Genomic DNA, 144,179 nt, shown 5'->3' with positions numbered 1-144,179 from the left:
GCAACACAAACATTTCATACAGGAAATTAAAAGTTTCCCTGTTAGAACTAGCAGAAGGAATTAGGTTGGAATGCAATGATTACATAAATTGAAGATTTCACGATCTTCCTAAACTATTCATGAAGTTAGTCATTTGGGAGAGGAAATCCTAAAAGAGGCTCACTGCACACCAGCAGTTTGTTCGGTGATGTCAGATGGAAACAAGCACTAGCTCTGGCGCTCTTTAAGCATCCAGGCTTGGTTTGGAGGAGTGTGCTCCCTCCAGTAATGTAGAGCAATGCAAACAAGGAATGCGTCATAAATCTGCATACTTTGTAAAACTCATAAGCTTATCTTACAAGCTGGTTACATGATATATTCTCTTTGAAAATGTTATAGATAAACTTGTGCCAACCACAGTCCATCAATTTTATGAAATGATATTTAATGAATGCAGCAGATTCCCATAGCATAGGAATAACTAGAGAACCATCATGAATAATGAACATAATGAAAGAAATATACCTTCAAGCACAGAATAAACTACTGACTGCACCATCAGATTAAAAACAAAGAGGGTGACTTAAATAGTTATTTGCAAATATCATTCTGTAAACAAATTTGAATATAAAAGCCACACAGAATTTGTTGTTCTTCAAATTTGTATAAAGGATTTGTCATCTCTGAAATGACAATCCCTTCGAAGTACAAAGGCAAATGTGCTGAAGGTGGCAGTTTGATGTACCAGAAATACCTGGAAATAGGGCAGAATACACGAAGTATAAATTGCTACCTGAAGTAATCCTTAAGCAACTGATCACCAGAGAGTAAAATTCTCATGCCTCCATTTTACAGAGGTCTCAAACTCTCACAGTGCACTTATCACTAATCAGTATCATTACCACAAGACCATACTTGGAGAGGTTTATTTTGTCCTTTATTTTACTGTTCCCAAGTGTCCAGACTTGGATCTAAAGTGATCCTCACCTTTTCCCATGCAGAATAAAAATACATACACACAAACCAACAAATCATTTGTCCCCACATTCAGAGAACAGTCTGAAGATAAAAAAAATGGAATTTCCCTTTGTTTCCCAGTGTACTGCATACCTTTTTTAGGCCACTATCACATACTGAAAGATTAGAGCACTGATAGTGTGATCACCTGACAGGGTTAGCTCGAAGACAACTCTAAACCCTCTGTTTGCTAACCAGCTTAATTTGGCCCCCTTCAGCAGTGTTCAATCCAAGCCTAAGGAGGGGAGGGTCTGCGACTGCACCTGCCAGTGGTCTGCCTTCATGGCAAAACGCAGCTTGCTCTAGCACCTTGCTGCATGTAGCATCTCTGCCTGCCTGTACGGATCCTCATTAAAGGGGAAAGTGAACTCTCTACATGGGTGAGGAAGAAACAAACAGCCCAAATGGGATGAAAGCTTTTAAAATAGTTTACAGATAAGGGAGAGATAGTACCTACAGCAGAGGCTGGGTGAAAGTAAGCCTTAAACTCCAACTCAAAAGGTAGCTGTAGCCCTTAGTGTCCACGTAAACAACCACCAAGAGAGGGCAGGTGAAAAGAGGCTGGATTGTCTCCTCCAGCTTCCAAACTAATGGTTTACTTTAATAAGACTCTTGGTGTTTTGGTTAGCACGTTGTTACCTCTGCTACAGAGGGATATGTTTCCAGTTGGTTACAGACACAGCAATGATGTTATCTGGAAGGTACTGTCTCCTGTGCACAAGCACTATCAAGAATATACAAATTTATGAGTCGTGCCAAGATGAATGGAAAATTGTCAGAATAGTTGAAGGAATATGCAGAGGGAAAGTAGGAGGCAAGGTACTACTAAGCAAGTAGTGCAGGTGTTAATTCGACTGTAGACACATTGTCTACATTTCTAGGGTGACTCAGGATGTGTTTTAGGGGATCTTAGAGTTAATCAGAGGCTTACTTATGCAAAGCAGTGGCACACATGGGACATAGCATTGGTAACTCTGCCTCTCACTGGCTTTTTTAATGTTTCAGGAAGCCAATTAAAAAAAACCAACAACACACACATACACACAATCATAAGCAATCTGGTTATGTCATTGCATTTCCTGAATGGTGAATCTGTAAAACGATGCTTGGACTTCATATAATTGGGCCCACAGATGTCTCTCAGAGGAGCTGAAATGTACGTAAAAAAGATATATGAGTTTTTGTTTGGGTTCATTTGGAGAGAAAAGGCACAGCCCTACTGCAAAGCATATTTGTGAAGCTGGGAAAAAAATAAATGTGGTTGTTGCCATCTGGCTCTTTCAAAATGATCCCTGCAGAGATTTGTCTCTGTCTATTTATACCGTATCCATTGTCATCATATCTGACCGGCCTGTGTGATGGGATTCTGGGCAGGAAACATATAAGATGATACTTTGAAGATTATGGAGATGATTCTCAGTGAAAAATCAGCATAGCAAGACTAATGAATGAATTACATCATTTATGCCAAATGAGAATCTGCCCTTATGAATGAACTGCCCATAGTTAAAGGATTTTGGAAATACACTATGTGGTTATTCTTAGTGTGCTCATCCTGCCTCAGAGATGGGGGATAAGTAAAAATGGCTTTTTGCTTTCTTCTGCTGCTGAGCATTTCCATGTATGCACAAATGTAGGCTCATTTACACCCCTATTCATGGACCCTCTGTAAGCATACTCACGCACAAATACATATAATGTCAGAAAAGCTTAGATATCTATCTACAGTGTTCTCTGTAAGAAACAGGGCTAAAAGGAGGTTGGAGGGGCACTGGAGAGGGAACAATTAAAGATAAATATCTGTAAATTAAATATAACTGCTATAGAGCTAACAATGAGGGTAGATAGGCAGAATGTTAGCTATTTCATATCTAATATTCAGGGATACATATGAACAGAACATTGTGCTCTTCTGAAGACTCTTCTCTTTGTAGCTTTTGTCTACGTATCTCCAGCTGTCCTTCCCCTTTCTGCAGTTGTCTCTCCCTTTTGAAGGCAATAAAATCCCTAACGGACCCGAGCAAGGCTCACTCTCTGATTAAAAGCACCGTGGGCATCCACTCAAGTAACAGGAACAATACTATATGTTTTATCCATCCATTCACAGCATTCAAATGTTAATTATTCACAGTAGAAGGTCAGTGAGGAAGCCACAGGAAAATGTGTTATAAATATATTAACAACTGTGCTAACAAAAGATATTTACCAAATTTGAGGGAGGGAGCTGCCTCCAACAATTAAAAGGGACACATTCCACCAGTTTCCCCTTTCCCAATTTAATATTCTATCCAAATGGGAAAAGTGCTCAAAATATTTAACCAGACAGTGGGGGGGGGGGGGGGGGGGGAGCATATTAACTCCATTGAGTTTCTTGGTACAGCAGAAGAAATGCTGTAAACACTGGGTTTTTACAAGAAGCATTCTATCAGTGTTTGTAAAATATACCATTAAGACTCTCAAAACAACTGAAGACTTCAAAAACAACCCTCCCTGCCCCACCAGACAAATACACAAATGCCCTGACATAATCTGTAAGACCCTAGGCAGGGGCACAGTTACATTATTCACATACAGCTCACTTCTCTTGAACCATTCAGTCTCCAAATCCCCCAAAAGGGTCTCTCAGCTTTTAAGTGTTTAATGATTTCTGAAAGCTTTCAAAATGTTCATTTCCCCTTCTGTCTAATATCACATATCTGCTGTTACTGCCCCTTAGTCATGTAAAGACAGCCTAAAAATGGCTAGACATTTAAATATGAAGGAGCCTCTACAAGAATACAACTGAGTGGCTTAATTCTGCTCCGATTGAACTGAGCTGAGAGTAACAAGAGGCAGTTTGGTGCTGGATTGAGTTTCTGCCTGCCCTGGCCCTTGCTCACTACTGCAGCTAGTTCTTTTGGCAAAACCCTGCTATGCAAATCCCTGCAAAGACACCAGAACTTGCACCTGGAAGGACGGCTGAGCCTGCTAGAACCTCAATGCAGTACTCTCACCAAATGCTTCTTGGGCTCTCTCTAACAGCGAAGGGCCTGATTCCAATGCACCCCTTAGTGTAAAAGGGTACGACATCCAAATCAAACTTAGTTACAAGGTTGTATCCTTGTGTCAAATCCACTTAATCACAGTTAAGGTAGGAAGTATTCCTGATGCATGCACCAGGATTCTCAACCAAACCACAGCTGCTAATTAAAAAAAAAAAAAAAAAAAAAAAAAAGTTCTGGGAGTATGAAATGAGATAAGATCCAGTGATAGCTGATACAGGTGAATGCAAGGTTAGCGTTAAAATTGTCACAGAACCTCCTCTTGGACAGGCTGTAAGATGTGAATATTTATCTGAGCCTGAATACCTACTACACAGCAAGTCCCTAGTATGTTCATTTTTCTTCAGCATTTTGCTAAAAATAACTCCGCTAGAGAAGCCTAGCAGCTGATTCTTTCCCTACCTTTCAGTCACCTCTTAGGAGAAGATCTGCTTTCAGCTCTTTGGGGATCACTTTTATATCTTTTCTTCTAATCATATCTAGCTCCTTTGCTGGAAGTTGAATTTTCTTTCGCATTTTTTTCTTTAAAAGAAATACAACTTTTCCAGCTACAGCCCTTTGTTCCTTTCTCTTCAAGTCACACAACCATCATTCTGCAGCTTCCTCTAAAAAAACATATTTTATATAATTACTCATAGAGCAAAAGAGCAGAGAACATCCTTCATACCGCAGTTTTTGAGAGTTTCTGATAACTATATAACGGGAAAGAACTCTGCACTATAGTTTTTGTGGCCTAATCTGATATTACTCGTATTTAGATCTTGATATAGCAAACACTTAAAATTAATTTTCATGAGTGTTTGCTGCAAAAAGGAGCTGCATTTGAAATGATAATATTTAGATTCTATTAAGGTGCAATTGACCAGCTCGCAGACAGCAACAAAGGCTCGGGAAGAAATTACCTAAGATCCCTTTAGGGCTCAACATTCAGGACCAAATCTTCTGCTTGGCTTCAATGGAGCAATGCTGCTGTACTCCCACACACAATCTGGCCTTGTTCTCTGCAGTGCTATTGCACCCAGTACAAGTACAAAAAAAGGCAGGTTTGCCTTTGTCTAATTGAAAAAAAATAATTATGAATATTCAAATAACTCTCCTTTATTAAAAAAAAAAATAACAAGCAACATCTCTGGTTGCATTTTAAAGCTTTGAAACACAATGAACTCTGTGTCAGACTCCTGCCTCAACAATTTTTATTCAGTCTTCATGGGCAAACTCAAAGACCTTCAAAACCCATTTCCTTTCTGCTGCATCTCCCACAGATGCAGAGTATTCCTTGGAAACTTTTCCAAATATTAATGTGCTGAATATTCACAGTGTAGGGATAAAATATTGTATTATGTAATATTGAATTTAAGTCTCATATGAGATATTTTCATCTGGAAATATTACAGCACCCAAAATGTAATCTTCCAGCCTCAGTATTTAACTGCCAAATACGTGCTGTCAGCTGAATCCCTCGAGTGGTATCTGGAGTTCTTCAGATAATTCTCAGATTTTTTTCCCTGTGAATTTCTTGGGGAAGCGTCTCAAGCTAGATCATTCCCATGTAAAAGCAGCAGTCCAAAAGTAAGACCGTGCTTGCATCCCATATGCCAAGATACAACATCGTCACTGGTTTATTGTCCCACGTTCTGCAGTTACAGGTATGAATGGTAGGCAAAACTCAGAATTTAATAAGCTGCTCTCATTCATGTGTCTACAGGGAGTCTTCATTAACATTAAAGTTGAACCTCTAAAGAGATGGCTAGACATTTTGCATGGTGCTCCTCCTGCCCCATTACTTACAGTATTTTATTAGTATCGGCACCGAGATATTACTTACGTAATAAGGGTTTATGACAGCACAAGTGCTTGTATGAGAGAACTGCACTTCATTAGAACATATTTTCTGACATCGTGTATTCTTCATTAACTTTTAAACATTTTACTAATTAGATTTCACTTTGTGAAATGGACACTAAGTAGGATGGCTTTTATCCTGGCTCCTACTCAGTGAAAAATTATGGGATTGTGGCAGCAAATGTTAATTGAAAATAGAGCAGTGGCTGAGTTGTGCTGCTGCCCTTCTCTTCCTGCTGCCCTTTCTGAGACTGAAGGCTGCCATTATTGTTTCATTCCTTTGACCTCTTATAAGGGCAGCACAGAAAGGTCAGGCTGCTCTTTTCTTTCCTCTCCTCCAGATCCCATGAAGTTCAGACACAGCAGCTGGCAGTCCAGACCTCTCTAAACCTCTGCCCATAGTTTTCTATTACAGAACACCTCCCTGCATACCTTATTTCCATTCTTACCTCTCATTTACTTTTGTATTATTGATACATCCAAAATTAGACACCTCCATCTCTGCAGCCACCAAGATTACCTCTTAATATCAAATGACTAACAGTTCTCGTATGATAAGACACCTAAAGCAAAATGTGATACAACCCTACAAATGTTTCACCCAAACTCCCTTGTTGCCCCTCTCAGTCCCTCTGCCTCTGTGCCCAAAGGGGAAACAAGCAACTAGTCCTGAAGGTTGACAGCAATGCCCACAGGAACACTGAGCCACTGCCTCCATCTTCCCACTTAGGTTTGTTTAAGGCAGAGTAATCAAAGTTTACATCACCACTGCCACTCTGCTCGTGTGCAAGTCTGTCTGCCTCTGCCAGGGAACTTTGAATTTCACCGGATAATTTAAAACTAATTTTGCAGAAAAGCACAAGTCTCAGACAGAGGCATAAACTTCATGAAGCTCAGCAGGTAGCTAATAGTAGAGAGCCCCTGATAGCACTTGGAATGAAGAAAAGGCAGGAATGGTTCAAATTGTCTCTTTTGTTCAGTTTGTGCAGATTTTAGGAGGAAGTAGCAAACAGGTGAGTCATGCCACATGTCTTAACTGGACCAGAAGCCTATGCGTAACTTTAATCCAGCCAAAACATGCTGGTTTTTGACCACTTGGCAGGGGAGAGGCTGGTAGAAATTAATTCAAGCATTTTCTTATTAAGAGATTTTAGTACTCTCATTAACAGCACAAAAGCAGTATCTTGTTAAGAGGAAACAGTAGCTGAAGGAAGAGTGCTCCAGTGAGGAAGATTTTCACAGAGCTTAAATATCCTTGGGACAGGATACAAATGAGGGTGACTTTTTTTTTTTTGTCTCAGAGAAGTTACCTTGCTTTGCCCACAGAAACATGGCCAACTCTGGGTTCAATTAAATACAGCCCCTAGGCTGAATTCCTATATGTGACTAGTTTGATGTTAATTATCCCTTATGCATTATGAGTTATGAATAGAGGAATGTACTGATTTTGTGTAACTTGGATGTGGGTACCAGTGCTTTGGAAAATCCAAAGCAAACATGTTGTATGGCTTCCTCAAGTATCTGAATACAACTTGCGAATTTGTTCAGAGACTGAAAATCCTGGGATAAAATTCAGGAAAAGGTACAGACTGCTTACTTGATCATCTCTGTGTTAACAAGCATTTTCTTCCATATTTTCAGGCAGAATATTACGGAGTTTAAAAACCTAAGTAAATCTGGATCACCTATGCAAGAAAACGTCTTTAATCTACCCTGAAACATCTTTTTGTTTCCATAAGTGTTAAACCTTCTGTACTGGAAAAAAGCACATATATTCAGCAACAGATACACTGGGGGCTGATGCCATCTATTCTAGGACTTGTGCCCATGCTGGCAATGCTCCGATGAAACAGGATTTAGGCATACTGGAAGGTATGGCATGTGAGGAATTAAGTTGCTTCTTTCATGTCTTCATAGCTAATACTTTTTATCTAGTCAGTATGTGGACTGATCACAGTAAGAGAGTTTTAATAGTTGGTGACTTGTCACACTGGGGCCTTCAACTGTTTGGAACAGTAGATTATTTTCAGACAGTTGCTGCTGTTCAATTATGCATTTTTGCTTTGTGATGCATATAATCAGTCACCATATTCACAAATTCAAGATTTCCCAGTGGGAAAAGTCTTACAGATAGGACTTCTATTGCTTTCATGCCTTATCAAAATGGAGGCAAGTAGTACGTATATTCAGCAACAAATATCCTGGGAAATATAGTAAGGGCTCAGTCCCGCAGTTCTCAGAAGTGTTAGTATTTACTGCTACCAATATAATGGTTTAAGACAGCATGCTAAACCCAGATCTGTTCTGTGTTCCAGATAGCAAAATGTTTTGAGAGGAATAAAGGCAAAAACACAGCAAGGCTACCAAATTCCAGACAAAGAGGATAATACACATGTCAAAAAGTTTACTCAAAAGAATGAATGTTAGTTTCTTTGGTTTACATATTATCAGTGATTTTTGTGAACAAACTCAGGAACAAAAACCTGTACTCACCACTAAAAAACCCTCTTCCCAATGAGGAGAAGTTGCTGGTTTTGCAGCTATTCCTCAGCATCTGCCCAGCACTAACTCAGATGCACAGAACCACTGCGCACCTCCCCTGACACACAGCTGACCTTGGTGCCCACCACACCTTCTTTTGCCCCTGACAAAGCTTGGTACATCAGGTGAAAAGGAGACCACGTGCAGTCAAACCACCTAGATTTGCCCCATGCATTCCACCAGACGCTTTGGCTCTTTTGATACGTTAAAGACAGAAATGCATTACATTGCTGACAGACTGCGACACAATTCTTGATACGGAGATGTACAACAATGTGACACCACTGAGGCCCAGACTGCTTTGAAAAGTGGATCCCAATCATAGCCTCTTACCTCACTAGATGACATCAAAACAGTATCTAAGATTTCAAACCTCACAAAATATAAGGGAGAGGAATACCAAAATCCAGATCCAAGCTTTGTCCAGTACACCCACCTCTATTCATACCATGTGGGAAGATGGAGGATGAGGTGCATGCCAAAGATAGGCTGACTTTGCTGCCCAGAGGAGAAGGAGAGCAACACAACTTTTACATTTCAAATCTCAGTTTTGCTTACCATCAGAGATATTTCCAGGCCCCCTTGTGAGAATTGAGACGTCATCATTCTGGGTGCCGAGCAGACAGTTGGTATATAGCCTGATTCTGGCCTGAAGATTTTTCCATTCCCAGACAAGATATACACAGCCAACTTTGACAATAACATTTCACGCTTTTTTTTTTTTTTTTTTTTTTTTTTTTTGATTAGAAATGTGCTCAGAAAACAGTCCATTAAAACTCAATGAAAGGTCAAGTCTCCATTTGGGTAATTATGTTGTTTTCAAGAGTGATCAGAGAGAACTATGGTAACATATTGTGGATTAGTATCTGCCACCATATGGCACTTCAAAATGACAAATAGAAACAATATATATACTTTGTTAAAGAAGCAAATTGTAAGCAATTTTAAAGACTGATTTACAAAATCAGTCCTTGATATTAAATACAGAAAATCTGTGGGATATTTTGCTGTGCACATTGCTATTCAGATACAGAAAGATCCAAGACCATCAAGACTTTTTTTTTAAAAAAAATACTTCTGATTATGCTTAAAATGCAAAGCAAAGACACTCTAATTGAAAAGCTGAGTACTTAGCCCTATTAAAATCAACAGGAAAAAAAAAAAAAAAAAAAAAAGAAGAAGAAGAAATTCTACAGAATGAAATGGGGCTGAGATTTCAAATGGTGACAGCTGAAAACCAAATTGTTCCTCCACCCCTCCGCTTCCCTTACCCCAAATCATTAAACGGCTAAAAAATTAAAAATACAAGAAGCAAAAATTAACTTTTTTTTTGTTTTTACCTGTTTCTTGCCTTCAAACTGCTGAAGTGCACACGGATCAGCTCTGAGGTTTTTCTTAAGGATGAACTGCATTTTTTTGTTTTCTTCTTTTAAAAGAGAGCTCTGTCATGAACCAGGTCTTCGGGAAAAGTCACAAAATCTTGCAAAATACATCTTTATGAGCGCCTTCGGAGCAGAACGCATCTTGCGTTCCGCTGTTGCAAGGACATTTGTTGTCGACGGAAGGAAGACACAGACGCTCAGTATGAGTGATCAGTGAACTTCGATTCATTGGATAGCTCAGTCGTCTTTTATCTAATTCAATATAATTAGCTCATACATATTGCAAAAGTTAAGCTCATGATTGGTTAGTGCATTTCTCTATTTTATCAGCTAGTTTCTCACTCCCATCGACCGAAATAACACAGTTAGTACTTTCCCAAACCTCCAACAGATATCGTGTCCTTGTGCCTGATTAGCTCCCAGACCTTACGTACTTTCTCAGACTCATATGAGCTGCGTTCGATACTTTTTTAGCTCGCGACCTTCTAGTTGCTCAACATTCCAATGACCTACTTCACTTAACCATTCCTCCACATTCCGCTGCTGAGGGAAATGTCGCCCCCTTCAGAACGCCTCAGCGGGTGGTTGGTGCCGGACAGCCAATCCCTTGCCTTCCCCGGGGAGTGACGCAGCTCTTCTCCAATGACAGCCCAGCTCTCGGCCAGGCAGGCACTGCCCCACCCCAAGGGGGGTGGCTGGCCAAGGGCAGGGCAGTTGGGGCCCGCAGGCCTGAGATGCCCCTCATGGCACACAACATGGCAGCCATCATGGCGCCCATCAAGGTGGCCATCACAACACAACATTGTGGCCATCATGGCACCCATCAAGGTGGCCAACATAACACACAAAATGGCAGCCATCATGGCGATGCCTGGCCACCGCCTGCCTCCTTGCCCGGAGGATCAGAAATAGAGACAGAAACCTCCCCAGAACACCGCAAACAGAATTGTGTCAGTCAGAAACTCATGGAAACAAACCTGAAGAACCACATGGAAATCGTGCAATCTCTCTCCTACCTTATCATTCCAATTACATTCTCCTAATCTACAAAATTGAAAGGTAATGAGCAGTATTTCCTTAAACCACATTAAATAACACTGTCAAAATGCAAATTTATTCATTAAGTATAAATGAGTATGTTAAATATTCATGAATTGTTGCTTGCAGTATATAATTAATCCCATGGTCTGTGTGTCCAAAAGCATTTAGAAGATAAAGAGTTGAGAAAACACTGCTGTAGAATGATAACATTTAAAACATGTTTTTAAAAGCAGAGGTCGTCAGCCCTTTGGATTCTAAACTATTAACAGTGCTTTATTCATTGTAGTACCTCTTCAGCATGTATACATGCTTTCATGATTCAAGGCTTGTATCCTCAACCCTTGCTGTCTAATAATCTATTCAAGGAAAGAAATACTTGAGAGCGGAAGGTGCTATTAAATTATCCCATTCACTACCACTGCACTCAAATTAATACTCTACTTTTCACATTTTTAAATTCCCAAGGATTGCAAAGCTGCCCTTGAAAAATGATGCAGTTTGACTCCCTGTCCCTCTTTCTTCTGAAAAACTGCATTCTGATGCTTACTTGAACTATCACTAAGTCTGGTTGCCATTTCAAATATCATTAAAGATAAAACAAAGGTTTCAGCACCAGAAAAAGACTTTTTTTCCCCTCCTTTTTTTTTTCTTTTTTTTTTTTTTTTCTTTTTTCTGTGCTTTATAGCCATTTACAAGCAGAAAGCACGAACCTCAAGTCCTGTATTGAGCTGTAAGTAGGTGCCACCACTGATGCCAATGAGAAGTACAGCATATAAAGACCTGCAATGTTGTGGCTCAATATCTTTAGCTTAAATATTCACTCTTTACTCTGCCTTTCTTAAATTCCTGCTTCTTTTTTTCATGTAATTGAAACTGGGCTTTCAAAAACTCGTATCTTTGTCTGTCTGCTTCATACTTTTTTGAAAGAATCTTTGAGGTACCGATGCAAAGAAACGATTTTTTTAAGATAGCATGAAAAACTAGCAACAACAACAAATCATTATAGTATATTCATGGTAATTACTACCACAATTGCTTGATGATCTCATGTTGCTTACCGCATACAGCTTTCAGCTAGTTATGCAAGTATAAACCGTGCAGTCTCTCCTTCCTTTCAAAACAATTTCACAAAAAACAACAACAACAAAAACAAACAAACAAACAAAAACACATGGCAGTGACTTGATCTATGACCATTCATGAGACTTTTATCATGTGAGAGAACAAGAGAGACAAAATTGATCAACACAATACCAAATGTGATTCACAGTTCCAAGTAGCTCAAGCTGTTGCCCACAATATAGGCCATAAAAATCAGATATTTAAGAAGAGGTATGAGGCTATGATCTGTCAGTTTGCTTCATGTTTTCCTTCACAGAGATGTAACAAATGCAGTGTCATTTGTGTAAAAACTTGTTCATTCAGAGATGTCTAGAGTTCTTCCACATGGCATGGGCTTGTTCTGTACCGTGCAGCCATAGCCTGCAAGTTAGTTATCAGAGGATTTTCAGTGCTACTACGGTAACTTCAGGAAACACATTTGCATAGCTCTTTCCCTAGTTCTGCAGTATGAATACATAGAACAAGGAGGCAATCAAACTTTTTGCCCACCATACATCAAGTGCCTTAGTACCTTTCTCCAATCAGGTCACTAAGATGATGAAGCAATGCAACTTGCAGTGCATCAAATCTGAGCATCTTTTTTGAAGTTCTGAGAAAAAAAAAAAAAAAAGGAAAAAAAAAAAAGGCAGCAAAAGCCTGAGTAGGAGGTCTTGATGAAATATAGACACTGTAAGAATGGGTTGAAGACAAAGACAAAGTTGGTCACAGAAGGCATGATAATGTTTAAGCAGGTAAATCATCGAACCCCACAGCCAAGCATCTGCAATCCAAATGCTGTTGATTCTGAGTTTACAAGACATTTGCGATAAGTGCTTTTGTTGTAATTAAAAAGCTGTGCAAGGCTACCCAGATGTGTTGTAACCAGTACCTTATCTGCTGTGCCAAGATGAGGACAGACCTCACCTGTCAAAGACAATTAATTTAGATAGCTCTCCACTGGACAGGAGAAGAGTTAATCAGGATTTCTCTGGTAGATTTTTTTTTTCCCCAGTGAAGAATGCTAGTTGGTTGTCATTTAAATCTCCCATAGAAAGGTGCAGAATTTGATCAATCTTCTGACAAAACAAGCCAGTTCTTAATCTGTTTCATTTTTGACAGTTCCTCTGCTCACTTTATACACTGGCTGAGAGCCTAGAGTCTGTAGTTCCCAAATTCTGCCAATCCAGAGGAGAGATGGAAGCTGCTAGCCCCAGGATTGGGCTCTCCACGGAGCTCTGGCTTCTCTTTGCAACACTAAAAAGAAGCACCCAGGCAGATGTGTTAAAACAGCCTACATTTTCATTTTAAAACAGGATGGTTTTCCCCTGTCTCTCATTCCCCATGCCAAACTTCAGAATCTTCCAGAGGTGGAAGCTGCATTTAATAAAAGGGCAGCTAGTGATCATATATATCTGAACTGATCTGGGAGAAAGGGTGGAAATACAAAGATGACTGGAAAGACTGCATTGAAAAGGAATAACAGAGAGCAGTAGAGCATTCCTGCAGCCTGGATTTGAGGTATGTCTTTAAGATTGGGCAGATACACAGCGTCAAGGAATGAGTATCATCAATAATTATGCATTAAGCACTAGTAACTCTGCTTCGTAGGAGGTCTCACAGATCGTACACAAATTCAGGGAACACTGAATGTTGCTGAAGAAGAGTAATGCCTGCACGATCCTCTAGGATATTATCCTTGGCTGGCAAATAAAAGAAGACAGGATACAAGAAAAAAAAAATCTGAACATGGAGCATCTGTTTTTTGATGCAGTAGAAAGGATGGCACAGGTTGGGTGGTCTCCTGTTCAGTGAAAAGGCAAACAATCTGCTAGGGAAGAGGCTGAAAATGAATGCTAACAGGGGAATTGAAGCAAAGCAAAACAAACAGAGTCCTTATGCAGCATGAAACCAAGATGACAAAAGCAAAATTAATCAAGGATGTAAAGTTAGTAGATTTTCTATATATCAATACTAAAGAGTCTGGGTAAAAAGGGAAAGGAATCAGAACTACCTATTTATTAATTCAGTGTAGCTGGTAGTATTGAAACCAGATGGGAAGAGCTGCATAACTGGAAGTTAAAAATCAGTGGTTATAAACTAGTTTGGAAAGATCAAGTAGGGAAAAGAGAAAGAAGTGCTGAAATATACAGTAAAAAATGACATCGTCTGATTTCAGGACACTGACAGCTCAAAAGCAAATTATTTGGCATGCATTGGATGAGTATTCTTAACGCACAAAAACCAAGATGGGATAGTAGCTGCTGTCTGCAAATCACCAAATCATAGAAGAGAACAGGATGACTGGGTGCCTTAGCACCTTCTCTAATGTGTAGGAGCAAAAAAGCTGCACTATCATCTAAGATTTCAATCTGCCTGACATATGCTTAAAATTTCATGATGCTGATACTACTCTGTAGAATTTTTGAACATTATATATGAACATTTCTTAAATGACAAAGTGAAACTCTCCAAAAAAGTGGGGATTTTATGTGAGATCTTATCTCACAGATAATGAAAAGAGACCAAAGAACTTGATAAAAGAACTAAATGTTAGTGGCTATGATGATAGCATGTTTGCTCTTTACAAAAAGGCAAAAAGAGAATGAAACCCAAACAGTACTATGGATGGTGCAGTCACTTTACCAAATTGAAAGCTATTGTAAAGGAGAACCAGCTGGGAGAGAAAACTGATCAATAATTGGAAAATACAAATATTTTATTAAGTATCTGTAATATTAGGAAAGAAAGCCACGTGTGTTAAAAAATAAAAAATAAAAAAAAATCTATCTCAAAAGGTTAATGAAAACTTCTATATAACCGTAAATCAATGAAAAGAAGAAAGAAAGTTGATAACACTGAACACGGAGTAGAAGTAGGGAATTACATAAATAATTCCTTCGATAAGGGTAGCCAAATTGTAAGAAGAAATGTATGGCTAGAGAATTAAGGATAATTTTCAAATACCTTCAGAAGCCATACAATGGTAACAGTTCTTTATCAGATTAACTTGAAAGATTTGTCAAGAATAATGAAGACAAGAAAGAAGTGTTCAATAAGTATTTGTGTTTGGTATTTAAGGAAAGGACAGACAATTAGTAATGCGCTAGGAGGATGATGATGAATTACCATGTTACAAAAAAAAAACAAAACAAAACACATGGAAAAACATTGAATGGTAGCTACTGAAGAAAGATATATGTGCATAGGAGACTTCAGATGACTTGTGTCCAAAAGTTTTAAAGGAGCTGACTGAGGAATTTGTACTGCTATTACTGTTGTTTTTTTTTGTTTGTTTGTTTTTTCCCTCCTAAGATTTGGAACAATTTGGAAAGTTCCAGAAAGATGTGTGAAAACTTGTGTTGTGTTAATATTTAAGAAGGATAAACTTAATGACCCAAATAATTACAGTCCTGTCAGTCTGAAATTGATCTGGAGCAAAGCAATGGAATGGCTGACAGGGGACTGAATTACTAACTAATTAAAGAAGAGAAATACGTTAAATGCCACTCCAAGTGCAATATGGAAAATAGATACTGTCAAACATTTGTTGGCTTTTTTTTTTTCCCAGTTGTGACTACAAGTAAAACACAACACTCGATATACTTTGATTCTATATGACATTTGATGTGGTATTTATGACATTTGAGTTAAGAAACCATGACAATACAAAATTGACATGTCACACAATAAGTGAATCAAAAACTGGTTAACTGATATTTCAAAACTTGAATTTAAATGGGGAATGATCACAGAACGGGTATTCTGTTGGGATGGCTGCGTGGGCATACTCTAGTTAACATTTTTATCAACAATTCGGAAGAAAAACCAAAGGTTTGTAGAAGACTCAGTCATGAAGGGATTGCTCAGTAATAAAAAGAAAGGCTCACTGAGACTAGTTGACACGGATTACTGGGAGAGCTGGCACAAGTCAATAAAATCAGATCCAAATGTAAAACCATAGGAACAAAAACTTCAGGGGGATAGGCTGGCTATTCCATAAGGGTTTGAAAATAGCTAATGGGGATAATTCTGTAATTACACTATTTTTTATCTGAGTGTCTGGTTCTATGACAAATAATTGAATAAATTAGCATTCTTACCCCATGCTGCTACTATTAGGTATGAATGCACTTCATGAACAATATACAAAACCAACTATCCTGCATGGAAAAAGGATTAAATGAATCCATATTTCATCATGCTATTAGTATGTATTCACAGCTCACACTGAAATGGTTCTGAAGGGAATATTATGATATATTCAGAGAGTATGTCTGAAAAATAACACACAAATTCTTAACAAGCCCCTTGGCAGCGTATCAGAATTGAAGGACCCTCAAAGCTGAACATGTGAATGGCATTTCTTCCCTTTATTTAGTTTTAGTCTTACCATAGAAATTCTCTTTTTCCTTCCCCTCATTGTAGTGGCTGACAAAATAGCAGTTTCTAAAAAACCAAATCTTTATGCCATGCTTTTCAATTTTAGGATTGAACCTGTGTACCAGAATCTGGACAAAATTAGATGGTCACAGTTGCTGCATTACATATGCCAATGCTGACAGACATACCTACAATCTCCAACCCTTTCACAGACCCAGTCTGTCTATATATGTTTAATTCACATATAGACCAAGTTAAAATTTATACATCGAAGCTGGTTGCTTTTTACTGACAGTCTTAGCTGGACAATATCAGGTTAATGTAGTTACGGTTTGCTACCGTAGAAACCTTCAGCAGGTCTGCTGAAGAAAGAGAAGTTACGTAGGTCCCACTCGTGCTCATGTCAACTTGCTAGCTGCAAGTCGAGCTTCACAACTTTTCAGGAGATGTGAGCTCTCCCACAGCCCTTCAGTCTCACAGAAGTCTCTCAGGTAAGTGGTGAATGTCCACTAAGGGTTTGCATGACGTGACTTCTGAAAGTGCTGCAGTCTGAGGGAGTGCTGGAAGGATGTAATATTATGGATGGGATCCAATATACTTTTCCTACAAATCTCCATTTCTGTGTGTGTGTGCAGGTGCATTTACACAAAGAAACGAAAACATTTCTTGTTCTTCTGTGTGTAGGTTCTGTGAGCTGGTTTCCCAAAATTACTTGGTATGTTTGGGATAGATGCCTTAGATATCCATAATGTCAATTAAGAAATAATTTAGGCATAGTTCATGTTTGCATGCTGCAGAGTATAATACTTTCTAGAACAGAGATCTTGTTTTCTTTGAGTTCAGTGAACTGTCAGATATGATTACAGTGGCATATACATCAATAAGAATAAAAGTGCTTAGCACGAAATTATACACAAATTATGTCAGATAAAACATATCCAGCAAGAGATATTGGAAAATTGTATACATTTATTCATATCTTTAAAATATCCCAGGCACAATTTAGCAAGTACATAGAAGCACATTCTCCAAGTGAGAGCAAAAACTAAGTAGCATGTAGCACATGGCAAAACATCTAAAATAAATTGCATGAAAGTTTTCTAAGTCTACAATGATATCTGCTATGAATACACTGTTCAGCACTACAAAAAGGCAACCAAAGAATACATGTAATAAGTAGCATAACATGAACTTTCTACATCATTTTCCTAGAAGCATATAGTAGCAACTGTATAAGAACAGAAAAAGGATTGTATACTGTATATCCACGCACATGTGCACACATATACAGATATAACTGGAAGGCCACAACAACAAAAAATACCCTGGAAAAATGATGAAGGGAATTTTGAATGGGGTGCTGTATATAAAAAACAATGGATACATTAGCAAGCATTCGACATGTTCATGCTAAAACCACATCCACAAGTGGAATCACAATTAACTCTTCATCAAACTTTCCATGTTGCACCCATACTGGATTACATGGTCCTACACCACATTTGGATGCTATTTTAGGAGGAGTCAAGAGCTTTCATCTCCCATAACCTGACAGAAGGGACCAGATCTCATACTTGAAAGAAAAATACCTATGAAAAGAGGGAACTCATGGAAAGACTGGGGAAAAATAAATAAGTAAAACCCAAAGGGCTTCTATTTATCCAAAAGATGGGCTAATAGAAATTTCACTTTCCTAAGGGGCAGACCATTATAGTAGCCCCATTTAACAAGGTTTGTATTGCATGATGGAGCGTTCCTCAGGCCACGGACTTGATTCCTTTCTGATAAAACTAAAAGATGTGGCATTCAGCCCATGGGACCAAACTAGAGACTGTGTATGGTGTGGTTATCAAGTACTTAGCACTAACAGTTTCAGGCTACAGAGCTGATCCAGCTGAGCTCATTTCTCACTGATGTAGACACAGGCTCCAAAAACATACAGAACAAACATGAATCAACAAGTACTACAGCCTATGTTTGCCACATAAGAGATTAGTCTTCTTTGTTCTGACTTGCCACTATCTGTAAAAAAAAGGCTTTCCCTGTAGGCACTCTTCATGTTTGCAGATGTGTATGAGAGTCTGTGTGTGAGGAGGGGACAGATTAACTGCCAAAAGAGCAGTGAGCACCCAATTTTTTGCTCCAGCCATCCTCAGAAATACTATTTTCAGCAGCAACAATATGAAAAAGCTGCTGGCATCTTTGCTACTCTTCTACATGTGCAATTCCCATTAAAGAGATGCCACAGATATCAAAACTTGTGATTGCTGCCCTGCCAGCATCTCAACACTACCTGTGTCAATGAAGTCATTCCCTTACACTTGTGAAGTTTTCCTTATAACAGGACACAAATTGTGACTGTGAGCACTGAAGTAGGTTCATGAAAACAAGTTTAACTATTTCTGATATTCTAAGGAAAAATGTCAAGTTTAGTAAATACTTCCTGACTGGTTTCAACAATTTATATGCTGCCAGCTGCTAACGGCACTCACAGAGCTCCAGCGAAGTGCTCTGGACAACACATGATATGAAAGTAAGAAAAAGCACTACTTCTGCTACTTAAACTACATCTACACACAACTTACATTATTTATTACAGTGTTAGAATAAAATATATAACATGCTATCATGCATAATACATGGTTAGAACATGCATTAGTTCAAGTTTACAATCTCTTTATGGCCAGTAAATCAGGACAGCAGTGGCAGATGCTGACAGCTGCATATCTTCATGAATTCCCAGAAATAGCAGCAAGCAATGCAAAAAAAAGATGTGAAATCAGCTGTTTTAGACACCCATAAAATGGTGATTCTTTGTGAGTTAACCTTAAAAAAATTAAATAAATAACCAAACCCCAGTGAGCTCTTTCACACCTCATTCAAAAAACTGTTCAGCACCTGAGGTGAGACTGTGCCCCCAGTGAGGTCACTGCTGACTTCACAGTGTCCCTGCCTGTTGCTCTTCAGCCCTGGTGCAGCATCAACAGTCCCCTGGCCCAACCCAAGTCAGGGAACGGGGCAGACTTTGTGCAGCTCAGGGGCTGTGTAAGTCAGCTGGAGAATATACATAATTCAACAGGGTTGGAAAGGACCCAAAGCTGAGGCTACATGAGCCTACAAAAGCTGAGGAGTGGGTCCTGGGATGCCACGCATTACACAGAAGCCTTCCCTTTCACTTGGGAGAGACTGCCTCTTTCTCCTTCAGCCTGTTTCTGGAGGGTTTGCCTGAGACTCCAGCGCAGACCACACACATGAGACTTTTGTGGGTTATGCAATACAAAGCTTACAAAATGCTTGGTTTTTTGCTTTGTCATTAGCTATATGTCACAACAACAGACAGAGAAATACATATGAACCTGGTAGCTGGCTATTTATTCACCATATCATTCTTCACTCCCCCATGGTTAAGTCACATTCCTCTGCATCCTCCCAGGAAAGAAGGAACAGAATGAGACACATCTGCTGAAAATGAAACACTTTCTGCTCAAAAAGAGCTAATTATGCCTAGTCAGGAGAAACAGCCCTTTTTAGTAAATACATGATTCTCCGATGTATGTGGTACATAGAAATGCCCCCAGACAGCTCCTGTGTGATCCTTTGGCACTGACACCAAGTTTCCCTCCTAAGGCTACCCCTAAGGTTTCTCATAAACAAGCCTCAGACTTGCTCAAGCACCACTAACGACATGTGCTCTATGAAACGTGCAGAAAAATATTGTCAGCAACATTTAAGCATCTATTTGGGAAGTGCTTCTGATTTTCTACTTGCTAAGAACACCATCCAGTTATAATTCATGAGTGATTACTTATTTAATTTGTACTTACCTGGACATGTCCTCTGGTTGAGCATTTGTATTCTGCTGCCAGCTTTCTTTGTGCAGGGCCCTACTTTTGTCTGGACCGTTACCAGGTGACTGAGCACTGCCTGCATCAGCCCTCCTTGTGTTGGATGGGCTCCTCTTTAACATCATCAACTATGCAATGCATTATGTGCACGTGGTGCTTTTCAGACAAAACTCTGCTTACCTCAGTACCCTGGAGTGCAAAAATTTTACCGGGATGGTTGCTCTACTCAAGGTCTGAACTTGCCAAAGTGATTTCCATTACTTTTGAATTGAGTCCTCAGAAATTCCTAGATCTGTAGAAGTGGGTCCTCTACACATAACTCAAGTTGTGCCGGGCTGACTTCTACCTCCCTGGTGGTGCTTATATAGACATCTTTGACAACATGGAATTTGCCTTTGCCTTTCCCTGCAAAAGACATTTTCTCTTCACTGGTAATCAGCAGCGGGGAGTGGAACAACATATCTAGATAGGAGCTAATGGCACACTAAGAAACAGAGTATTTGGGAAAGTATTTGCAGGAGAGATCAATGGTACTCCACTCCTCAAACATTTTAGGGACATTTTTTAGAAGTTGGAACACCATCTGCTCCTCAGTAGAACTCTTCCTCAGCCCTTCCTGCTTACTGCTGTAACTGATACAAGCAGTCTGCAGATGGAGCCTCCCGGCCCAGATGGGAAGGGAATTTGGCTGGATACACTACTGCTTTCTTTCTGTGAAGAGGCCACGGTATAAGAGGGAAGTGATCTGGACATCTGGGGGGAATGAGAAGGTTGGGATCATGTCTGCTGTATCTGTTTGGAAAACAAAAATAATTTTTTTCATTATTCAGTTAATTAACTATGAATTGGTAATTAGCTAGTCAAAAAGATTTAGAAAAATTCTGCTCTTATTTAAGACCTCTTTTTTTTTTTCTGGAAAAATATAAATCAGACGGTACTGCAACAGAAAGTATATTAAAATTTAAACTTTTATCAAAACTAAGGCTATGGCAAGCCAAAAATTGTATATTTTTAAAAGTGTCTTTTCAACAACCAACTAAATTACAAAAGAAATATTTGATGACTACTTAGCTGACTGATGGGGAAAAAAAGGCCAAATCATCTGTAAGTATCCCTCTATTAGCAGCAATGGGAAGATCTATTTTGAAAACCCATGGTAAACTCCCTGCTTGTTTTATACACATAAATAGTTGATTAAAATAGGACTGCCTGAATGAATAAGCAATTAGGATCTGATTACATTCAGGTAAACTGTAGTAGGTTTTATTTCAAAGAATTAATAAATGATCCTCAGCTGATGTCTTAACTGCTCTCAGAAGGTGAATCATCAAGGTTTCTTACTGCACAGCCAAGCATTGAATTTTTTTTCTTCAGTACCACAATGCTGATTTTTAACAAATTCCTACAAAGTCATTTCTTTGTAGAATTATCTTTAACACAGCGGTCACAGTTCCTTACTCATATAATAAAAATCATGCAAATATGTTTAGTTTATGCTAAAGACAGTCTCATTTAAATAAGGGAACTGATGTTCATTTCCTCTACTGTGAATGAAGTCTGCTGCAATGTTTCTAAAAGTGGATCTCACTGCAAATCCAAGCCCCTCTACAAACAGAGAGCAACACTTTTACTTTTGCTCTGTGACAACTGCACCCTTAATGACATTCTCATTTTTGCTGTACATTTAGCTGTTCTTAGAGCTACATATTTCTTAGCTAGCCATAGCACAAGATACTGTTTCATACAACATGCAAGCACTCTACAAAGAGCTGCAGGATGAAGCACATATTTTACAACACATTCATGGTAGTTTGGCACGCCTTAATTGTCTTAAAAAAAATCTCAGGCTTAAAAATGGTCTTGCATGCAAACACAACTCAGGCAGAATCCTTATGCTGTGCTTGCTGGGATAAAGTCTATGCTTTGTAAGAACATTTCTCATGGGTCCAAGCCCAACTGCACTTCTGTGTGCAGCACTTTCATTGTAACTTTCTCTTAACCCAAATACCTTCTAAACACAAGATCAATTCAACTGATATTCTCTTTTTCACCTCCTCTTCTCACAGGGGAGCTATAGGTTGTCCTATGTTTCCCTGTACAAAATATGTCGAACATTGTCCCTTTTTCTGTTTGCCCTGCATTCTTCAAATCCTTCATTACAATTTCCTTATTAGCTTTCTGTCTATCCAGCCATCCATCTAAACTGAAAAGATGAATATGCATATAGCAATAAATCTAGCTCACAGTCTTTTGCTACTAGAACCCTTCATGCATCCATGACCCTTTCCCCTCTGGATTTCATCCCATGCTGTATTAGCCTACGATTGATTGTAAACTCCAGGGACAAGAAACAGCCACTTTAAAAATATTGCTTGTACATTGCCTGTAGCCTTCGGATATGTTGGGCACCTCTTCTGCAAGGCACTATACAAATACATTGCAAATGAGAATATCTGTCTCAAGAGCTTAAAAGAAAGTCAGTCAAGACAGGGAGTAGGAAAGTATTATTGTTCTCTTTCTCCAAGCAGGAAGGTGAGATATCAAGTCACACGAATGTGGAACAGAGCCTGTATTTCAATATAGGTATTCCTATGATCCATGATCATAGGAATGGCCCCAGCCTTTGTCTAACCAGCACGAACACTTAAAGCACTAAAGTAAGCAGTGAAAGCTGAGCTATATTAAAAATAAAATCAGAAAGCTGCATTTACAGTAGAAAATACAAAGGGCAAGAGAGATTATACCCTAGTATCACCTACCAACAGGAACAGGAAACCAATGATCAGTGAGGAGTAACCAATGATCAATGAGGAGTAACACTGGTAAAGAGTTTTTGTCCCCATCCTATAAGAGTTGCAGCTGATGATGAGAATATATATATATATGCTATGAGCATATAAAATATAGATTTATATGTACAAATATACAATAGGAAATAGTATACAAATACTTACATGTAAAAATATCATTTTACTTCCCCTTTTTATGATTTACAAAAGCATACAAAGTTTCCTATTGTTTAATGTTAAAGTAGCATGAGTAAACCCTGTGTGTCATGTTCCACACATAACTCTTTCAAGTGTTCACAGTATTGGCTATTACAGTGTTGAATCTGACATTCCAGATGTTAAAATATTCTTAGGACACATTCTAAACTTAAAGCATTAATTTAAATATAGTTTAAATAAAACTCACATGCTTAGTTGAATTATGGTCATATTAAGAATGAGTCTGCTGCACTTGAAAACTTTCCATGAGAATAAGCTTAGAAACACATATTTCAACTAGAGATGAGTATATTTTAAAATTCTTGAACTGCTTCTTGATGTGTAGATAACACTGTGAGGTGGTTAGTTCTTTCAACTCCATTTGAAGCAATGCAAGCTGAGGGAACTATTACAAATTATCCTCAGTAGGAACGAGGACACACAGAGTAATCTGCCATCATATCCAGACATGCCATCACTTTCTTCAAATACCCAACAGACAAGAATAAATGACAGGTACCATTGCTTTTGTGTTAAGAATAAATGCCGTAGCATTCTTTACCAGCAATGTGCTTTATGGACTTAAATTAATCCTCACAATTCCCTTGTGAGGTAGATAGATACTGTCCCCATTTTTAAAGATGGAGAAGTGGAGAGAGGAATTGTTGTTATGGCTGCAAGGGCAATACTGTCAAAATACGAGTATTTGGATGTTGGAGCAACTCAAAGGCACAACTGGAGATGTTCATGTGCCAACCTTACACTAACACAGTGTATCCTGACAGCAGGATAGTTACAACAGCCAAAGGTTTGGTGTGGGCTGCAGCACACAGTCTTTGCTAAGTCCAGTGTTGCTGGAAAAAAATGTGGAAAGTTGTGTGCAGTTCAAGAACCACGTTTAGCTCATCTCTAATTTTACTGCATATGCAAGTGCTCACATGTATCAATGTATTTAGGTGGTTTCTTAACATTTGCTTACTCATAATAAGACAAGCAGACCTTGGAGGTCTGTATATTTTTTCATATTTCCTTTGTGGAAAATTCTCCATACTGCAAATGGAACGAGTGCTGCAATACTATCAGTACTGCAAATGAGTTGCAAATACAAATTTTAATTAACTAAGATACTGAATAAGTTTTAAAGAACCACCATGTTCTCTGTGTGCACCTGTATATACAGGAAATCTCATCCACCTTTAACTACTGAAGTAAAATCCAGTTAAAGTATAAAGTGCATTATGTGGAGTAAAACCCTAAGAAATAACAAGCCATGTGTCTGCCTTCCACAGTTTGATCAATTTTGCTTACCGAACCATCACCTTCTTTGTCTTCTACTTTTTAGTTTAGTGTTACTTAAGCTGAGAAAGGCCTGCCAGATGTAAGCAGAATTATTGTAAACTGAGACATTTTTGTAATATTATGCTATTAAGGGAGAGTTAAGAAAACCACTATCAAGACACTGTCCAGTTGGGGTGTGTAAATACTATTGAGTGTTTCTTGGCCCATTTAGCAAATACTTTCTTTTCCGTGATAAACCTATGGCCTCCGTATGGAGCATTTTCATGCAGGAAGTATTCCTCACACTCATCTCTTCCTGGCTCGTAATAGTGGTAGGGAACTTTACGAAAGCCTTCTGACCTAGGGAAAGAAAAGATAGTCTTAAGTATTATTTTCAAGAAAAACATTATATACTGCAGTTGAATTCACTGAAATCCCTTCCATGTGTTGGCATCTCAGCTCCTTTGCTAAATTAAATTGCACAAGGGCTTTCATTACAGCATGACTTGTATGAATTTTGATGTAGAAAATGAAGCTAAGCGTATCTCTTGACATATACTCATCAGTCAGCAAGGAGCTGAGGTGCCAGCTCTTATGGGTACCACACGTTTTAGTTGACTCTGAGGAGCAATCAGTCCAGGAGGCTCTATCCCTAAGCAAAGTCTTCTCATGAAGTAGTCCCAAGTTTGCAACCGGTTCTTGGACTGGCTAATTAATGTTAGAATAATATACATTACAAGGAGGTGATGCAGGCAGAACTGCAGCTTTAAGGAAACTCATCCTTATCTGCTGTCAACAGACTGAAGTCCTATCATGCCATTAGCTGGTTTTACATCAAGGCTATGCAATGACAGCTCAGCTGAACTCTGTGAGGACAACTTTAGTCCTGTCACTCCTCATCTCAGGGCACCTACTGTGTTTTCATAAACAAAGAACAACATATGTTCGTTCCATCTGGATGACTCAATCAGTGGGATCTGCAAGTTCTGAAAAGTCTCTCTACTCTTATGATATCCTAATTAAACAGCTGTGACTCAAATGCCTCTTTTTTGGGGGGGGTGGTCTGCCAGGAATGACTCCCACGCTGGAGTGACACAGAATACGGAGTGAGCATCTGCATGAAGACATTACTCTAGGAGCTGAGGACCCCTGAACTGGTTACATGCAGGACTTAAACCAGCCTAGGTACAGAAAAATAGACTTGGACTTGCATCATATATTGTTTATGACATTTCCTGCTTTTGTGAATGAAGAATAGTTTCATTTTATATTTTGCTACCTTATCCTGTAGATTAAAGCACTTAACTTGGACTTTTAAAAATTGTGTTTGGAGTTATACTTCTGACAACAGAATTAATCCATTGTCACTGTAAGGTCACTAACAGTAGTTGGTTGGAATTTATGTCAGTTTACTGTGATAAAGCTTGCAGGACTTGTTTTATTATCTAATTAGAAACCCCCTACTACTCAAAACAAGCCATATATAACCTAGAAAGTTCAAGCAGGTTGCTCAGTGGTTGTGAAATGTAATTTCAGGTAACTATCCAGGACTAATCAGTTTCTTTCACTTCCAGGTGTATTTGGCATTCAGAGAACTAATATATTAATATTTCCTCTATAGCAGTAAAGTAAGTACATTCTGTCAAAAGAATAGGAACATACTTGGTTTCCAGCTAATTCAGAAACTGCAAAAGATCTTTGATTAAAAATAGTTCCTTATGACATCTGATGTTAGACTTTGTAAATATTTTTATTTTACCAACAACAAATGCCGTATCAGTACTAAGTATGCTGACAATATAGTGTCACATCAATGCAAAACATTGGGAAATGGCTGCCTGATCCATTTTTTGGATTTATGATATTAAAATCAATTGTGAAATTTTGACAAGACATCAGAATTGTAGATGCATGAAAATAATTTCCTGTGATCTTACTTGCAGTAGGTGTCATTTATCATCCCATAGACGTGAATTCCATAGCAGGCATCCATAGCCAAAATTAAGGTAAACCAACCCGTACTGAGATATGAACCTGACTGGACTCTGTAAAAATACAACATACACAAAACAAATTGCAATGAGAAATTACCCACACTTTATCAAAGAAATATAATCTATTACCTGGGACAAAAGGCATTAAGCAACTTGACAATCTGTCAAAACCATACAATTATTTTGAATTATATTGAATTATTTATAGATACGCTCTCATTCTTGCCAGCATGGGGCCTCAAGCTATTGTCCACAGAAAAAAATACCATGTTAAATATATGAAGTGAAGCAATGCATCTCCCATGAGATGTAAAATAATTTATTTATTTGTACAACCAAAAGATAACAATTACTAGAGTGTGTAAAATGAGATAAAGTTCGCCAGAAAGCAAACTACAGGCAGGGTTTCTGCTGCATGCATGTGGGTATGCACTATCCTCTTCCCCAAGCAAAATATGAATTTGCAGTGGGCTATCCTCTGTGAGAAAATTCACACAGAGATGAAACTTTCAAGGCCATTTTGGTAGAAAACCATTGAACACAAGTAAATGAAAAACAGAACTTTGTGTCCATCCCTTTACACAAACTTGTGCTGTTGTTCTTTAAGATAATAACACAGAGAAAAAAGCACAAGAGGATGCTGCCCAAATTGATAACCTTTGCTCAAATAACTAGTCCCATTAAATCAGTCCAAAAGTATTATCTGCAAGGATTTGGTCACATACTGGCTATGTAAGCAAATGTGCGCATTGTTAATTACAGACCAAATCTTGTTCACTCTACGCACACAAGCATTACCGATGGCAGACTGGGAGTCAAAAAAATCACCCATATAATCTGGGCAAGCAACACTTACTACTTTAAAACCTCATAAGTAATAAGAATACACTTAGTACTCAATGCTTACAAACTGGCTGAAGTCCAGCTTTGTGCATGTACTGCTTTCAGTTTGACTGAAATCAATGAAAATCATTATCTTGAAATTATAAATAATGTATCCAGTTTCCAAAGAAAGACACCACAGAAGTAATGAAACCATCTTAATAGAGCCCTAACTTTCAGCCATGTGTGAGTGAGAGGAGGTGATAGTGTAGCTTTATGCCACGTCTTTTAGCTTTTGGCTTTCGGGTACAGCAGGGAGCAGTCTGTTCTCCATCATAAGTTAAAGTAACCTAAGGTTTGCACTCAATTAAGTTTGGCTGCAAAAGAACTCCCAGGTAGGCTTATGTGCAAATCAGTTTTCCCCATCAACAAAAAAGTCTGAAAACATTTTTATCCTGAGGTAGGAATAAAGCTTTCTTGTGGGGGAAAAAACAAACAAACAAAGAAAACCCATATAGATATATATATATGTATACACACACACACACAAACACACACATATATATCATACAGCAACTCATCCAGCCTGTAAAACCCAACTTTCCTGTGAGACACAAGAACCAACTTCAGGTGCTTCTTCCTGGTTCAGAGCAAGGACATACCATGGTAACTTCCCTGGTTAATCTGTCAGTCAGTGGCATTTGGCTCAGATTTGGTGTTATTTCCTTGCTCTTTCTTGTTGAAGTTGGACAAAGTAAGATTGGTAAGATTAAGAAGATTGGTAAAAAAGTAGTTGCACAACCTTTATAATAACACTGACCTGACACATACAAAACTGAGAATCAAATTTCTGCTCTGATGAATGCTTACTGTTGTGGAAATTAGATAAACTCCAAGAGCTTTACATTCCTAAAGAAATTCCAACAGTTCAAACAAATCTTTTTTTTTTTTTTTTTTTTTTAAGAGAAAAACAACTATCTCAACTCCTGGAGAGTTTTCCTGTACTCAAGAACACTCAAAGGACCTTGGGTTACATCTTCTCTTCCTTGTCCATGTCTAGCATTCCCCACAGGTTAGACTGCATGAAGAACTTCTATCCCTACTTTTCCTGAAAAGTCTTTATCCTTGGGGAAACTCCTAAGCATCTGTTGAGCTGTCTTTGTAGAGCAGAGGAGCATTCCAGAAGCAAGAAATAGAGGGTTAACTTAGTGCTGAAGAATGACAAGTGGGAACAAAAGGCTGGGTGTTAAATACCCATCTTTCATTAGGTGGAGACCAATTGTAATTGTGCTTCTTTGCTTGACACCTCATAGCCACAAAACTGTACATCTGTTTATGTGTCCCTTTAGGGTCTCCGTTGCTTTGAACAAAATGTTCTTCTGCTGTCTAGCAAGGAGAATTCCCAGCCTGGTTCATGTTACTTCAGGGCAACATCCTGCCATGATAAACAGCTGTACTGCTTCTAACTTGCTTTCTGCTTTTGTACCAGAGGAACACTATCCTTGAACTTTTAAAGCCATTTAGAATCATAATAACCATTTATAAAAACACTGTGAAGATCAGGACCCTTCCAATATTGCAGGTTTATTGGAGAGTACTATATTGGCAGTAGGATCTGAAATTTGCTATACTCAGGAGGAAGACAGAATTTTAAAAAAGAGTTAATCAATATTTCATGTCCTGTTTTAACACCATTGGACCTTAGTACTCTCATCTATATACTACATTGGAAAGATAAATAAAAACAGCAGAGTGAGTTCCCAGATACCTTCCCTGGGAGATGAAGTACATGACAGAATATAGATTATGTACTTTAAAACAAAGCACTTATATTCCTCCCATTTTTCCCTTTCCTCTGAAGATACGTAGGAATATGAGGGAATACACTTAAGCAGTGGGGACTCTGGATGATTTGGTAACACCTTAGAATTCAATCTGATACCATAAACAGACTTTCAACATTCTAATGAAAGCAATATTAAAAGTGTGAAAACAATTTTAGTTGTCCCTAAAAAGTCATAAATCTCTGAATACTTTTTAAAATATCATCCCATAAAACCGTAGTGCAAAGCAGTGTCTCAGCCTTTGCTATTATGCTAACACCATGCATGCAATTTCTCTCTCTACAGGAGAGTTTTGCATGTTTTTTGGCCAGAGTTTTTTTGAGACTCATTTGAAAGAGTTTCTCCTGTTACTGTAATTGCATTCAAATTTCAAATTTTGCACACTGAAAGTAAAAGAATCCTCCAGTTACACATAGCATGAGTCTACGTTACTGCACAAATCTGAAGGAATATGAACATTAATCCCAAAATAGTGAAAATAGGAGTTTGTTAAGCATCATCTGCAGAAGTACTATAGGCAAATCTATTGTGATATATGTGTGTGCAGCAAATCCAAAATTGTTCCCTATGGCTCCGAGTGACTTTTTCTTATACTCTAGAATTAATGGGGCACCAGATCTAGGCAGGAAATTGTCTCAACAGCTCAAGAGAAAATAATGCACTATTTTTCAAAAAATGCATTTAAAAAGAAGATGATTTTGCTTTCAAGACATGATTTACAGCTGGATGCAGCAATAAAAAGGCAATGCTCACAAAAAGTTATTTTCTCTGTTTACCTTGAGAATGAAAGTTTATTTTGCATACTTCCTACTTTATACGGATTCTTAAAGAAATGTTAGTTATCAGGGTGAAATTCATTCTGCTAAATACCATCCAGCATGCCTGGAAAGTACACAGGCCTATGCTCAGCATTAAACAATTGAAAAGACCAATGAAATCAATTAAGATGCTTAAAACAAAGTGTATGCTAGCCTATTTTGCTCTTAGTGAAGGTTTAAAATGTTGTTATTTCAGCTCAGAATAGAAAAGCAAGTGCCAAGATTACTATTCATTTGCAAGTGGCAAAACATAAAATTTGCAATTTGAGCAATGCTTCTGTAAACTCCAGTAGAAAGAACTAAGTACAGTTCCTCACAACCTGTTAAGAAGACTTACCTTCTATATTATAGAAGAAAGTGGTAAAAAGGTAAAAAACAACAACAACAACAACAACAACACTATAACACTATTTAGGCTAGGATTGCTAGAATTGTAATGTGTGATACATAAAACTTTAATAAAAAAATAATTTAAAATGTAAGCAATTGGGTTCTTCTGCCTTAGCTTTCCAATATTCTACAAAAAGAATACGAAACTGATGTAAAGAAGCTGGAGTAGAGAATGCCTCATAAAAATATTGTATACTGAAATTCACCTTCTTTGGCATCTATAACCATGCTTTGGTGTAGACTAAACAAAGGAAAAAACAGTTCCTTCCCTCATCAGGGGAAAATGGAGGTATATTATATTTTTGTAATGATCAAGGGAATATGAGTTCAAACTGGGTAAAAATTTTGTTGTCACTTGAGTTCAGATTTTACCTTAAGATTCCAGAAAGCTCTTTTCTTTATTCAGTTGTTCCAGATTTTTTTTTTAAGTGCACAATCAATTCTAGCTCTCTGGTTCAATGGATTGTAATTTGCAGTGAGGAGTTCAGTGGTAAAAAAAATTAAAAAAAAGAAAAAAAAAAGTTTGTTAAGGTGGAGGCGATCTGTAGACAAGCAATTTCATGTCAATCTGATTTCAGAAAATTATTTAGAAGTCTATTTTTTAATTCTTTCCTTGGAGAAATCAGAGAGCGCAGGTCAATTGAGAGTGCTAATTAAGGGGAAAAACTCAGAAATTTAGGACTTCAAGAAGCTATTAAGTAACAGAGAGCTTGCCAAAAGCATTAACAAGACAATTCTTTGCTTCATTTCAAAATATTGCTGTAAAATGGAATTCAACAATGACAGATTGAAATGACAAGATTGTCCAGGCCAATTAGTTGACAAAAATGTATCCGTTCATAAATGCTGTTTATAGACTCAAATCCTCAGTTGACCTGCCTACCGAAAGTAGCAACAGTTATTCAATGAGTGGAGGCTTAACAATGTGAGAGGTGTTTCAGCATGCTAAAACATTTGTAGAAAATGGTTCAAAACAAACAGAAATATTTTCAAGAACAGTGTTAAGATTAGTGTAGACTGTTCAGGTAAACATGTCCCTGGTCTTGATGCTGCAGGGCATCAAGATCCCGTCAATCTGTGAGGGGTCAGCTTGCTCTGGTTTTGCCTGGCTCTGCCACTCCGGGTGAGTGACCCTCAGCAATGAGGGGCATGTCCCCTCTGTGCTCTCTTGTTGAAAACTACCAGTTCTTTCCTCCTGGGGTTACAGTAGGTTTGTGAATAACAGTATGTTACCTTACAACTGAAGATGATATGAAAAATTTATCTACTAGCACAGACTGGTGATCCATTACAAAATTCTCTGCTAACCAAATTAATTCTGTTATTGTACTTATGTTGACTGAGATTTCTCTCTCTCTCTCTTTTTTTTTTTTTTTTTTCCTAAAGAAGAAGATACTAACGTAGCTGCTGAAAAGCTCTTCTTTGCCAAATTAGACACCCACATTCCCCAAGTCACAGGTTTGGTCTATGCCTTCCTCTTTGTATCAAGAGTAGATTCGCACATGACAGATCAGAATGAGCTGACAGCAAAATGCCCCTACCTCGGAGAGAACAGCAAGGTGCATTTGCTGTGCACCTCTCCTCTGAGAAGTGTATATACTTCTCATGCCAAAAAGCTGTTTTCTTGAGAGGAAAAAAAGGAAAGAAATTTGGTACAGGAGAGGGTAATACTCTAAATGCTGAAAAGCATTAGCAATTGCCTGGATTTAATTCTGTTTTCTGTAAGACTCAGTGCTTTGTTGCTAATAATTTCATTATATACGTTCTGCAGAAATAATAACACAGGAAGAGCAATGAACAAGATGCAAGCACAGAGAATTGATTTCACCTGGTAAAAATGGTTGCTATTTCTGCATTATAAAGATACCTATTAGGCAGTTGTTTATCATAATTATTCATTCTTTTGTACGTGTGTGCATGCACACATGCGTTTGCTTTGCATTCATAATGATGCAGGACATCTAATAATAAACACCCGTGCCCCTCAAGCAGTGAGCAGGCTGTCTCACACATTCAAAGGCCCACATGGTGCTTCAGGTCATTGTGAAAAGTGAAACATTTATATATGGACAGATGTTTTATTATCCATCGTGTATGGTTTCATGCAAAGCTTAAACAAGTGGAATGCATTATGAACAGCACAGGCCACATTCCAGATTCAGACAGCGACTGTGCCCATCAAGATGTACTTGGGAGTAGACAAGTGATGCCCTCCTGCCAGCTAAAAAACTCTTAGCAGATCATCCTTACAGTGAATCCTGAAAATAAACTGAAGTCAGGTGGCATACTGTCCAATTGATGTCTAGAAAATATAGATCTTCTAGCTACATTAATACTGCACTAATGGAACTCGGAGGACAAGTCAGTCACACATTTCAGTTGAATTTGCTACAAACGCAGCACAAGGCTACTCCTGGGTCACAAACTAGCCCACGAGAATCTCCCCTTACTATATAATTTAAAAAGAGATGTAAAAATTAATAATTCCTATGTCAAAATGGCCTTGAAAAAAGGATAGAAAGGACACTGCTGAATGATCTCAAAAGGAAATAGAGAAATTATGACTTTGTATTTAACCGTTTCTAATTAAAAAATAACAATACAACTATTTGTCTTAGTATTTACAATTTTTGGCAAGAAAGGTAAAAACAGTATTAGAATTAAGGAAGCCTGTGTTTTGCAATGACTGAAATGCATACAGCATCTGCTTGGGTAAGTAATTTATGCATATAATTCCAATCTTTGTGTTGTGTGTAATTTTTTTCTTTTCTCTCTCTCTCTGCTCTATTCTACATGGAAAATGGGAACAAAGGGGAAAAAAAATGAACTTAAAGAAATTGACTTCTGCTGCCCAGGCTTCTATAGTTTCCTTATTTCCAATTCCTTGACCTGACTTTGATGCATCTCAGCTCAGTTGTGAACTCAAGCAGCAAAAGAAGGAAGCTATTTCATCCATGCAGAGAGAGCTCCTTCAGACTCCTGTGCTGCTGAGCTCAGAGGAGAAAAGAATTCCTGTTTATCGATAGTAATCATGGAGGTCTAGCTTGATTCAAAACACACAGAAAAGAAACAAGACTAATGAATTATCATTGTAAACCCTGCCTTCCATCCAATATATACGTACTATTTTCAAGCTGATTCTCATAGAGGAAAATCTGTGCTACACTTTTCATGTTGAATGACATCCCCTGTAGAGAACAAGAGCTGCTAACTAAATTTCTTACAGCTGTTGGGTTTCTGCAGCTCATACTGACTCTTCATATAAAATTGTGATCTTGGTGCAAACCACTTACAGAGCAGCAAACCACACTCAGATCCAACAAAATACTATCCTTTTTTGGTAGAAACAGTCCCAACCTTCTTTTCTCCCCTACTCTCTTCCAGAAATACATATTCTCTTGATGTCTTTCAAATCCTTTGCTTCCCTTTTGTAAGTACAAATTGTGGTCTGAGGCATTGTTGATGCCACTGCATGTGTTTGAGCTATTAGGAAAAGATGTCTTTTGTAAATACCCTGGTTGCAGCTGCCAGCTGGGATGGGAAGTCAAGCAGCTCCTGCATGATAACCGGTAAACCGGGCCCCGTGGAGGTGTACAGTGCAGAGAGAGAAACTGATGGGCATGGCTCTGCAAATCTCCATTAGCATTTAGATTTAGTTGACAAGCAAATGGATGGTTAAATCAGAAGAGGATCCACAGAAGTGTTAGGTGTCACTGACAAATCGGTCAGATTTTTTTTCTTTTCTACATTTTTTTTTTTTGTCATACTAATAACCATCACAACTATGCAATTATGTTTGGAAAGACAGGAAGCTAAATTCCCATCAGCAGATTTAAGGGCTAAGCTGTTGGCATCTTTACAGTCATTTTTTTCTTTGGAAATTACCTGAGTAAAAGTCACTCCACCCTGAGAAAGACTGAGATCATCAGGAAATGCAACTCTTGTGGCCTATGCCAGTTTAGGGCGTTCTTCACAGTACAATTAATTATGTTTCCAGGGGCTGAGGCAAATGGGTGGTAATGCCAAATTTGCTTTCCCTGGGTAATAACTTGAACCTGCAAGCTAGTTGTGGCACCACGCTGTACTCCCATCCCACTACTTTTCACTTTCTATTGGCTTGGTCAAAACCTTACTGCAAAAGAGCACATTCCTGCTGGCTGGTGACATGGGGATTGATGACTGAAATCTTGACACTGGTTTCATGACTTGTGCCAGGGGCTTCTGGAGGGCAGCTTTATGCACTCTTCACTAGTAACCTGCAGCCAATCTGGTGAATGCTGGTTCAGCATTTTCCCACTGAATGAAAGGGAGCAGAAGAGGATTTACATTTTCATCTTTTGTAACCAAAAATGAACCAAAAGTGTGCCAAAGGGAAGAAAAACAAAAACAAAAACAAAAACAAAACAAACAAACAAACAAAAACAGTGACTTCTTCCTGCATCTACATTTAAACCAACACTTGCTGTCTTGGGCCTCCACATTTTTCTCCGGGGTGGATGTAAACTAAACAGAGCTGCAGTTAATCCAGGATCCCCAAAGAGAATTAATTAGGCAGGCTTTCCCACCCTTTTCTTTTGGTATTAAAGGGCACTTAATACTCCAAGCTGCATATCTATTGAAATCTATTGTAGGTGAACACAGAAGAAATTTCTCAATTAGCTCTTACCTTGTCAAGACAAGATACTGAAGGGTGCTCCTCTAACCTTGGCTGAAAGCAGCTTGTATTTTTCATAAAAATATGTTACTAGTTTTTAAAGCAAAAAAGTAAGAGACAACTTTCTAAAGATGCTCATTGTATGTCTGTGATGTTGGGATGGAAACAGAGGCTATTATATAGGTATTTTGTCTTACTACTATGGTGAAAATGAAAGAACAGTTAGCACAAGACTGTACTTTAACTCTTCTTTCGAGTGGGGAGAACACTGCACCAGATACTCGGCTGACAAGAAAAACACAGATGGGCACCAGCTGATATCCTTCTGAATTTTCTATAGTCTGCAGTCATTGTGTTAATTCAATTGCTACCTCTTTGATGTTAACATGGAGGGGAGGAAAGTGGCATTTTTCTCCCTATACTTCACATCTATCTGAGAATTTTGCTTTTCATCTGGATGGAGTCTCACCAACAAAAAACTTATGGAAGACCAACCAGGCTACAAACTGGAAGTTTCACTTCTGAAAGGAAAATATTCTCTGAAAAAAAGGGAACTCAAAAACCCACAGATGAGTCCTCCATCAGTACACATCCCCTTATTAACAACATATCTCTCCTCACCTGTAGTATTCATAAGAGTGTTTCCAGATACTCTAAAATTAATTCCTAACTCGTTGCTAAATTATTTACATTACAGTAGCACTGAGAATCCTCACTGTGTAAGGCACTATACACCCCAGGTGACAGCCTTTGACACAAAGAGTTTACCTGTCAAATAATCAAGAGAAACAGTTTTTTTTAAGAGAAAGTACATCTCCTTATCCCTAGCTCTTATAGGGAACTGCTGCATACTGCAATTTGCTCCCTTACATTTAAGGCACGTACATAAGTAGTAATTTAACATGCATGCTAAAGTCTCTCCATCAAGTATTGTAGGTAAAATGAAATTAAAAAAAATGCACGACCTTCTAGTCCTGTTCCATAGAAACTTCCTACAATACCGCATTGTGTTACAAAGCCACATTCTGTGAAATTGAATCCGGAGCTACAGGGAGCGAGTAGTGTTCTCTCCACTACCTATTTGTACAAGCCAAAGTTCATTTTAGATTATGGAACATCAATATTTTTAGAAAAATGAAATCTTAAATCCAGACAAATTATTCTGATATGGAAAAAAGGAGGTAAAAAAAGAACTTGCGTGGGTCTGAATATTAATTCAAATGCAAGAGGCCATAATGTAACCCATCAGTCAAGCTTTGAAGATGAACTGCTAATTAACACAGATGTTGCCTTCCCTTTTACTACTGTAACTTTTTCCAGATTAACTTTTTCCTTAATGTAGAAAAGGGAAAAAATATTTCTCTTGCCTTTTTTTTTTTGATGTACTATCTAATAAAACACATAATATATGTATAGGTATCATGTTACTCTTTTGCTAGCAATAGGTCTAGTCTTTCACTGCTTTCCTAATTAAGTCACCTATGTCCAACTACCTAAAAAGAAGCAAACAATCACTAGCATCACTAGCCTCTGAGCTACTGAAGCATCCCCTTCCCTCTCCACAGCTCTGTCTACAGAGCAGCTGGCTTTCTAATGGGCACCTCTCCCTGACACACATTGTGGACTGAAGAGGATGAGGTCTCTTGAAATACAATTTCAAGGAATTAAAGGTCCACTTGAAATATAATATCCTCAAAACACGCAAAATTAGCTTTTGTCTCTCCCTCTGTTCTGCAAGAGCCACTACATTTATACAGCAGGGTCTTCTTGAAGGCCAGATGTCTGCAGCCATTGACACAAGTAAATTTAAGGAAGGCAGCACCTTAATTGCAGACAAGACAGATCAGGCAGAACGGACAAAGAATGATGCATTTTTTTCCCTCGAACAGTCCTACAGCATCTTTTGGAAAAAAGCAGCAAACAATTTGGAAGCAGAACAAATGCCACAGAGAAGTGCATAGGAAGAGGAACTACGGATCAGAGTAGATTCCCTTGTAGTCCACTTTGCGGTTCCTTCAGCATTCGACAATGTTGGATTGTTTTTCCCCATATTCATTGAACAGACTGCAGGAGGGTAACTGTGCAAATGGAAGCTGGGAGAAAAATCTCCATACTTATTACAACAGCAGTGAAATGCTCTAGAGGAGAATTTTTATAGCTTCCCTGCCATCAACTGAAGTAGCAAATTAGTTAATTTTCTGAGTCTTACAAAATCCAGCTTTTTGAGAATAGTAAACTCAAGAATTATAGGACTAATCATCTAGCCAGCTCATTGTCAGACAATGCTAATGCCTAATTATCAAATATGGTGGAGAATTCAATTAGCTTCAGTTATTTGAATTTTCCAGCGAACCAAATTTATTAGAACAGTCATGAAGCAGGACAGTGATCCTCCACTTTATAAATAAATGCTCTGATTCCTCCTCCATGTATTACATTGCTCTAAGTGACATCACATCTTCAGTAATTCTTGGTATCAGCAAGTTAGGGTTTGGATACATGACCAGTAAAGCTCTGCAGACAAACAGTCCCTCGGCAGCCCACACCACACACCTGGCAGCATACATCAGAGGCTGCTGCTGCTCTCTGGGCATCAAAGTTCAGGACATGAAAGTTTACTGAATTCATATCTGAAGGATTTGCACAGCAAACATTAAAACAAGCTGATTTAAACATTAAATTAAATTAATTAAACATTAAAACAACTATAAACTACAGCCCACTTGCAGATGACTCCAGACTATATCTTTGTGGTACCAAATTGTAAAATTCAGAAGTGCCAAAATTGATTATATAGTTGTATTGCAAAGAACCTAAGGTAACACTAACAGCTACATTGCCGAAAGGAATACCAGATTAAAAATTAACATTTCGATCACACACAATACCAGAGATAGCATCACAATTAGCTTTACAAAACAACATCATTCTTTATGAGGCTTTTTCTTTGCCTCTTCATGCTATTTGCCTGATAAGCCCTTGCCAACAAAGACATTATACTAATTACAATTAGTTATACAAAGTGTGGGACAACTGAAATGATTTATTGATTTTTCCTCACAAAATAAACCTTATTATGAATTCCAAGTATACAATAAGGAAAATAAAGTAGCAGCCCCAGATGGCATGTTTACTCCAGACATGTATGAATGTGAATACACTTACAGAGACAGTCAATCCATTTAAAACTTTAATCTTAAAATAGTTGTCTGGAAAACATCAGTGCAGAGTAGGTTTTATGCAATTAAATTCCCTTTCCCCTGAGAAGAGACATTTGAGGTACAAAGCCAAGAGCTGAGCTGTTTTCTAAAAAAAAAAAAAAAAAAAAAAAAAAAAAAAAAAAAAAAACTTGGAACTAAGAGGCTTTTTCAGCAATAGTCTTTTTTTAAAAAGACAGTGTCCAGGCCAACAAATAACACTATGAACATTTGTTATGCAGTATTAAGACAGCACTGACTGCGCTTGCATTTGATATGATCTGTTATCTATGTGAAATCTGAAGAGATGCAAAGAATATGAAGCTGTGTGTCCTAGTTTTGGCTGGAATAGAGTTAATTTTCTTCTCAGTAGCCGATGTGGTGCTGTGTTTTGGATTTAGGATGAGCGTAATGCTGTTAACGTGCTGATGTTTCAGTTGTTGCAGAGCAGTGCTCACACAGAGCCAAGGACTTCCCTGCAGCTCATGCTGCCGTGCCAGTGAGGGACTGGGGGTGCACCAGGAGCTGGAGGGGGCACAGCCAGAACAGCTGGCCCCAAGTGGCCAGAGGGACATCCCATGGCACAGGGAGTCATGCTGAACAACAGAACCGGGGGGCTGAGCGGGGGGCTGCTGGGGGACGGGCTGGGCATTGGTCAGCAGGTGGTAAGCAATTGCACTGTGCATCACTTGTTTGTGTATTCCTTTATCATCATCATCTTTATTATTTTCCCTTCCTTTTCTGTCCTATTAAACTGACTTTATTTCAAGCTTAGAGTTTTACCTTTTTATTTTGATCCTCTTCCCCTTCCCACGGGGTAGAAGGGAGTAAGCCAACAGCTGTGTGATGCAGAGCTGCCTGCTGGGCTAGACCACAACACTGTGTTAAATATCTTTCCGTGCTTAAATATCTACCTGTGTTAACAATCACTTCATATCTAGGCCAGGAAATAATGTAGGGATCTCTGCTTTGGTTCTTCGGGAACTCATTCTAACAATTTCTACAAGAATGTCCTACAAATATTCCTTTGTCCTCCAACCTGCAACATCATGAGTGCTCCTCAAAACATACTGAGAATGCACTCATTCTGTGAATATCACCAGTGTTCATATGTATTTCCATCAAGGATGTGCGTGGTCTATGAGTCTGAGCAGAATTTCTTCCTTCATGGGGACCCTCCTCACAACTCTGTATGTTAAATTCCTTTGAAGTTCAAAAAACAAGCAAACAAACAAAAAACCCTAGACTTACTGAAAAATGAATAGCTGATCCAGTTTGATGTTCTCCCAGTTCTTTTATTTCCCCTATCTCCAGGGCTCCAACTCAGTCAGGCCTGTAGATACAAACCTTCCGTAATACAGATGATGAATATATACAAGGAAATGAGGCTTAGATGCAACAGTCACATTCACAAACAAGCAGGTTTATTCCCTGTTCTCTGCAGTGCCTTTTGCTACTACACCAGCCATTTTGTCCTCAAACTCGACAGAAGAAGGTACAGCACTTAGGCAAAACACATTTCTTCTCTCTTTTTTTCTGGTCTGCGAGTCAGCATTATCTGGTTAGGTCTACTTCCTCCGGCTTGTTCAGTCTCGCTTATCAGGCATGCTGGAAAATATTTCCAATAACAAGCCACCAGAAATCTGCCTTCATATCTGGTATCAGGCTACATATAACAGAAATCTTTTCATTTTAGTTTTAAAGTATTGCTTCATTCAACAAGCTGACTGCTGGCTGACACACAATCTAACCTAAAGGCTATGGATCAGCAGGTAAATGCAGAAATTCTATTAGTTTTCAGACCTGAGGTTTACGCCTTTCATTTCAAATGAAATCAAAATCCTACACATGAATAGGTAAAGCACAGAGTAAAGATCCTTTCTTAAAGCCATCCATTACCTATTACATGAGTGTGAGGAAGAAAGCAGTTTCTGCATCTTGTAGATACTGTGCTCAATGACTCTGGCAAGGATGGTAAATAGCAGACATAAAAGAGATCCATTCTGAGGAAAAATTAAAACCATGACGAACGTTACAGTAGGCAATGTGAAATCCTGCAAAGGCACAAAGGCAGGCATATTCAGATATGTTTGGTATTAACAAAACCCCTCTGAGCTTGTAAAAATAGGACCTCCTTACCTAAACATGGATTTCAAAGTCATAGGCAAACTTTTCTATGCTTTAGAGATTTTGGAAATAAGCATCCTCATTTAGCACCAGACTAAGGAAGCAGTGCAAAACTGCATATTACCAAGTGTCCATAATGTTTATGAAATGTATATATACATATAAACTGAAAGAATAACCAGCAGCAAAGAGATTTTTGTGTTTTTGTTGTTGTTGTTGTTGTTTGTTTGTTTGTTTTTATCCTTCAATAAGTGTACATACTTTTGATATGCAATCAGATTGCCTACTCAGCCTTATATGTAAAACTACAAGAGGTTTATGCATGATTGGCACCTGACTCCATTTTATCATTTGCTCTAAATAGGTAAGTTCACTGGAAGTGAACTCAGAGCACGGGCGCCAGCACTTTGACACACTATACAGACAAAAATTCACATCTGTGAGTATAACTCGCTTCTGGTGTGGGCTAGCAGAACTTCACTGAAGTCACTGGAACCACCTCTGCCAGAGCTGAATTTTTTCTGTGAGGCTGGTATATTGTACATACAGACAGAAGTACTTCTTGGAGATAAGGCTCCCTAATATGGGACCCACCCTACATCTGTGAAAAGAATCTATCTACATTCCAGCTTTATGCTCAGAGATTTCTTTATTATATAAACAGTTCCTATATAATTACGCCAAACGCTGTTTTCCTCCGAAACAGTTGATGATGATTGTCTTAGCAAAATAAAATCAATTGTGATTACCTAATCACAAGTATGATCACACTAATAATGGTTGATTTTTGTTGTAGATTTGTTTGTTTGTTTTCTGTATTTCTCATTCTGCACATTGAGTTAAAGAAATTGCTCCATGATTTCGCTATTTATTCAGGAAAAATACTTAAGAAAAGCATGACTTTTTCTACTTTGTAAAATTAAATGTAATGTTTGTCATTGGAGTATGGCATTAAACAGTAAAGAAGTTATTCAAATTGTTGGGCCTCTTCTTTCTCATTATAGAAGCCTACTCACATCTTTCATTTGTATTTTGTGTTTATTTGCATTTCATCTGTGTTTTCCTTTGGCAATAGGTTTGATAGCCTCTTTTTTCATTTTGCACTGATGCTATCTTACAGCTTGATGATTACGAGTGAGTTGGTATTCCTTACCATAGCTCATAGCTACTGCAATATTCAGTCCTCATGTATGGATTCTCCACCATAACTCTCTCATCATTTTCCCCAAGAGAGGTAGAATTGTCACTGTTACACAGAGCTGAGAAGAGACAGAAATCCACACAGTGTAAGACAATTTCTCCCTATGTGGTCAGTCAGGTCAAGAAATGTTACCTCATCTGGCTTAGAACAAAAGTAAACAGAAACCTCAAGACACAATGGCCAAGTCCAGCTCCCAGTTAAGTCCACTATGCCAATTACATCACAGCTTACAAAAGAACTAAAAAAAAAAAAAAAAAAAGCCATGGTTTTGTTGTTTTTTTTTTGTCTTACAGAAGATGATAGTGGACATGCTGATTTTTCTTGCCCTTTTGAAAGGTCTAATGCCAGTGTTTCTCCTGATTCTGCATGAGAACTTTTGACAAGGAAAATGCTCTGAATATTCCAGTCAAAGGCTTCAGAACAGCGCTTCAAAACTGACATTCTGTTGGCATACACTAAAATTGGGGTTGCTGAAAGCTAATATAAATGCAGTGTCCGAGCTGGCACCATTGCACCTTCCACACACACACCTACTGACAAATTCAGCCACTTGTGGGGGAATGTGGAAACTGTTTAATAGTGCAGCAGTGACTAAGGGCAATTTAGGATGGGGATGAAGAGCCATGTATCATGTGAACTCCCCAACAGCATGGGAGACGCTTGTTCAATGCTGGCAGGAGAGGAATACTGATATGGAGCTAATGCATTCTTGAATTACCTCGGAAATCACTCATCTAAGTATTGACCGGATCTGCCTACGATTAACTTGTTAGATCTGATGAGATCAGGAGGTATGGCTGCAAGTTTGTGATAAGAAGTCAGTGTTAGAAAGAAACTGAAGATCTCAGAAAAGCAAAGAAAGAAAACATACAAGCCTAAAGTATTCATATGGAAATTACTCAATATAAGCAGCTAATTTCTTCTTGAACTGCTCACGTAATTGTCTATAACCATCTATCATCAATTAAAACCACATGGATACACAAATATTACCATATGAAACAATGCAGGCATCATGCATCTCATAGGTTTACTAGCATTGCTCAGGGCTTTGCTATTTTAGAGTAACGTCATTATCCTTTATGCTGTGTAGTATTGTCCTCCATTGTGCACTATTCATTATTAGACACTTCGTTATGTGCAGCCTCTGCAGATATATAATACAGAGAGATTAAGCTAAACTGATTTACTGATACCATAGACATACGTTGCACTGAGATCTGTCACAGGTATTCCTTATGCTTACAAGAAACAGCAAATGAGTTATATTTATACACTTGAGGATCACTTTTTGTAAATGTTGAATGATTTTAGTGGGGACATTATGATTTTGTTTTCCTTCAGTTTGTTCCTAAGAGGATGTAAGAAATAAAAATTTACTGGTAAGGGGAAGGAATATAAATTAAACTATTTTATGAAAGCCATTCCTTAAAATGACTCAGACAATAAATTTCAACAATTGTTCACGTGCTACAGCTTCTGTAAGTACCTGCGAATAACAATACAGGTGGAGAAAGAAGAGAGAACATCTTCAGCTGAGATGATGCAAGTTTGCCATTTCATTGTGCAAGCATAATCAGAGAGCTGCTCTTCAAACAGGGAACTGTCACTTCTCCTATGGGCCTTGAATGATGCTTTGCTCTTTTTTTACCTTTGTGTTTTTATTTGGCTTCTTCAAGTGCATGTAAAGAAACAATGCTTATTTTCAAATACTGCCCATTTCTACCTTGCAAACTGCAATGTAGACTAGACAGGCTCCATAACATTTAAACAGAGTTTATTAATGCTGTAAGAAGCAGCTGGACTGGAAGTGTTTTGTACAGCACAGTGTTTGAAAAGATGTTAGATACTATCTCACTCAGTCCTCAACAACCCCAGAAAATGAACACATAAGATATGTCATTTTTCCTAGGAAGGGTGCTTTTACTTACCTTCCTAGAGATATCAGGAGTTTACCTTTAAGAAGAGGGTCTGGAATGAAGGCATAACAAATACAAAATTATCTCCTCCTGATAACTTATTTCACTATTGCATAAATTGCATGAAATGCAATTCTGTATTAAATGAATGCATGAAAATTAACCATGGTAAAAAACACATTTTACACTGCAGTCTGGAACTGAAACACGCATTGCTGAAATGCTCCTTCCTAAGCAGTTTAATAATGCACATAAATGAGACTTCAGCATTATGCAAGGTATTCAAGGATGAATACTAACATTTAACAAGCTGAAAAGCTGAGACTCAGGTGAACAAAGCTAGGTCTATATGGCTCACAGCTAAATCTGTGCTGAGTTTATATACCATCTTCACTCATGCTCAGCAGCTTGTCAGCCAGCGCCTGAATGTAGCTATGTGGCAGACGATGCTTCTGCTCCAGCTATTTATCACCACCAAACAACTGGAGGTTACTGATCCCACAGTTCCAGCAGCAAAACATGTCCACCTGATGCAGGTCCTAAGCAGCTCCCAGCAAAATAACCAGACTACGTCACGTCCCCTGGAAGCACAACGGCAGACAGCTGAATTTGTACCGGGACAGCAACCCCCAGTGGCTGGGCAGACAGAAGCAGTTAGGAAGTGGCTGTGTCTTAAAGCAGTGCAGCCAGCGGGGTATGTGTGAAGACCCTCTGCAGATGTGCATTCATGAGGCTTGAAGAACAGCTTCCAAGAATTTTCTATTAATAGGAAAGTGGGAAAGTAAATGAGTCTGAGGAGGGAAAGCAAAATATCTGATATTTTGATTATGGACAAGTAACCAATTTCAAAAATGCTTTATGACTATAAACACAATTATTGGAACCACATCTTTTTCAAGCCTGCATCGAAGTATGCCTACTAGCCACATACAAAGATTATCATTGTAATGGTAATTGCTTCACCACTCCAGGAGTCCACTCCAGGAGCCTGCAGAGCTGAGTAAAGATCATTCAGCTCACCTCGTTGTCTCTTTTACCTGGCCCCACATTGTTATTTACCAGAGCAGTAGTTATAACCCCCACAAGTCAAACATTATGCAATGTGACAGAATATTGCCAACTTCAGAGAAGACCACTAGTAAACCACTCCTCCTTAAGCAAATAGTGGTGAGAGCTTTTTGGTGCTTCGCCTTAGGTGCTTAATGTTGTTCAAAAATAATCACAAGGGGAGGCGGAAAAGATATTTGACAGAGTGGTTAGGTGGAAGCTAACATTATGGATTTGCTTTCAGTAGCAGAAGGTAGAAGACGAATGCACATTCTAGAAAATAATCTATCCTTTTCTCCTATTTGTTTAAAGAAAAAGTTTTGATTTTTTTTTTTTTTCCCAAAATGTTATAAAAACAAAGGTGTAAGATTATTTATGTTCTTTAAGATCTCTTTTGGTTTTGGTCTGGCAATACACCATACTGTGCTCATACCTAAATGACTGTGTAGATAGAAGGCCTCAGCTATTATGTACTAAGAACGAGTGTTTGCACAAAGTTGTACTGAATTATTAAGTTGCCTTCACTTAAGCACACCAAAATTAATAGTAGCCTTTCAGTTTCTGTTCAAAGTGTTTCCTTGGGGAAAAAAAACAAAAAAGCTATTAAGATATTAGCACACCTGTAAATTAAGCAGGCATTCAGACTTATTAACTGCAGCACACAGAGGCTATCTGAGGTACCCGAATGGCTTGCTCTTGCTCCCACTGAAATCACCAGCAGGACTCTCATCGTCTCCAGAGTCATATAATCAATCCCATAGGATCAGCAGCAAATCAACTAAAGACAAATCTAACTCTCAATCAATTGCATTAAGAATGCATAGTAGTCTACAGAACAACAGGAAGGCAATGTGTTTGGCAAACACAAGTTGCACAAAACAACAGCTAAATAAAGCACACTCCACGAGGTGTGGGCGAGCCTTGGCAACACAAGCACCTGTGTACAGTTTGCCCTGGCAGATCTCAAACGTCTCCCTTACATGTGGGCAATGTGCATGCAATCATCCAGTTGGGATGGAGAGGCCTGTTGAAAAAGTGAAGATCCCTGTCTGCATCTGTCCCTGAACCTCAAGCAGAGCTGATAAACCTAATGACTCCCTGTGAGGAAAAATATATTCCATAAATCATCATAAATAAATAAAGGGAATGTATGCTTAGGTTTCATATGCAAAATAAATAAATAAATAAATAAAATCTTCCTTCTGGCTTGAATGCAGGCAGAAATTCTTGAAGTAGAGAATTTCACATAAGATTAAACACTGGTAAATCCTCTTTCATTGTGCCGCATGTTACAGACTACCCTTTCACTGAATGCAGGTTTCAAATATGGGGGAGCTGGTTTCTGAGACTGCCATCCTTCACTGCCTCAAGTTCTTAGAGAGCTTTTTTTTTTTTTTTTCTCAGCCAACTCCACACATTCCTTTCACTAACGAGTGCACCTCTACCACAAAACAGACATCAAAATGACTGCCACACCACAGAATCCAGGTTCCCTCCACAGAATAGGAAAGAGACATGTATTGTTCAATCCTATTTCCCCAAATGATGCAGAATCTCCTTCAATGAATTGACCTGATGTTCCTGGCAGTTTTGCATTTCTTTTCCAACATGTCCTGTTCAACGAAGTTTGAATAAATCTTCAACAGTTTAAATGAACTGCTCTGGAAAGGGCAAGCAATCAACTTCAAAGCCAAAGGAAAATGACCATTTTTCATTACAGAATTTATATATCATTCAGAAGCAATATCTTAATTTTAACCCATATGGCATCTACAAATGAGCTTCAGCCTCACCTGAAATACACAAAATCTTGCTGAAATAAAAAAATATTCTCACAGCCTTTTACCAAGTTCCAATGGAAGACATGAAGTATTCAAGAGGAGAACAATGCCAATGCTGTAATATTGCAAATATTTCTTAAGTACAAAGCAGGAATGATTCAATAATTTCCTTTGAGAAATTGTGAAACATTTTTTTTCTTGCAAAGAAGTAAAGAACTTGTGAAAGTCTATAACTATTAAACTCAAAGTATTAGGTACAGAAATAAACTACACAACAATGAGAAAAAAAAAAAAAAAAACAGTCAAAAGTTTCTAATCGTGAAACTTATACGGTATCACCCTACTGGTTTCTTCTGGAATAAAAATGAGTATCACAGGGATTAAAAGGAGGAAAAACAATAATTAGTTAATTCATTTCTAAGGATAGAGGAATAAAATTCCTAAAATCACAGATGTATTCCCATGGGGTTTGCTATTTGACATCTTCTGAGACATCTGCCAAGAAGAGGTCAACTGAACTAATCAGTGCTTACACCTTGGCATCGCCACTGAAACATGTCAGCTCTCCACTGCAGAGAGGGGAGCAGTTATTACTTGCTGCCTATGACACGAAGTCTCAGAAACAGGCTAGGCTTGATCCTGAATGGAGCTGTGACTGATGAGTCTTTTATAAGCCAAAGAAATCTATACACTGGGTGTCTCAGGAGACGAGTAGTTCAAGTTCCTTTGGTGTACCTTCCTCTCCTCTGGCTTTCAGAGCACTCCTTTTCCAGTGTAGTAACTACAGAATGGAGAAGGAATCAACTGAAATTCAGTATCAGAAAACTAACTTTGTGGGACACAACTCAGAGGAAAGTCAAATGTTTTTCCTTATATTCATTTATCTGAAAACAGGGTTTAAGCATTCACCACTAGCTGTGAATTCACCTTCTCTCATTGCAGAACCACAGCTTCTCCGGTTGGTCTCACAGGCTGTTCTCAGACCTAATGCAAAGCCATCTCTTCATAAATTGGGAATTGTAAAATCTCACAGTGAATGCCTGGCAGCAAACAAACAAATGAAACAACACATCACAGAATAAAAGCAGACATAAAAAAACCCTCATGTATAAAAATTAGTTGTCAGATAGCTGATGACTCCATTCTGTCTTCCTGTAGCTTGTAATACCTAGGAAACCACCCCTCCGCATTTATCACTGTTTACCAGTACCGCTCAGGTCTCAGAGCTTGGACCAGCTACAATTGCCACCCACTCCATATTCATGGAATCCATCTCTTTCTCATGCCATCTGTTCTTTGTCCCAGACTAATCATGATATATAGGGTGATATGATTGCTAACTGCTCTGCGCACTGCTCCTGCCGACTCACAGCCATGAGGCTGTGCATACCGTCTCCAAACCTGTGGCGTAAAACCACTGGAGGAGAGAGGCAAGTTTTAGGACTGGTACTACTTCTTATACTATCATCACTTCTTGTTCAGTGTTAGATGAGAGATTCTCTCTGATTTCTTAGCACTACTATCCTTCAAAGCTATGCTTGGTGCAAACAAATCCAGTGATAATGGCCTCTGTTGGGTAACAAGGGATCATGTTTTGAAATTGGACTTCGAAAGGATGGTAAGGTTTACCCCTGAAAATTAGGCTTTGATCGGTCTGTTTGGGAGAAAGGCTGGTTATCAGTGATAACACATGTATTTAGACTCTTACAGAAACCTGACAGGTGCCAGACATAAGAAATTATCATTTTCCTCTGTGAGTCTGGCTCCATTACACGCATATTCAGATCCCATTTTTGTTAGCCAAACCCCTGTTTAAAAAATCATTTTACAGGTTTTAAGAAGCCCACAGTCATTTATTCAGAATTTTTCCTTTTTCTTTCAGTCAGATATTAATAGAACAGCAAAGAAAAATGTTCTCATGGTTTAAAGAACACATTTTTCTCTGTATCTGCCTCTGCTTACATGTGAGGGGAAAAAGGCTCTGATAATCTACAGTACAAGCAGGAAGGTGTCAAGGGAAAACTTATCTTTTAAAATGCTTTCCTGTTTTATTTCAGGTGAAACAGGCAGTTAATATGCTAGAGGCTGTTTTCCGTGTAGCCCAGCACACTAAAGAGAAGTAGTATGTTAAATATCATATATACAGCCTGCATCATAACACAGTAGCCTAGATACTGTAGGAAAATCTGTGACAACTCGAGATGGATTGGCAGGAATAAAAGTTTAATGAGTTTTGAAGTAAAAAGTTAAATACCAGAGGGAACGTTTCTTACTATCTGCCCAATATTAAGAACACTAAATAATCTGAAAAACTACAGTGAGAGTAACATATACGGCAAATCACACAAGACTTTACCCTTGCAAACAAAGTTTGAAAGCATTTTTGTTCACAGGAAAAGCATCTTAGTTTGAATTTGTATGATAAGTAAATATTCCCACTTCTCTGCTGGTTTGGAAGAGAGGTTAATAGAGGTGAAACATTCAACCAACATCTCTAACATACACATTTATCTGTGGTAGAAATCATTATTACTCCTGCTTCATGATTTTATCAGCCTGGATGTAAGATCTGCAAAATGAAGAAAGATTTACGAAAGTGAAGATGATTTTTAGAGCAAAACAGAATTATATGTTTATGATTGTGGTCAGAAATTGAAAGTTAGGGCAGCCGTTTCATTGAATAAACAAAGACCAAGTCATCACCTCTCTATTTGCTACGTTCAATTTAGGATTCAGAGTTTGTACCCACCAAGGCTTGGATTTTCAGACCTATCCAGGCTGGCAGGACTCAATCCAGTCAGTAGTAACATTTAGGTGGTTTATAGTTTTGCTCTGCTTGAATTAACTGTCTGAAAGATTCATTACTTACACAGTTCAAGGCTTTCAACAAATCTGAATTAACTTTGGTGGTTCATTTTCATAAGACAGGCAGTTTGTACACAAATTCAATGGCAACTTTATCAGTGACTTGGGCTGGCTTGATATGCATGGGACAAAGATGATATTGAGAATGTTAGAACCTGATTTCCTTAACTCACATTAAAACCAAATGTATTGTGTATTGTAGTTTAAAAAAATCTATGATGTTAATAGCACAAGTGATAAAATATGGGTCTAATCAAAATGACTCAATATTGAACATTAAACCCTGCAGTACCCAATTACTCATTTCTGTTTTTTGTGAAGAATGCAATATTCAAAGGTATAGCCTAACCTGCAGCCACAAATAACATGTATATTAAAAAGAACAGGTTGATTGCAGGGCATCTAAATGCTGTTCTTCTACTGTGTGATCTTAGCTTTGAATCCATCAGTAGTAGCAGTACAGTAGTTACATGGTACAGTTTTATTTAAAAGCAATCAGGTCCACAGACAGAAGAAACAAAGTGGCGGTGCTTGTCAGAAAGCAACGTTAATCAGCTTGGGCTTGGTATGGGTATGATCTTCCTTTAAAAAAAGGATTTGTGTGTTTTGTTTTGAACTTGTCATTTTGATTTATCTGGGAGTCTCTTCTTGAATTGCCTTGAAAAACCTTAGGCGAGACACAGACTTTTTTGGGATGTCTTGTCACATCTTACTGGCCACCCAGTTTGCTAAATAAGTGACCTGTCGCGTTTGCATTAATTCACACAGGCCAAGACTGAAATTCATTTTGAAGCTCATAATTCAGCATCTTTATTTTTGAATGTATTGAGCTTGTTGTGTACAAACACAAACCTGTCTGTCATACAACAGGAAAACAACTCCAAAAAAAAATAATGGGGGGGACACACTCCCTGTCATATACTTTGAGTTTTTCCCCACCATCGCCAATTTCAGTTCAAACAAATGTATGTTGTGTGCTGCAGAGATTGGTACAACACTTCATCCATTTCAAAAGAGAGCCTGGTTTATGAACTCATGGAAAACAGTTATTTTATACAGCAACTTGCAGATATGATCCTCTGACAAGAAGCGCTCATTAAAAGAGCATCAGCTGGCTCAAGCAGTAGTCTTGGTTGTTACTGAAGTAAGTCAGACCCTTGGGGATTTTAACACCATTTGTTCAACAAACAGTCTCATTCTGTCCAGCTGTAAAAAAAAAATTCCAATTTAAAAATAAATCTTTTGTAATGGGCTCAAGGAAATATATGGTATGGGAGGATTGAGAAGTTATCTATTATACAGGCATTCTGCTCACATCCAGGATCATTCTGCCTTGATAAACGAACAGTGACACTATTGGCAAACCTGGGATTTGAAGTAATGGTTCATTAATGCAACTGCACACTAAGTAATGTACTTGGGTGTCAGTGTTGTGCTGGGTTTTCTACCTCATTGTAATGCTCTTTTTCCCCCTGGATATGCTTAAAAATATCCTGGCACTCCTGTCAATATATTAGTCTGAAAAATGTCACAATGGGTCTGGAACTGTTGTGTGTGTATGTAACTGTGCATTGACACATGCATTGGCTTGATGCATTCTGGTGATGCGAGTTCAGGCTCCTGTAGAGATCCAAATTATGATACGATTGCACTGAGCTTACAGACTTCTCTCATGCTGGGATGGAGATGGTGTGAGGAAGTAAAATCACAAAACAGAACACCACGCTCATACTGCATGGTTTGAATAGCTCTTCCAACTGCACACAGCGCGTATCCTGCTTCTCTTTGGAGTGTGGAGATTAGATATGGCTGAGCCGGGGATGCGAGGTATTCAGTTTTTCCCTTTCACGAAAGAGATCCTTCTCCTTCTGCTCTGAGCTTCCACCATCCCTTCCTTCCCTCCCTCCTTTTTAAAACCACACTCAACAGTTCCCACATCCGCCTGTCAGGGACCAAATGCCTAACGCAACAGTTTGCACAGCCCATGGCTGTGTTCCAACAGGGTGAATGCTCAGATGCCCTGGTAATCACAATTCAACGTGTCAGTTAGGATTTAGGATCTATATGAAAAAGACAATTGGAATAGTTAATGCTGGTAAGACAAAATTTTAAAGTGCACATACAGTAGTAGAGGACTCAGTATCAAGGGAACATCATCCAAGAGGGAAAGACTTGGTAATTTATTCCATCTGTCACCTATAGATGACAGAAAGTTGATTAAGCCATCTTTGTGGTATCAGAGGGGAAAAACACATTTTCAGCACAATTATGTAGCATCATGTTTAACTATTTTCATGTTTGTCAGCAACAATTGCTAGTCCTTGGGTAGCTTGTATAAATTTCTTCTGTGAAGTACTCAGAAAAGGTGTGTGTAATTGTTTCAAATGTTTCATTAGATTTTAATTTGTAGACTGGTGTGACTGGAGCAGAATAAAGTGACCTCATGCTTCCTGCCTCAGGAAATTCTTGGAAATTAGATTCTTCAACTCAGTGGGATTCACACTGCAATGTATTTTAAATTACGAAGAACCAAGTATTTTGCTTGCTGTTGTCCATCTGTGTTATATTCTTCGATTTACTCCTATAAAAGGAATGTATAGATCATTTCTTATCTACATAGCTTAGTGAATCTTACTCAAAAAAAAGAAAAAATCAGGAAGGAAATGTCAAAGGCAATTAAGTCGGAATTAAACAGCTGCAAGGAATCACCAAACACATTTTGGCCTGACCCAGTGGGAGCATTTGAAATAGTTTGAGTTCATGCAAAAACTCACCTCACATGGACTTTTTGAAGGAATACACAAGTCTTTGGTTGGGATTTTTTGGACATTTTATAGAACTGTTCAGTTTGTCCCAGCCCTATGAAGACATTACTAACAGTCAGCAGCTCTCCTTTGCTCATGGCTACTGAGAGTAATCCCCTCTCCTGCCCCCACAGGTAGGGAACCCGAACAAATATCCACTGCAGTTAATGGGATCATCTTAAATCCTTCAGAGGCAACTACACTACTCCATTAACCCACTGGGGACTGGTCGATTGCAACAGAAGCCAGAGTGTGGTTCAATTCCTAACCTGCCTCAATTGCCACAGTATATCTTAGGGCACCATTTACCAATGCATCTTTGCACACCAATGAGGCCGAATGCACTGAACCAATGAAGATTACCTCCTGTTCAAACTGTAAAGCACATCAAGGAGCACGCCTAACTAATTCCACCACTGGGCTAAGATCATGCTGTATATCTGACAGTAAGCACAATCTTTCCAGCTTGCCCAGAGGAACTGGGCACTCTTATCGGTTGGCTTTTGATGTGTGGCACCTACGAAATAAAACTACTTAGCAAGCTGCAAACATTAAGGGTGCATTTGAAAACTTGTTCCAAGCCCAGATATCTGATATTGAACGTGCCTGTTGGCACACTGCAAGCCAGAGCAATTTAAAAAAACAAAATGAACATACTATTATTGATCTGATTTTGTCTTCTGTGCAAGGTGCAGGCTTTTCCCCCTGAGGTACCTATGCAGTTCACATGGTTGGCTGTAGTCTGAAGGCCACTGAACTAGAGAACAAGCTGATTGATTTCCTTTTTGTGTCCAACAGCATTTTAGTGGCATTAAATATTATTTAATGGCTCTGATTACATTTTAATGAAACTGCCAAAAAAAAAAAAAAAAAAAGAAAAAGAAAGAAAGAAAAAAAACAACCAAAAATAACAGCCAGCACCTCATCCCTAACCGCAGCACTGTTCTGTCTCTGAAGCAAGCACACTGTCTGGTTGCATTGGAGGGTCACATCTTGATTAAGCAGGGTGTCAAGAGTATTGATAGCATCTTTTCAGTATTCTGGGGAGCAGCCATCAATAAAACCCTAACAGAGTACAATGGCTTCTACTTGTTTTATTAATCATGAAAATATATTTACAGTTGGAGCCGAAGTGCATTGTACAGAAGCATCAGTTCTCTCCGCTCACATCCACATTACAGTCCCTTTTCATTTTATAGGAATTGAAGTCTAAAATGGAAGTCAGTTCACATGAGTCTTTCTGTTGCAAACAATTATTGTTACCAGAAATCTTCAAGGAAAATCAAAACAAAGCTCACAGGCAAATCAAAATGACAAGTTCAAAATAAAAGCACATTAAAGCTTAATATATATATATATATATATATCCTTTACCAATTCCAACTTAATGAAGAAGATTCTGACAAGCACAGTCCTGTCATATATACAGCTGTTTGAATCCCCATTCCCCATGACTTTATATGAAACTGTGTCAAGAAACTACCCTTTCAATAGTGCTAAATGGGAAACATCTGATGTATATTGACTTTAAAGGTCAAATTCAGAGGAGCAGGACACAGTTTTGTGTTTTTGTTTTGTTTTGTTTTGTTTTATTTAGTAAAATTCTCCTCTCATTTCTGGACCACAGCTGTTGATTTGTTTGCAGATAGTTTGACTTGTCCAGAGGAAGGAGAATGTAGACAGAATGTCAGATTTTCAGAGCGGAGAGGACAAGCTTCCTCCTGCAGATCTACAATATGTGGTGTGGGTCAGAAAGGCAAGCTTGCCTGTTCATGAAAACCATGTAAAATAAAATAAAATAAAAATCCTTTCCCTCAAACTATATATATAAATTTTATTATTTTTTTTTTCCAGGAAAGAATTTGTTGCACCCACTCACTGTCAGGTCTCATAGTTACTGATTTTACCTATCCCAAGAGATGCAAATCATCTCCTGGGACATGTCCCACTACAGCACGCTGCTCCTCATGGGAGACATTCAGCTTCCCACGTGATTTGGCCCTTAACACACAGAGGCAGAAAACGAAGAATTAAACTAAACTGAAATAAAATAAATATTTGCATGGTTTGTGTGCATGAAGCAAGGAATCCTTTTGAATACACTGCAGTGGGTGAGCAGCCAGAGAAACAGAGTTCCTACTAGAAAGGAAAAACCAGTTCTGTCTCCTATGTCAATTCCATGGCAAATATTTGCAAGGACTAAGCAAGCATACTTAATTGGCTACTCTTTTTGCAAGCAGAAGCCACAGAAGATGTTCATCTTCAAATCTGATTTCATACCTTAGCTGTCACCGAGGAAATTAAACATTCAGCAAGTCACTCTCGCTGTCAAATATGGAGACAGTTGGCAAATGTAGGCCATAAAGGTAGAGATTAATTACTGGCTGTATGAATTGTTGCTGTTTTCCTCTGTCAATTACGTCATGGTTAATCATGAAATGAACTCCTGAGAGTTTTGTATCTTTCTTCCCTTCATTTTTCACAAATAAAAAGCAAGCAAACATAACCAGAGGTCGTTCTAAGTGCTCTTCATCCACTGGCAGGAAAAAGTTCTGGGAGTCACAGCAGATCTCTCCAGGAATGCAGATTTAAGTGTTTTAGTCAGTTTCAAAAGATGACTTAAAACTAACAGATTAAGTCATGGCACGATTTATTTCATGAATTTGAATAATATTTATGTACACATTTACTTCTGGTAAAAGAATTTCTGGTTACTATTAGTAGGTATTCCTTGCTCTTTAGGGCTCAAAATCCTTTACATTGGGCTCCATAAGACTTGTCATAGGTGGTACAGAGCAAAGAGAGATATCGAAAAGAAGAATGGAAGAAATGTATATATTGTAGGTCTACCTTAGGTGTAATTACTGAACTAAGCCTTCCTCCCTCTGAGGCCACGCTGTACTGGGTTTCTACCAAAAGGATCAGTTATAGCAGATAAAGGCTCAATTTCACTAAAAGGTAGAAATATGAGTTGCTATTAAATATATATATATATATATATATATATATATCAACTAATCAACTTATGTTGGGCAGCCAGCGACATACCAATTCCACTCTAGCACTTCAAAAATGACAAAATGACAATCAGCTCTGTTTGCTCCACAGTTTTAGAAAGAGTGTTATTACAGCTATTATTCATTAAATAAGCCAAGATATCAACATTAGCCAATATCTACACAGAATTTCCCACAGGAGGCTAATGAAAAGAATGCTGCAAAAATGTCATTAAGGTACCTGATAGCTGAGGGAATGAAATCCTCACAAATACAGACGCAGGACACTAGAGGCACAGTTTTAAGTTGTCCTTGGATTGCAAGAATGGTCTAACCCAACTCCCACATAAGGGAAGGAGCCCTTTTCCACTAGCTTTGGCATGTCTCCACCATAAACAGACAAGGAAACTATTCACACCTGTTACCCATCAGTTCTTTCCTCCTTACAGATAGTTATGGTCACTCTGTAATTGACAAAGTGTCTACCAATATCCCTGAAAGGACTTTGCAAGAGTAAGTATTAGTCTCTCTCCTACGTTACAGAGCCATAAATACCTTTACAGAAGTATTTTCTTCCTTTCATCTGACACTAAGGAATAGTAAGTTAAAAAGCCTGCTCTGGATCAAATGACAACTCTTGCTGACAGAACTGAAGAAAGACCTCGAGAATTTTGATGTCAAATACAGTGAAAGCCCGATGTGCTACTCTTCACTTCAACAACTCTTAAGATTGCATTAATTAAGAAAAAAAAAAAAAATGAATAATTACATCTGAAGATATGACCAAAATAGCTTTAATTGGGGTAGTTGGTTATGGTTTATACTTGACACTGCTCAGTGACACAGCATGGGTCCAAGACAGCAGCCTTTGGTCAGTTCTGGGTCAGAACAAACGTTTGTATCGTCCGGATTGACCAACATAACAATGTCTCAGTCTTACTCTGGAAGGACTGGCAATGTGTGAGATAAACAAGGCAGGCTGCTCAGATAAAGAATGAAAACTAGCAATTATCAAGGGTCTGTTGTTTGAGTTTGCTAGACATAAAACTGATTAAGAGCATCACCAACTTTCTTTCCTGTCTCATGGAAGATGACTAGGGTAAGATGTTGTATTTCCAAAGAGTTGTGGGAAGGTAACAGGTAAATACAAATACATTTGCCTTCATCTGGAAGGTGCACACCCTGAAATGTGTTAAGCAGCTAAAGCTGGTACCAGGGTTACATCAGTTCTGTTGGGGGGAGGAAGAGGTTACAGGAAAAAGGAGACTTTCTTTGTCTAAAGCAGAGGCCCCAAAGCAACATATTTGTAATATTTGGACACCGATTTATAGAAACAGACAAAACCCACCTGCTTTGATACCTCTGTTTCAGTTCAGCTCTTTATCATCGGCCTAGCAAGCTCCACAGCCCTGTGTGGGGCTCAGCAAGCTTATGGCTCTGGCACTTCTTTCCACTAGGGGAATCGTGATCTGACATGGGCCTCCTTTTCATACCTATTTTCTTTATGTGATTGCAATTGGATCTAAACCACCCTGCAGGTGTTTTAGAAATTCTAACCTTAGCATAAATGTTCAAACCTTATACATAATCTGCTGCTGTGGACTATAACTGCTCGCTGTGGCTGAGCCCCGTCAGGCAGCTCAACACCACACGGCTGCTCGCTTGCTGTCCCCGGGTGGGATGGGGGAGAGAACGGGAAAGGAAAATGTACAAGAACTCATGGGCTTAGATAAAGACGGTTCACTAGGTAAAGCAAAAGCCGCGTGTGCAAGTACAGCAAACCAAGGAATTCAATTGCTACTTCCATCAGCAGGCTGGTGTTCAGCCACCTCCAGGAGAGCAGGGCTCATCACACCTAGCAGTTTCTTGGGAAGACAAACACCATCACTCCGAATGTCCCCCCTTCCTCCTTCTTTGCCCCAGCTGTCATTGCTCAGAGTGATGCCACGTGCTATGGGACGTCCCTCTGGTCAGCCTGGGTCCCCTGTCCTGGCTGTGTCCCTCCAGCTCCTCGTGCACCTCCAGGTGCTGGCAGGGCAGCACGAGCAGCAGGAAAGCCCGTGGCTCTGTGTGAGCACTGCTCCGCGACAACTGAAACATCAGCGTGTTATCACCGCTATTTTCATAACAAAACCCAAACCACAGCATCTGTGCAGCATTCTTCACAAGCCTCTGTGAAGAAAATTATCCCAGCCAAAACAGACCAATAGCCTTAATTTATGGATACATACATTTTAAAGAAAATAACTCATTTAATTCTTCACTACACTTATTGGTAACTAAACAAATATTGGGTGAGAGTGGGTTTGGAGTAAAGAGGCCGTATTCCGGGTTGCAAGGGCCACCAGGACATCCAGCCGCTCCTGTGAGCTGTCCCTGGTTTGGCATGGCAGTAGCAGGCTACAACCGAATGAAGGCTGGAGTATTCCCATGTATGTTGTTATGACTAAAAATAATTAATTGGCTTATTAACTGACAATAAGATTCTGCTAGCTGGGCTTGTCCCATTTGATTACTTACTACTTCTGTTTACAGGGAATTGGGGACTATCACTACCCACTGCGGCAGTCATTAAGAACACCTAGTGAAAAACACTGCAAATATAGGACATTTTCCTTTTTCCAATCAAGCTGTTATGGTTACATGCTTTTGCCTTTTCTATTATCCTAATAATATGAATTACTGTAATATTGGCATAAACAGAATCTTTTTTTTTTTTTTTTTTTTTTTTTTTGCCTTATTTTAACTATTAGGCAGCTTTCAGGCTTGGCCATAGGGCTGTCAAAATTAATTGCAATATGACAATAGATGTCATGGATGGCATGACAAGACCCAAAGCACAACACAGTAACATCAGGCAATAAGGCTGAATTATTATAATGGTAATTTTGCATCACATACAATCTTAAAGTGAAGCATTGTAGCATATACCTGGCTAGTTACATTCCTGACAGGCATATGCATAACAAATTATCTTCAGTTCACAGTGGAGAGAGGTTCACTGGTTATTTCTAACTTTTTTCTAATTCTGAAATAGATCCATGCAATTATTTGAAAACTGCGTCTGAAATAAGCTGATTGTTTCAGCACCTGTTTCTTATACAGAAAAAGGAAAACAAGAAAAAAAAAAAAAAAAAGTTGGGGCGGAAAGAAAAAGAAGCACCACAGACGTGACACTTTGATGGGATGGCAAACTTACCCAGCCATCACTGGGATGCCTGAAAGGCCAGACACTTAACTTTAGTACAGATTAATTAGCCAGCTGTGACTCCTAGATCTCTATTATTAAATAATGACTTGCATAAATCTCTAATGACAAGAATCTACCACTGCTACATTACACACAACTGTGGCTGCAAGTTATTACCACCAGTGGAAATTCAAGTTTGTGGGAAACTGATGGAAAGTTTTTCCACAAAGAGTAATAAAATTAACCCCGACACCTATAGGATTCCACTTGGGCTCACCCCCATTTCGGATATAATGCTATATGAAATGCTACAGGACATTGCATCCCCACACTTCTTACGCAGCCATGACATTGGTAATATTCAAAAATCTGGGAAGGCACCTGTGTTTTAGCTACAATTTATACTCATGAAAAGGTAAAAACCAGGGAAATGTGGCAGTAAGCAATGGCAGGTGACTTTGTCCCAAGGCTCATGAAAACTACATTGCACACATTCTTATACTGATACTTACTACTTCAGCGAAGGTAAGCACAACTATTTTGCCATTTTTCAGATTGTTTTTGTATATTTTGTGCTTATTACCATTGGGCTCCCAGCTCTCTCTCCTTCTGAGCAGATACACTGAAGTAGGTTTAACTACCTGCAGGTTTCAGATAACAGTCGCTCCTTTTCCAACCTCAGGTTCACATTCCCTCAATTCATGTAAAATTTCTGTCTGCAGTCATGGTAAAGACAAAGTGCAAGATGAAAGGAATAGCTGTCTGCAGAGTGAGCTTCGAAAATACCTCATGAGCCTCTCCATACCTCATGATATTGTCACCAGCTGGGACAGCATTCCAGATTCAGGTGGTATTTGTAAACACGATTTTTACCCAAATGATACTCAATAGAATTGCCATACATTACATGTGGGGAGAGGGAGAAGATACAAAACGCTCCCAAGCTGATCTGTGCTGCAGTTTTAAGTGAATTACCAACATTTTGCAGTAGGTTTGTCTCAAGGAATACAAAAATAACTTAGCTTTGAAACATCACAGTAGTTATTTAATAGTCGCAAAAGATCAACAGATAATTACAGTGTATTTTGGTAATTACAGTGGATATGATTTATGGTATATTTTAATTACCATAGAGAGCCTAGCATGAAGGATGAACACTTAAAAGTCAAGATAAATATATGAATACTTCCTCTACAAAAATAAATGCATTAAGTAACATGTACTTTGCTGATATTTGCGAGGAAGTGCACAGCTACAGAAGAACGGCCCTTCTCCCTTTATGTAAAGTGCTGATGAGTAACAGGGCCACCTCCCCGTGTGCCAGGTGCTGCAGCACGGTTCTGTTCCCCATCACGGGCATGTACCTTTAAGACAGCCAAAGGAAAGAAAACACCTAGTGCTTCACTTTAAATAGGTGACACCAAATGCTATTTTCTTAGCATTATTTCAGCCTTATGCAAATGAATTCCAGCACTGTTGTAGGTGAGTCTCTCCTCAATTATGCAAACTTTGGTCTTCAGTATAGAGGTCATTATGTGACAGACAAAAAATTGTATAATAATGAGGTTATTCACATTCTGTTACAGTGCATAAGAATTGAAAGCCAAAAGTGAAATTAACTTTCTTCCTGGTCTTTTTTGTCTTCATAGGTTTAGGCTAATAACCTAGCAGTATGGTATGCCCGGGACACGGATATTTTAGAACACAGCATCATACCAATATCACAAAAGCAAACATCATAGTGGGGAGTATTGCATTAACACCCCGCTTCCGAGCTCTAGGAGATGAATTTCATATATAATACAGTGTGATGTTTACCAATTCATTACAATGACCTGGCTTGCTACTTCCTTAGAAAACTGCAAAAATGAAAATGTCACACATATTTGCATTCAAGAGGTTACTGTGTATCACTGCACACTTCTTATGCTGTCTAAACAAAACTTCTTTCTGCTGTCAGTCTAATGGCTTGGCTGCTAACCCTATCTGAACTGCCTTTGGGAGGCATCAAGGGACTCTGGATACTGGTAGCTCGAGGCATGAAGAAGACGAAGCACTTTGTTCCCTAAAGAAAGAGAAAAGCTGCTTTCAGGTCAGTGCATATCCCACAGGATCTTCTTCTGGAAGTTATCAGAATAGGCTGGAAGTGGGACCACAAGCAAGGAGAGAAGGCAGAGGATGGCTGCTGTGGGAAGCTGGAAGCACAGGAGAGGGATTGACGAGAGCAGGATTTCAGATTGGGAAACTGCCTTAGGTCAAGCTGATTGAGAATGCATCTCAAAGGACAAAAGACCGTACCTGCTGCATGCATGGATAAGGACACTCATGTGCTGGTACCTCTGCTTAAATTCCGTCTGTTTCAACTCACTGTTCGGTTGAATCTTTCTATAATTAAAACAATAGCTTTACAAAATGTCTGTATAGTGTATGGTCCTGGTGTCTTTTACGGTCTTCGTGTCTTTAAAATAAATCTCTAGCTATCACTAAAAGTAAAAACAACAAACAAACTAAACCCATTAAATGGATTAAGACTTTTTTTTTTTTTCCCCCCCTAAATGTTCATTAAAAATCTGCTGAAATCTATAAACCCAAGCAAAGTTTCTAAATCTACTTTAGAGCAACAATCCAACCCGGACAGGGCAAACCGCCCAGCACCTTAATTTTGTGGAATATCACCATTTAGTTTGCAGTAGAAGAAGGGCTGTGGTCAGGCCAGCTCATATCTCATGAGATCTCTTTCTGGGCGTTATGAGGATGTGCTGGAAGCAAACACACAGGAACCGAAACTGATTTCCATTTTATGGGAATTTTTGACAATCCAAAATTCACTTTCACTCAAACTAAAAATGATGATTGCCAAAGTAACATTTTACAAGGTGTGCCATCAGACATTTTTTATCTTTAAATTTCCCTTTCAAAATGATTTTTGAATTTTCTTTTATTGTTCTTCCAATAAAACATCAGTAATCCATTCTGCACTACTGTGCGTGTACTGCAAATACGAGCTAAAAGAATCATGCTACCTTCAGAAAGTGGATACGGCTGATTAATTGCCAGTAAAAGCTGACATCTTCTTCTGCTTTTCTGAATGAAGGATACACATGTGTAGCACAGATGTGTGTAACGCCAAATAGAGAGCTCCAACTTCAGCTAAGGAGTGAAGTGCAAACAAGTCCCATGCCTCCTGTCTGCACGGTAATAAAACAGTGCAAGAAACGCCTATCCAAGAGGCCTGACCTTCTCAAGTAATGAATACCCGGCAGCTACTGCTGAAGTTGCTTTACCTCAGAATTCATCTGAACTAAAGCCATTTATTAAGGGGAAGATTTTCACAAGGAAAACATGCAGTTATGGAAACAGAAATGCCAGGCATACCTTGGGAAATCTCCTCCCTGTCAAACCCTGGAGAGAACATTCAACTTTTGGCACCTAAGTGTGCCTTAGTTATATGCACTGTCCCTGTGTTTTATACACAATGGCAGAAAAACGAAAAGTAATTTTTAATTTGCGGTGACACTAGATCTTTTGGCACTGCAAAAGTCAGAACTCCTAATTCAGCATTTATTCTCTTCTCTCTTTTCCTTTTGTAGGAGATCTGTAGATCAGTATGTGCAAGAAAAATCGTGACATAATTCCATTGCATAAAATGTTCTTTTTAAAAATTAGTTCTTCCAAAACAACCTCTTTTGTGACTTTCTGGGGAGTCACAAGGGGAAGAATCCCATCAAGTCTTAATGCACCTTCCTGAATATCTCAGCTTTGGGGAGATAATAGATGTTCTCTGACTCCTTTGTGTGAAATGCCAACATATTTATGTTGAGATCCAGGGTCTGAGGTTGATGCATTATTACAAAAACAGCAAAGTAGCAACAAGTTCTAAATGCAATTTTCTGTGAGACAGAAGTACATTCTGTTCCACGTTTACATTCAATGATCTTTACATGCTGACTGCAATACCATTATCACATCTATTTGAATTCTTTCTCTGCTAAGGCACAAAAGAAATAATTCTTAATCACACAGCCAACTTAGACTTTCAAGCCATCAGGAGACCAAAGTTTCCTTCTGTGTTGAAAGGGCTGCGCCACAAGAGATGCAGAGGTGAAGGAGAGCTATTGTTTAGCTGCAGGACAAATCCTGTACTCTACACACTGCAGACTGGCAGAGTGCCCAGCACTGGGCTGCTCTGCTCACACTATCAGTTCAGCACAGCTCCAACCTGAGAGAATTATTCTGTACCCAGAAAAAGAAACTTCTTGCTAAGACTGTGCCCATTGTTTAGCATCTTTCCAATGGTGCTGAATGTGCTGCTACTGAGTTCTTGAGGTCTGGAGCAACCGTGTACGGGTGAGGGCACAAAATCAGCTGGCTCGCTTGACTGTGTCCTTTACCTTTACTTGGTCCAGGCAGGTTAGAGGCAGATTCTACCAGTTGCATCTGCAAGAAAGAATCTGTTTCCATTAAGAAATAGCCTCTGAAATCACCAAGCCTGTTCACTCAAGCACAGGTCCAGCTGAAATTTGGAAATGAGACGATGGGTTGTAATTGTGCCTGACACTGAGGGACGGTCTTCCAGGGAAAAATCTGCCTGTGGTCCTCCTGCCAGAGTGGCAGATTACAGCCAGTAATTCTCATTGCTCTCATCCCTGAGGATTTTTGTGCAAGAGTCTGAGAATGGAGAGGGTCTTTGCTCTGCACAGAGAAGCAACATGAGCTTCCCTAGGACAAAATCCTGGTTTAAACATCCTCCACCCTAAAAAGTAACCTGGATCAATGTGGCTTTTTGTACTGTCAAATACCATGAGTACTGCATTGCACCACTTTCTCTGGGCCGGATGCTATTTCAGCACCACCAGCAGCAGAAGTAAGGCTGATGTGCTATACTGGGGTTTTGCAGGGCAGTGAAACAGTGGTGATGGGGAGTTCCCATAACAGGTAGTTTCAGAGCTCCTGGACCTAAATGAACCTTTCCCTGAATCCACGGGACTGGGAGGTGCCAAACTTATCTATTCAGAAATTAAGGCCATTTTCTCGTCACAGAGCTCCATTATAAATTATCAGTGTCTTCCTGACTGCCTTCCATCAAAGATAATTCCTGCTCCCTTCCTGTGCCTAGTACTAAAGCTTCAGATTTCTGTTTGCCTTAATATCTGTAAATTACAGGGTTTTGGAGAATAGGCTTAGAAACTTCTGAGCCTAAAAAATTCTTAGTTCGAACTATGTCACCAACTTTCCTAAACATTTGCTCTGTCACTCAAATGCATAAAAACTTGTAATCTGAAACATTCTTCTGCAAATGACTGTGGTATTTCCAGTCTCTTCATTACAATTAAGGAACCTTTAATTCATTCCATCACACAAGAAGGGAAAGACTCCAGACATGCACCCTTTTTTTAAGGTCAACTGCTTCTAGGGCAGTTTCACTACAATTATAACCAGTTTGCAATTATAAGACTGCAAGGATGAACCTTTGTGATGAGCTCTCTCCTGTCAGTTCTGAATTCTACCCCACTACTGATATTAGCATGCAAAAAAATCTGCTAGAACATGCAATTTTTATCACAACTATTAATGAAATGCAACATCATAAACAATAAAGTTTAATTAGTAACTAAAGTGTCTATAGCAATTAAATAAGAAGGAAGTGTTCTGGAACACAGCAGGATGGATTATAGTTTGAGTAATTTACATTTCAAATGAATTTTAAAGATGTTATTGATGGAAGTTTGGGGGAAATTGAGATTTTAAGAAAATAAGATATTGACTCTATGACACTCAAATACATAACTTGGCTGAACATGAACTTGATGCTGGAACTGCAGGTGGAACTAATGGGAGCACTAATAAAGTGAACTGCACTGAAGAAACATTAAAAAAAATAAAAGCTTAAGAGATCCTAGTGTAATGACATGACTCATTAGTGTTAGGCCAGAATAGCACTTCAAATTAAAGAATACATCTTCAGTTATACGGTAAAGAAAAATGCTAATGTATTTTATGCCCGAGTATTTGAAATTGAACACAGCTGCTTACTATACAGTCATAGCTCTACCTGAAACACTGTAATCATTTAAGATTCAGAACAAAGGTCCTATCTCAAGACAATTTGGGAATAACTTAAGTGGACAAGTGGTGGAACACTGTCTGCTTGTTTCAACTCACAGTTCATTCCACCTGAATTACTCAACCTACAACAGCAAAGCTGGATAATCGTCTGGGTAAGAAGAAAAACAGAGGAAAAGAACCAAGCAGCTGTGACTGGAGGCCAAGATTTCTCCTCTACGAAAGGAAAGTAAAGAAAGCATTAGCGTTTGCTCTTCTGTGGAAAAGGCAGTGAAAGGTAGGTGGTGAAGGAATTCCACTGGCTGATTCACTTGCAAAGTGAGTTTTCAGCTTTTCCCAAGCTGCCCTGAAAGCGAGTGAATCCTCCTGGGTTTGGAAGAGGACAGGGTCACCTCCAAACCAGGCTGGTCCTCATGCACCTTCCCACCCAGCCTGCACTCAGACTCCCCGTCTCTGTGACCCCTCTGGGCATGGGTGCTCAAGCATGCTGAAACAGCGCCAGTCCTGGAGCAGCGGCTGTGATGTGCCAGCTGCAGCCCTGAGCCCTGCGGAGGCTCTCCAGCTTCTGAGCTGTTGATGAGGATATTTTTAGGAGAAGGCAAATTCTTTGTCTGGGGGGTACAGGCATTTGAACTGTTCCCACTGACATTAGAGACTGGAGATTCATTTTTATGATATTAAGAACTGAAAAATATTGGGGTTGATATTTGCATTTCACAGGCTTTCCGTGAAGTTTCACTTTTCAGACCAATCTGATCTCTACAACAGTTTGCCCTCTCTAATTGCCCTTGAGTTCTTTTTTTTTTTTTTTTCTCCCTCTTGTTTCCTAGTGTCTTCCCCACTATCCCATGCTCAGCATAGCAATCTTAGTAATATTTAAGACACAAAATTCAGGGCTTTGGTGCTACATTAGAATTTTGCTTGGTTTCATAAAGATCCTTGGGAGTGTCTACTTTCTCCTTAAGGGAAGAGGTGAGTAAACAGAGCAAAATGTATTTGTCAATAGCTTCATAAATAAAATCCCTTGACACTTCTGCTCCTACTCCTATCCCTCTTTGTTTGCATATTTACAAACATCCCAGCACTGAAAGATAGGATTTTCAAAAGCATTCAGGTGTTTGTTTGCTTTGTTGCTAGTGCAATAGGAGGTAAAAGTGCCCCTTACCTAATGGGAGTCCTGATAAGCCTTTGCTTTTAGTAAATCCCATCTCCCAGGTTTTTCCGCCCAAGAATGTTTGCACAGTGAGCACCACAAGAAGCTGATAACTTAGCCCAAGGGATGTCTGCTGCATGGGGTAAATTCTCCCTGGAATATCTGCTGCTGTCAGGTGAGCTGCAGGCAGGGCTGTTTCTGCTACACCACCTTGCCGGATGACAAACTTCTCTCTCTCTTGCTCCTCATTATTGCAAGGAGACGGTGCCAATAGCTTTCTTCTGTTCTGAAGTACAGTGGGCAGAGTGAATATCCTCAGATCCTCACTTCTGAGAACTGCTTTGCACTCTAACATTCACATCTGTGCAACATGAAGGCAATGCAAAGGCAGAAAAACCGTGAAAGCAGAAATCCAAATGTGTTATTCAAAGGCTTGAAGTTTTCTTCTTTATGCTCCTCTAATGTCTCTGAAATGAAATGACACTAGATCTTTTTAACTGCACGCAGAAAATCTGATCTTGCAAACGCTGGCTGCTTCCCTCCCAGTGCTGAGAGCTGCTGCCATTGATTTAGAGCTCCAGCGCTCAACGCATTTGCTTGGTACCTGCGGGACCAATCTCATCATTTATATTTTTATTATCACAAGGTGAAAGAAAATACTGAACTCTCAGAGTTTGTATTGTTAATACATGGAGTGGCCACAGAGCTGACTTCTGGAGCAAAGCTTAGCAACTGGAGGGCACATGCAAATGTCTGCATACTAAGTGGCTGAGAGCTCATTTTTCCTTGAACTCAAACTTCAGTCAAATGACATGACATATGGAAATGGCTGCTTCAGGACCGGCTCATTAGAGCTCTTAAGACCTCTGATTCACCTACTGTTTTAAATGCAAAGGCTTCCACAACTTTTGTAAATATTAAACAAAATAATTGTGTGTGCACAAATGTATGGGCAGGTTTTCAGACAGCTTGGAAAAAAGCACTCTGTGTTTGTTGCCACAAAACATAATGACTAAAAAAAAAAACAACCGCACTTTTTTTCTTCTGCGAATGTCAACACGGTATGGGTGGTGGTGAATTTTGATTCCCAGAGACCACTGTCTGCTCATGCTGCCCTGCGTGGGTGAGGGAAGACAGCTCCTTAGAAGATCTAAACCAGGAGGCATCTAAATTTTGCAAAGGGTCTTGCGTCTTTAAAATGAGCCAAATCTAAATCTCGCCTCTGCAAAACACTTGTCTTTGAGGTGGTTTGCTACTGGGTAGGCTCAGATCAGAGGTCTAGAGTTTGAAATTTTTGTTCCCTGATACCTGTTTCTTCCCTATGCACAACAATGCCACAAACAAGGAAGAAAGGCTGCCTTATAATTAGAGCACAAGGCACAGCAAGGGGAGAGAGGATATTCACACAGCTTAATTGAGACACTTTTCCCCAGGCTTTCTACAGCCATTGAAGACAGAGAACTTCAGAAGGCAACCCAGGGCCCCTAAGTAGGCCTCTATTTTTAAACACCTCTCTCTCCAATGACTCTCAAAAGGACTCCAACAGCTGCGAAAAAAGGCTTTCTCTCCGATGAATACAGAAGGAGCAAGAAAGCCACATCTTCTAATGTAGGTCTCTAATTAGGAGTTTAAATCTCCTTAGTTGTTTCTGCTTCTTCCAGAAGACTGAGTGCCTGACACAAGGCAGGTGCCTCAGTTTCCTCACCTGCAAGATGGGATAGCTGCTCCCCTTCCATCCGCGGGCTCCAGGGCTGTGAGGCTGATGTTGAAGCCCATGAAGCAGTGCAACAGGAACACAGAACAGGTATCACCCTTAGCTGCCATGGACAGAAATTGGGATATGAAGAGAGGTGCTGCCATAAACGCTGTGCATTGTATGGAGGGGCAGTTTTCCCTACAGTAATGCTATCCTGGATGTAGCATAGCTATTTTAAAATGTTTTATGATTTTAAAGCATCAAAAAGGTCAAAGTTTAATAACTGTGGTGAATAATTCCCTCTACCTTTAGCACTATTTCCAGTGTTATTAACTTATCCCCAGTCTCGACATAATATGCAGTGCAGCAGTCAGAGCAATGCACTGCCAAGCTGACAGGATCAGCTTCTCGAGGGACCCAAGGGTAATTCAGCCTCCAACTTTACCAAATCCTCTTTGGACCAAAACCTGCTAGTTGAACAAAAGTTGCCACGATGTGTCATATGCTACAGCACAGAAGAGATGTGAGATGTGGGGAACATTTGTAATTGAAAACACACAACTGAGTGCAAGAGGACGCCAGCTGCATTTCAGAAACTGAAGGGGACGGGTCCACACGTAGAAATGGCAGTTTTCACTAATGTTATCCAGAATAAACAATAAAAGGGTTGCATTTGCTTACACTGAAAGTAGATTCAGGATTTAAACTGATAACGCTAGCCACTTTTCTTGGATTACACTAAGAGTAAACCAACATGTCACTGAGGAGGGATCCACATTCTCATGGCATCAACACAATCAGTCCCCAAAGTTCAACTAAAATAACAATCTATTCAATCAATGTGGTCTTTTTCCCTGGATCTGGATTTTCTCAACCACATCCGTGATGAGACCGATATAACACACACCCAAGCCAGTGAGTGACCACCCTGGGTTTCAATAGTTTTTGATCGGCACCCATTTAAATGACTCTGGGTGGCCTCTTGCTCTAGGAATTAATCACAGATTCTTACTAATAAAACATTCAGCTCTTCTGCATTTTCAAGTGTTCTTGTAACAACAGCAATTTTTCACATAGGTCAGAGAGACTTGTGCCTGGCCCACAGCTGGAGGTGCATTAACAGGTATTTCTGCACAGTCAAAATTAAAACTCTGTTCCTACAAAAACCCACACATGAAATGTCAGAATTTACTTTGTGCAAACGTTTATACCAGATGCGATTGCTTGCATGTTTGCAGAGCTAATGTGAGAATCAAAAGTAAATTAATTTAAAAATTAAAATGAATATTCATAGAAATTTCTAGTCCATATTACTCATCCAGCTTTGTTTAATACAGAGGCCAAGGAACAAACGTGCATGGAGGCAAGAACTTAATTCCAGTCTCCTTTGCTGCTCCAATCTTTTACGCTTTCTGGGCATAGCCTGCTACTCTCCAGTGCTGGCAGTCAGAAAACCTTCATTAGTACTAACATTTATATCAAAAAAGAAAGAAAATCATTTCATTTTGCTCATCCGAAGACACATATGTGGAAAGAAATGTGGCATTTCTTAGCTGTAAATACACTGTACTGGGGATAATCTCCCTTCCCATGCTCAAGTCTGACTTCAGAATTAGTATTAATGCCATGACACCAGGAAACAGACATATGGAAGTGTTATTTGTTTCTCATTTACCAAACAGATAAGAATATGGAAATAGTTTCAGTCCATTTGTTTGATGAGCTTCCTAAGCCAGTAATAAACAAATCAATACAATTAGTTTTGGCTCATCATCATTAGAAACCTTCACTACTGGGATACAATTTAATTATACCTCTTGTTCCACAGCAACAGAAAACCTTTGAAAATGGACTACTTTGCCAACTATTGAACCAGGAGGGAGGAGCAAGAAGATGTATCAGTGATGGAAGAGTTATTTTCTAAGCAGGGAGTACAACATATACAGCATATTGTGTGATACAATTTCCCTGATAGCAAGTCTAAAACATTCCTTCCATTAAGTGCTTATGAGCAACCCAATGTGAAATCCAGCTGTAAAACGACTGTGTATATGACATGCTTCATGGGAATGTTGCAATTAATGCGGCATGCATCAATCACTCTTGGACTTGATTACAAACTGCACTAATCCTAATTGATTAATTAAGCTGCAAAGTTACATACAGTAACGTAGGTTAAAAATCCTCACCATATGTGTGCTAATGTCCCAAAATACATTTTCATTGTGGAGATTAATGCCGTCACTTTGTTCTCGGCTGCGCATCTAGATTCTAACATGTAAGGCTGGACTACGCATGGTGAAATTCTTCAGGATAGGAATGAAATTAGCTGCAAAAATTAGGGATGAGGGAAATGAACATCCAGGTTCAAACCCTTAAAAATGCTTTTGGAAGGAAAGAAGGAAAAGGCCAAAACCTAAACCTGCTTTTCTTGAAGAACTCCTGAAGTACACTTCTGCTGTGGCAATGCCCACTGCAGAACAGCCCTCGCTGCAGGGGGGACAGCAGGTGATCCCAGTCCTAGGTGTCTGCTTGTGCTTAGAGTGGCAGCTCTCCAACACTGTCCGTCAATGCCTCAAGACTTTAACTGGCATTTGCACACCATCTCGTTGTGCCACAGTTGCAGTCACTCCTCTCTAAACCATGTTGGATGGACTTGAAAGTGAAGATGACTCCAGAGGTGGTCAGCTGAGGTAGGACAGTGCCAGCCTGCACAGCAGAGGGGCCCAGGTAAGCTGTAGGTGGAGATGAAGGAGCTGCACATGAGAGGAGAAAAAGCTCCTGTGAGCTCCCCATCATGGCTCCTTATCAAAGGCAAGGTTTGTCAGGCTTTTATTTGCCACAGTCTCAGTCCTCTAGGGAGAATGTGTCTAAGGTGACTTGATACATAAATAACACATCACTCCAAAAGCATTGCATTCACTGCACACGCAGTGCAAAGCTCACTATTGTGTTTATAACAATGCATCTTTGGGTGTCACATCTGAGATCGACTTGTGGGAACTTTTTACACAATCAATAAACGTTATCTCCAAATTAATTGCCTAGATGTTTAAAAGTGTATTTCTGCTCAGCGCCCAGCACCAGGCACTAGTAATCAATGCAATCTACTGTATAATTATCCTCCTAATTATCATCTTATTTTTGAATGGCAGTACAAGGGAAAAAAAAAAAGTCATTTTTAAAATACAGCAACTGCTCTACGCGTACTTCGAAAAATTGGGTATATTTTCGGTTTCCATACACAAAGTTAAGATGCTAACTTCAGAGTGCCTTTCTTTAGGTGTCTTGCTGTAAACAGACACACAGAAATTACAGCAGGTTGTCTTAGCAGAAAGTTAAAATGTTGTCAGAATGACAAAAGGGGCACTGTAGGACACTGAGATGCAGTCCATCAAAGGCTCTGCTTTCAAAGTCCTTGAGGTCAGTTTTCAGCTTCTGCTGGACTCCATCATCATCAGAAAGAAGCGATTCACACTAGAAGGTAGGTATGAAAGGAAAATTACCCTAAGCTTCCCCAGTAATGCCAAAGTGACACTGCCAATTCAGTATCTCAGCAATACAGTCCCAGAGTGAGCATCTGAAGATTTCCAGAAAATAATAGGATTTTTTTTTAAAAAGCCTCTTATACAGGCCTCTACATTTAGCTTGGCAAAGTCTGAAAAAAAATAACATGGTCTGTTTCATGTTTGTTTATGGTTACTTTTGTCATCAGGATGTCAATGCAGCCTAAAACCTATGCATTTGCCCTTCCTAAGGTTTAACACGTTAGCTTCTCTTCCATCAGGCCTCTGGATCATAATCCAAAAGTAATGGTCTAGCATCCCTTAAATTGTCATCCGGGTACAAAGCTATTAAATAGAGCTGAGCTGATAAAAAGAAAGAAGCTACTGCTGGTGAAATGTATAGATACCTGAGCTCTGTAACAAATTTATCAGTCTTTTCTGTAATGTATTATCACTAGTAACTGGTGTGGCAGAGTGGAGAGGGCACCGTGTTGCTGGAGCTATTAAAAGCCCATTTTTTCCTGAGGAGGTTTGCACTGTTTGGATTGAAGTGCTCAGCGTTGCTGTATTGTCTTTGCAACACCTTCCTCAGCCTCGCAGGACGTGACATTGGCTGCAAGCCAACAGAGCAAATCCTACAGTGGAGATGAAAGTGATGTGAGCTTGGGGGAGGAAATGCAAATTTATTAGCACAGTCATGCCTGAAGAGCATGGGGAGTTGAACCTTTGGCACAGCTCGAGGATCTCTCGATAGGCCTGTGCCTGTTTCACTCCTTGCCTCTGCTGAGAGTGCAGGCGAAAAGCCGCAGTAGCCTTAACTCAAACATCTCCACGGTGAAAAAAGGAAAGCTAATCAATTATGGGCTGTTACGTTAAAAATGTGGCAAGGCCATTTTCTAGGATGTCCTATCCTCCACAGTGCAGTAAATCATCCATGCAAATATAAGAGATGTTTGTCTTGTTGAACCCGTGCAGCCCTTCTGGCCTGAAAATGTGATCCAAATGTCTTTCACTTCACTGGCTAGCCCCTAGGGCTGTGAGGTTTCACAATGTCCTTACAAGTTTTACAGTATTTAGTATTCCTTGAGCCCCACTTTCTGGAACCCATTGACAAGATGGGAGGCGTCCCTTTTGCTGAGACAGAAGGCATTTTCTAGCCATCATGATTTCAGAGAACAGCTGGAAAACATAAACTCTGGAGGCTCAAGAACAAGAACACGAATTAACAGTACTCCATGATCATCCTTCTGACATCTCATCCCCAGCCTTTAACAGCTGGAAATGATGACATTAAGACACCTCCCGACACCTCAAACAAGCTCCTGCTCCTGGCCCGGAATCCACCCAGGGACTCAGAGGAGAAGCTCCACACTACATGTCAGCGGGGATGGGATGACAAGCACACGTGTCACTTCCAAAGAGACACCTTCTTGAAGCATCTGCTGACTTTTTCCAACAGCACTGTTTCTCTGCAGTGAAGAGCCAAAGTTCAAAAAGCAAGAAACCAACACACTTTGGGACTTGAAGGTAAGCCAGCTGTCTGAAGGTCTGACCTTGCGTGGCAGTAAAAAAATCTGAGGCTTGTTTCTACACATCTAGAAACCCTTGCTAAAGAGAAAATACAAGTGCATTTATTTCAGTGGGCACTCATTCAAAAGAGTGCACACATCGTGTGCTTTTATCTGAACGTCTGATTATATATATGCAAAACTATTTGATTCTGTCATCACCTTGGTAATTTTGCTGGTTTATTGTTTCCTTTAAAACAAATGATAGCTGAAAATACTGCAATAACAGGCTAAAAGCTTTAAATGCACAAAAGCTTACACATGCGTTTTCTGTGTTGCCTCACAATCTGACAGCTCCTCGCTGATCGGGTCACTCAGATCCGCAGTTACAACGTCCATTAGGATCTTGCCATGAATTCTGCTGTTTGATTGTTCTAACAGTTTTTCCTAAGGGGATAAAACAATATGGCCAAATTCTCTATTTCTATTAACGTGGTTACAATAATAGGCCCACAATTCCTATAGCAACCACTTAGCCACGGTCACGTGCTGTAAAATGCAGGGGCTGTGGAATTTAACAATCAGAACTTTGAGACCCCTCAAAATTGCCTCGGATTTCCAAGATTTAGTTAAGCTTATCTGGGAAATTTATGCCAACGGGGATCATACAAGTTCATCTGCAGGTTCTGGTTCAAAGGACAAGTCTCACGATTTCAGAATATGTTCTTCCATTTTAATTGAACCCAGGATGTTGAAAGCATGCTGCAAGGCACACTCCTTTACCAGTGTCCCTTTTTTCCAAAACGGAGTGGTTTGAGTGGATGATTGTTATGGAAATGAATGAAAAATGTCAAGAGATTCTGAATTTCAAGTGTTCTGCTCCCGATATCAGATCAGACCGTATTGTAATATGTAATTAATTGTGTATCTGCCCAGTGTACTCAATTAGAATGCTTTCATTAACTGAAATAAATATTTCTTGTATGCATACACCCAGATGGTTGACTTACATTAGCTGTATGACCTATAACTTTGAACATCTTTATATGCAGTTAAAATCTCAAGCATTCTGTTCCATCACCACAGTTCCTTGAATTTAATATGATATGAATTCAGCAAGTCACTTAAAAGGAATTTGAGATGAGATAAAACAAACAGTATGTAAGAATTTCACCTAATCTGAAGATCCAGTAACAAGGGACAGCTCTGGTTTTATAATCTTGCTTCAGAAGAGAAAGTCTTTCTTATAATCACTGAAAATTTTAATTTCTCTGCACAGAATGAAATTCCAAATGGTTTTTGACAGTAGTAACTCTTATGCAAACCTATTTCATTTTAGTAGCTGAACATCAATTCATGCCATAATGAAAAGCAAATCTTTAAAGTTGTCTTTCACTCTCTCTCTTCCTAAGCATTTAATACAAATCGATGACACGATGTGACCGCTATCACAACATCTCTACTTGCAGATTATTTTCTTAGTTAGCTTCACACATTTAATCAACGATGCTAAGATACTAAAATCATTTTGCTGCCTTTTTTCAATTTATCAAGACTCGGTCTCCTTGCAACTTTCAGTTAGCATGTCAGTTAAATAATACTGCTTGAATGTGGATTTATTTGGGGGTAATAGTTATCCGTGAAATAGCATAAATTTCATTTTAAAAAAAATAGTGATATAATTTAAACAGAGGAATTTTTGAGTGCATGCATCACAGACAGCATGGTAGTTTATCTTTCTATAGGTCTCCTGTTATAAACTGTAAACTTCACTCAACAACCTCAGTAAAACATTTTATATATATAAACTGACTCCTAATTGTGTGCTGACATTTGTAATAGTGCAACAATCCCACGGATCTTTCTATTTTATTTGGCAAAGTGCTCTTTACAATATCATTCACTCTCTCTCTCGAGATATATAAAGGTTTAACTGGAGCTTTAGGATACACTGCACACTGTTAGAGAATTCATCAACAGCCAGCCAACCTCTTTATTACTCCTTCATTCCCTGGGTTTATGAAAAGGGCTGTTAATTCAGTAGGCAGCACTCTTACCTCCGTCCCAGAGCTGCTGGAGTGATGGCTCTGATTCCTCCCGCACTTGCACTGTTCTGAGTCTGCAATAACTCCAGTGAAATCATCAGTAAAACTGGTCCTTGTGAGAGGAAAACGAAGCCCTTTATCTTTTCGAAAGAAAGTGTTCTTTCTTTCTGTAAAGTAAATACTTCTTCTGCACTGAAGCTATTAAAAATGTCAAAGTGAATCTTGCAAGGCCAGAGACATTTTACTTTTATAACTAAATTCCAGTTTGAATAATCACAAGAGACTGTTAAAAACATGTTTTCAATAAAAATAGGGGCAACATTTTCATGAAAATGTTTTCCTTCCATGCTGCATTTTCCCTACTCTGCCAAATGCGCATTTGTTCTTTTCTTTCATTCTTAAATGTCTCTATGCTGTTTAGCAGCCATTGCATTTCATCCCAGAGGTGACTGCATTTCACAGTGGATAAAAGAGACTCTTTTATAAATAGTAAAGTTAATTATTTCATCTTATTTCTTCATTTCCACCAAGATTAGCTGTTATAAATAAATACATTTACAGTCATCAAATACTACTGCCTAATTTCCCATTAGATTCATTCTCTACACTTCTTTTACATAAACTCAGACTCAGCTTTTTTTTTTTTTTTTTTTTTTTTAACAAAGAGGGCACATGATTTTTAATTCCACTAGGATTATGTCTTTGGGTCAAAGCATAATTGCCTACAATAAATAGAAGCATGAAAGAGTAGCTTGGAAATGGTGAGACAATATGCTGGACCTGTTCAAAAGACATCTGGTGCCCCAATTCACTGGTAGCAATGCTGAAGGGCATTTGTTTTCCCCTGCAATGTGAAAATTCAATTTCCTTTGAACTAGGGGGAAATCATATTTTTATTGATTAAAGAGAGAGAAAAAAAGCAGACAGATACCCAATTTTGTTGGTATCACACAGCATCTCTGCCTTTGTGTACAGCGCACTACTGCTTTAACTAAAATATGGTTGGTCTTAATTTCTTTAGGTAGCAGCCAGATCTGGAGAGCCAAGTGGGAAGACCAGTGGGAAACAGTTCTGAATCTTTACATTTAGAGTTAGCCTCAGGCTCTAACTGTTATTCAGCAGAGCAGCTTGGCAGGGAAGGTATATGCTGCTCTGTAAGGTAAGAAAGGGTCTCCGCTCCCACCCGAGCGCCAGATGGAACTGATGAACTACAATTAAAGTAGTATTTGCTCCACTCACAGATGAACTGGCAAACCATAAACTGTGGGGAACGGGGGCTCAGCATTTCTCTGGAAAGCAGATATGAACAGAGCTTTTAAAAACCTGGTAGTTGTGTGCCAGGTATCCTCAGCATCCTTCTCACCAGCTCTACGTTCCCCTGAGTTGCTGCAGCTACCTGCCAGCCGCTAAAAAAATCACCAAGCTCTTCTCAACATCAGCGTCCTTGCAATGGCTCCAGGACACACATCTTGCACTGGCTGTATGTGCTTTGACAATTTAGACTCTGCTCCCTCAAAGTTATTCACACAAGGGGAGTAAATATCTTTTCAGTCAGCTATAGAGCAGTTGTGAACAGCTGGAGCATTGAAAGACAGCCTCCTAGAGCTGGCTCTCCTCCATTCAGCTCGCCCACAACTGTGGAAGCTCCCAAACACGTGGGAAGGTGACGGGGACTCGGCATCCCCAAGCACCGTGGGGCAGCTCCCACCTGCCAGGCTGCTGCAGGCCAGCACGGGCCCTGTGCTGTGAGGGGTGCGTGGCAAGGGGTCCTGGGCTCATCCACGGAGATGGCAGCGGAGTCTTGAGGATTTACTGCAGGCTTTTCCTGAGGCCCAGCCCGGCCAGGGGGCACACTCTTGTTAACAGCTTTAGCGCCTGGGAGAAGCAGGAAACCTTTGGAATAGTAACATCCAGTGCTGAAACCGGCCCACGACAGATGGGAAACTTAATTCAGTCCTGGACAGCAGGCACTGCAAAAGGTTAGTCACAGAGACACGGGTCTGAACAGGCGCTGTAAATACTGTCGGGCTTCAGCTTAAGGTACCTGACTCCTTCGTGATGAGTTTCTTTTCCATCTCATTCCCTCAGTGGGTTCACTGCTCTGCCCGCAGCCCTGCAGCCCAAGAGGGGACAAGCAATGATGTTACGTGTTGGGTACATTCACAGTGCGCTCACAGACAAGTGTGGCCCAGGTACAGCTCTGTGGGTCCCACAGCGTGAGGCTACAAGGGCAGGACAGCGTGCTACGGGGAAGGCACGGACCTGTCTGCACTCCTTGCTGATCTATAGGAGGAATGAATCTCAGAACAAAAGGCAGTCAACTAAAACTGCCGACTGTATTCACGGATTTAAGTCCACAGCATTGTTAGCTTGAATGTCCCAGCTGAGTTTAGTCATTGCAGAACTGGAACAAAGCAATTTCAGCCATTTCTAAACTCAATTTTTGCACTGGAGAGATTCCAGGCAGCTTTGGACAGTAATCTCACTGCAGTCAGCTATGGCAAGGTATTCCTCTATCAAAGTGAGCTCCAGCACATCTAGCATGTTTGTGAAACTTCTGTATAACAACTAAAACTTCCCCATACTGTTCCCTACAACTAACTTCTTGAAAGAATACTTAAAGCTATAATTCCTACACTTGGAAAAGGCACTCCAGCTGCCTGGCCGAACGTCTGTGAATAGACTTTTTGTACCTCTCTCACTTTCTCATTCTCATTTTTTGACTCTGTCCCAGGATGGAATTAATTGCCAGATCCAGTTTTATGTTGCCAGAAATAAACAGTTGGGAACACCAGTATGGCAACCAGACAGAAAAGAGAAGTATGCTGTGGCAGACTAACTTTCCGCTCTGCACCTATTAGAAGACGTGAAACACAGCCAGAAGACACGTAACCACAATTTACCTCTCCACTCTTTGCTAACGAAGAGTTAAGTGTCTAGGTCAGGCACCCAGACTCCCTTTAGTCAACAGGGAAAGGAGAGACAATTTACTTCACCTATCTTTCGACAGCTCTTTCAGAATAAAATACTTTTTAGAGATGCTTACTGGAAACTGCCTGAAGGGAGGTGAGAGAACTATCTACACCAGGTGCCTTACCTCCACACTGCCAAGGCAAACCACTGAAAGTCTACCTGCATTGGCAATTTCACATCTCGACCCTAAGTCATTCCAAGCAATTTCTGTATATTTCATATTTAAAATGATAAGAATGCAACTTCAGTCGGTTAACTATGTTTAATTTAAGCCTTTGGTTTTTACTGGGTCTGGAGCTCTTGCCTGCAGCAGCTCTCTCCTTTTGCATTAGCATTCTGTGTCAAGAAGCTGCACCCTATGACATTAAGGGTCTAAAAGTTTTATGACTGTATTCTGTAGCACTAAAATCAAAGAATCCAAATCAATGCTACAGATCACAGGCTGCATCACTGGGAGTTTCTCACTATTAAAAAAACATTTCTCATGATCTGTGTTGTAAATACACACACAATCAATTTTTAAAACATATATTGCTCTGAGTGCGTGGTGATGGTAATGGGAATGCCAAGAATGTCACCGAGATGTTCCTGCCCAAATGTCTCCCCTGTGAGTGCAAGATGTTTTATTGAACTGATATGTGAAACTATCAAGGCAGACATTACAAACACAGGCACACACAGTTTGTTAGTTATAGCCAGGCTCTTCTGTAGCACTGATGACTAAAGTTATGGCTACTAATAATGCTAAAAACTGATTCAGTAAGGCCAGTACTTTTATAATCCATAATGGTGCAGATCGGATGACTAGGTACAACTTATTTTTATATACTCTTCCACATGGAGGCTTATAAATACATTTTCCTCTGATAGATAAGCTAATGGTCCAGCAGAATTCTATTTTTCCCCAAAAATGTATTCAAACAATGATAAAAACAGGTTACTGGTACCCCTGATATTCCAATAGGTAAATACAGGTGCTGTTTAGGGAATCAGACAAAGCTTAGAAGAAAAACCAACCCACAAAGCCAGCCTATGACTGAAAGCAAGCCATGCTGTTTCAAATTCTGTTCTGCTTCCAGGAGCAGGAATGTAAGAAATGAAAGCACCTGCTAACTACAAGGTGGGGAAGGCGGCGGACCAAACTCCTTAGCATCCAAAGGGCGTGACACAATGAAAAGGCTCCAAACTTCCCGTGTGTGGCGGCAAACCGCTCGGTGCCACTTGGTGCGAGGCTGATATGACTTCTTACATGGCAGCATTGTAAGGTAATTTGGAGTTCAATTGTACTTTAAATAGAGATGTCTCCCCTAGGAATTAGAAGAATCAATTACTACATATTAGACACAGCAGAGATAACTTTTGTGTGAGCCTTTAATTTGAAACCAATACATTTGGCACTCAGTAGAAAAGTATGCACTTTGTAACTTTGACTTTAAACAGCATTTTCTCAGATGTTTTTCAGCTGAGATGCTCTCTGTATTCCATTGTCTTCCTACTCACTCCTTTCAATTCAATCCTTTTGCACATCAGACACTGAGGTACACTTTGGAGTCTTTCACTGTTAAGGCACTGACTGAATTTTAGACATTGCTACCTCAGATTTATTCAAAATGCTTTAAAATATTACTAAATAATGAGCCTCTATCACTGTTTTGATGTCCACCTTTTACTCCAGAGAATTAAGGCCAAACCTAGATTAGACAAGCTGGTAGAAGCCGGTAGCTTCCCCAGTGCCTGGCAGTGGTTAGTGTAGATAGGAGAGGTCAGCTTACGTCAGGGGCAGCAGGGATCTTTGTCCGGGGAGGAGCCAAAGCCTGGAACAGCAAAGTTGCAGTGATCTGGGACTGATGCAAACTCACAGAACTGGAAAGGTTTTACGAGGTTCTGGTGTGTGACATTAGTCTGTCACTTTTAAGGGCACTCAGATTATTCAAGCTATTCACACGTAAGCTAAGAGTTTCGGAGAGTGAAGGATATGACTTGTCAAAGCCCATCAGGAATCTAATCCCAGTTTACAGGAACAGAAAGCCATTACTGCTGGACGGCCGACTGCATGCACGATGAGTTGCTGTCTCCAGTTTCAGAAGGCAGAGAATGCTCATGTCACAAAATTGTCATTTCTCTCGAAGTACACTTCATGACGGCCCAAAAAGGAAGGAATGGGCAGAGAGACCAGGGCATTAGAAACAATGCTTTCTACTTAAGGTACAGTATTTAGATATTTAGATGTATCTTTTTTGCTGTGATACTGGAGTACATTACTTTTAGACATGGACAGGATACACTGCAAAACCTCAATCTTCAGTATATTCCCACTATATCCATCTTTTATTTACTACTACCATCATTTTATAGTACTAAGATACCTGTGATGCCTGCAACACGCAGAACTTCATAATTACGTTTTGGAAAAACAGCACAAGAGATTTAGACAAATGTTACCATAAAGTCCCTGCTTTGTTGGTTAATGAAAACATCCCTCAGTAGAGTTCCCAGTTCTTCTTTCTAGATATTCCAGAGGAATTACAGAAGAAAAAAAGAAAGGTAGGAAAAAAACATGCTATCTGGTCAGCCTGCTCCTGATGTAGCTTCCCATACAGCAATCCCATCTGTGAACAAAAAGTAACATGAAGCCTGACCTCCTGGCTTCAGAGTGGGATGTGTGCATTGAAAACCAGACTAAAGATCCTCTTTTCAGACCAGACTAGGATTTACAGGGATTTGGTGGCTGTGAGGAGAGGGGATGAAGAAGGTCATGGCTGGCTGAGAAAGCTGTAGCACTGCTCAGTTCACAGTGCAGGTGAAAGGAAAGCTGCAGCAAGCAGCAAGCATGGCTTTTCCACATTTCCCAGAACGAAAGTTTGGATCCATTTCTGTTAACGCTATCTGGATGCCACTACAGTGCACCTGAACTCACAGTTTTTACTGTGTCGAGTAAGAAGAATAGCGGCATATTGTGGAAATACCCTATTTTCATCAGGATTTCTTCAGCTAATTTCATTCATCTCATGCTAGAAGATCACTCAGAGCAACTCAGAAATGCCTAATGAAAAGAGAAATGCTGTATCTGATTCCAGTCATGCTATTATAAGGGAATTAATTGGAGCCATCATTACCTTAAACACTCCCATTCAGAGTGTTTTTTTATGATGAGCTCAAGAAAAGTAAATGCTGTTTCAAATAGGTACCTCTATATATTAAGTCAAATAAATGAATGATAAAGCACTGGCACTTCTTGGCTATAATCCTGTTATTGCTTAAAGCCATTTCTAATGCAAATGAAGAATGATGTAGCAGAGCTATTTTGCAGTTTTCTTTGATGGGCAGTGCTGACTGCTGGAAAGTGCCAGGAATGCAACTGCTCAGACGTACAATGCTCCAGCACATCTTATGAGATTCCTGCCCAAACCTAATGATTATCTCTCCCTTCTGCAAAGTGGGATCCTTAAGCAAGGCTCAGCTGAGCAGTACAAGCCTACCCTGAATTGAGGCTGAAAGGCAAGAGCCAAGTCATATAGTATTTAAACTCATACAGTATTTTAGGAAATGTGTGATTTCTAGTGAATTCACGTAGGGAGTCCCATTTCTGTTTACAAAACTGTTTTTGATATAGATTTGATCATCTCTTGTTCACCCAGGACTCTCTCCCAGTTGAGTGTGAATTTACACAGGCATGAATCCACTCCTGTGCTTACTAAAGGACGGGGTAGCGCATCAGGGAGCCCTGGGAACATTTGGGAACCCTGACTGAAGGATGTCTTCATAGCCCTGCCATAAACTTGCAGGATGACACCTGTGCACAGCTTGACACGTGCCCTTGGCACATGCCACTACGTGCATAAGGGTGGCAAGGCTGTTCAGGCTGCTGCATCCTAGGGAAAAGCGAGGCATGGTATTCTGGAGTGAGTGAAAACATCAGTGATACCACTTCCATGAGGATACTAGAAAGTGTGGAAAACTGCCCAGATCCTACTGAAGGAAAGGTCCAGGGAAAAAAAAAAGAAAAACTTCCGAAAGCTATTTTTTGATCAAACTGACCAGGTTTGAAGGATGCTAACAAGCATTTTTGCAACAATATTTGACCAGTTTTTTGCTCAAACATTTCCACCTGAGGAACGACTTCGGAAATGGAGGAGCAGGGCTTGCTGAGATCCATATGTTGTGGTGAGGAGAGAGATAACTCAGAGCTTTTTTACAACAACAGTGGGCAGGGCAATCTGTCCTCAAAGAGCATATTTACAGGAAATCATCAAAGATAAATTTGTGGTTTCCACTTTCCTGATTGGGGCGGATGGTACTGTATGATTGCTGTTCCAGGCCCTCGGGTTTCCTGCTGTTTTCAATACTTTGCACTTTAAACTGTCTTACAACTGACTTTGGTCATGCAGTGGTTTGGTGTTTTTTTTTTTAAACTTCCATCCATTTAACTAGTTAATACTTTCACAGCTCTTTGAAGTTTTAAAGCACCACAAATTTAGCTACTGTTCTTAATAATCATTTGGACAAATGGATTCAGAAAATTGCATATTGATGGAAGGAGTTTATGTTCTTTGCAGTCAAATATTTTCTCACTAGTTTCATGCAAAATTGCTTGGCCAAACAGATTTTCCCAAGGCTCTCTCAATAATGAATGTAACTTTCTTTTGTTTCTGGCTCTTCTCCGAACCCATCAGGAAAGGGTAAAGCATAATGACATAGGTCTGTTGTCTCCTGTAACCCTCTGGGACTGTTTTCTCTAATGTGATTGTTTGAAAATCAGCAGTTTTCTGCCAGGAAATAAAACAAGCCATTTTCCTTCCAAGTAACACTGGAAAAATCTGAATGTCACAGAGCCTGCTTACTCATGCAACATTAATTTTTAAAAGAATCAATTTTGTAATCTTTCAATTATGGTTTATTATAATGATGATAATCACAGAGAAATCACTTTTTTTTTTTTCCCATTGCTAGTGCTGGGGGCTGTCATCAAATCACTTTCAGCAATGCTGAAAACACCTGGGCTAATAAACCAGGCATTATTTATTTATACTTTCGTTTTACTTATTTAGAAGCATATTAAACATCAATTCCCTTAGCAGTTGGTGACGTTACAAAAACTAAAAGCAAATAAATTACATCTAGCACATAAAGACCCAGAAGTCACTGCCAGTCTGGCTATCCCAGATGGTTACAACTGAAAAGCACTTACAGAATCCAAACCAAACCAGGTGAAACTTGCTCATTGCTAACGCCATGGAACATACAAAGGCAGCCTCTGGACAAACACCTCACAGAAAGGCTGTGCTGTCTGTGCACAGGCACACCAGATCCCTCTGCTTTCCACACCAAAATCCTAGTGCTGCTTGGTACACCTGAGCACAGACATGAAGCATTTGTGATAGCTCATCTTACAGTGCAATGGGTTGGGGGACGCACTTAACACGCTTTGCCATGCTGCAATTTATAGGTGGCAGGGCCTTTACATCCTCTGGGTCAAAGAAATGCTTGCAAATGTTTTTATTAAACTTCCTGGGTAGTTTTTATCTTTCTTTGTGTGTTTCTCTAGCCTAGATACTCTGGAAACAGAATTTCTCTCTCCCACATGCCACTTTGAATCTATATGCTTGTGCATGTAGTGAATATGCCCATACATATATATACAAAGCATATATATAAATTGCCATCTAATAGCTCCAAGCCTTCAGCAACGCTTGCACATACAGAGCGACTTACTTGTATAACAGGGAACATGTGCTGTTCATACAATAGGTCATGCCAGAGTTTAGCATTTAACAGCACGAGTGGAATGGGTTTATATTATGTTCACATTTTAAAAATAAAAAGTGTACAGGAAATCACTTGGTTTCTGATCAGAATCTGAGCTCCCTGCTGTTTTAATTCACATAGCCAACAGTCATCAATAAATAATCATGCACAGCTTCTACATCCCACTGTGAAATTTTGTTTTTGTTTTAAGTACTAGACGTACTGAGTTGGGATCTGCAGTTCCAGACCAGTCTTTCAGGAATTCTGATCCATGATTCTGATGAAAGGGCGAGGGCAAGGGCACGGGCACATGGAGGGGAACTGTTCCTCATCACATACCTTGCAGGGCTGTGGGTTGTTTTAATAGAGATTGTGCAGAAAAACAGGAGGTGTGTTCAAGGCAATATGTTTCACAATAAAAGGACAAAAAGTGGAAAGAAAAAAGCTATACAGATGACAGAGTTACAAACAATGAGGCAGAAAATCAAAGAGGAAAAATGTGGAAAATACCAGTAAAGTAATGATAGATAAAATATATATATGTGAAGGAAGGAAAAAAGAATATTTCAAAGAAAGCAAGAAATATGCCGAATGGAAACAAGTATCCTATTAAAGAGAAATATGAACAAGGAGGAGTTCGGATCGAAGTAAAGTGACAGCATGACAGCCCATGATCTGAGTCAGCTAATCCAAATGGAAGAGTCCAAGATGGGCAAAAAGAGAAGGAGCCACAGAATCTGAAACACCTCAGAAACTGCTTGGGGTCAGGCCTCATGGATGATATGTGTCTGAGTATGTACTGAGCTCTCCTAGCACCCAAAGACGCAGCCAGCAGCCAGGCACTGAGCACCACCACCCAAGCAGGTACACTGCAGCTCGCAAGTTCAACCTACCACTTCGCTCACCAGAACAGAGAATTAAACACTGCTTCTGCAAAGACACAAGGCTGTTGGAAGCTGAACCTTCAAGGGGATGATCCTCTGTGTGGACTCACCAGATAACTCAGGTGGCCTCTGCCCTCACCCTCTGCTGCACCACTCCTACCCCGCCGGCCCTGAGTTGCCTTGGCCTTCCCATGGCTCATGGGCGAGAGTCACAGGGAACGTGGGGAAGAGATGGAAGCCCACAGCCCCTTCACCTCAACTGAAAGGCTTCTCTGAGCCTTTGGCAGGAAGGCCAGGCTGCTGTGACCTCCTGGCAGTGGTGAGGCTGCCAGCTGCATCTGTGCTTCTCCTCACTCCTCTTCTGTCCCCTTTACTTCCCACTCAGGTTTAAAGCATTTGCTGAGTATACAGGGGACGGGGACACTGGGCAGTGGAGGAACAGCAGAAGGCCAAGCATTAATTCATTCATTCATTGAATAAATAGAGAAATCAAACCATTTGTTGCTGAAATGCAGGCAATTAACAAACTAATTAAATATCACACTGTTAGACCAAAGACATTTTCTATTGATGTCATGAGGAATAATACCTAGAAAAAATCAATGTAATTATATTTCAATGCCTAATTCATAACTGTTTTACTCATATCTCTTAATTATGCTTTGCAGTGAAATGGATTAGATAATGTAATTCCCATCTCCATGAGTTTGGCATTTAAAGGTAACGTTCAACCATGTCATTATGCTTAGAAAATATTGAAAGTATTGAAAAATGGAGGAGCAACCTCACTGCATCTTGAAAAATCAGTGTAGTCAGCTCTGGATGTGCAAACACTAAAATGTCTTAATTCTAATCAACGCTCCTGCCCCTAAGATCATTTGGGAGCTCTAGCCATGCGCTCCTGAGCTAAGCACCTCTAAATTTGATCTCAACATCCCAACATCCAAAATAAGAAGCTTCTCTATCCATGTCAAAGCATTGTTTTTCTGTTTGTTCTTGCATGTTCTGTCTCTGTAGATAACAGAAAAAGAACTTGCCGAAGTGACCAAGCCAACATTAAAACAAAATTACCACAGATGATAATGCACCCAGTTAACATTTCTCACTCACCTAAAGAAAGAAGGTATTCTACTGCCTGACCCAATGTCAGACTACCTTCATTTTTGTAACATGTCGAACCCAAATGACCTAAAATGATTTTTTATTTCTGTTCAATGTAGCCACGTTGCATGTAACTACCTCTGGTAAGTAAATTTCAAAAACATTCAAAATCTCGACCTCTGTGAAGATTGTCTTCCACTAGATAAAAAACAACTTGTTAACTACTGGTTTAAAAATAGTCACATTTCCAAGTACAGACAGAGTGGACACAAACCTTACTGAAACATCCAAATCCACAAATCCATGCAAAATATTCTCTTTACAGGAAATGCAAAAGTATTTTTAAACATAATTAGATATAATCTTCCCTGCTTTCATTAGCTATTAACATTATGTAAAGATAAACTAAAGCATAATGACTCTTTTCATTATCACATAATTGTTATTTTAATGGTTACATTATGAGCAATACGATACCACACATATTTCTACCTTTCACATTAGTAGGCTATTATTTTGAAACTTTCTATTACAATCCACCCACAGAGACCAGAGTATTAATGCCACCATTTCAGTATAATGATGACCATGGGTTTGAAATCAATATGATAGCCTTGGGAAAAATGTAAAGCAATAATGAAGAAAATATTTATATCATATGCCAGTCTTGGCCCTGGTACACAGACAAAAGGAAAACTTTAAATTAAACACGCAGAACTGCTCTTGCTAATGCTACCTTTAAACCGGTCAAATACTTACGAAAGTGGAGGTTATTATTTCAAAAACTGAAGGAAACCCTTAAGTGATCCAGAATTAAAAGTTTAAAGTGAAACTGGAATAAGCTTATCCTAGCCATATCATCCCCAGGTACCATCCCACACCCTATCCAGAAATATTGCCTAAAATTCTGTTTCCCACTGGTAAACAATGAACTGCCCGTAGTTATTCATTCATTCATTCATCGCCTTTCTCCTAACCAGGCAAAGCAGTATAGCTTGGCAGGAAGCCACTGATGCTTAGGCAGGTCGAGGCAGTACATAACACCTGAGGATATCCTATACAAAACTAGATGAAGTTCCATATCTGCAAGGCACTCCATGAGTGAGACCCAAAATACCTCCAGGAGTGAGAATGCTCTGGGATGCCACTGCAGCTAATATTGCCTGCAGGATCCGTACAGTGGGGCTGAAATCCAGCTCCCTTGAACAGTGTGCATTCTTGGAAGAACAGGTAAAGGCAATTTAAGACCATCAAATAAGCCCGGAGGAGTTAAGGACCACTGCTTTCTTCTACTCCAAATACAAACCATATTTCATCAGTGTCATCACTAATATAAAACTGTAGCAGCCCACACAGAGAGCAAAAAAAAAATCTCTGAGCTCCAATAAAGCCACAATTCTCCCTTGATGAAACAAAAAGCCACGTATGACGAATGCTAGTCACATCTGTCAGTGCTCTGGAGGAAGATGTGGAGATGATGCTGAGAGACATGGACACAGGATAGGAAAGCTTATACTTGAACAAATTGAAGCTAAATTCTTCTTTTAGAGGAACACACTTCACAAATACTCTTCAGATTATTTTCTTTCCTTAATATTTTGATTGACTGTAAAATGTCAAGAGACTACTGCTAATTTCACATGGAAGGAAGTGCCAGAACATTACCCTGTTTGGCTGAAAACAGGTTAAACAGCAGCTGAAATTGTTTCTCTTGTGTGGTTCCAGACCATCCCAACCCACAATTAGCAGTGTAGGAGACAGGAAAGCCATCACAGTAAATATACAAAATACAAAGATCCCCATAGGCGTGAATTTCCACATAGCAATAGTGCCTGCCTTCCCCCAGTGTCCTTTTCTCAGGGAAATCAAGTTATACAAAGGGGATAAATATTCATTGCCTCACAGAGACATTTTGAAGCTTAAGTGATATCTGCAATATATGAGGAAATGCTATCATGGAAAATGTTTGGGATGTTCTTCAGTGACAGGAGCACCGGTGTCTCTAATGAATGTACTTCAAGGAAAGCTCAGAAGCAACATATGGAGAGACAACTGAACTCGGAGCGCTTATTTCTGACACTCTGTTTTTATTGTTAAGATAAAAGCACGCTGTTCGTTTCTTAGGATTTCATCTGCTGTTGCTTCCTTTCCATTCTCTGTGTCTTATTCTACACAAATGACATAATCTGCAGCGAGTTTTAAAGTTTTGTAGCAGATGCTGGGCTTTGGAAGTTTTAATGAGTCAACGCAGAGATTGCATTGCGCTGCTCAGGTTTCTCTGCTGTAGCAGCACGAACAGAGCAGAGATGTGCTTGCTGGGCTGACTGACTTTTAAAAAGAAAAAAAAAAAAAGAATATAAGGAAGTCTCCAAAGATCGGGCTCGTGTAAGAACAGCAAAATTGCAAAGAACAAATATGGGCATTTAGAAACATTTTCTGCTACTGTAGTTGCGTGTTTATTGCGCCCTGGGCAGGGCAGCTCAGGCCAGGAGAGGAGCGGTGCCGGGCATGCAGTGCCCCCTGCGCTGACTGCTGCAATAAGCCAGGGCTGCTAACAAAATGCTGCAAGTAGAATGGCTGAATCTTCGATGCCTGAATCAGAAAGTATTCCCTTTCACACCAAAACTGCGTTACATGCTGATTAGCATTCAAGACATCAGACAAACTCTTTGAGGGCACTCCTCAAGATTCATAATAAATCCCCAAGTTGTAGCTATGTTTTTTCCAAACTGAGTAAAATTGTACATGCTGCTCTTGTGCATGTTACTCTTTAAATGCACAGCTGCCTCACCATTAAAGGCTCAGAGAATCCAAGCATTACAGGACCTGTATGGGGTGTACCAGCGATTGTTTTCACAACGCAGGTTGCTGCATAACCCACCAGCACAGCAAGCTCCCCCAGAAGCATGGCTGTGAATCCCGAGTCACCCTCAAAGACGTGCACTATAAAGCCACGTGCACACGTACAGATTTGTAGAGTTCCAAATTGCAGACTGATTTTGTCTACGGGATCCATGATCACTGACACATAAACAAACATTGCAGAACATCTGCTTTGTTTACGTATGGGTAAAAATACATATTGAAGCTCTGCATGAGCTAGTTTACACAACTTCCAAATGAACTTAATGAGACAACGTTTCACAATTTTCACAGTTTTCTTCCCACCTATGTGTATAAGATCTCACATCTGAGACGTGAGTTCTTACAGATTAAACTTTCAGTGCAGTGTTTGTTTCCTAATCCTTCTATATTTTTAAGGCAAAATATCCCAGTAGTAGTTCTGGCTAAACTGTTTCCACTTTTAACCAGTTTCTCTTCTGTTGTGTTGCCTACCTGTTCAAAGGTTAAGAACACAATATTTCCTATATCACATTCACTGAGAGATTTGAAGTTAGTATTGGGTCACTTTTATTCTCATAGACCCTTTCTTATGAAATTCTGCTCTTGTAAACTTTATTAGCTAGCAGGTGGATGGACATACAGAAACCCTTCTCTATCTGAAGCAACAAATTACCGTAGTGTTTTATTGCCTGCCTCTGAAAGTTGCTATCCTCACTTGAGCAGCAACTCAGTAACACAAAATCTCCCAGTGCATCGCATGCGGTTTGATTGCAGTATCTTTCATATTGCTAAACACTGCAAATATGACCCAGCGTACCTTAGGGAACTTCCATTAGAAAACCCAGAGTTATCAGTAACCAACACATATCACACTAAAGGAATAGCAGCATCACATTATTTCCTCATCTATTTAATATATCTTAGAAAAGCATTGCTATATGACAAGCAGTGATAAGCATAGACTTCAGCGGAAATCACCCTGTTTTAGAGACAATTATTTCAACTGGCAGCAAGGTTGAGTTAAAAAATACATCAAATTCTTGATTTTTTAAAAATTGTTTTGTTCTTTTAAAATTTTAAACTCTTTTAGAAAAATCAAGGTCTAGTTTAAACACTGTGCTCAGAAAAAACAAAAATGCTGTGATGGAAAATGATCCAGTGAAGCCTCTTCAGTGAAAATCTGTGCCTCTACTTTTTTCCTCCAAGTCTTCTGCCTTTACAACCATAAAATACCTTCAGCACCAACAGTAAAGCAAGAACCGCTAGGGCCCACAGTGCTACCAGGATTGCTAGCATGTGTCATTGCCTTGTCTTACCCTTCAAATGTAAACGTTCATGGGATGTGAGAAAAGTCCAGGAAGAATCTCATCTATATGCGCAATCACAGTGTTGCTCACGAGAGATAAAACAATGCAATCATGGCCATAAAAGCTGTAGAACATTTAAAGGACAAGATGGAGAAGGTGTGCATGTAATTAGGACAGAATCAAGCTCTGTACAAAGATTTAACATCCAGCTTGTCAGGAGCAGATTCGGTAGCATCTAAAGAAGATGCAATAAATGAAAAGAATGAAATGTTGGATTAATTCAGAGAACATGCAGAAACACATGAAGGCAAAGTTAATTCTGGTTAGGTATTTTTTCACTTACATGATTAGGTGAAAATAAATAACTCCATGGCTAAAGTCAGCAATCACCACAGAATCAACAGGTCTCTAAACCCACACAAATGCAGCCACATATTTCCACAAAATAATAACTAATACTGATAAGTTATTAAATAAAACTTCATTCTACTACATAGTTACTATAATGTAGTGGGAGCTGTGTTTCTTAGCAAAAGTGTCGGTGCTTCATACAGCATTTACTGACATGTTAACAAAAAACAGACTTCTATTGAGTTCTATCTGCCTAATAGAGAAAAATGTTCATCTTAATTAGGAAAATCTTCACAAAGAAACATAAATGCAGATACTAATGGGCTGCAGGGAATAAATCTAGGACACTCCGGAACAACTGGTGTTTTACCAGGGAATGGAAGTGAATGCAGTGAGTGTAAACCCCAAAACAGTTGTTACAAGTCCAATGATTGACCACAAATAGCAATAGAGTTTGAGATTTTAAGTGTTTTATAATGAAAAATCTATTTATTTCATTAAGGTTTCATGCTGCAGACCCTTGTTTTTTCAGGTAATAAAGCAGTCTTAGCTGACAATGAAACTATTTAAGCCCTCTTTGAATTAAGATGGACAAATCCATTAACATTTTTTGAAGGGATTACTTTATAAAAAGAGAGAGTGGAAGTGCCAAGCACTAGTTTGAGAAAGATCTACAGTCAAGCACTTGAAAAATGGTCACTATATAAAACACAAGTTTGAGGGTTTGCTCTGACGCTCTCAGGCAATGGAGAACTTTCTCTGATTTTATCAGTGTAACAGCAGAGGCTACATCATCGTGACAAAGACTACAAAAAAATATAAACTACATTTTGTCCTTAAAATGTTTAAACAAGCTAATGTTCCCTAGCTCTGTTCATTTTCCTTTCAAAGCAAAATGAACTTTCCCTCATCTTCCAGAGTTTTTAGACAAAGCGTGTTAAAATAAAGCATGGATGAGAAGCACTGCCCAAGTCTCAAGATCTAACTTTGAGCCAAGTTCAGCGTCACTGTTCCCAACTTCCCAATGAAAAACTGCTTTCTGCAAATGTTATTTAACACTGGCTAAGATTTTATATTTTCTCTGAATGGCCCTGATACGGAAAGTAGTATGTCTATGTAAGCAAGTGCAAAAATGAAAATAGCATTACTGTATTATTTTATTCAAGCCAATATCCAGAAACACAGCATAAAACTCCGGTGATCTGGCCACTGACAGCTTTGCTATCTCAATTCACAGAGAACATCGCCAAAGTATAGAAGTTGCAGCTACCCGAGGCTCAGAGAATGTAATTTCATTTATTCATTTCAGTGACATTTTTACTAGACTACAGTTTGGCATAGATTAGTCAGACACATCAAAAACCACATATTAACTGAGGTGAAGCTGTGATGACTGCAGTTGTCTAACAGTGTCAATTTGAATTTCAGATGAATATAATTTGTTAGCTCTAAATGACAGAGATATAATATAGATCTCATATATCACCAAAGTAATAAATAATTAGTGTGCAGAACTGCGTAAAATAGCAGGTTGAGCACGCCTCCAAATTTTGAATCTTTATGTAGAAGTCAGTGATCAGGATGATCCATCTTTCCGCCTCAACCAGCTTTCTCACAACCCAACATGTAGCACCAAGTGGCACAGCGGGAACCGAGAGCTTCTGGAGGAGAAGCACAGCAGCAATTTCATTTCCTCAGAACTGTCCAAGATATTAACAAAAAGCCTTCAGAAAGAGCAATCTGATTGCAAACATGGCTCACTGGACCTACCTCCCGTAGACATGCTTGTATAGATAATAATCTCAATAAAATGTTGTATTGAACTGAATTGTTTGGGAGTGGGATGGGTGTTGTTAGAGGTAAGAGCACATGGCAATTGTCTAGCCAACTGGCTGGCTTTCAGCACATTACCTCAGGTCTCTTAATGGGATTTTTTGGGGATCAGAATACATCTCCTGGGCAAAGCTTATCAGGCTCTTTGCAGGTAGTTATTTATAAGAAATGTTACCACAGATGCCAGGTGAAACTGTGCAGGGAGCGGTGTCAGCACACGCCTTAGTGGCTGTCTGCTGAGGCTCACCGTCCTCCACAGGCAGCGGCAGAGCAGCGGCCCGATCACACCACTGGCCTGAGAGGGGACGTGGAGCCGCGGCATCAGAGGCACTGCTCGGATACACTGTGCTGAGAGGTGAGCCTGAGATGTTTGTAGAATAAACACAAATGGAGTCTGGAATCTGGATGACATTACAGTGTCTCACCAATATTAGCACAAATTTATTTTGTCATTGCCTTTTGAAAGTGACTTTTAACGCAGACTGTTTTCTAAATGATCCTTAAAAGACACTCCCTTCTTCCTCATCACCTTCACCTAAGGCAATAACATCCAGTAGCACTGATCTATTTGCTGCTAGTTTTCATTAATTTTACCCTCCCTAAGGGTGGTGCAGCTTTGGTGCCAGCTAATTAAAACCTATTTAGGGCTGTTCAGTGCACTTTATCAGACCAGAATTAGCTCTGCTGCTTTAATGAAGACCACAGTTTTCTCTGTTATTACCAATTAAATGTTGTTATATCATCTTGCATTATATTTCTAACACATGGCAAAGTTAAAGATGTCTTTAGAACCACCTACCTGGATACATACAAAGATGCCACACTGAGTGATTGCCTCATGTTTCCTTACATTCTTTCACTTGACTCAATGCATGTCATATACCCAAACATCAGTGAAATACTGGGAGAAGCTGCCAGGTTTATGCTCCCTCTAGGGAAGCACCAAGTAAAATGCATTAATGAAAAATTGTCAATGTCTGGTAATGAATATTATTTATGTACAACAATTATTCAAAGTGGATAAGCATTCACCGCCTTGAACTCATTGCTTCGCTAATGAAGACTCTCAGAAAGAACATATGTCCCCCAGATTCATAACACTGTGTGCAAGGTTAATTCACCAGCACGGATAACCCGTATCTCAGTATACTCTGTACTGTTGTAGAATATAAAAAATGCTTCATTCTGAGTTAAATCAACTTGTCTGCTGGAACTTCTTTAGGGACAATTCTTGCTTCTTCCATGAACCAGTAATAAATTACCTGTCAATAGCAAAGCTGTGGGGTTTGAACCTGCACTCACGGAAGTCAGAGATAAAGCTCCCGTGTCAGCGGGAGTGCAGGACCAGAGTGTTTTTTTCAGTAGAGAAGTGACTGCAGCACACACCTGTTAGCTGCTTCTGAAAATATCCTTTAAAACTTGAGCTCTACTGAAACTACTTGTAAGTCCCACTAATTACCTGAAAAGATAGTACACCAAAGAGTAGAAATAGAAAACTCATTAAAAGCTTGACAGACTAGAAATCTGTTGTAATTTTACTATGCCTTAGTAGCATACACTGTACATAAGGACAGTATTTTAGGATTAAACTAAAATAGACGTGATTACAATCCACTCGGTACATTTTAGAATATGAGTTGAACTTGGTTTCCTTCCAGAATTTTTGCTGGGAACATGTTGAAGCAGACCTCTGTTCAAACTAATACTGCGAGCTAGAGTTGATGTTTCTCTGAGGAACAGAAGGAATATTTGGCTGAGGAACTTGATTCTGTCTCAGTATCATAATAGTCTGGCACAGTGTGTGAAACTATTTTCATCACCCCCAAATCTCCTGTGCTGTGCCTTTATTGCTTCCACAACTGGCGTATACCTCTAAGAGCATCATGACCCTCCCCAAAAACAGCAGAAGGGCCCTGTGAATTGAAGATGTTGCAGAAAATGAAACAGCTTCCAACCAGAGGTTCCCTGATTAGCAGGGAACTGCAGGATGTTTTCTAGTGGTAGAGAAGGTGTTGGCTGGTGACACATTGGTTGTTCCTCTTGTTTTGGGCTTACAAGTGCATAAATGATGCCACTTAGCATTTGATGTGGAAAAGTAGGGCTAAAAATGAAAGTAACAGTAGATACAAGGATATTATCTGATCGCCACTGTAAGAAGTGTGTTTTTTTCACAGTGTTAAAGGGAAGCACTCACATACACAATGTGATGTGGATCATGAGGCAGTCTATGTACAGTTTGCCCCTGTCCACAATGTGAAACTGCTAGTTTCAGAAAGAAATCGGGGCACTGACTTCAGGCTACTGAAGAACTTTGTTTATAAGCGCTGGGAGCAGAGAAGTTCAATCTGTCTTTGACATGGAAAGAAGCATTTGTATTGTGTTAATTGGGTAATAATAAAACCTTGTTATGTGTTAATTTGTTGAAGAGGAATGCATTAGGCTGGAGCTGAGGATACTTTGACATTGGATGACGAGATTTTTGATAGGCTATAGTAGGTACCCATTACACTGGGCTGGTCTCAAAATAAGATTTTAATGAAGTACTGTAAAGTCACTGCCACCTGACAGACTATTAATATGGAAGAGTCATAAATATAAACAAATTTATGTTTATGCAATAATGTATCCACAATCATATTTAGCTTAATTAACAGGTAAACTGGATGGCTTGGATTATTAAAGAGGGGTTTGAAGAATGGATCTTGAGTGTTTTCTCTATTAGCCTCTGTTCATACATAAGCTTTTTCAGCTAAACCCAAGAAGTCATGACAACCTTGACAGCTTTATGGTGTATAGGAGCCCCCGCCAACTCCTGTATGACAGCAGCCACATGTGCGTGTGGTGAGAGCTGAGGGAGAAATTCTTCCCCACATTTCAATGCTTTTTTAAAAAGGCAAAATCAAGTCTAATCAAGTTTGGACAGTTTCATAACAAAGGGAATCAAGATGGTCTGAGAGAACAAGCTCTTTTACTGCAACAGCTGTCAAAAGTTTAGACTAAGTTAAACTATTTGAGAATATCTGTATTGTTAATTTGGTCAGAATAGCTACAGTCCTGCACAACTGCAAATTCACGATGTGCAAATTAAAAGACAAACATTGAGGCACAACAGTGGTCTGGAAACTCCTTCCCAGCTAGCTCCACAGACTATGAGGAAGAGGTCCCCTTCCATGCTAAAACATGGAGCATCAGATTTTTTGTAGGTCAGCTACAAAATCATGCAATTTGTGGTCTTAATTCCACAGATACAAATTCAGCTCTGAAAATGTTAGCCAAAACATTGGCCATCACACTTTCATCTCCTTATAGCCCTTACTTGAGCAGCATAAACACATATTCTCACACAGGATGAATACAATTTCAGCATCATTCTAGTAAAAGCCTACATCTATTATACTATCACTGATAATCCATTTTCAGCAAGAAATACAAATAATACACAACCCTGAGGTTTGCGTTTGAAGTGAAGCTACAGTGAATATCAACAGAGATGAAAATACAATATCCAGAGTTATCCTGAGGTTGTGCACTTGGAAATGTTGTTTGTGTAGGATTATCCTCTTCAAATAAAATGTCAATTTAATCAATAGTAAATTGAGCTGAAAACAACACACAGCTTTGAAAACATTTCAGGAAGACATCCAATATTTTTGGGACTCAAGCCAACAGAAATGGAAAGAACAGAAGGTAGTGTAGGTGGGGTAAATGGGGCCTAGCTGCTGCTTCATCAAGTGCTTATAACAGTCAAAACCATATAACAATCCATTAAAAACATATCTTGGGACTCATTTAGTAGCTGGCATCCAGCATGGCCTTCTCTCATGCATCTTTTGTCAAACATCATAATTGCTCTTCACAAGTAGGACTTACCGGTCTTTTCCTGTCTCCTTCTTGAACACCGCATCACAGTAACTCATGCGCTTCTCTGTTGTCACATAGATTTTGGCAGTTGGGTAGCTGTCAACAGTTTTCTTCAGCATGTTGTACACAATGCCATTTCCATCCTTCCTCATGTTTCGAAAAGGTCCCCAAATCACATAAACAGTGCTGTTGGTTTCTTTGAAAAAGTACTCGGGATTCTTGAGTAGGAGAGGCACACTCGTGTGAGAGACCACTCGTATGGTTGTCCTCTTCCCAACGTCCTCCTCGTAGCCCTTTGTGGGAGCATTGTTCATCCTCCATATGCACGAGGACTTGTCTATCTCAGCTCCCACCTTCTGGCCAGCCATCTGTCCTGAGTTTGAAACAATGGCACAGAGATCACAATCTAGTTGTAGAGGCTGGAAGAAAGAAAACAAAAATATATGGAAGTCCTTCTCTGTAAAGCATGGAGACTGAAAATTCAGTTAATAGAAAGATGAGCACAGTCCCACAAATTGATAATGATACTTCTTTATCAATCCCCTTGTGCTAGAGCTGGTGGAAAACCCTGCTGCCTCGAAGTTCTAAATGCAATCCTTTTTAGTGAAATAAGTGGCAGCTGTAATCTTCTCCTTTGTTCTCCACCTTGCAAAGTCAACTAGAAAAATAATAATTTATTTTTCTCTCTAAATGTTACTTTTTCCACTAGAATACAATGAAAGAGAGCAGGAGCAGAGAACAATACTTAGATCAAGGCCTTTTCCTCTCTTAACGAGTTGTCAGCAACAGGAAAAATGTACAGAAAAAGTAATGCTGGGAATTTAACTATACACTGACTCTGGCTATGTGTCTGAATGAATAGTTCCCAAATTTGTGACAGAAGTCAAGTGCGAACCACAACTCTAACAAACAATCTGTAGGATAGAAACCCTGCAGTTGGAAAGAGGATGTAGACACAGGAATATGGTGTGCTCTCCAGAGAACAGCTACAACCCAATGAGAGGCAGATGGAGTGGTGACGTGTGAACTAGGAACTTATCATGGACAAAGTGAAGTCAAAGACAGTGTTTCCTAAGTGCATTCCATGGTGCTATTTCTCCCATGTGAACTGAAACTAGTTATCTGTTTAACAGAGATATAGGGGCCTAACTGATGTTTCTTTTGCCAGAATAGAAATAATAGATGGTGTCTTTTGGTTCTTTTGCTCTAAAAGATTAAAAGAGCAAAAGAACCAAAAGATCTTTATGTTTAAGTTGCATTGTATGAAAACTTTGGATAGAAATCTGAAAAAAAAAAAAAGAAAAAAAAAGAAAAAAAAATAGATCCATCCATAAAAACCACTGAAGATGATCCAGACAACATATTGTCTGCAATTCTTTGATTTTTTTGTATGGTCACAGACTTCATCTTCTGTGCTGCTCTTGACTGGAAGCCAGTTACTTCAATTAAATGTTTGTTAGTAATAATTCCTTTAATGTTCTTCTGACATTTAGTTTGATGAGACACTAGGTGCTTTTCTGACCAGCCTTGTGGTTATTTTCCTTAAAAATCACACTCCTTTTAGTTGATGTGGATAACATCCCAGCTACATTTGACCACTATAACCTTAGGACCTGGTGGCTGACAAAACATCAGCTTTCTTTGGTAATGGTGTATTATGTAAGGACAAGAAATAAACATCTCAAGAGGGCCAAATTATAATAGAGAAAATATCAAATATTTGGATGATAATCATTATACTTAACAAAAGTGTGCCCTGCAAAACTACTACAATGAATTTCACGGTGGCAACATTTTGATTTCTCTGTTGTGATTGGCTTGATTTCTCTGTGTGAGTGGTTCCTGAGAGTGTTCTTTCCTCATTTCTTCAGGAGTTAAGGATGCCTGACTGCATGCAAAAGCATTGGCAATGTTTCCTTTACAGTACACCATGTATTTTTCATAGCTGTTGTAGTTTTAGAGAGCTGTCCTGCCTAGCTCCCTGACAGCAGGGCTGAAGTCCCAGGAGATACAGCTGAACACAACAGTCTCTCTGTTTACTGCTTAGTTACAGAAATCCTCTCTGAGATACATTATGAGGACATGGCTGGGTGACCTAAACAAATCCATAAGCATAACTCACATCCTAACATGAAGTGAATTGTTAAAGTCCCAATAGATTAATTTATGGCTTTCAGGGTGAACTTTCAAACTAACAAATGCTGAATATGAAACTGCTAGATAGGAAAAGTCAATTTGGTCAAGAATCTGGTCCCATTTACATCTGTCTCAACCTTGGTGTTTTTTCACAATATTCTTTCTTCTCCATTAAAATAGAGCTGCTCTCTTAAATTTGGAATTGTTTGATTCTCTGACCTTAGCTAGAAATGCATTGCACATTTTCTATTCACTGAGTGAAACTGTTCTGCTCGAATAAACTGAGTACACTCACTCCTGCAATTGTGTCCCCCACTTTTCCAGCTCTTTTGTTGTGATTCATTTATCTTGTTCCAATTTATAAAGCACTTTCATAATATCGAATGCCTGCACTAGGTCAACATATAATCTGCTCTTCTTCAATAGAAGCGGAAGCTTAACCCCTCCCAGCCCTATCTCAGAACAAATAATTTTACAATGTAGAGAAATTTTAGATGCCCTAATATGCATATTTCCCAAGAGAGAAAGAGTTAAAAGACAGACTGACACCCATGACAGACATCCCACTGATTGCAGCACCTCTCACTGAATTCAGTACGTTTTTGCATCATGTGTTCTGCAGTACATGGGAAAGCACACAGCGATATTAATTTGTTAAACCCCCATATGGAGACAGCCTCGCTGCTTGCGGTCTTGGTTAATAACTGCTACACATAAAGGGGCAGTTTCAATAATCCACATATCTCAGCTTTCTCATTTTCCTCTTTTAACATGAAATTCCCGTTTGTTATTACGCCCCACCTCCAATACGGCTGTTCCATCACTTTGGGACTGATGAGCTGCTCAAATGTAGTTCTTCTGCCACGGGGCTCCTATAGGATCCCAGGCACAGGGATTTGGGTGCCCAGAGGGGCCAAAACTGGGAAGCACCTGGATAATTGTGGTTGCTACTTCTGCTACTAAAATAGGACACATTTGGTGTCTCCTGACAACCTTTAGGAGCTGGAGAGATCTGCAGTTGTCCCTCTTCACCCCATACTTTGAGGTTTCTCTGTGCCTCACACCCTTTGCCTGTGCACGGATTTTTGGTCGCAAGGTTGCTAATGATAGCCCTAACCTGTATGAGAAAGTACCACTTTTCTATTTAAATTGCTGTTTTTTTTTTTTTATATTAAGGATGAACAGAAGCAGAGAGCCAATTCATGCACAAAGAAACCAGAATACAGAGATACAGAAACTGCGATTCAGAGAAAAGGAGCCTCACTGGTGATGTTTTACAGTTACCAGAAACTGGCTACAGGTGTCCATACTGCAAACACCGGGATAGCAATTAAATGCTAACTCAGCAGCAGCCTTATCAGAGAAGCCAAGGAATGAGTCTGGCAGGCAGTGCAAGCTATCCTCTTGCCCGCAGAGCAGTTCAGCAGCAATGGGGCTGAGAAAGACTGGCAGGAACATGGAAACCTGCACTGTTACTCCTTATGCTCTTTAGACCAAGAACAGCAGTTAAAGGTTTACCTGTACCTTTCACAAGATCTTCACTCACTTGCATGGTAGATATATCAGCTAAAGAAAAAGAGATAAAGAACTTTTCTTCTCTTTTTATGTATTTAGACAGCTCCTTCACCTCTAGACACCATGGGCTCTGACCTAGTATCTTTGATAAGCTGCTTTTTGCTCCTCAAAAATTATTCATGTTGTCACTGTCCAGAAGGACACAGAACTCCTCAGCAGAGCAGCTGGGCATGATTCTGACAAATTGTCCCGTCTTTTTCCTGAGTGATAGATTGTAACTGTTGAGGAGCACTTATATTTTAATCAGTAAGGAAAATGAAATGTCTGACCTTTCCATTTCCTGTGCAAGCTTACAGACAATAGAAAAGATAATTAAAACTGTGAGTTAGGACTTGCAAAACAGTGCTGCATCTCTAGCAAAGAGAAATAGCTGTGTAATAAAGGTCACTTATCAAACAGCTCTAGTTATTAAATCTTTGCATTTAGCACTGAAGTGGCTTCACAGAATCAAAGGTCAAATCATTAAATAACAAAAACAGCCAGAATTAGAAAAGGTCACAAAACATGATTCTGTTCCACAGAGGATTTTGATATTTGGAAATGTTGTTACTTTCCAATCCGAACACCCCCTGCCCCCAGTCATTTCCAGTCTCCACCAAGTGAATGACATTCCAGCCCCAGGACTTTTGTATGGGTCAATTTCCCAGTGGCACAGACCCCAGACTGCCAAGCTCCCCAGCCACAGCCCCGTGGGGCTGCTGAAGACCAAAGGGGACGTGACCTGAAGGACGTCTCTCAAACATCCTGGCCAAACGTTCAGCACAACCCGTCTGATTTCTGGAGGTTGGTGGAGCCCGACAGCACAATGCCTTGACAGAGCATTCCCACGCCAAGCTGCCTTCTTCACCAGCGCTGCCTGATTCTTTTCACTTGGACCAAACCTAGCTCTGGACCTAAGCAGATGTAATTCACATAAATGAAAAGCTGAATTCCTCCGGAGAGTGCCTGGTGCCGTGGGCTCATGGTGCCCTGCAGAGCTCACCCCAACCCACCAGCCCCGCTTTGCTCTGCGAATCCCACAAGTAATCACAGCGATAGTTAGGAAATTCAGATTAAACTTTCCCAATTGTTACTTTAACAATATGATTGTAATTTTGTAAATTGGACGCAATGCCCATTCACTACATAATGAGGCAATTATTAGCAGCTCACCACATATTAATTTGCTCCTTTAATGTTGAAACAAATGAGATCTTTTCTTGTAATCATCCTATTTGAGTGAATTCTAACAAAGCCAATTGAACAAAGCTCCAGAGAGACTTTCTTTATTTCAATGCCATTTATTCTCCTACTCTTCTTGGACGTCTTTAGAGTTTCAGAGGATACAACATTTATAATGATGCCAACAGGGAATAGATTTTGCGTTTATTCTTCTTGATGTTCTTTTGAGGTCTTTCAAATGAAAGGTACAAGGGAGGCATTAACCATCCAGCATTGTTTTTATTGCCTTTCTCTACTTTACAAGCAAAAACTGTATTTTAATTTTTCCCGTGTTTCAGTAATGATTAACCAAGCTGGTTTTATCCACACCTACTCACTTTTTTCAGACCTTTGATTGACATGAAAGACTTGTCAGGCTTCTCTAAGTGAAAATTCAGCACATTTAAAGAAAATAAAGATAGTGCCATGTTTGCTTGCGTGTCTGATCCCCACAGGTCTGATTACGCTGAGTTTGTGGTTATCCCCTCCTGTGGAAGTGCTTTTTTCATATTCATATGGTTGCTTTTGGTCCCAGCCTCCGGCATCACATCTCAGCAAACATCTCTGTCTTCATAAAATTTAATGCTAAGATTTCATAAAGATTTTAACATTTTGACATTATTTTGAAATATTTTGAAATAAGCCCTATGCCTACATGCATCCCATTTCCAAATAAATAGAAAATACGATCTGCCTCTTCAGACGGCTGTTCCTGTGACTCAGGTGCCTGGTCTATTTTACTTAGATGAGTGTCACTGATACATAAGTGCTAGCAGGAAGTTTTTATTTAAATTGAATGAATTGGAAGGGAACCCATAGGAGCCACATAATGAGACTAATCTTGCAGTAAGAGACTGAATAAATAAACTTCACTGAAATTCTTTCCATACACACTGACCCAGTTGTTAGCTGCTAGGCTTCGGTTTGCAGCTCATGTTGCAGCTCTCTAAAAGGTTTGGTATCAGTCCTTCTCTTGAACAGGTATCCTGTGCATTCCTGATGTCAGTGGTAAAGAGATAGAAAAGGGAAAGAAGCTTGAACATCGTGCAGAGGTTTAAACGTGCATGCCAGAGTTTCCAGCACTATCTGAACTTTCATTCAGCAAATGCAGTTTTGAAACATTTTAGCTTGCTTTCTCGTGGAAAGGGAAAAAAAAAAAAAACACTTCTGAACATGAACCACAGTGCAAAGTGATGCAGTGTCATCTTTCTCACTTTGAAGACAGCTCAAGTTACTCCATGCCAGCTCGTACCTTTTTCAAGATATAGCAGAGCAAATGCTCACCAGAATGTTGTTGATTTTGCTGCTGCTATCGGGAACAATACAGGCAGCTTTGAATCAAGGCAAGAATCAAGTACAGCTCAAATATCTGAGCACTGAAAAATAAACACCTCAAGGAAATGTGAGAAAACTCTGAGTAGCAACAGGGTCAAGCATATGACCTACAAAGAAGAAATCAGAAAAGTCGATCTTCTTGTGTATTTTTCTCTATTCTAAAACAAAGCTAAAACTGCAAAGTCAAAGATAACGCTCCTCTTGATAACCCCATAGAATAAACTCTGGTAAATAAAAGTCCTGGTTGATCAAAATATTTTAATTTTCTACTTTTTTTTTTTTATCATATTGAAATAGCTCTCTAAAATTCTAAAATTGAATTTAAATTCTTCTTCAGTTGAAAATTTTGCTGTGTTATGGAAAAGTTAAAGCACAGCAGTTTATACTAACAGAGCAGTCCCGTTCATTTTTTTCCCTCCTCCCTGATTCCCAACTAAAACTTCACTGTAACAGGCGCCTTTTAAATAAGTTTAGACTAGTATTTTCTCATGGAAAAAATAAACTGTTGAGAAATTTCTGACAGTGCTATTGGCAAGAAAAAGACTCAAAAACAGAGACAGGGCAGAGAATTCAAGAACATTAGAAACTGTTTTGTCTCTATGTGGAGGGTTAAGGAAGGAAGGAAGCTACCGGAGTTGGTGTTTCATGTACAAGGACTGAGCCAGCAAAGACGAAGTCCTGGAGGACTGATGGCCAGCAGGCCTGGGGATTGTCGGCACAGAGAGAGAGGCAAGTGAAGAATGTTTTGCCCTAAGGCAATGCCTGAAGGATGTGGGAAGCATCCTTCTGGTCCTGCGGGGAGAGCAGAAGGCCCGTTTTAGTTCGTGGCTCAGGCGCTTGGTAGCCTCCCCTCTCCTGATGTCCGATGGCAGGAAGGGTGTGCTCCTATTAACAGAAATGAGCACTTTGCAAAAGGGAAAGGAAATAAATGGGAGTAGGATACCAAAAGAGAAGAGACGAGGGGGAAAAAAAAAAAAAATGCTCAGAAAAGTGAAACAGGCTATGGAAAGGCTGAATATAAGTTAGTGTTTGAAAGGAGAGAAGTATGGGCACAGAGGATTTGGGAAAAAGTAAAATACCAATCCATAGCCGGTGAGATAACCCATAGTGTTTGGGAATGAAAACTAGCACAAGAGGAGATCCAAAACCACCTAAAGATATTTGTTAACATAGAAACTAACTTTTGTGAAGAAAGCTTTATCAGACACATCAATCAAACACCTCAGCATTAGGCAGAGAGGAGCTGTCTTCCTCTAAACTGCAACTGCTCGGGCAGAGAACAGATGGGGACAGACACAGTCATCCCTGCACGCAGTGCTACTGCTTGGAGGTAGCCAGAAACCCTGACAGCAGTAGACATACAGATGTCTACAGCTCCAGATCCACCTAATTAACACCTCTGAATCAGGGGGAAAAAAAAATCTTCTTTGGTATATAAAATATCATGATAAAAATAAAAACCCGCACAAGAACGTAATTGGAAATGTTCATGTCAAACATTTGAGGATCGAATGCCTAAATTTTATAGGGGGAGGTATCCTCCTTTATACCCACTCTATGCAGTAAGTTCACACAATAGGCACTAAAATGATATTTACTCTGAAAAACATCCTATGAAAAAAAGAATAATTTCCCAGTTTCTCAAATATTATCCAAGAAAAACAAATTCTATCGGTCCTAGAGTACCCTTAATTTCATTCCAGTGGTCTAGCTGATGACCATAAATAACCATTATGTTTGTCACACTCCATCTATCACTCATTTGCAAATATACAGCCTTTGAAATACCATGGCTTTGTAATAGTTCAAAAGTCGGGAATTCTTCCAAACAAATGCCACTTGCTGAATGCTGAGTACAATAAGACATTTATCTTCACATCTGCCACGTTGCTCACTTGCTCTCATTAGCACTTCATGACTCTTGAATTTTGCACACAAAAAACATTACTGGAAACGGACAATTTAAACCAGACACTGTCCAGAGAACTTCATAAACAACTCCAAACACAACCAGATAGTTTTGACTACAGCATTTTTATCTCTGCCTTGTAAAACTCTATTTGCAGAAGCATGGTCAAAAGAATACTTGTTACCAGCAAGTTATTAGGATCATAATTTTTAGGTTTACTTTTATCTTTGGCAATTCCCCATTTATATTGTAATTCTTCTCTGGTTTTTGTACGTAGCAATATGGACGATAAAATTTGTGTCTTCCTTATACAGGCGCATTTGCCCAGCAAACATTACAAAACACGAGGAGGTAAAATGTCATTTACAGCTCAAGGAGACATAAAAGGGGGAAGATACCCTTAGCTGAATGGACTGAACACTGAGTGAATCAGTGTAAAGGACAAAAACTGCTTCTACATCCAGCACCGTGTGTGGCAGTGGAGCTCAGGTGACGTGTAACATGGATAGCCTAATCCTCCCCTACAGAGGGGACTTCAGAACGACGACCTTGAAAACAACCACAGCCAAAAGGACTCTCTCCACAAACACTGGTTTTTGGTTTTGTTTTCTGCATATAATGGCAAGTAGCTGTGCAAAAAACAGTGACAATTCTTCACTCCGACGTTGCCCACCAGAATGCTATGTCTAAGGAATTCTTTGTCACATGTGCCAAATATTGGTGAGAATGGGAGACACGATTACTCTGTAACCACTGATTTTCATTTGTATTTATTACAAATACCCACAGATGGCGGTAAAGTATATAATGTATACAGTAGATTTATTCCAAGTTTACTTTCTCTAATAACTTCCTACTATCAGCTTTCACCATTAATCATAGGCCATTATCTAGGAACTTACTTGGCTGAATTAAAGATGCAGGAATGGCTGTTAGGCCCCCAGTCTAAATACTTTTGAAAAATGTGTACTCAAATAAATTATGAGTCCAAATAAATCCAAGTTTGCATCCTATTTCAGGTCAATTTATTTGGGATCTGGTATGGGAAAATGGTATCAAGGTAAGTAGTTAAAACTGTCAGAAAAGAACTAGCTCATATTCCTGTATTCCCAATATATAAATATATATATAATTTTTTATTATTTTTTTTTCCATGAATATCAGCCTAACAGGCTGGAAGCCTAACCTCTAATTTACTCCAGTTCCATGCTGTCTAGACCTATTATTTAATTTTCTCTCTCTTGGTGGTCTATCTATCAAATTATTTGTATGCATGGAAGAAAAGTGATAAGCTAAAATGCTAATTATCCATTTTTCTGAAATTAAAAAAAAAAAAAATCCATGCCAGGAATAACAATAAGGTTTATTACAATAGCATTAAAATCAGTAGCATTTTTCATTTGACAAAATAAGCCTTAAGAAGCTGAGTCCAGTGTTTTTAATTGCAGGATGCCTTATCTAAAAAAGAATACATGCTTGCTTCTGGCCACATTCATTTCTTTTCACTTCATTGGTATATTGGGAGCATTTGCTGTACCACGTTATGACTGTCAGCTTTACAAATGTTTAAAAACTTCTGTAGAAATGCCATTTCAAGCTAAAACTTCTTTTACAAGGTCCTAGTCCAAAAATTAAATAGTTTTAAATACCTTTTTAATTTATTTAAATCACTTTAATTGCAGAAAGATACAAGCTTACATTTCCATTTTTCAGACATCTGAACTTTCAAACACTGCAGCATTGGGCACTAGGACAGAAATTTAAACTGCATTGGAGGGTTCTGCTTAAATAATTAGGAAGATTTATTTTAAAGTCTTCTAAGTCATTAATGGAAACTGTTGGAGCATAGCTGCATTTTAAAAACTTTGATGCTAAAGGTCTGTTTCAAATGAAAAATCTGTTGCAAACATATTCTCTTCCGATTGCTTTTACACAATTGACCCAGTGCATATGTCCACCAACCACATTTCATCTGTGCAGATTCCATGGCAGGCACTAGTGTGTATCATGAGCTAACATCACCTACCATAACGTCGTAAGCACGCTCAGCTGAGAACTACCAGGCTAAATGACTTGCAAATAATTCACAGATCAGTCTTTGTTGGTTCTCCTTCCTCATGGAGCTTGACAGCGCAGCTTCTGCTATCGCTATATTCCCCACCACCCCCTCCCTTACAGGGCTGTGCTGAAGATAAGCCCCATACACGCTGACCTGCCCCAGCTCACCGGGTCAGAGGGCTGTGCTGGTCACTGCAGCATCACTGCGGGGCTCAGAGGAGCGAGGCCTGAGGAGGTGCTGCACAACACACACGCACAGGTCTGGTGGTAGTTATGAGGTGAAGCACGCTAGTAGCAATTGCAAAATTAAATATTACTAAAAAATGAAAATAATTAACCCTATCGATCTTTTTTTCCACTACATAGGCTGGCCTGACAGGGACACAGTTGCAAGGTATAAACAACATTAGCTCCAAAGTGGATAGTTTTCATCTTATAGCTCTTCTACTCATAATTTAAAATTTTTAGGAGAGAAATTTAGTTCTTTGTATGTCTTAAGGACAAGACTACTCATTACCACTGTCATGCATCTATATGCCAGTTTCTAGGAATATCTATGGCTCGTTCATGGCCTTCCTTACAGTGAAAAGCAAAACTCCCACTGACATCATCAGATCCATTATATCACCTAGCAGCTGCATTCTTGGAATGAGAAATTTAGGTTCTTAGTTCATAGATGGAACAGTTTTCTATCTGTAAACAGAGAAACAGCAAGGAAACTTCTCATGTGACACATCTGCTTGGGGTGAGAATCCATTCAGGACTGGGCTCAGCAAGACATCCTCTGCTCTGAAGAACAAATTTGTACTTTGGACCATGACAAAAGACCTGAGGAAAGCACGTTCTGTGCCACTACCAAGAATATAGCACGGCTTCTTAGCCTGGGCAGCAGCAGACACCTCTCAGCTATGATTCTGCTTCCACCTCTGCAAAGGACAAATGCTGTTCTCGTGATGTAGGCTATCTGCTCACAAAGCCAGCTGGTTTTGTATGCGGGCATGCATGCAAATGTTCTGTACAATATAGGCTTATCTGATGACTCTCAGTACAATTTTACCCCAAAGTCAGTTCCTGAGATGGAGACCTAGGAGGCCATGTTCACTGCCTCCTAGGCATGATCTTGCTGGCATCAGATGGGTTCAGCCAGATTCTACATTTCGGCCCTGCCTCTGAGTGCACAGGGTCTGTGTGTTGGTTTGCTTTTTAAAAAATCTGTTGACTTTAAGGAAGCTTGTGATTCCTTGTGCTTCCAAGGACCGTAATGACTGTAGAATCTTTTCTGTTTGATAACTTGAAAAGCAATCATAAAGGTGAACACCAAATCTCATCAGCTGCTCTGCAGCTCCAACTGATACAGCATGGACTATGATGGTTCTGACAAAGCAGATTCTTGGGGACAGTAATAAGGATGGAAAGTCAGTGTCCTCTAATGGTATCCAGCTGCTCACCACTTCGGTTTGTTGGCACTATGAATACAGGTCAGCTGATGGCCTTGTGTTTTACACAGCACAGGGAGAGAACAGAAGACTGAGCACTACCTTCTACAGCAAACAGGTCATGCGTCCCCTTCTGTCCTCCTTACAGCAGGATGCTGCTCCATGCCACAGGCTCTGGCATACCTTTGGCTCACAACTGCACATTGGCAACTGGAGGTGCTAAGGTCCTCAAAGAAAGTCTGAGAGACTATATTACACAGCTAAGTAAAAAAATCCATTCTACTGAAGTCATCATGTGATTATAAAATAATAAACCAAAAAAAAAAATACCATTATAGATTACAGCTGGTGTTGAGCAAAAAAAGCTCAGCAATGAACCTTGGCTGGCATAAAAATAGCACTTCTTCATTTCCATGAAGAGCATGTATCAGAAAACTTTTTTTTTATTATTTTTTAATTATGTTATTTTAATGTTCTCTTGTCTGTTTAATGACTTTGAAGATAAGGTGTGTATATATATCCACAAATATATAAACAAAACTAGAAGCAGTAACAGAGGTGTATGTGGAGGGTTTAGATGATGTATTAATTTCATTATAAGAAAATATTTACAAAGCAAATGTGAAAGCTTTGGCATCTTTTCTCTCTGAGTCATATCAGCGTAGAGTTATAGATGCAGTAGGAAGAAAAATGTGTGCGCTTGTGTTCAGCTAGCTCATCATGTGTGGTCTCAGCTATGCAACTGATTGCTAAAAAGGACCTTGCTATCCTTATTGCTAAAGAGGACCAGGGGAGATGAACTGAGGAAGGAATACCGATAGGCTACATATGTCAGACAGGTCATTTTTTTAGCAAATACACCTTCATAGCAGAGAACAATTACACTTTGGAACAGGTGCTTAGAAAGATTGCGGAGTTTCCATCCCTAGTGATTTCCAAAGTTTGTAGAGGCAAAAACCAGACCTAACCTTGATATTAGTCCTATTTAAGTAAGATATTGGACAAGGTGAACTCTGGAAGTCACTTCCAACCCATTTTTCTCAATAACTCTGTAATTCTATCACTTTAACAGCCAAGTTGAAGCTGGGTAAATTTCTATGAAAATGAAGATGCGTGTTTTTAATAGTGAGGAGTATTCATCATTGGGGAGAAGAAAAAAAACACCAGAAGATAATTAGAGAAAATAATTATCTTCTTCCTTGTCTGTTCTTGGTTGTTTCTATCACTTATCACACACAAAATCAAATATAAAATACAACAGGAGAGAGAAACATTCTTAAAAGGGAAATAGGATGATAAGATTTGATCTGCATATCGTATCACAGTTCTACACCAAATCCACAGCTAATAAATCTTATTCCTGATTAAACATTACTAGGCACAGTTACAACCCTGGAACCCAGACTGAGGAAAGCTCCCAAGTACAAGTACACCCCACCAGTGCAGCACAGGGTACGGACAGGCAGCACAGTGCCGTTTCCTTCCTGGCATGTGTGAACCAGCTCCCAGGACTGCTAAACGGGGTGGTTCAAAAAGTTTAGGTTCATTACTTCACAGGATAGTTGTAGAGACTAAATTTTAGTTGAGCCTTCCTCCTAGTTCCCTCTAAGTCCTGTTAGCAATGGATATGAGGTGACATGGAATACTTCATGCCTCGAGATCAAGGCTGAGAGTCCTTGTTACTGCTTTTAGCTTATGAATAGTGGTGCCCCCACATGTACTGGAACGTGGATGAGATGTAGAAGCAGTAGGTCAGTGGATTCGGAGGTTAGGAGAGGGGTAAAATTAAAAAATAAAATAAAATAAAAAAAAGACAAATCTTCCAAAAGAGAAGCCAAGAGCGCTGTCATGTACCAGTGATCACTGATCAGCAAGCTCTAGCTTCACAGCTGGAGGGCTGCAGTGATTGTAACGTACAGGCTAAGACAGAGGAGAAGAGGTACATTGCAAGGAATCAGCTGCCCATTGCATTCTAGAGAAATGGGAAAACTCCCATACAATCAGATCCACAAAGCTGCAACTACAATACACCAGAATTATAGCGGCTACAAAATTCAGGATGATGAAAACCAATTCTGAAAAAGTATATCTCAAGTAAATGCTGCACTTATCCCCTCCCCTTGGAATAACTCCACTATAGTAGCAAAAACATCACCTGTTCTGTCACAAGATCCTCACAAAAATCCTGCAGACCCTGTTTTTCAAAAGAGCAATAATGAAAAAATAAAGTCCTGTGGTGCTTTTCCTCTATCAGCCCTGTTTATGAATTCATAGCGCAGCATGAAGGTTATTAAAATCCCATATGTGAGAACCACACGCAGCACAAGGAGATATGAATTGGCATTCCGCAGAGATAATGCTATCTAATGGGCAAAACAAGTCGCATGGCTTCATTCTTATGCAGAGTACATTTGGAAAGGGCAGAGCATCTGGCTGCGGCCCGTGGGTAGGTAGCCGTACCCAAACCATTCCTTCTTCTCACCTGTTGATTAATAAGTTAAATGCAAAGAGCATGGTCGTTATCTTGTTAGGCCTTGATATTCCCCAGACACCCTCTTACCCACAAACCATTTGACATGGAGGGGATTAAATGCTGTTTGGGCTACCCAGACACAGTGCCTATTAAACACATGGCTGTTTACTTCCACTTACACGCATTTCAAATCAAAATGCAATTAACTGTGGAAATAACCAATACACCTCACAAATTAATTCCAGGTTTCTGCCCATCCAATAGTTTAATTATTTTCTAGAATTATTAATTTAATTCCCATTTTACTGTTGAAGAAAAATAGTTAATGCTGTGCTTTATTTTGCTGCCAAAAACGATTTGGTCTGAAGCAACACAGAGCTGTTTGGAGCACCATCAGTGGCTGGAAGAACTTCAGGGAAAAAATAAAAAATAAAAAAAATAATAACTAAAAAAAAAAAACCTGTTTGGGAAGAAAGGTTTATGAAAAAACAAAACAAAACAAAACAAAACAAACAAACAAACAAATCACCCTAACAAAACTTAGACACACACAAAAAGTTTCCCCAGATTTCAAATGCTCTGAAACTTTTGTTTCAGGAAGAGCAGCCCCCAGTCCCTGATTCTAAAAACCTTGACAAGTCAAACTTAATGTCGGAAGTCTAAAACATCTTCTACTTCAGGACGATGGTCAAAGGTTTGCGAGGCTGTTTCTGTCTCGCACAGATGATCAGTCAGCTGTCACAGCAAAATCACAGGTATCTGATGGTAGCCATCATTAACAACAGAGCTGGAAAGCACTCCAGAACAGGAAAGGCAGGGGCTGCCACGAAACAACATGAGACACAACCATCGTCTGGCAGGATTAAAATCCACTTGGTTGCTCGGTATTGCAGCTCTTGCTGCAGAAAGCTTTCCTTACCCACATCCCTGTGATCACACACTGCTGCTCAGCCTCCCCCACTTGAACAATCGTTGCGGAAATCCAGCAGTGGGATGATGCTGGGAAGTTTGTATTCAGATCTGATCTTTTTTTAATTTAAGGAGTGTTCAGACTGAAGATTCTCATTTATACCAAATTATACACTCATTCTGCTGCACCTTTCAACCTTGTCACTATGTGATAGGCCCCATCACAATATTACACCATCTGCTTCTGCTGTTGGATACTACTTACATGCTATAATCAACATCACTGTCAGGAATTATATCTATATCAATATTTTTCTGAGGCAAAGGAGGGAAGACAGTGAAAAGAAATTAAGTTTTAAAACTACAATGAAAAATCCTTATCCTCTAATGACTCCTGCCTTCTAAACTGTCCACCTTTGTGCATGAGAGAATTTGATTTAGGATTTGCAACCCCATTAGGATTAACAACATACTTTGGAAAAGGAACCACTCAGTGAGAAGCACATTAAATATAACAATAACTTTCTCTGGCACACCACTGCAAATAGAGATACTTCCTATCACCCTTCCTATCACCCTCACAACTAAAGTAAAGTTAGATATTTCACCCCATTCCACAAACAAGAGCTCTTTGCTTGAATTCAACATGCAAACAGGAGACTAGTAGCTGAAAACTACAGGTTTTTGTTAGCAGCCAATTCCTTTATGTTTGTTTTGGGGTTTGTTTGCTTCCTTTTTTTTTTGCAAAGGTTGAGAAAAATAGATCTCAGGGGCAGGAGCTGGGTAATATTTTGGTTTCCAACTGAATACCAAGATGACTTTTGTAGATGTCTCCACAATCTCATGAGCATTGCCTCATCATGTCACAAATGTCTACGTTTCTTTTCAGAATTGGCCTTAGATATAGAGGAGGTGACTAATCCAAAACTGCAAACCCCTGCTATCCCCACCACTTGGTGCACATTCAGCCTTAGACTTGCAAGTATCTTCCACCTCAGATTAAATCATTAACTTTGGTATTTTAAATTCTACATGATGCCTAGAGTACAAGCTTCCTGTGGTCCTAATTTTCAACCTCCATCTAAGAACAAGACTGTGAAGTAAAAAAATCCCCAAATCTGGCAGAGGAGATCAAAGAAGCACTGTCACACAACCTCTTAGATCTTCTTTTTCCCTTCTTGCCACCAAATAAAAATTAGCCGTTTATTGTTAACTTTTACTTCCTATCACATTACCAGTTAACTCACAGGAAAAACTTCCCCGTGATGCTGAGACAGTTTGTTTTCTTCAGAATCTTTAGAATTCTTAAATGAACATCTTCTGACAGTGGTGAATTTTTAATGTATCAGTTTAATTTAAATGTTATCTGTTATTACTTTCCTTGGAGGGTTGTACATTGTTTTCTTGTTATTGTTGTTGTTTTTTTGTTTTGCTTTGGTTTTGCTGGTGGTGGTGGTTTTGATAGATTAGAAATGTCTGAGCCTCTGATGTGTGTACTGATTTGTATTTAGAGCACTGTCCAAAGAGCAACAGCTGACATACAGAGACAGGCAACCTGCTGATACTGGAACTCGAGAATGCTTTCCATGGACATGTCCGACCTGTACAGAAGTGTTCAAGATGCAAAGTGGATTCATTGCTGCATCACCTGATGAATGACACATCTTGTTTGACCTTGGTGTCAAAGGAAAACATGTTTATATCTGTAAATATGTCAACTTGAATTTGTCTTCCTGCATTTTTAATGTGGACAGCAGAACTTCACTGCTCAACACGGACTCTTCTGTACACCTGCACCTTCAGGACATGATTCTTAACTCCTTATTTAAACTACTCTCACCTTTAAACACACTGATTGTTTTTCTTCCCATGAAGTATTCTATGGTTTCTCCAGTGATGATTCATGATACAGAGGGATTCAGAGCCCAAACGCTGGGTCTTTGCATTCTTGCAAAATAGTCAGGAACACAGAGCTAAATTTTCAAATGCCTTGAAGGGAAAATTGACTTCTCTTAATCCTTGCTGCAGCTAAAGAATACTCCGGCTTCACCTAGGAATCAGAACAGCCCAGCTGAAGCTTAATTTTTCAAGATTTGTGGTGTGTTAGCCTAGGAAGATGCACACAATGCATTTATTCCGTAGGGATGCCAAGATTTTATTGCCTCCGCTTGAAACAAAAAGACTGGTAATAATATGTAATTTTTCCAGATACATGAAGTAATGATTTGTGGTTTTGAAAAGGCACAGCTACAGCGTAATTGCATTGTGTAACTACAATTCTGGCACTTTGGAGGAGGTGGAAGGTTAGGTCACCTTCCAGAAAAGAGAAAATGACCCTTTTTAAAGGAGTAGATGAAGAAACATGTTCTCAGGGCTGGGAGGTTTTCTACCTGCAGTTACCTTTCAAGTTGGAATTCAGCTTTGTCTGAGGATACTCTGTTTCTGCACAATGCTTTTTGGGTGATGCCCACAGCAAGTCAGGTCACTGTAAGGTTCTGATGCTGCAAAATATGTCAGCTTTTCTTTTTCTCATGCTATTGGATTATTTGTACTTCAGTCACGAGCTTACACTATTTTGCTCCATGCTGAAAATAAGAGTGCACCCCTCTTTCTTTTTCACTGCTACTACCGTTACAAAATATGAGGAAAAAAATCCACATTGTTGTTACCTTAGCTGCCCAAAAGAAGCCTTACTGCATCTCTGTCAAATCGGGTGGGGGGGTGGGGACTGCCTTTTGTTCTTCTGACCTTGGGAAATAAAAACTCGATGGAGCTTCCCTTCATCTTCCCACTTCATTTCTGCCAAGTCACAGAACAAAATAAATATCCAAGAAGAAAAAAAATAAATAAATAAAAAATAACTTCTATCAGTCTTTTGAATACTTTTGGGACAGAAATCACTTAGAAGTGATGTGTCAGGGCACCTTGTCTGTTTCTCCGTCTCCTCTTCTCAGCCTAAGGATGGTATTGAAATAGCAAAAGCACTTATAAGTGCTGTTTGGGGCATAAAATCCCCTGCCATTCATCTCTCACTAGGACAAATTTTGAAAAGAAAAGCACTCAGAAGCCTCTTTTTGTCTCCATCTACATTTTTTTTCTTTTCTCAGATGTGTTTTGAAATAAAAATAGAAATGAAATGCTATTTTCACTGGTTTGATGTTCAAATCAGGCATGTCTCCTCTAATTTCTTCCTTTTGCATTTGCTCTGTAGCAAATACCAGTTTTGGTCTATACTTCATTTCATTTCTCTCTGTTTTTAATCTCACCCCACCACCACCACCATTGAAATAATGAGATTATGATGTTATAATCTTATTCCAAGCATGGCCTTTGATTTCTATGGATTTCTCTTCCAGAAAAAGATATATCTGTTGTGCTGGCCAGATGACAGCAATAAAAACATTTCGTTAATTTAACTGATGTATTAACTTTCTAAAGTGGAGGAGCTGTCACTGACAATGCCAGTAAACGTGTGCTCAGTGGCAACAAAATCATCACTACAGTTTTTAATAACTATATATATATATAGTTATAAAATCCTGAGACATACATAAAGGGTTATGAAATGATCTTTTCAGTCCATTCAGCAACTATGACAGTAAATTCAGTCTGGGCATTTGACTTCAGCACAGATTTGGATCAGCTGCTGAAAGGACAGAAAAAGCAAAAAGAAAAATCCGTGGCCTAGAAAACTTGACCAGCAATGGAAAAACTGGGTTAGGGCAGAGAAGAGAAAATGGAGGAGATGCGATAAGTGCCTCCAAATATGTAAAACATGCTGCAAAGGATTCTCCATGTCTGTTCTACATGAGCAGGGTGGTAGCAAGTGAGATTTGGGTTAGAATTTAAGCTGCTTTCTAACAAGTGATACAATAAAACACTGTTATAAACAATCTTGCCAGGGGCACAAGTACCAACTAGATAACTCCTGAGGTCCTTTCTTATCCTGTTTTCTGTGATTCAGTGGGTTTAATAGGATGATATACATACAGCACTTCACAATTTAGCCTTCCTGGGTAATACCAAAGAGAGTAGGTGACATTCTGTGCTGTACAGTGACCGCTCAGCACTGTGCTCTGCAACACATGGAACAGTAGATATCCAGGTATTCGAGTGAAAAAGGCAGCTGGGGGCTTGTGTATGTGTGCCTTGCAGGGGGTGCAATTAATTTACTAGCAAGCAAACTGCAGTTTGACATACCTTAATCCACAGAGAAGCCAATAAAACGAGAACAAATCTAGTTCTCCATAGTGTAGCAACAGCAATGACAACAACTTCCAACCTGCTGGAGATTCAAGAACATCTTGTTCAATATTTCTGGTTGTTTTAAGGTAGTCACATGCTTCTCACTTTCAAGATCGAGTTACAGCAAAATGAAACTGAAATGGAGGAATTCACCAGCCCATCACCTTTTAAGGTTTCTGCTGAAATGCTACTTAAAGGCAACAGAAGCGTTGCAGTCAACTTTTTTATGTTGTTGTTACCTTAAGTATTTCTAACAAACTCCTGCTTTTCTACAACAGAAGACAAAGCTGTCTTTGAGCAAAAGCTGTATTTCTTCTTAGATTATGATAGCTCTAGGCTTGCTTTTTTTTATTTTTTTATTTTTTTCAGTAGAAAGAATGGGAGTAATTGTGGAATAAAGTACCACTCATCATGAGTGAGCATATCAAATTCTGGTCTATTGTAAGCTCTGTCAAATGCTAAGCAATTAGACCCTGCTTTCAAGGTCACTTAAATAAATAATATGGTGTATGAGTTATTTTTCAAAAGCTGCCTAATGTACATATCACAGTCTGAAACAGTGATGTCTACACTGACTGTGGTGTTGAATGCATATTTCAAGTATAGAAATTTGTCTGTGCAAAAAATTTGTTTTTAAAGTCAATCTGTGGGTGTGCATTTTCACATGTTTCTGATCAGCCTTTCACTGCTGCTTTCCAAAATCGGTGCCATATTGTCAGTGTCATCTTCACATATAGCTATGAGTGGAAAACGGATCAGACACTACAAATCGCTCAAGGGCAGTGAAGCCTTGGAGGACCCTTCTGCAAAAAGTTTCCGAACACAGAGCCTGAGCCAGTGTTGCTCCGAGTTTCTTTGGTGGGCTCCTCCTGTGACGGCAAACATACGTTTGTTTACTGCAGAGGAGGCACGCATGTCCTATGGTGAAGAAATGCTAGCTTGTGGCTAATACATTTGATAATTTATTCACAAAAAACACAGTTATGAATGCTTCAGAAACATTGCTAAGCGACTGAGCCTACTGACCTACAAAAGACAGACTGAATCTGCATTTCATGCACTGCTTGGTTCAAGCTCTTGCACGCTTGCATGCTAACCAAGTTGGTGTTTCACTTGAAAAAACAGACAAAAGGGTTTCAATGGCAATAACCCTTGATAAAACACGAGTGTATTGTGTTTAACCTCTGATGCCCCCTGGAGCAGAGAGGTATTGTGAATCAGTGACATTGAGTTTGCTATCAAAGAAAACCCCTCACCAGTGGAAATGCATATCTAGAGATTTTGCTGCAATAGATTTTCACATCCCTCACTACAGATGAACTTGCCCACTGAACTCCAGACTGTCCTCAATCCCTACAAGTCGCTTTGAGCACTGAACAAGTCTCCCCGGCAGAGATGAGCCTATCCACTCCATTTCCCTTATGGGAAGCAAATATTGCACGGAGCTCCCTGGAAGCTGAGCACTGACACAGCTCCGCTGCAACACGAACACGAGGTTAGAAGGCAAAGGTAAAGGCTGCAAGCTTGGGAAAGCCAGGCTGCAAAAGCTGGTCTGCTCTAACTACTGTCACCAGGATGACAGACTAAGATCTTTGTATGTGTGTGTGCGCTTTGACTTTACACTTGTTAATATTAAATGTAATAGCACAACGAGGGGACTATTCAGAACAATGATGGTGAGATTTCCTCTAAGACGTAATCTTTTGACCACTATTCTGTTTATTTACTTATTGCTTCAGCAAGATTACTCACATGGCCAGGAAGAGCTGTATTTATACCACCAGTAATTTAAAAATAATAAAATAAAATAAAATAAAATAAAATAAAATAAAATAAAATAAAATAAAATAAAATAAAATAAAATAAAATAAAATAAAATAAAATAAAATAAAATAGCCAGTTTTGTATGAGTGTGCTAATGCACACAATGTCATTGCAAGGAAAAGGGACAGAGGACCTCATTCTCCTTTCACACTAATGTAAGCCTGAAATCCTGGGTAAGCCATTTATGCCAGTGGCAGAAATAAGAAACCTGCCCTGTGAATTGTAAACCACTACAGAGAGATCTAAACAAAGAGGGTAAAGAGAATGAACAAGTTTCTCCTGAGAAACTGCTGTGCTGAGGGAAGATATTGCTTCTGGTTTATAATTGTGCTTTTTGCTTTTGTCTCTGTAGCTGAGCATGGAAAATTCCAGTTCTGTTCCCCAAAAGCTGAAACATGAGAAAAAATAATGAATACAGTTATCTTTTAGACCAAGACCAATTGCTTTAAAATCTTGTGTATATATAGGTAGCATTGTTCAAGGGGTATTTAAGACTACAGAGGAAGGGTAAAGGAAATAACCCCTGTGAAGAAGCACAAAACAGCAGTAGCAGTAAAGGTTGAGACTGACTGTGCACGCACTTCCAAATTTTGGAGTCTGAACTCTGGCACCCACGTCCATTTCTGAACTTCTAAATGGATGGAGCAGCCGTCAGGGCTAGTTTTAATAGCAAGTTAGCTCTTAAAGAAATATAAATCTTTGCAGTCTTGGAGCAAACCCATACCAAATGGCGTACAGCTCTCAATCCCTTGGATATCCCTCAGCCCCCTGAGCACTGCAGTTCGAGGCAACGCTCATTCCCATGCGGTTTGGTCTGTGCTGTGTGCCACTTGCCCTCTCCCATGAGGAGACCACAGGCAGATGCAGGGAAGAAGAAATGGGAACAGAAGTTTAACAAGGCAGAAGGAAGGCAGGGACAGCAGAGCCCACATCTGAAAGGCAGTTAACAATATCCTCCTAGAAGATCCTGGCTCAGTGAGCGCATCTGAACTGATAACTCAGCATGGCAAGACCAAGAACTGGGCCCGTTCAGTGCTATGATATTGATGTCTGGTCAGGGGTGGGTGGGAGTCAGAGAGGCAGAACCAGCCTGCTCTCGGGGGGGGCAGTGACAGGAGAAGAGGCATCCAGTACCAGGATTCAACAGGAAATTCCCCTCAAACACAGAGGAAACCTTCAGACTGTGAGGGTGACCAAACTCTGGCACAGGTTGCCCAGAGAGGCTGTGAAGTCTCCATCCATGGAGGTATTCAAACCCAGCTGGACAAAGCCCTGAGCATCCTGCTCCAGCTGACCCCCTTTGAGGAGCAAGGTTGGAGCAGACAATCTCCAGAGCCAGAGACAAATACCTTGAACACAGATCAGTGACAATAGTATTTTTTTTATTATTCTTTTTCTTTTCTTAAAGGAAAGTTCTCCGTGAGCAAGCTGCTTGAAATCCTCTCACCATTCAGCAAAGAAAAAGGTGGAAGGGTGGGCACAACTTTTCTGGAGCTCAGAAAAATGATTTGATAATGCTTCATCCAACAGATTGATTTCTAAAGTGGGAAAGCGTGGCATTGAGAAAGACAGAAAAAAAAGAGCAGGTTATAAATCTTTCCAGTGAGAAGAAAACAAGGATGTCTATAAAAGGAACATTTCAAGGTTTTAGCGTAGAGAATGCGTGGTGCCATACGGGTTCCTATGAGAACCACTTAAGCTGTTTTTATACCATTTGTAGCCATTAGGGAGAAAATGAATCAGAGAGCATCTAACATAAGTCAAACGTAAAAATAGAAAAGCATAATAAAAAAGTCTGCTAAAGAGGAACAAATGAACTGCAACCTGCTATGCTAGCCAGTGGGCCTTTCTTAGATGTAGTGGGGTAATTTCCAGCCTAACAAGTAGTTTTCGTCAATGATCTGTAATATATATGTTAGGTATGCAAACAGCACATAGATAAAAACCAAAATATCTTTACTACATATTACAGTCTGTGCTAAACGCTTTTTATTGCTTTTTATTGTTTGCATAGCACGAGCAATAATCTGGGTCTTTACAGAGAGCTGGAGGGGAAGAAGCAGGTCCACAGGAGATCGGAGCTGGCTGCTTCTAAATGTGACTGCAGAGAACTGAAATCAAAGTCTGGGGACAAAATGTCTGCAAGCCCTACCAGTGTTGTCTTGTATAAAGTATTCCACTTTCAAAACCCAAATGGTGTCATCTTCTCTGTATCCACAGTGTAGATGGTTACACCCAAATAGTGAAGAATAATGGGTAACAGTTTATACAGATTGATTTCTACTTCTTTTGCAGTTTTGTTTTGGTTTGGTTTTGGTTGTTTGTTGGTTGGTTGTGTTTTGTTTTGTTTTATTTTGTTTTTTTCAAGATTTGACAGTTATGTATAGGCATCAGCCCATGTTCTGGGGACTGATCCAATAAATCAAAATATGTTAAGGCCACACACGGGTTGGTTCTCGCAGATGATACCCATGCTTTACAAAGGGGCTCAGGAATGGTATGTTAATGTGTGAACTCATTAGACTGGGTAGTAGTAAAAATCATACAGACTAAATCATAAAAGAAAGGAATGAACAGCACAACATCTAGAACAAGGAAGGGTTTGGAGATGATGATAAATTATACATTAAGCCATCTGTGCAATATATTTTCAATAGATGTTACTTTCTGGAGCTGTCAGAGAGTAGGACCACATTAGAGATACTTCAGTAAGTAGCTAGAGTCCTGTTATTTGCAATTAAGTTTACCGTGGATGAAAAATACAACAGAAAATCAGCAAAAATCATGTGACCGTGGTAGAAGCAAGTTGTTCTAAAAAACAGGGAGGAGTGGGGTGAGCTTCACTGCCTTCAGTGTACACCCACTGACTATCTCCCTTTAAAATTTTATCTATTACAAATTGGAGGTAATTCAGTGAATATAGAATTTAACATGTGCTTAAATGCTTTGGGACCTGTTCCAAAGCACATGAAAAATCAATGTCTTTATCTGGTTTTGGATGATGCCCCTGTTAAATACATCTGGTGCCAAGTACGAGCTGAAGTGCTTTGCTAAGCAAGTACCAGAGAGAAAGAAAGATCTCACCGAGGTACGTTCTGTCCAGCACTAACCAGTACCAAGCTATCTGAGATACCAAGTTTTAAACAACAGAGGGTGAAAACACTCAGATGCTTCAAGAACAGCTTTTGGAAGAAGCCTGAATGCAGCAGAGGAGATGTCATAACTTCTGGATAAATAGTTGGTACTTTGCATGTCCTTTGGCTTGACTTTCCATCTGCATTTGTTATCACCTGACCATCTACGTGCACTTCTCTGTGTTTCTAATTCCAATTCACATGAGCAGGGTGTTACAGGAATACGCGACACCACAAATCAGTAACTATAAAAGAGAAAAATGTGTCACAACATCCAGATACGATGCTCAAAAATAGTTCTGTTGTATATCAAAATAACAAAGGATCAGCAAAGCTTCTGTAACTTACGTTTACTCCAAGACTGTCAGAACCTCTCCCAGCCTGAGTCTTATACAAAGATGCCAAAGGACTTCACAATGTAAGATAAAATAATAATTTTAGGCTATGCTATAGCATAATTCATTGCCAAATGATTTCCATATAGTTTCCAAAAGAGAGTTTTATAAGAATGGAAAGCTTTATAAAAATGCGGTAAAACTGATATAAAATTGCAATAAAGGAGTCAATATCATTTCAGAGGTAGCCATCTATTTTCACTGCTACTTTAGGTATTTTGTGAGAGGCTTTCAGGGTCTTAGAGACTTTTTAATGCATCATTCCTGAATGTTAAACAACCAAAAGAAAAAGATGCAACTAAAGACAATTTCAATTGAAAAATAAAATACATATTAAGTACTAAGTGCAGGTAAAAGGGCACTTGCAGCTTATTTTCAGTCATTTAAAAACTATACTACACTTCTGTTCTTCCATTAGTGTACTAAAACTCGTTTCCTTACAGCAGAAAAAACAGCTCCCTTCGTTCCTGTGCATCAATGTTTCATTACAGCACATCTGACTAAGTCCAAGAAATATTGGTTCTGGAAAAAAAAATACAAATAGTGCTTAGTAGATGACATCTGCTAGGCTTAATATGTAATGCAGAGACCTCTGTTCATGATTTCTTGTCCCCGTCATGACAGCTTTTTATTTCAGGCAAAATCTTAGAAAAGGGAAGGAAAACAATTGAGTTACAAGTTTGTGGAGAGAGCAGATGAAAAAAGGCTGCATTTTTCGGGCTTTCTAATCTTAAACATATCACTTTGGTTTGTATTCTGACACTATTACTAATGCTGAAGATCACCTAACATCACCAGCTGTCCCTTTGGTATGAAGATAGATTTATCATGAGTAAAAATATAAAAACATAGTTTTACAAATAAACCTGACTGCAGACTCTTAGGTACAAGACTGTGAAGGTGGTCACGTACTGGAGCAAAGGGTGTGCCTTCCGGAGCACACACTGGCAAAGGTGGCTCTCTAACCAACACCCTGCAATCCAAACACCCCCTCGTTCGTCCCTAGCTCTGACAGGTTGGGAAGGGGGACCCAGCCTCTGACAACAGCCATCCAGGCATCTCTCCTCACCAGAGGAGCACAGGGAACAAAGCCCACGCTCAACCACTGAGCATATTCCTTATCAGCTGAGGGCATTTTTCAGAAAAACGGCATCCTACTTCACATAGCCCACTTACTATGTGTGCAATCCCATCTTACCCAATGGGCAGGGCACAGGAGAGCAGCATCACTGAAGCACTGAAACAATTTATTTGCATGCATAAGACAAAAGTCTGGATAAACTTTTTTACTTTCCTGTCCATCCTTCTCTTGTTCCAGTCTCTCCATTTTTCCACTTTCATGGTTATCACTCTTCACTGGTATTCTGAAAAGTTCCAAATCATACACGCAGATAATGCCAATTAGAGAGCAGCACTTCAGAACCAAAATCGTCTGGTTCCAGATAATATTTTTGCAAAAGGAGAAATGGATGAAATAAAATTATCTTCTAAAATAAGGGCCATAGCTAAAGACTACTCAGACTCCAGGGAGAAGAGTGTTAGGAACACAATTCTCATTAAAAAGATGTTTCAACCATACCATCATCAATAAGCCGTGAAGAATAAATGTGGAAGCAGAAGTAGAAATAATGGAACAGTTTAAGAAAAGAGACTGGAAATGATTATGCACTAAAAACATCACTAACTTAAAAATAATTAAGCAAAGAAAACAAATTCATCACCGCCAATGTAAGGCCTTCAGAGCTCTGACAGCCTGAAGTTTTCTGCTCTGCGGCGTGCTACGCGAGGCTCACTGCAAAGCCCTGCTTATCCAACTAACTGCACTGCTCAGTAGTTCTACCTAATTAACAGCATGGCAATGAACGAGGCTATGGGGAGCATCTATATGTAAATACACCAAAAATATGCTAGAGAACATTAAATGTGTAAAATCAAGCATTGAAAATTTAGGCAAGTGTCAGAATTAAGGTTGCTGTGCAGCCCTAATTGGGCAACCTTGTGTGCACACGTTATGATACTGCCTTTAATTACCCAACCACCTACTATTTTTTCCACTGGACCCCTGCCTGCACTGACTGACATAACGAGCTGCTACTCAATGCCTTTGTTTTCCTGTTATTATTCAATGTGTCCCCATGCCTCATTTATTGAGCACTATTCACACCCTGCTCTGAGACTTATTAATTTCTGCCTGGGCTGCTGTACAGTGCTTTAATTCTAGTAGCTCCTCACTCCTCAAATACCTTTCTAAGGAGAGACAGGAGAAGATTGTATTAACCCTCTTCAGCAGAAGGGTTCTGACAAATTAAGGTGAAAGTTGTAAATTAAATCTAGAAGTACACACTCACTGACACACAGAATCTGAGGCAATTAAAATTCTTTGCTAATTTGTATATTCAAATAATTTCCATTGACTTGAGCTATCTCTGTGAAAGATCAGTGCTTCATAAATCAGACCCAAGGGTCTCAAACTAAGCGTTCAAAAAGTAAACAACACACAATTAGTAAAAGGCATGGCTTGATTAGTTTGGAATCATACAGAAATTCTGGACCAGACTCTGTCAGCATTAATGCCAAACTGTCGCAGCCTCGCCTTCCATTCCCATAACGTCCTGTCTCCTTCACACATTGCCTTTATGCAGCAAATTAAGCAGCAGTCCTAGAAACGTTCTTTATACATCTCCAACTGACACCTGAAATGGTGAAATCTGGCCAGTGAATGAGGCTGAAGTTGTTCCACTGTGCACAGCCATGGATACATCACACAAGTCTGAATCAAAAGTGGACAGGTGATTTTAATTACGGAATTTCCCAATTCCTGAATCTTGATTTTGAAGCCCTATTAGCATTATGTCAGCTTCAAAGATATATAATCATACCAAAAAACAAGGAAATCTGCTCACAGCATGAGAGTGACACCTCTGTTGTCCTTGGCAGAGCCACAACCTTCCTGTCCGCCACACAGATTTAAGGCATTTCAGCCTTTTCAGGAATATGGCAGTAGCAGAACACCACCCTCACCTTTAGTAGGCATGCTATTTTTCTTCTTTCATTATAACTTCATGATTGGTTTTAGGAAAATATTTTTCTCAACTAGCTCTAGTAAAAATAATGTATTTTCCCTGATCAACAAACATGTCATTAAAAAATAAAATATTCATATTAAGGAAGCATCCAAATTTTTGAGCCTAACATGCACCTGTCTTCCAAAATTCAATATATGCTGAATAAATAAGTACCTAATAAATACCTACTGAATAAATAAGTACTTAATAAATACCTAAATAAGAGGTATTTAATAAGACTATTTTCTAAATTGCTTTTTGGGCCTTTCACTCACCAGGTCTCCTTCAGGGAACACAAGTTGTTTGCTGGACATACAAGCCCCACAGGCACTGTGAAATAAAGGTCTAGAGGTCAGAACAGTGACCTCGGACTCAGAAGTCCAAATTTTGGCCTGGCCCGCTGCCGATTTCCTTTGTGGTCTCAGGTAAACAGCAACCTCAAGGTCTCGTTTTCCCAGGCTGCAAAATGGGATTGATTCTTACCTCAGAAAGAACTGCATGGACTTGTTACACTACTGCTGTAGGAAAAGAGCCTCAAACGTCTCCCCAAGTAAAACAGCGTGAGAAGGACATGTCTTTGTGTGGTTCGTTTCGTTAGAGAAATGCCATTCCCCATTTACTCCCCGTGCATGGAGAGGAGCAGAGTTACACCACCAACCTCCCTGGCATCGCCCTGCAGGGAGGGAGCGCAGAGCAGCTCCTCAGCTCCTGGCATCCATGGAGGGGGAACCTGCAGCACCAACACGTGAAACCTAAAATGAACTAGACTGCATTTTGCAAAGTCCTTCTAATGTAATGTGGGTTTAGCTACTGGTCAACTCTAGAAATAACAAATCCAAATGCAGGGATCCTACAGGGGAACAATGGAGAAAGCACTTCTCACGTGCTTGGTTCCTGTGCCCTAAAGGTGCTGGGATATTAGAAAAGATAATTTAAGAGAGTAAAAATTAAAAATCTGTGTAAATATATTCAGAAGTATAAAGAGGTCATCTCACTGCTAGTAAAACATAGCTAGCGAAGTGACAGAAGTTTTTCTTATTGATTGTATTTCTTTTATATGAACACTACAGGAACTGCAGGGAAAAAATTTAGAATCAGACAAAATCGTTTCTGAAGACAGGTTGTTCTCCCATTAGCTCTGCAGAACGTATTAATCCTGAAAGAGTGATATTTCCTTTCAGTTTTGCATAGCAGTGTGTACAAATAAAAATGTTAACTGCCAGGACATAATTTTCAGTATGCTTGTCTTATTTCAGATGTGTGTTTTCTGCTTGGAGCACAGCTGTTCATATATCCCAACACGAGCTTCACTGCCGTAAATATCTTCTCTATTGAGGGCTACATTCCCAAAGTGCTGCACAGGGGCCACACGTAGTGCTAATGTGAGCTGTGTGCATGCAAATCCACGCACGGCATGTAGAAAATGCAGACCATGGACCTTGACCCCAGCACTTCGCCACTGAACCAGAATTGCTCTATTTAATGCTGTGGCTGGGACATAAATCAGGTTTTTCAAAAGGCTTTTATTCAGCTAAAAGAACTCATTCTGTGATAAAATCCAAATAGATCGTGCTGCAGAGCCACGTTAATGAAGCAAAATTACTCCCAGCAACCTGGAAAACAAAATAATTTAGAAACCGAAGGTAAGATTGGCTGGGGTTTATTGCCACTTTTTTTTTTTTTTTTTTTCCAGCAGTAGAAGTCAGTGTGTGTGTTTAGCTCAATTTCTTTACTTCTGGATATCAAAACAAAGTCCTTTGCCTGTCAGCATAACACAGCTGGCAGCACCATTGGCTCTGTGCTGGAAGGTCAGAGATGCACAGCTCTGACTGAGACGTGGGCTCGTGTCCAATGCTGACGCTGCAGCGGCGCTTTTGGGGGACGGCGATGCACAGTTAGAGCTGTCTGCCTTCAGATGAGCCATTAAATCAAGGTCATTTCTGCCCATCAGTGGGGACCACCTGGGTGAAAGGTAACAATCCCATGGCAATTTTCGCCACAGTAGGATATAAGCACAATGGTCTTCACAATATTTGCTCCTAACAAATAGCTTCTGGTATCAGGTTCTTGGGAAGCAATTGTTAAGCAAAATAATAGAAATCCACGGGGCTATCCAAACAATGGAGATGATATTGCCCTCCTTGCTTTGCAAAGCTCCCTGTGTTTAGGAGGCAGGGTAGCATACTTCCAGGCACAATGAGACGACTCAGTACAAGTACAGAGTAACGCATTTTGTATAAATGCAGAATATACTGTAAGTGTTTAGAAACGCGGATTTGTGAATTTCAAGTTTCCTGAAGGGAAATTTGCAGCAATAATTATCAAATTAAGTTTGAATCATTCATCCAGTCTGCTGCTTTAGGGAGAGGCAAAAATGCAAGAAACGTAAGAGTATGGGAAATTAAAGAAAAGCGATTTCTACACCATGTTCTTCTGAGCCCAGCAGACGAATTCAGTCTATGGCTGGCGACAAAGGTGGCAGCTGGTGGCCATTTACTCCCCCTGTGCCCCAGCACTGCAACCGCAGGGAGAGAATCTGATGAACCGACACAAGCATTTTTTCAGCGTTCATAGAATAAATCTATATTGTAAGATCAAGAGCAGAAAGAAAGAATGGTTCAGCTAATGATGGATGTCAGGCTGTCTTTCTGAAAGTGGTGAGATATCACATAATATCTTCAGTAAGAGCTAGAACAATACAGGATGGCATGAAAGGACGGCGCACTGCATACCGGGAACACGGGCAGTCACAGAAACCCTCCCTTCAGAGCAAGGATTCCAACCATTCTTCATGGGCTATGACCAAGCTAGAGGATTTCTGCTCTGTTTTATTATTCAGACACTGTCAGAACCTAAAATGAGGGACAATCACAAGCCAAGAAACTTCTGGGTACAAAAAGAGATTTGATTAAAATAATTAATAGAAATCTGAATTGCGTTGTAGGCAAGAAATAATGCAGCATGATTTTCTTCCCAGAGAAGCCCTCAAAAGGAAATTGAGAGGAGTCGTATCTTTTCAGGTATCGATAAAATACAGCTCTTCTTTGTGTTAATTTGAGTAATCCTACGCAGGTTGCAAGGAAAGAAATATGGTGTTTTATTCATTCATGTGACGAGTAAAATAAGAATGGAAGAAAATCAACTGAAAGGCAAACTACACTAAAGTTATCTTTCACCACAACTGAAAATAAGAAGCCAAACCTAATATATACACAGTAGAGAGTGAAATAAAATTAGGCATACAAATAAAAACACCGCTTCTGTAAAAATAAAAAAAAATATGCATATACTTAATATCCAGCATGGGAAAAATTCCAGTGAAGTTACAATTAGATTTTGAGAGCAATTTCAGTAGCAACCTATTTCACTCCTGTAACTCTATAATGATTTCATCAGTAACAAATCCTCTAGGTAGTATCACAGTGGAAAAATTAAGGATGGTGCCATTAAATAGCATCTGTAATTGTTACAATCAACTGCATATTACAAAAAAGGGTACATTTGTGGATTGAACTTCCACCAATTTGCCAGATTAACGTTTTGCTGAAAGTACCTCTCAGAGCCTTCAAGAACCTATTACCTATAGACCAAAGCTCGTGTCAAGCTCATTTTCTGCTGCAAATGAAACCGGGCATTCTTTCATAGTAGGATTTATATTACAACCACAAATATCACTGACTCCCATAAACAGTTTAGTTACAATGGTGCAAAATACGGATTTTTAAAATATCGCTGAGCGCAGGGCTGAGTCTAACAGCTGTTGATATATGGATATTTCCTGAACTCGTTTGAGTCACCTCTGCTCTAAAACTCTTGCAGGAAGCTGTAAGCAGTGCTTCACAAATGGCAACAGAATTTGGGTATGAATCTGACAAAATACCAAATCTAGTGAACAGGAAGAGAGCCGTACAGATGCATGCGTGTTCCTCAAAGCATGAGAGCCTTGGGCTTCATTTCCAGAGATACTGGGAGTAGAACAAACAAGCAATCAAGAACACATTGCCCTTCCCACGTCCTGTAAGTCATTTAATAATAGTTCTACCTCTGTGTAGAACATGTTGGCTTTTTAAATTATTTTTTAAGATTGTCCCATCTCAAATACACAGAAAGTAGTAGAAATCCAGGACATCCTTATGTAGACAAATACCTCATTGCATCCAGAAATAACTAAGGGTTATGTACTGAGACACTCATATTGGAAAGAAACAAAAATGCTGAATTCCTAAATCCTCTAGTAATTTAAACATTTAAAGACATTTTAGGAACTATTAAACTATATCATCTACTCAGTCACATCTAACGTAGAAATGTCTATTAGTGATATGTGGTTGCTAAAATTATGTTTGTGTTTATAAAGATGTTGCCAGACAAACTAGATTTTTCAAAGAAAGATGACATTTAGTGAGGGAGGGGGAATTACTAGATGCACTTTCAGATTTGGTAATGATTGATAAAAACGACTGTTTTTCAGGAATTCAGAATACAATTTCCTAGATAATTGCATAAGTAATCTGAAAGTGCAAGAACTATAAATATACATACAAATCAAGTGTTTATGAACATAAAATGAACAGCTAATTTCCTAACAGATCTTGCACACTCCATTATGAAACCTGTTCCTCATATGAACAAAAGCATTTAAACTGCAAGAATGCTAAAGAAAACTGGCTCAAGCTGGAAAAAATGGCCCCAAATCTTATTTTCAGCAATAACTCAAACTGCTCACATGGACTGAAACAAACAAAAAATGCTTTGCCTTTGAGTTCTAAACCCTTTTTAATTGACCTCATACAACACAAATCTTTGTGATCTTGTTAAATCTGCCTTATCTTTACAAATGTTCTCCAATAGAAAATAAATAGCATTTGCAGAAAGAGCAGAAAAGCAAGAGGGAAGTACCCAGCTGGGTATCATCCTGGGAAACTGTGAAGCGATTCATCTCATGCAAAAGTTGTCCAAGACGTTTTAGGAAAAATAAATCCCGGGTAATTTGGTATCTAGAAGCAGAGGTAATGATATGTCGTCTGCTCCCTCAGTACAGGTGAATCCCACGCAGAGTTCTGGGAAGCTGAGATAGCTGAGACGTGAGAAGCAGGTAGACCGCTGCTATGCATGAATTAGGAAAAATAAGGAAGAGATTTGCTTGATAACACGGTGATAAAGGTGGAACTGGAAGCGTCTGTTTACACTGGAAGAAATGAGAGAATGAGAAGTGGAAATATTTCATATGTTTAAGGAAGCAGGAAGGAAAGAGGTATAAACAGCTGTAGTATTTTCCATATCTCAGTCTGTGAGGGAAAACTGAAGTGGTGAACTGATAGTCCACTGCGGGATCTTCCAAGGGATGTGGGCAAAGGCCCAAAAATGGTAAATATGAAAGCAAGCAGGTTACAAGCTGAGTTAATGTGGAATATGGGTCAATCACGTACTAGCAGGGAGATGAGCAGCCAATTATTTGTCTTCAGGTCTAGATTTTAGTTTTTGTGTATGCTGCTATTTAGCACGCTGAAACTAGTAGGAAAATATATGCATTATTCATGCTACTCATGGTAGACAGGCACTGTAGTTTCAGTGAACAGGACTGGAAGTAATACCAGAGGAAATAGAGGCCTTAAAGGAAGACACTAATCTCAGAAACCTCAGAGTGTCACTATAATTTTATTTTTTTAAGGACTCTGTTATGATAATAGTAAGGTTTGCAGAAGATTTCTGCAGCATTCAGATAAACGACCTCACAGAAGGCCATTTCTTCCCCAGGATACGAGCTCTGGCTAACACTCACCAGAACAGGCACAAGCCATTAAATAGCGAGTGGAAGGAGCCCCACAATGTTGGTTCCTACATGACTGCCAACAGCCTGAACATAGCAAATGTTTTAGATTTCATGACAGGATTTACCTGGCGTTGTGCCCAGCAGAGGCAACTCGTCATTTTAAACAGGAAGCAATATCACTCTCATCCACTGCTTGAAAATGACTTCTCATCTACAATTATCTGTCAATTTTACCTTCTCATTTTCAGCTATCGCCAGTCTCCATATTTACAGAAGTCCATTTCTCCTTGATTCTTGCGCTCAGCTCCAAAATAATTTATTAGGAGTTACACATGCTTATCAAAGACAGACAGAATTCATGCAAAAACTAATGGCAGCCTAGGCAAGTTGCTATATATCATTATACAATGTCTGCCAACACTGCTGTCACAGTACCTGCACTGCCTTGTCCTTTGTCGATCAGAATAAAGCATTAGTACAGTGCAAAGATTATTTTTGTTGTTCTTCTTATAATAGTGTTCGGGCAGTAATGCACAAGCAGTAAGTGATAATATATAGGGGCAGTGGATCCCCCAGTATTTTGCAAGGAGACTCAATCTGACTGAACTTCGCTTCCTGAACTTTCCCAGAAGCGACTCGATTCAGGAACGCTACCTGCTCTTACAAACATGAGGAAGCTGAAGCAGTGAAGAGAGGAAATACTTGGGTCCAGGCCAGCGGCAGAACAGAAATTGAGACTAGTTCTCATGTGTTCCAGCCTGCTCCTCTGCCTGTCCTCTTCTGAGTAGCAGGTCAAAGCTAAGTATCATTGTTTGCATTCTAGTAATAGTACCAGCTCCTCCAGCTGTCACGGATGCTGGTGATGACATAGCATATCCAACACCAAGGATCAGCTGGAGCAGAAATAAATAGGACAGCTCCAGGACTCACCTGAATGGGGGATCCCATCAGACTTTCCCTCTATCCCCAAGACATTCTCCTGTGGGACTGCCTGGAGCTCTGCCATAGAGAGGATCAATGAAGAAACACCTGATATGTGTCTGAGAAAATTACATTTCTCTGCCTTCTTACCAGAGAGCCTATTTAGCCTTAAAAACACTGAAAAGTGCCCATTCTAAGCCTTTGGAAGACACCTGCATGGCTGCAAATAAACTTTTGAGAGATTCATCCCATTTGAGAAAGAAGTTGTACTTGTAAAGACATTGGAAAAAAAAAAATTAAAAATGTATGTGAGCCCTGAGCTGAGACACAATTTTGCCATGGGTTCTTCTGGTTTGAAATCTATTCCTGGTTGCTTTTCAAAAGCCTGTCACCTCAAGACTGGATCAATACAACGCATTCATCTTGGGGCTACACCTTGAATCCATTCAGGAAACAAACCTTGCACAGAATGCAGCAGTAGCTGGCTTGTTAAAAACAGACCCCATTCCCCAAATCTCCGAGCTGTGCCTTAGAAGCTGTCCTAAATGGTAGTATATTTTCTGAGAAGAGGTAATCTGATGACTTAATGAAAGACACTTTGGGCAGTGAAGGGCAAGCCAAATTGGAGAGGACATAGGCTGAAGGAAGAAATCAGCACTTCTGGACAATGTGCACTGGATCCAAAAGGGAAGAGCGAGCAGGAAATAGGACAGATATTACATGCTAGAAACGGGATGACATGAGAAGCTATATTTTAAGCTAGAAAGTGTTAACAAAGCAATAAAATTAATTACACAATAACACCAGAGAACAAAATCGTCAGTCATTGATCAATCCTATAATATACTGTATGTCATCAAATAGTGGGTTACTGTTTTTAACTAAAGGCCAAACTTTGTCCTTCACCTTTACGGGTAATTTCTGTTATAGGATATTTGCCAGTGCTGATTTGAGCTTTTCAGTGTACCAACCTTGGTGCTACTTTGGGGTGACTTCTGTGCCTGCAGTTAGGCATTTCATGAGTCTAAATAGATTTGGAAAAAGAGCTTAGAAAAATACCTTTTTTTTTTTTTCTTCTTTAATGAGATGTGCTACAGAAACAGTATTTTTTCTTTACGAACATGACTACTAGGAACAAGAACTCAAAAGGCGGGAGGGAGAGTGGGAGGGTGGTAGCATTACTGAACTAGAACCACGGAAATCAACCCAAACCAACTTGTACTTTGGCTGGTGTAATGTTAATAAAAAGCCCTTGTGAATTCTTTGCAGTCCCTAAATGGAGCAAGCAGGTTCTACCCCCTGGAGAAATATTGATCCAAGACCTGTGACATTTTCATCACTTTCAAATCTGAAACTCTGGGTCCTAGCTATGAGAGACTCTTAAAGACAAGTTCAAGAAGCTGTACTTCGAAAAAATGATGCTATTACTTGTGGAAAAGAGGACTGAACTGGTAGGAACAAGGTGAAGGCAGTAATGTGCACCCCTGGGGTGGGTGAAAAAAATGGAGGATGAATTGTTGTTATTAAGTGGACAATCACAAAATCACTTCAGTAATTTCTTTGCACTGTTTTTGGGAACTTCATTTAAAACTGTATTTATTCATCTAATGGACAACTCAACTGTTTTCCTGCATGACAGGAAGAAACAGATTACTGTAATCTCTGACTAGCTGAATATGACAAATATATCAAATGGGGAGGGGGAAGATATAGATGGAAGAAAGAAATACTGCAAATAAACACAGAACTTCATTTTCTTCCCATCCCTCCCCAAACTGAATTGCTTTTTCTTTTAGGGTGCAGCCCCATGGACACGATTTACCATGAACTTTTCAATGTTAGTAGTGATATCACTTATTGGTAGAGAGATAGTGCAAAAATGATTTACGATGAATAGACAGACAAAAATTACAGCTAGTGCTATGCTTACAGAAAACTCAGCTCCTCGTTACATACAGTGTAACTGTGTCAGGTAGAGCTCTAGAATGCACACGCTGCCAGCACAGTTATGCCAGTAAGGAACATGAGGTTTAAGATAGTCATACAGGATCTCTTACAGACCAAATACCACATTTTTGGTAGTACGAATCAACGTATTTAGTCAGACAAAAGAGGCTATCCCGAGAAAAGCAATTTTTTTAATTTTTTTTGCTGATACGATCTGCATCTGCTCTAAGAGGGTCTCTCAGCTCATTTCTTTCTATGCAACAGCTACACCAGTCCACCTGTTCCAGCCCAGTCTGAGAGCAGACAGCACAGATTAGCAGACGAAATGCATTTAAGGTTCACAATTTAATCTAACAAAAAGCCTAAGAGAAAAGGCTTGCGGTACAAACTTTCCACCAACTCAGAGAACAATAAAAAGACAGAACTATGTATTCAATCCACAGAGCTGTGCAGCAGAACCTGAAGCTGCCAAACACAGGCTATGACAGATGGCCAAGGGAGCAAACTTGGAAAGCAAAGGCTTTCAAGGAAGATGGCAGTAGCTTTAAAACTAGCCAGAAACTGGCATGATTGTCACTGTTAGAAGTCTGTCTCCTGAGCAAGTTCTAGCTGCTGTGTTTACATGCACACCCATGCATGTATGTGTGACTGCGAGCGTGAGGCTGGCGCTCCACTTCCCTGCAGGGAAGTATTAACAGCCTCAGGTCCGCCCAGTGCTGCACAGCTCTGCCAGAATAGCTATGCTGGGCAAGTGCTCAAAGAGCTAAAATTCCTGATTGCCAGAGCCAGCAGAAGCCCCTTGTGTAGAAACAATTATACGAGCAAAACTCCATTTTCACTGGCTGCTCTTACCCCATGGTGTATTTTGTGCACCAGTACAGAGCGTACCTTAGCCATTATCTCTGCATCCAGAACTAGGGACACTTTGCTGCAAAGCACACCTTGAATCTCTCTGAGAAATACACCCCGAGTCTAACACAGGAGGCTGCCACTGGACTTGCTATGATGAAGGCATCTTAATTTTTAAACAGCAGCGTTGGGATGAAATTGTGTAAATGGCAGAACAGTGCTCTCTCGGCTGATGAAATGAAACACAAGACAGCTTGCTTGCTAATAATGCCAACCAGCCCGCCCTTCATTTAGCAAATATTATTGACAAAAGCTGAGATGATATCATGGTAATAGAATTCATGAGCATGTTCAGGTTATAGCGAGCTTCTCCTTCCTTCCATTGATAGTAAGCTTTGTCCTTGTCCATTTATTACTCTGGCCAGCCCACCTTTCACATCTTCCCCTGTGGTTTGGCCTCATTCAAGAAGGTGTTAAAAACCTCCCAGCTCTCTTCCTTCCCAGAATGCTTCATTCATCTCATCTGGTCCTGCTGCTATTTGGCTAAAAACAAAATTTACTGATAGAAATCTCTCTGTCAAGCTGGCTGACTGCAAAACTTAACTCTGTCTCTGTTTCCCAAATGTCCTCAAGTCAGTTTTCACAGCGCCTCTCATTTGGACAGGCGTCCATCCTCCACGCTCCTCACATGGAAAGCTCAGCTGGAACTTTCTTGGAGGGAGACTAGTGTTATCTAACAGAAACCTTCCCCTCAGCAGTAGTAAAAAAAAATCCCAAAGAAAGTGGGAGAAATCTCTGGAAATAACATACAACCAGGATAGATGGCATACCTGTGACAGCAGGCACCTCTTCTGGTATAACCTGTAAGCTCTGTGCAAGAGAGCAACCCAGCCCAGGGCTCTGTGCGTTGTGCACATTTATTCCTACCAGACCAGACTCTTTAAGGACTGACTTTGGCATAGCTTGCCGGCTGATAGCAATCTCAAGTTCCTTTGCCGTTTTTTGAAAAAGCAGAGCTGCCATGCAGGCAGCACTGCTTGGCTCATCACATTCAGGCTCTGTGGAGCAGATTTAATTCCTTTGTACAGAATACTTGATGGATTTATCCTGGCACTTGACTTTTTCCTCACGAGACACCATCCGAGTTGTGGCAGCTTTAAAAACCTAAACTAATTCCATATATACAGAGAAAAAAGGCTGAGCTGGCAGGATTTATTCTACTGAGGACACACACGATCTGTGCTCCCTTCCCTCTTGTAGGTTCATAACAGCCTGAGTGGTGCCAGGTGGACCTTGCAGCTTATTCTGAAGGTTTGCTCTTCTCCTGGGCCAAAAGGTGCTGGAAAGAGGAAGAAGCAAGTGGAGACTCCGGCAATAATTTGTTTAGTGAGCTCCATATCCATAATGTAAAATGTGCTCATAGTGGTTAAAGTCGTCGGCAGGAATTTTATTTTCAAGCATGTGCCTATAGCTCCCTGCGCTGGGAATGTGAGCTCCAGTACAGTTAGCAAACACAGAGAAAAAAATGTATGTATACACAAATCTCTCTCAGAAGTGTACCAAGCAGTACGTTGTCATTACAATGTTATGTAGCCAATCCTTCTGTAATATTTCCAGCAAAAATTGTTCCTGAAAATTTATAAGGCAGAAGCAGAAAAATATCCAGAAATATGTGGCGTGTTTAGTTTTACTTCTGTTATTATTATGATGGTGATGATTACAAGATTACTAAAGCTGAAATGATGTAAATGAGCAACTGACATAAAATTGTGTCTTAGGAAGGCTATCAATGATAGATGGCAGAGAAGCAAATGACCTTTTCTTAACAAAATACCCTATGAATTCTTAAGCTGCAGCAATGAATAAAGTCCCAAAGGAAAAGACAGGATGGAAATCATGAATGTGTCAGAAATTAAAGACTAAAGCAACTTTTTGTTACAGGGAGTTCTGCTTGATGTAGCTTTTTAGTCTCTCTAGGACCCAATTTTTCCCTGCAAGAGAATAAAACCAGCACCTCCGAAGGCCGCTGAACGCAGCAGTCCAAGCTCACTGCCTGCTACCTTCTGCTTTAGCAAGGAAGCCCAGTGCTATTCCCTCAGTTTCTTCTCGTAGTAAGAGTGATTCTGCATCCACCACTAAGGCTAAACCTAAACCCTCCCAGGCGGATCACTAGCTTTGCTTATTTTAAGTATTTCATTCTACAATTTCAGTCCTTTTAAAATTATTGCTGACTTCCCATATCTGGAAAGAAACTAATATTAAAACATCCATCACATTCTTTGCTTTCTTTGTGCATTTTTAAATTTAGCTATTAAACTTTTATAAGAACATGGTCTCTCATGATTGCTACGGCTCCTTCCTATGATTACTCCTAACATGCTTGACAACCACGCTCTTGCTCTTGCAGAAATGGTGTGTGCCTTCTCTCATGATCTGAGAGCACAGCCCATAGCCTGCATTTCTGCATGTTACGTTAGTTTTCCTCTATACTTCGTGTTGTTTTTCATTGTATGTTAGTTTTTGTTGTTGTTGTTGATGTTTTTAATGAAATGACCTTATTGATAATTATTATTAATACACAAACAAGCATTAGGTCTGCAGCTTCTTCTTTTTTTTATTCATACCTGGAACATTTCGTCTAAATAGAAATTCATGGAAACCCCCATTCATTTCAGTTGAGATCTACCACAGAACTCCTGGTAAAAAGAAAAAAACAAGGTCTGTATGTTCTTATATGTATGTGGCTCTACCTGCCACAGCTGGCAAGCAGTTATTGCTTGTATAGTAGTCTGCCCAGATCCCAGGACAGAATGCTATGTGATATGCTCCAAATTTTTGTCTTCAATATCAACACAGTATTGATGGGTTTTTCAGTTACAAAAGAAGTTAAAAAATCGTAACAGCTACAATGCCTGTTCATTTTATCTACTGCTCATCGCTATACTATGAGATTCTTCAATGTTCATGAAACAAAGCCTTTTCTCTCCCTCTGAATTCATTTTAGATTAAGCCATTAGATCTCACAGCTGCAGTTTAATGTAGGATTTTAGGTCATCTCAGAACTTACCCTTTCCCAAGAACAGTTTTAATCTTTGTATAGTACTTGAATATACTTCTTATAATTGTGTTTCAAGTGTTATTGCAGCTATATTTCAGATTTTACGTATGTAAGAAAATGCTATATTATTTTAATACTGACGGTAGAATAAAAATCTATTCAAAATTCACCTTTCAGGAAGCACAGTCAAATATCCAAGAACACTATTAGACTTGCTCAGCATAAAGTTTCAAACTGCTAATGGGTTTTAAATTGATGTCATAATGCCGCAATTTAAATACATGGTGTTCATTAATTTTGCTAGAACTCTTTGTAGAGTAGGAGTAGTATGGAAGAGAGACGAAGGTTATATTTTCTATACTTGCTTCTTTTTATCTGCTTGCCCATTCTTGATACACAAGAAGTATCATCACATCAGCTTGGAGTGGGGGCGTGAAGTTTACTCAAAGTACAATAGGCTTCAATTAGGTATCCACTCTGGAGTTGTATCAAAATTAAATTTTATATGAAAAAATACCAGGAATAAAATAAAAGTAATCAGCACCATAGACATGGCATTTCTTAAAAGATGGATTTCATCATTTCAGGGCCTATCACCAAAATCCACAGGTTCAAGGGAGAGGAATTAAGAGACAGAAAAGATGGTAAAGGTCATCTCAGCCATACACCTCCTTTCCACTGTAAGGTCAAAATTCCTGTACTTAGGTGAGAGAGCGCTACTGCAAATCAGGCAAATCTGAAAGTGTCCTCCCAGATGTGGGCATTGAAAAGGGAGAAATCTCCCTGTGGAGGACTAAGGGATCCTCTTGTGTTGTGGGGAAGGGAAGGGAAGGGAAGGGATGGGATGCAAGTATTCTAGGTGAGGAATCATCTCTTTCCGAAATATCTCAAAAGTCAAATTAAAATGTGTCTAGACATAATGGGCCAGTATAGTACAACACTTCACATCTATTTATACTTCAAATATAGTATGTTTACTGTACATAAAGTCAGTTTTTCTAAAGCTGTTGCTATAGCTACAAATCAAGGAAACCATAGCAACAACACAGTATTATGCACAGCCCTAATTAGGGATTAAGTTATGTCTCTCTTCGCAGTTTATATTAAATACTCCCATATAATCTACTTAGAGTAATCTTAAAATGTTTTCAGACTTTTTTAATAATAAGAATTCCATACAATTATACTGTCAAGTCAAATACACAACATACTCAAAATGTGCCTTTAAAGCATTTTTTCGATCATACCTAATAATATACATGTCACTGGTTTTTACTTAAGTACATATGTTCATATCACCATATTTTCTAACCTTCTTTAATACAAATCATTGATCACTTTAGCCCTAACCACCGAAGTAATTGATTTTCCGTCACCTCATAAGGTTTCCAGCTCTTATCCCATCCAGCCTTACCCAAAAGAAATTAACTCCTAACTCCAACTTTTTTTCCCCCCCATGGATTAAAGGTGGATGCTTTTTCTTCCCTTTTCCCTTTTTCCTTGGAGAGTAAGTACTGGAGGGAGGAATGGGAAACGAATATTAGATGACTGACTGGGCTGGTGCTAAAGTACATTCATTACCCTGTTTTGCTGACCTTGCATATGTGTTATTTTAGTACACAGAGAAGCTGGCAAACAACATGCAGCCAGGCACACTGCTGCAGGAGTGGAGCCTGAGAGGTAAAGGAGAACAGAGAGTGGTGAAGAAAGAAGAAGGATGCTGGATGTGGGTGAGGAACAGGAGGCAGCATTATCAAACAGCAGGAGACATGTAGGGCCCAGTGGAGTGACAGGCTTCAAAAGACACCCTAGAAGACTATGAACATATTCAGTGGGTGTGCACAGATTCTCTCAACAAAAGAGAAAACCATAATTCATGTCTTTAAAAGCCTTCTCTCCTATCTTCCCTTCTACCACATACATTTCTAATAATTCATTAGGGTATAGTTTCCCCACCTTTTGGTCCTTGCTCACTGATGAGATGGCAGCAGTCCCTTTTTGTAAAAGCCTCGGCTACATTTGTTTGGGGCATTAGCTGCCCTCACAGCCTGGAGCTTCTGCTTATCTCACATACTATGGCAGCATAAAAACACTAGGCGAGGATATCTGAATCCTATGAAATGAGCAGAAATTTAATGTGTTTGGCACTTACACTTACCGAAATGATAGAACTGTGGCTTTAATCTCTGAACAACTGAGAAATGCTGGCCATTTTAATACAAATAGTACGCCAGTGCTTATTTCCACGCTTTTATAAAGCAATCTGTTATATAGATTGTAGTCACAGAGAACATCTGAGTGCAGGTTAGGAACATGAGCTGCGTAAAAGCTTTTCACATGGGCAGCACAATAAAACTTCTCTCGCACTGGGAATAATTAAGTCAGAAGATAGTGCATTCACAATTAGCAGGGCATGTTCAGTTTCTTCATTATCATTTTAATTAGCAAATATTAATGTAATCTACAAGTACAAGGGGGAAAACAACTAAAATTACTAAGTTTAAGGAGTCCTTCATGACCTAAGCTAAATTGAGACAAATGTCTTACTAATCAGTACTGGACACCAACTTTCAGGACATTCATTTCCATTTACTGTTAGAACTTCCAAGCGTGTTATCAAATTTAAGAATGAATTAAGGCTCCCACAGGCTACATCTAACCTCTGATGAAGGCAATGGTTAATAAAAATGGATTAGATGCTCTTCTCCTCTTCAGTTATCAGTTCAGACTGATAGTGATCAAGTGACTGTGGCAGCTCTGCCTCATTCAGATTCCACGCCTGTGGCTGTAGCAATCATGTAACCCAGTGACACACAGAACACACTGCCCTCTCATTTTCAGTGGGTTCCTGGTGCTTTTATATTTAAGATATGCTGGACGAAGCCTTAGCCTCTTTGAACTCAACAGCAGAGCTCTCATTCATTTCACCGGGACTCAGATTCACCCTGACTCAAACAGATTTCCTTTCTGGTGCTTGTCCTTTTTCTGCCCTGCAGATGAAGTACTTTGGCCTCCAGTATAATCAATGATGCATCTTACATGAACAACAATTAAAAGATAAAGAGGTTTAAAAGAAGCTATCTCCTAAAGACTACAGTCCTTTCTCATAAGGATTTTCATTTTTAACTCTCTAGCAGTAAAATAATAAATAACTTGTCCAATGCTCTTGTAGGACTGAGTATCATGAGGTGGTAAACTATCCAATTCATGAATATAATCATTACAATTTTATAAATAAAAATTAGTAGTAAATGGAACCCAAAGTATTTCTCACGATTGACAGTGCTATAACTAATCAGAAAGAGCTTTTAGAAAGTTGTTGGTTTTTTTTATGTTAGCAAATTTATTTTCCAAGTTTGCATCTGTTAATAATAGTACACACAAAGACAGAAAGGGGAAGATTTTGCAGAAAAAGCACCACTGCCATGGAAAATCAACATTGTCATTAGACATTTTGCCAACCAAGATAGTATAAAGCAGAAGTCCTTGTAAAATATTCTTTTATCAAACCCCAAAAAAAGTATTTTGCAAGGGAGCTAGAGGCCAATGCATTTTTAAAATATAGACAAAATACCCAGTTTCAGAAAAATCCTTTAAATCTCCAGCTCTATATCTTTGCTAAACTTACAAACATTCATAACAAAAATCATTCTCTTTTTCTTCTATGCACATAGAAATACAGATAAACTACTTCTAACTTTGGAATCCTAGGCAAAATTAAGTCCTAAGACTTCTATTACAAACATACACAATACAACTTCATGTGTATAGTCTGAAGGTTGGAATTAATTTGGAAAATTCTCTTGCTTGTGTAAAATTCAGTTGTCACTGTAACCAAGAATTATTTTGAGGGCAACTCGCTTTTCTATCCACTGCAACCAGTACAAAAATGAAAATAATTAAGTGGTTGTTTAAGTGGTAGCACACTTTTAAAAGACACTTTGCTCAGACACACTCCTTTCTTAAGGTTTTACACTGGGCAGTAGAAAACAAGTTATGTGGGATCAGAGAGAGTTTTACTGGTCTATTTTGCAGCACTTTTGATACGAGGCCTTACCTCTTGTGTCTTCACGTTTACATATCCATAGTGAGTTCTCAGAGGCTGCCTTTGGCCGTTAGAAAATGGTATCCACTTGACACTGGTTTGTCCAAAGCAGTTTAGAATCAAAGGGAAAGTTACTTCATTGGTGAGACGAACGATGATCAGACAGAGGAATGCTGCAATGAAACTCACAGCAACAACAGACTTTCTCTGTAATACAAAGAAAGAAAAATAAGTATTAAAAAGAAAAAAAGTATTAAAATGAATAGTTAATTTTAATTTAAAAATGTATCTCCTATTGTAGGATGAGGGAAAAATGGTTTAGAAAACTATTGTAAGATTATTTTGTATGGTAGTCACCTTTCTGCAAGAACAAAAGAAGACCGGTGTACTGGTTCATTTTGCTTCAATAAATGTGTATTTTAGGGACTGAGACTTTCTTTTAGAACAGGTAGGAAATAAATTGACTTTGCTCAAAAACTATCGTTTTATTTCTTACAATGTTTCAAAACACATCTACCAGTTTTAAATTTTATTTGTATTTGTAATTAAGATTTTTTTTCTGTAAACATTCACAGCAAAGCCTCTATGCACAATCATCAGTGCTGTGGGCACAAATAAATATACAAAGTGCAAATGCCATTTTCAGCCACACAAAATAAAGTCTACTGTGAAGACAAAGGTCACTGCTGATTTTCTTTATTGTGTGCTATTTTTAAATCATCTCTGTGCAACAGAACTTACACTCTAATCTTAAATATTTTAGAATGGTCGGTGAAGTCGGCACAACCTGCTGCCTTATTCCAGGTTCACAAATTTACAAAGGCATTAGTATCTTGGACAAGATGACCTCCGCTGTTAATAATGTACCAGATCTGCAGCCTGTATCTAATTAACCTTTGCTTTCCACCTCTGACCTATCCATTTGGCTGGACTGGTTAATACAACCACAAAAAGATACCAACCTTTTCCCTGGGTAACTCCTCAGTCTACAGGAGAAAAACTAAAAGAAGTAAGCTAAAAGAGAGGGGAACATCTATCTTTAAAATATTGCAGTCAACTACTTCTGGACAAACTACTTACGAACAAAAAGGGTTAGCTGGCATATGTAATGCTTTGTGGTATGATACTCAATTGTAAAGGTGATTTTTTTTACAATCTCCCTGACAGAATGCAGCAATGATCATTTCCAGGTGTTTCCTACAGTACTTCAACAACTTTCTAGCTTTACCGAATTTGCTACAGTTCAGTCATCCTAGTGAGTTTAATTCTATCGCTCTAAACAATAACAAAGAGACTTATTTATTTATTTTAAACCTAAAAGTCTACCTAAGTGTAACCCTCAGTGCTGGATGGCAGAATCTGATCCCCATAATTCCTGTCTACAAACACCACCAACCCATGGGAGCCAGCACTTTACGTGTTTGACTGTTTTTGCACATGAAGGCCATGAGATCACAGGTGCTGCAATAGTGGCGGAGGGCTGAAAGCTGAGCTCTGACACCCACCATATAAAAGAAATGAATTTCTTCTTTGGAGGTTCATTTGAAGATACTCAAATTCAAAACATCAAGCAGAAAAAACGATGATATTTACGCAGCAAGCATCCAGTGAAACACGTAAAGTTGTACTGAACGTGACACAGGAGGCTCATGTGCTCCTGCACAGAGCCTGCAGGCACCGCTGCCGTGCTTTGGGTCAGCGTCTGGCCACCGAAAACTGTGAGGATCACAAAGAGCTCACAGAAAATTTGCAGGGATATTACTGTATCAGCACTTAAAGAGCTGAGAAAATAGTGCCTTGCGGCAGGGTTTGGATGGCACAATTGCATGGCTCTATCTGTTTCAAGGTATTTGGAGGCTGCAATTAATAAGAAAGAAGAAACAAAAGACCGAGATGGGAGAGCTGGGTGAATGAGGTCACTGAGGAGAAAGGGGAGAGGATGATGAAGAGAAGTGTTCTGGCAACATGATTCAGCGAGGAATCTCAGTCAACTAATGGCTGTGTAATGCTAAATTAAACCCAGCAAATCTTCAGAGGACAGTGTAACAGCCACAACCCCATCACAGCTCTCAGCATCTATGGAAGCCACTGCACTTTTCATCAGCTGCATTATAACAGATTTACATTAAATTGCAATAAACTGGCTGGGGAGCACTTCTGTGTCACTTCTCTTTGTGCCAGATGGAAACAGAAATGTTTAGCTATATATCAGGGCCTTGTAAGTGTTAAGAGCAGCCAAGATGTGCAGCACAAGTGATAATCGTAAAGCAGTGAAAAAGAGCATAGATTAGTCATATTATTTATTGCAAATCTCAATTAAAAGATTGCAAATATTTAAAAGGGAATCTAGCTACTCATTCCACTACATGGGCACACTTCAATCAAAATGTCCATAACAGGAAAAAGTGACCCTGCCCTATGTGAGGCCACTATCTGATTTCCACATACATGTACTTTATGATGTACTTTATGGCTTGTCAAATGCCTTTTTTTTTTTTTTTTTTATCTTGCTTTGCTTTGTACAGAGATGTTCAGAACTTGAAAAGGTTGTGATCAGCTCTGCATGCGTCACGTAGGAAGCTTTTCAAAGAACCTCCACCCCAGAAGAAGTCAGATTGTGTAGCCAGATCTTTGGGCCTTCATTAGGATGCCAGGCGCTTTTTATATTCCTTCTCTTTAAATGCACTACAACAGGAGAAAAGAAAAGTATGGCTTTCTTCTGTTTTGGTATTTAAGAAAATATGGTTTGAAAAAGAAAACAACAAAGATTTTTCTGTATGTTGCTGAGCTAGAAAGAACCTGCAGTAACCACAACAGCACAGTGAGAGAAAGGAATTTTTACAACAGAAAGGAACTGAGGCATCTGTTACAATTGTTGGGGGAAAAAAAAATCTTGGCATATGCAAACCAAATACCTGCCTAACAACTTGTACAAAGGACGAGTGCGTTCAGGATTCAGTTCGACTGCAGATTTTACTGAAGCCATGAGATCTAACAGTATTCATTCTCTGAAGGAAGCACTACTGCAAACTGGAATTTCACTGGCTTTATAAATTTCACTGGAAAAAACATTTTAAAACTACGAAGCACCTATTTATAATTTTAGCCTTCTTCAAGATCAAGTGAGGCAGCCTGCTCTCTGCTCTGTGGCCAAGAGTACTCTAAAGGACACTTAAAAGAATTGCTTCTCCTGAAGTTCCTCCCTCCTTTACCTACTCAAGAAAAAAAAAAAAAAAAAAAAAAAAAAAAAGAAAAAACAGGTGCTATTTGTCAACAAGCACTTCCTGTAAAATCTCCCTTCCAGCAGACAAATAGATTTTGCCATATTTCCTCTGGAAAAAATAAATAAATTAATAATAATAATAATAATAATAATAATAATAATAATAATAATAATAATAATAATAATAATAAATTTTAGCATTAGAGCTTCCAGGAATTCTACTAGACATTAGGACATGACAAGAAGCACGGAGCTATGTACATGGATGAATACCAGACTCTAACCCATCTCAAACTGCTCTGCAGCAACATTTTAAACACTTACAAAATCATTCCATTTGGGAGACCTAACAAATGTTAACTAGACACTCTGCAAAGAAAAAAACTTTTTCCTTCTTAAAATTAACTTCTCATGGATGCAAACTGTCTCCCACAAGAAGAAATTTTCTCTAGCATGGAAACATCCTCTGTAAAAATCTCAGTCAATCTTTATGTTTTTCTAATGAGTTTAATGTAGATGTTTTGCTGTTTCTAACATGGTCATTTGATGTTGTTAAAAAAAAAGAGAAGTGGGTACCTTTCAGACTAGAACACAGGTACTGCCATATGTGATACCCCCCCCCCAAGCAAAAATCCCACACTTGAACTACACTGTTTCTTCTCTACTCTATCCACAATAACATAATCCCAGACTGACTCTGTCTAGTGTGTATATGGAAATCAGAAAGCAGTAGGCATGATTCACACTTCTAAGGCTTAAATTTATATTTATATTGCTGGGAGAAGGAATGAGATAAAACCAGGACTGTCATAATAGTATGCTGGTTGGGATTTCAAGAAAAACTTGGTGGCAATAAAACATTAACAATATTTTTGTGGGCATATATATATATATATATATATATCTGTATTTTGGTACCGTGGTTCCTATCACTATTTCTAACCTTCATAACATCTGGTTTTGGCTATTTACCAGTGCCAGGGTGATTCATTAGCTTCAGTTTGGCACGAACTTGCCAGTCTGAGTGAGTTTAAGTCATTTCTCTTTCATAATCTGTTAAGAAGTGTGGAGAAGATGAGACCCTTTTTTGCACTTCAGTAATACCTGATAGAATAATGACACACAAACATTTTTTGTGTTGTATACAAATGTCTAGCAAGGAGGAAGAAAGGCAATATTTTCAGCATAAGCAGAGAATTTCGTAAGTTGTAAATTTTACTGAGGTATGTAGTAATACCTTTATTATGATTTCTAGTCCAACAGCAATACTCTGCCACTTCTGATGTATGATATGGCAAACACTGTCAAAATACTTTATAAGCAATAATAAATCCCCATCCTAGTGAGATTAACAGTAAAGACCCATTTCACAGATGCATAAACTGATGCTGAAAGCAACTTCCTCAATATCACCAAAAAAAAAAATTAACAGAATCTACTCCTAAAGTTTTATTCTAGAACAATTCTGTCTCTCAGAATTATTATTTCCATTAATTCTGCCTGAAATTTTTAAGTGCCAAAGTTGAACATAATATTATGGAAGACTCTAGTAAAGAATCATTGGAACTAGTAAAGTTCTATGCCACAAACAGAAATTGAGAATAGCTTTTTTTTTTTTTTTCAGAAATCAATGTTTTCAGCATTCATTTTCTCCATTATTTTCATGGATACATGATAACACTGTGCTTGGAAGGACAAATGAAAGGTAAAGAGTTA

General features: G+C 39.3%; 1 protein-coding gene across 1 annotated transcript; it reads right to left on the bottom strand.

The window, feature by feature from the left end:
* Positions 1–24,607: 24,607 nt before the first annotated feature.
* Positions 24,608–95,321, bottom strand: ST6GALNAC3 (ST6 N-acetylgalactosaminide alpha-2,6-sialyltransferase 3; the record flags this gene model as incomplete). The annotated part of the gene is made up of 3 exons (XM_084291288.1): positions 24,608–24,794; positions 26,372–26,479; positions 94,963–95,321. 3 exons carry the CDS (start codon positions 95,319–95,321, stop codon positions 24,608–24,610), a joined length of 654 nt encoding a protein of 217 aa, XP_084147414.1.
* Positions 95,322–144,179: the final 48,858 nt, after the last annotated feature.

The sequence above is a fragment of the Netta rufina genome, assembly GCF_964035555.1.
Source record: "Netta rufina genome assembly, chromosome: 8".
In the NCBI taxonomy this organism is placed as follows: Eukaryota; Metazoa; Chordata; class Aves; order Anseriformes; family Anatidae; genus Netta; species Netta rufina.
Note: the sequence above shows the minus strand (reverse complement) of the source record. Positions and strands in the feature narration are given on the sequence as shown.